This window comes from Eubalaena glacialis, chromosome 3 (assembly GCF_028564815.1).
Source record: "Eubalaena glacialis isolate mEubGla1 chromosome 3, mEubGla1.1.hap2.+ XY, whole genome shotgun sequence".
Taxonomy (NCBI): domain Eukaryota; kingdom Metazoa; phylum Chordata; class Mammalia; order Artiodactyla; family Balaenidae; genus Eubalaena; species Eubalaena glacialis.
The window spans coordinates 111,050,900-111,195,078 of NC_083718.1; the positions used below are offsets into that span (position 1 = coordinate 111,050,900).

The 144,179-nt window shown below is 40.0% G+C and overlaps 2 protein-coding genes across 2 annotated transcripts; both read left to right on the top strand.

Annotated features, from left to right (window-relative positions):
- Window positions 1-8,789: 8,789 nt before the first annotated feature.
- ALG14 (ALG14 UDP-N-acetylglucosaminyltransferase subunit) lies at window positions 8,790-110,397 on the top strand. Its single transcript, XM_061186296.1, has 4 exons — window positions 8,790-9,030; window positions 12,499-12,650; window positions 50,086-50,217; window positions 109,902-110,397. The coding sequence occupies exons 1-4, from the start codon at window positions 8,895-8,897 to the stop codon at window positions 110,130-110,132; spliced, it is 651 nt and encodes a 216-aa protein (XP_061042279.1). The 5' UTR covers window positions 8,790-8,894; the 3' UTR covers window positions 110,133-110,397.
- Window positions 110,398-123,753: 13,356 nt separating this feature from the next.
- Window positions 123,754-124,180, top strand: LOC133088388 (small integral membrane protein 30). The gene has a single exon (XM_061186297.1). The coding sequence runs from the start codon at window positions 123,887-123,889 to the stop codon at window positions 124,064-124,066; it is 180 nt and encodes a 59-aa protein (XP_061042280.1). The 5' UTR covers window positions 123,754-123,886; the 3' UTR covers window positions 124,067-124,180.
- The last annotated feature ends 19,999 nt before the right edge of the window (window positions 124,181-144,179 follow it).

Below are 144,179 nucleotides of genomic sequence, written 5' to 3' on the forward strand. Positions count from 1 at the left end.
AGGGCAAAGATACAATGAGAGTCAGTAGTTAAAGATTCAGGAGAGAAGGCATAATTGGTGGAGGAAACTGACCATAAAGTTTTTGTTTAGTTCATAGCATCTTTTCAGAAAGGGAAATTTAGAGATTCTTTTAAATTTCTAAGTTAAGACACAGTTATTCCACAGTTCCCTAGGTAAACATTAATAAAGTATTAGAAAGTGTTAAGACTTTCTCAGGTTCATTTAAGTTATCTTTTAACTTATTCCAAAACAAATATAACCAGCAAAGATCCCACTGGAGCACTGGTGTGGAGAAGGGAATCTTAAGTTTGGGAAGTAGCTAAGTAATTTGAAATTTCTATCCAAAAAAGGTTTTTCAGTAAATTGTCAAGCCTGTTTGTAACAAATTCAGAAGGGATTCACAATGAATAGGGCACCTAATATAGATGAAAGATGAACAGTATATTAAATAAATCATGGAGACGCAGAGAAGAAACCAGGTTAAAGGGCACAGCAAGAGCTACATACCCGCTGTTGTAAAGTATATTCATATAATATTTACACAAAATTTCTGAGAGAAAATAACACTAAGCTTTAGGTGGCACATCTGTAAATTTCATTCTTCTTATCCCCTTCTTCTTAATGTAACATATTTTCTGCATTAATTACCTTCCCTAAGTAACATCACTATATTCCCTGAAGCCACTAGCTGGCCACAGTACATCCATAGGAAGTCAAATCAGAGCACCAGCAGTGTAGACTTAGCGTGGTTAAGACCTCAATTTCCTCACCTACAAAATGGGGATAATAACAGTACTTAAGTTCATGGGACGGTTGTGAGAGGTAGTTGAGAAACTATATAAAAGCCTACTAAATGGTAGACTGCATGTTTGATTATGTATATAAATTTCTTTTTTTTTTCATATACAGTTAAGGAATAATGTATAGTCAGATAAGGGTGAAGACATAATTTGTGTGTTTCTATCAAGGACAAAAAGCTCTATGGAAGCAGAAAAGAACTTGAGAAAAACAGAAAAAAGGGCAGATGTACGATGAAGAAGAAAAGACGGACTTGATGGAGGTGTTGGGCAGAGGCTTTGGCGGGGAGGGAGGGTTGGGATGAGGGGAAAATTAATTCAACAGATTTCAAAGACAAGCAGTGTTATGTGCAGAAATAGAATTATTTATAAGTCTAAAACTGAAAATATGGTAACTTTGAAAATTAAAGAAGCTACTTTTATTGTGTTTGTCATTAGTAAATGGTATAAGTTGGTATGATACCTTGATAGTTTGGGAATGTAGTTTTAAATAAGATTTTAATGTCTTGTTAAATTTGGAACTGATAAGACATTTTGGGTGCACAAGGCTAGGGCAAGGGATTTATAAACATATCTGGAAAGGTTTATCTGAGATAAATGGACATAAAGTGAAAGAACAAAATTAGCATGTCTAGTAATTTCACTGTAAATTCATCTTAAACAAGGCTTGAATCAAGATATATATATATTTATATGTATATGTATATATTTATATAAACTATATGGAGGGAGAGAAAGAGAGAGAGGCATACATATGTTTATCTATCTACCTATCTATCTAATCTAGTATCCTTTTTTAATGTACTTGGAGAAAAAGCTAGAAAACAGAAGAGCAATTCTTGACTGGCACGTGAAAAAGCCACTTTTCAAAATCCTCTTCCTCCTATTTAGTTCTAATTTTATAAATGAAAAGTTGGGCATAGTAAACGATACTATATTTCTATCTTTCTTTCTTTTATAGCACAAAAGCTGGTGTAAATATACAATAAATACATTTAATGATACTGTAAGGAGCTTTTCTGAATCCTGACTACCACGTCCTAGCTTTGTGACTCAGAGCAAATGATGTGATCTCTCTGTCATTTGCAAAATGGGGATCATCATAATGCCTACCACATGGGGCATCAGATGTTGTGAGCATCAGATAAGTTAAATCATGTTCTCAGGGCTTAGCATATAGTAAGCACACAGTAAAATGCCAGTTAAGGATTATATAATGGCCTTCAAGGGTTAGCATTCAAGGAGTCCTAGGAAGTGGCTTCATCCAGGAAAAGGTCGTGACTTAAATATATATAAAGTATATCTGACAAGGAAAAAAAAGTCTTGGCTATAATTCAGATATTTGGGTTCTACTGGCACAATTTCTGTCACCCATCCTACCCAACCTTCCAGAAGATCTTTAATGTTAAAGCATACAACCATCAGTCCTGGTGGCCACAGTTCTGTCTCTGGCCCAGACTAAGAACTCCCTTCCAGCTTTATCCTACCTTATCATGGGCAAACATGATGCTGATCAAAGTGGGTCTCCCTGGCTCTTTCAGAAAAGCTTCATTTTTCTTTACCACCCTCATTAGGACTGAAGATTGTTGAACTCTGGTGGGAACAGCCTAGCTGCCAGGCTTCCTAGCAGCCCACCCTCCCAGGCAGCCCATGAGAGCGTGAGAAGGTGACTTTTCTTTAGGAGGCTCTGGTAAGAGGTACACAGTTCATATAGCCAGGATCACTGTTAAATCACTGCTTGGGTGTTAACTGTCAACTGCCTTACCACTGTCCCTGCCCTGACCCCGGGTGCAGCACATAACAGGTACTAGTAGAACTGAACTGAGAGCCTGCCCTCACCCCTATTTACTTCAATCCCCAGAAGCCTCCCAGATGAGCCAGTATCATCCTGATTCTTGTCTCTGTAGTTACTTGTAAATCCCCAAATCTGGCCCAACTCGCATTCCTCACCACCTTTCAAACACTTTCACTGCACCTCTGGACCTCCTGATCTGTATCTGCAAACGTCCTCTATACCTTCAACTTCTTTCTGAATGTCTTCTCCACTTTGCTGCATAAGCTGAACCCTTGCTCTCCCACATTTCCTCAATATGTCTCTCAAATAGTGGCCATTTGATTCTCACACCCACACGGGAGGTGGGGAAAGTACCCCTCTTGACCCCTATCACTGCTTCCAAACTATTTGTAGCTTTCTCCTTCTTTCCAAAACTCCAGCTCCTTTGAAGTTCTGGTCATGCAGTTGTACCACCCTGTATCAGCATCCCCAACAGGATACAGATGGCACACGTGCATTAGGTTAATTTGAGGATGATTTAATAAAGGGACTGCAGCTGACCCTTGAACAACTCAGGGGTTAGAGGTGCCAACCTTCTGTGCAATGGAAAATCCTAGCATCATTTATAGTCGGCCCTCCATATCCATGGTTCCTCCATATCTGTGGTTCCGTCCACAGTTCCTGCATCCACAGATTCAACCAACCAGATCATGTAGTCCTGAAGTATTTACTATTGAAAAAACTTCACGTATAAGTGGATGCCCAGAGTTCAACCTCGTGCGATTCAAGGGTCAACTGTATTTACAAAGGTGTGAATGAGGTAGGGAAGGCACAAGGGATCGTACAGTGACTCAGGGTTAGTAACAACGGAACTGTTACCACCCCTAGCCTGAGGGAACAAGGAAAGGGAGCTCTGGGACCCAGAAGGAGAGAGATGTGTAGAGAAGGCCACATTGAAGAGCAGAAATCTTCAGTTCAGGGGCACAGCCTCTCTCCATCCAATTTGCTGAGGATCCCCCTTGGCCAAACCCAACCAGAACCAGAGAGCAAGGAAACCTGTTGATTTAATCCAGGTTTGAGTTCCCATGGCACTGAGTGGGGTGGAGAAACGTGGATCTGGAAGGACAAATGGAACATATCTAGCTTATAATCAATGCTCTTTTTGGTTGCTGTCATCTTTCAACCTCTTACTCTTTGAAGACTTGAGTTCCGAGCTCATTTTCTTCCTCTCTACCCCTTAGTGACCCCCAATGATCTTTTTCATCCATTCCTATTGTCATACCCTAAATACTACCACCAGCAATAACACAATATTTCCTTCAAGCATCCCACTCTCTGATCACCACCTCTTACATCTATAGTTCACTGACTCTAGTATTTCATTGCAATTTTTCAACTTCCTTTAGGCCTCCAGTCCACTGGCCTTATACTCTTCCACGATTCATCCACTGTCCCACCTCCACTCCCCTGTCTTCACTTTCCACTATGTCAAGAGGAAATTCCATGGACCTCACTCCCTTGAAAAGAACCTTCTCTCTTATGTAGTCACCTGTCAAAAATCTAACTGTGGTTAAAGCCAACTGTCTGCCTTTTCCAGTGGGGGGAAAAGACATAAAATCACTCCGACTGGTTAATCTCTATATTTGTTATCACAAGCTACAAATGGGCATCTCAATCTGCCCAGAAATCCTAGGCTGATCCTGGTGAGTATGCCAATTACTCTTCAAGGTGATTATTTCATACCTTCTTTCTTCTTGAGCTTCTCATACTCTTCTGCACCCCCAGTCTCCACACCCTTATCTATTCACCGCCAATTCTACAAACCTCCCAGGACCTGCATCCATATCCCTGCCCTCCATTCTATTACTGTGGAATAAGAGTCCCTCCTATCAAAGCCCAGCTGCTCCCCTTGTGCTCAAGATTCCAACCCTTTTCATTTTTAAGATAAATGTGTTCCTGTCCTCACTCCTTTTCTCACCTAAATCAATTTTCCTTTATTGGATTATTTTTAACATCAAATAAATATGTCAGTTAACTTCCATCTTAAAAAAACGTTTCCTTGATTACAAATTCTCCCATATTTCCCATCCAATTTTTCCATTCCCCTCCAAAGAAAAACTTGAAATGACTGTCTACAGACACTGTTTCTCTTCATCTCCCATTCTCTCCTCTGCCCATTTCTATCTGCCTTCCACAACCACCCTTCCATGGAAATGCTGCTCCTGTTTAGATCCCCAGTGACTAATTTGTTCCCAAGTCACCTAATGCCACCTATCAGCACCATATGACATAGCTAACTGCACTCCCATTCTTGAATCATTTTCCTCCTGTGGTTTTTGTGGACACCATTATCTCCTCATTCTCCTCCTATCTTCCTGGGTTTTTCTTCTCCACCTTCTTTGCTGGCCCAGTCTTCTTGACTAGACCTCTAAATATTAATGATCCCAGACTCTTCTCTATCCTAAGCTATCCAACACATTAGCCATTGGCTAATGCCAATGTATTTAAATTTAAAATAATTTAAATGAAATAAAATTAAAATTCAGTTCCTCCATAGCACTAGCCACATTTCAAGTGCTCAGCAGGCCATGTGTCTAGTGGACAACATGGACACAAAACATTTCCATCATTGCAGAAACTTCTGTCTGACAGGACCGACCTAAATTTCCTCCCCAGGTGATCTCACCCAGTCCCATGGCTTTAAATACCATCTATACGCTGAATTCTAAATTTATACCTCTAGCTCTAACCCACACTTCAGATTTATACATAAACTGCCTATTTGACACAACTACTTGGATGTTTAACGGGTTATTCAAACTAACAACCAAAACAGAACACTTCATTTTCATCATCTCCTCCCCTTTCTCCGCTCACAAAAACTTGTTTCTCTTCCTGTCTGTCTAGTCTGAGCAAATGACACCATCCAGCCAGTTTTGAAGCCAAAAATCTAAGAGCCACTTTGATTCCCAATATCTAATCCATCAACGAGTCTTACTGACTCTATCCATAAAATATATCTCAAATCTACCCTCTTCTACCTCCCACTGTCATCTTGCTCGTCTAAGGTTTTTGTCTGGACTACTACTGTCATACAAGATCCCCTGCACCTAAATCTAGCACATAGCAGGTGCTCATTAAATATGCTGACTAAATTAACAAGTACAATTCCATTCAATACTGCAATATAATCTTAATTTTAAAAATATTCATGAATAGTATTTGTCACAGACACTTTAGAAAATAGATTTAAGAAGATAATAAAAATCACTTCCCAGGCAGACTTTACTTATGATTGGTTATGGCTCAATACTGTTATTCAGTTTATCAACTATTAATACATTTTCATGCTTTTCACACAGTATAATTTACCTCTGTGCATTTGTTATCTGCATTGTCAGTGCAACTTACCTCCCCAAGAGAAATTTTAGTTGCTTCGTCCTGTTCAGTCCTGCCTTTTCTGATTAATCCAGTACATATTATTCACCTCTTAATTATATTCCATGCCTGTCACAGCCCAGGACGTAGCTCACCCAGCAATTTTTGGGTGAATAAAACACTCCTGATTTATTGTGTTCAGGAGTTCCCAACTTTGTTCCTGTCTCCACCTGCCACCCAGCTCCTCCCTGCAGTCCTCAACTTCCTTGTCAGGAACACTGAACAGTTTGACCCTAGACTTAATTCAAAATAATCAACCAATAACTCCAAACAATGTCTGCTATTCCACCCTCTTTGATTCTTTGCATTTACTGGCAGCCACTAAAATGCTTGATCACTCCCCATTCATTCCATCTACAACTAAGTGTGGTCAAACTGATATTTTGTACAGACACAGGTAATGACAGTAGTGAGGGGATGGGTACTAGGGAATGCAGGGGTGTCTTTTGGGGCCTAGAGACTAACATTATTAATATGCCAAACATCCGCATTGCCTGTGTCGGTTTACAACACCAGCTCAGACGCATTACCTTCGCAGCAATCCAAACACTGTTATTTGCCTACCCAGCAATGATCTTTCCTCCACCCTCCTCCAACATCCTCCTCTCCAAGAGAATGCCCGTTTTGTTCAGTACCCACCCTCCACCAAACTGCCAGATACCACAGGTGAGTTGTATGTCATCCTCCATCCTACCTCAGCCAGATTTGTGGTCTCATTCCTTTTATGAAGGGGCAAGTGATATAAATTTGGCCAAAAGGAGTGAAAGTCTGCTGTGGGAGGTTCTGGAAAAGGTTTCCTCACTCTTAAAAAAAAGACCCAAGGACAAGATAACCTCTTGAAATCTGGAGACTGCCCTGCCTGGATGTAAATTTCTGAGACAACTAATGTCTTTTAAAAGTATGATGGGAGAGAGTCTTAGGCTGAAGCCATTGCTGGGAATGGCAGAGTGGGTAGATGAAATAAAACTACATCTTTTGTAATATTCTTAAGCTGTTTTTCATACTGTGCCAGAGGCCCTACCTCTGGACTTCCAACTACGTATTTGTAAGCCCAGGGGATTCTGATTCCATCAAAATTTGAGAAGCATTGACTTCTAAGCCCACAATTATAAAATTTCTCCACCACTTACTAACACCATGCAGGATCTTAGTTCCCCGACCAGGGATGGAACCTGTGCCCCCTGCAGTGGAAGTGCGGAGTCCTAACCATTGGACTGCCAGGGAATTCCCCACTAGCTAACCTTAGGCAAATTATTTAACTTTTATAGAATCCTTTTCTTTACCTGTAAAGAGGGGAATAATATTCACCTTATGATCTTATTGTGAGGATATAGGGTTAAGAGGATTTGCTAGAGTACAGGAAGTATGTGAGGTCCATTAGCCAGAAAATGATGCTACAAAGTACCTAAATGTCTCCCAAACTTGCCTGCTGATAGAAATAGACACATTGGTTAGAGGAGCTGATAGAAATAGACACATTGGTTAGAGGAGCTGACCTCAGTCCTCTCCCCTGGAGATTCTGATTCAGGAGCTCCCTATTGTACTCTGAGAGGCTGCATTTTTTTTTTTTTAATAAATTTACTTATTTTATTTTTGGCTGTGTTGGGTCTTCGTTGCTGCACGCGGGCTTTCTTTAGTTGTGGCTAGCAGGGGCTACTCTTCATTGCAGTGCGCGGGCTTCTCATTGCAGTGGCTTCTCTTGTTGCGGAGCACGGGCTCTAGGCGCCCGGGCTTCAGTAGTTGTGGCACGTGGGCTCAGTAGTTGTGGCTCACGGGCTTAGTTGCTCCACGGCATGTGGGCTCTTCCCGGACCAGGGCTCAAACCCATGTCCCCTGCATTGACAGGCGGATTCTTAACCACCAGGGAAGCCCAAGGCTGCATTTTAAAAAACACATTCTAGGATCTAAGTTTGAAAATCAAGGAAGTTTGAATTTGGCAAAGGAATACACGGCGTAAACTCCTATGCAGCAGCAGTTAGGGTTTCCAGTTTCTAAATCTACATCTGCCACTATTTCACTTGAGCAAGCTGTTTCACCTTTCTGGACTCGTTTACTCATCTGTATACTTGACCTATCTAACCTACAGGTCCACTGGGGACTGAAGGCAAATTACACTTGGGGTGAAGGGGCTTCTCTAATCTCAGCCTTTTTATATTGCTACAATGTGGATTAAGTAAACATAAAAATAAGCAAAATTGGGATTGGGGGAGGTGTTGCCTTTGTGGTAAAATTAACAGAATAGGACGACTCTTTCTCTATCTTACTACCTTGAACCACTGAACTTCCACTGCTCTCAGGAACATGCCGTAACTTGAGGTGATCACCCTCAGCTAGCTACTCTGGTCACACTGAGATCTGTGAAAAAGACTAGAAAAATTAAAAATATGAGTGCTGGGAAAGAGGAGATTTGGATGAGAACCCGTAATTCAATTTTTTGTACCAAGGTACCTTTCACTGACAAGCACTTTCAGTAGCTGTGCATGTGCAACAGAAACATTTCCCTTGGCACGTATGCCACTGGCCTCAGGTGGAATTCACAAAGTTGGTTAATTTGGAACACCTGCTAACTTGGGAGGTTCTTTTTAGGGCGCCCAGCTGGCCTCACCTCCTCACGAACCGAAACCAAACTCCTCCAGCGCTTTAATCCGCGAATTTCAGTTTACGCATGGGCGTACGGTACGTACGCAGAATCCCGCCGAGCACCCAGCAGAGTGGTCTGAGGCCAGGCTTCCGCCTCTGGCCCTGAACTCCTCCCACCGCCAACAAGCCCCGCCCACCAAGAGGCTCACACCTCGAGTTTGGGTCTCCGCAGCGCCCGTAGTTTTGAACTTTCACCGCTCCTGCGGCCGGCGCCGGGGGATAGCACGCATGCGTCTTGTCTTCGAATGGGTGGCACCCTTATCCTCGCGGTGGCGGCAGGAACCGTGGCCGTGCTGTTGGCAGTGCGCCTATGGGTAGTGCTGCGTCCCCGTGCCGCTGTGCCCCGGCGGTCTCTCAGCCTCTTGGTAGTGGCTGGGTCCGGTGAGTATCCGGGCGGTGACTGGCGGGCTCGGGTTGGGTACTACAAACCCCAGAGTCCACCGCGGCGCTGTTCGCAGGGCCCCTAGCACTTTGTGCAGCGTTGCATGCTGAGATTTGTAGTTTCTCTGCGGGACTGGAGCGGGTCAGCCCAGGCTGGGCAAAATGCTGGTCTGTTGTTGGTGTGGCCCAGGCCGCGTCTTTAATGACAAATGAGTTACTTACACTTGTCTGTAATTAAGCGTCTCTGTAGCGTATATTTTTCTAACAAATTATTAGTGAACAGAGAGGACACAGAAGCCCGTGATGGTAACATGCAATTTGCCTGAATAAAAACTGCTGTTTTGCATTTTTAATCTAGGCATTTGGGATTTAATTTAGGAATCACGAATACTACATGATAAGCGAGACAAAGCGAATTGTCACATTTATAAATATACATATACAAAATCCACGAGGATAGAAACAATTACCTACTAACGGGAGAACAATACACACTTTAGGATATTGTGCCAGGGGATGAACAACAACCTGTGCAATCAGGTAATACAATCCAAACGGAGTCGGCCAGCTCTGTAGGCGTACCGCTTTAAATGGACAGCTCTGACAGAGCGATACATATACATGCTGTGTACATTCAGAAATGCTATCCAGATAGCATAATATTGTAAGTATTAGCAAATGGTCTAAACTTATGTCCACGTGTAATTCATTACTTTATTCACCTAACGTATTTTGAGCCATAGGGGAGGTCAGGCACTAAGCTAAGCCCTGGAAATAACAAAACTGACGAATACGACTTGCCGTGGATTGCTGACTATGTCCCAAGCAGTGTGAAAGCTGTGAGGACACAGCAGTGAATGAAATGGAGAATATAGAAAAACTAACAGAAAACGAAAAGCAGAATGGGTACTTGCCACAATAAGTGCTATAACCTGGGAAGTAAAAACTGCTATAGAAGTTCACGCTGGGCGCCACTTTTTCTGAACTTGAGACAGGAAGCTTCCTGGAAGTCGTGATGTCTAAACTGAGACTTGAAAGATGACTAAGAAGTAGCCAGACAAGGGGGAGCTGGGGCTTTGAGGGCTGCGAGGGTGTGAAAAGAAGGCCATAGCACTTGGGATGACCAGAGGTGCAAAGGCATTATTGTACTGAGTTGGATGTGGGGAGGCAAGCCCCATGCAGATCGCGTAAGGGTATTTTAAACCCTGCTCTACAGAGCTGTTGGCACTACTCCACTGCTTCCTACCATGCAGAGGTTAGGACCACGTGCCTCTAAATGAACATAACACCAGAGTTGAATCACATCTCTGCCACTTACTAATTTGGTGATCTTGTGCAAATTAGTTATCCTCACTGAGCCTTCTGTTTCCGCTTTGAAAAATGTGGGTTAGGAAGAGGCGAGGAGAAAGAAAGTTGCATTTTCGTCAGAATTGTCCGGTAAAGCCTCCTGGGGAGATGACAGATACCAAACAGCAAGGAGGCCAGAGTGGCTGGAGTAGACTGAGTAAGGGGGGAAGAAGCAGATGAGGTCCAAGAGGTAACAATAAGGGTCGGCTTACAAAAAGCCTTTTATTCCATATGAGAAGGGGAGCCCTTGGAGGGTTTTGAGCAGAGGTAAATAATTTGATCAACTCTTTTTAAGAAGATCAGTCTAGAGGCTGTGTTGAGAATAGACTCAAGTGGACACTTGAATGGACAAGTGCAGAGGAGGGAACAGACCAGGAAGCTCTGGTCATAATCCACGTGAGAGTGATGTGGTTTGGAGCAGGGTGCTAGCAAAAGAGGTGGTGAGAAGTGATTGGATTCTGGATATACTTTAAGAAAGAACTGAGAAGATTTCATTCCCAAAGGACAAGTCTTAATAAAAAAGTAAAATGCAAGATGAAGCTCATCATTTTAATGACTTTATTCAGTAACAAAGTTAATTTTTCAAAGAATGTATTCAGTGAGGGTTTCCTTTTAAGGAAAAAAAAAAAAAGACTGATAAAGCAGTTAAAATGAAGTTTTAATTGCAGTGGAAGATGTATATATTCAGATTTATCCTTAATTGTTCCAGCTCTGAAAACAAGTACCTACTTTGCAAACCACCACACTTTTTCAAAGTTAAAAACAAAAATGATAAAATGAGTATAAGATGTGTAAATTACTTGCCCTACATAAGAAGATGGCTGGCAAGTTATAAAGTTAAAGCATGATTCTAATTCCTGTTATACTTACTCTATGCTGACTTTATTTCTATATCTAATTCCTTCTGGGATCTAGAGAGTAATCTTTCCCTTTCTACTATAAGAAAATATATGTGTTTGGAGAAAACACATAATTTGTCTGATTATCCTATATGTTCACTGTATCGCTATTGAAAGCTTTCTTGCAACAGTTAAGGGAGGTGAGTGGGGGGAGCTTTGTAGTGTGACCAGAGACAAGGAAGAGGTAACAAATGAGATGAACACAGAGAATGTTAAAGACATCAACCTGGCTGAGGCCAGGGGATTGTGCAGTTAAATAGGTATGATAGGGCCCATTCTTAAGGAGTTTGATTGCTTTGCTTAATTGGTATATAGTTAATGTAATAGGTAAATGTTCTTTTGGGTTTTTTCCCCTGAAGGAAACCTCAGTGAACACAGTTGGTTTTTAAATTCATGGTTTTAAAATTAAAGTATGAAAATTTTGGAGATTGTACGATTTCAGAAATTGAACACACAATTGTTGGGTGAAGCTGGTAAATATTTGAGACCTCTGTTAGGTCTAAGACCTCTGTTAGGAGCTGTTGAACAAAAGTCTTCCTTTGGAAGATCTGAGCCCTGGGGGTCAGTGCTCATGCCTCCCTGATGTTACTTCACAACACAGAAACCTTCAGCAACTGTCTTCCCATTTTTCCAGCCTACTTTCCTGACCTTACTTCACTCTCCTCTTTCTTCCCAGTGTTCCCACCATGCCTTGATCACCCATCCCAGATCTTACCTTCTCCTGTCCTAATAATCCCACCCCCACCCAGTGGCCTCCCTACTCATATCTGTCCATTAGCTGCACCTTTCAAGTCATTTCAGCCTTTACCAGGGATCTCCCCTATGCTTAGGACATTGTTTTTTCATAACCTTTTGCTTGTTCCCTCCCCCAAACCCCATTTTAATTTTTCTTGCTGTCTTGCGTCACTCTTTGTATATCTGTGTGTCTTGTCCCTTCCCCACCAGACTTCTTGATAACAGGATCTGTGTCTTATATTTCTTTGTACCTTCCTCAGCTAGTACAGTAACACAACCTACTGCTGGTGCTGATTTTATTTTTATACATTTATTATCCTCTTCCCCCATATAAAGGTAGTATTTATACAAGGGCATAGATTAGCATTTCCAAATATTCCTTCTGTGTTTTGAGAAATACACAAAACATAGTATTAGTATAATGTAGTCAGATGGATATGTCTATTACCGGTTTCTTAATCTCAGGCCTTCCAATATTTTTTTCCAGGTGGTCATACCACTGAGATCCTGAGGCTGCTCGAGAACTTGTCCGATGCTTACTCTCCTAGGCATTATATCATTGCTGACACTGATGAAATGAGTGCCCATAAAATAAATTCTTTTGAAGTAAATCGAGCTGATAGAAACCCCAGTGCTATGGTAAGTGATAATTTCTATGTCTAAGAAAGTTACAGGTTATATATTGAATTTAATTTTCTCTAGAAACAATCTCATGACCCTTCAGTGCCCTGCTCACACAATGCAGTCAACTGTTTATTGCTGATGAATTATAGTTCTTTTACTACGCAAATATAAAAACTTCTTTAAAATAACTCTTCAAATAAAAATGGTTGCTTGATTTCTTATATTCTCTTCTATTATTTAAATAGAGAAAATTGTTTCTCAGTAATTCCAACTGTGAAAATTGTTTCATTTATACTCACATAAAGCATCCAGTTCACGTGCTTATTGGTTCTTCGTTAAAGTTCTTTATCAATGTATTACGTGTATTGATAATTTGATTTATCTATTACTACTTCTTATTCTTCTAATCATATCTGTATCTGCCTTTAAAATTACTTCTCTGCTCCTGGTTGCTCACTTCGTTTTAGCATTATAGCAGAATTTGGGGTAAATTGAAAAAAGTGGAACTACTTAATCAGGAAGGAAACTAGAGCTGTTCCTTGTTAGATCGTCTCCATCCATCCCTCTCTCTGGTACCTGCCCGGCCACAGGGCTCCAACAGGTGGTTCAGGAGTGGACAGGCGACCCAGCTCAGGCCACTCAAAGTGTTCCTCCAGGCTTTTTGGACTTGGGGACCCAGAAAATGAAAGTAGTCTTTCTTCAGGGGTTCAACTCTGTAAAAGAGAAAACTTGGAAGCTGCCAGCAGTCATGTTTTCACCTGCTGGCTAAAGACAGACTGCAGCTAGAGAAAAGAATGAAGTTCATCCACAGGAAGAACAAGATGGGAAACTAGATGGTGACTCCTGCCTTCATTGACTCCAGAGCTGCTTCCATATGGGCCCTGTCTTGGTGGTTCTTATGTTTCTTGGAAATCAGGATCCACTAATGTAACTCATCCTCCACTGACCTTTTTCGTTAGTTAAAGCCTGCTTTAGTTACGTTTTGTTCACTTGTAAACATGATCCCTCAATAACGCACTACTAAATTGTGTTCTTGGAAAATCCACATTAAACAATCTTGGAATGTGCCGATGACTATTCAGCTGTAGCGAAATAAATGGTATGTTTTTTCTTTGTGGGAGATGAGCCAAAATGCTTCATTTCTGTTTCAGGACTCAATACTGTATTAGTTTCCTAGGGCTACTGTAACAAAGTACTACACACAGGGTAGCTTGAAACAAGAGAAATTTATTCTTTAATGGTTCCAGAGGCTAGAAGTCCAAAATTAAGGTGTCAGCAGGGCCGTGTTCTCTCTGGAGGCTCTGGGGTGAATCCTTCCTCACCTCTCCCTAGCTTCTGATGGTGGCCAGCAGTCCTTGGCATTTTCTGGCTTGTGTCAACATCACTCTCGTCTCTCCCTCCATTGTCACAGGGCCATTTCTGTGTCTGTCTTCACAGGCCCTTCTTATAAGGACACCAGGCATTGGATTTAGGGCCCACCCTATTCCAGTACGACCTCATCTTAACTTGATTACATCTACAAGACCCTATTTCCAAATAAGGTCACTTTCATAGGTTCCAGGTGGACATGACTTTTTGGAGGACGCTATTCATCCCTATACAAATATATACACTGGACTATTTCAGGAAAAGCCTCCTGTTTGACATAAAGCAAAACAAACTTTTTCCTTTTAGCAAGTGTGAAAGGAGAAAATAGTAGAGACTATTGAGTATGCCAATAATTGATCCTTTCAGTAACGGGTGAAACAGATAATAGTAGCTTCATTTTACAAATGAGATAAATGAGGCTCAGAGGCAAAAAAAACTCAGCCAAGGCCCTGCCAAATATGTGGGACTTACCTAAATGTGTCTTCTCCAAAGCCTGTGCTTTTGCTGTACAGCCCACTCTGCCTCTTTTGTGTATTCTTTTACAATTCAAAACACTCAATGTGAACAGAATGCATTGAGAATTCTTATCCGAGGCATCAGAGACTTAAAATGTCATTTAATCTCTTATCTTAGAGTATATATTGGAATTGGAGAGTTTATAGAAAATGATGGTAATTTTCTCACAAGAATAATGTAAAAAATCTTATAATTTAGCAGTGGCATACACTACTAGAAAAAAATATAAAGATCAAAGGATTACAAATTTCTTATTGTTTTTCAGCATACAGAGTGGGTATCTTTGTTTTTACCTAATTATTAGTGTGTGTGTTCTTTTCTTCTTTCTGAAATTGCACCCAATTTGGAGGCTCCAGTTTTAATTTAGCATACATATTGAATATTTCCCTCCAGGTCCATCACTGTATGTACCGTTTATTTGCTGAATTATGTCAGGATTTAGTGAAACATTTAGAAGATTGTTATGTACTGTGGATCATGATGCTTTAGAACCCAGTAAGTTGGGTTTGATGCACTTTAATAAGAAAGCCAAAGATTTCAATTTTATAAGTGCCATTATTTTTTTCTCGTTATCAAAGTAACACCACAGTATAGGACTAAGCATCTCTGTTCGACCTCCTTCCTTTGTCGGTTACTTTCCTGCTGGGGCAGTGCAACCCCTGTTAGAGAAAAAACACTATCTCATTCCTGAAATCGTCTGCTCATGCGTGAATCTAAAGCTGGGGAGAGTTTCTGCAGAGATGCAGAAGAGAGCCATTGAGGGCAGTAGAAGGAACATGACTGTTGTCCTTTGTGTCGACCACCCCTATGAGCCACACTAGGCAGACAGGAGGCAGGGCGGAGAGACATCTTCTGACCAAGCCTTATAAAGGGAGGAATACACTTTTCGTCTCTCTCTGCACTTCAGCTAAGGGGACTTGTACCCGCAGCGTCCCTGACAGCTATCTTTTGTACCTTCCGTGGAGCTCACCAGACTGGGGAGAGGAAGGGTCTGACTGAAGAAATCAATAGAGATCAATACATTTGCTGCAGAGCCCATGTCAGCCAAGAATACTGAACACTCTAGACCTGCAGTGTCTAGTAGAGGAGCCACCAGTACTGGCCCAGCACCATTTATTGAACAGTCCTTTGCACACCGATCCACGGTGCTTCCACCGTTAGATCAAGTTTCCATGTATGTATAGGTCTGTATCTGAGCTTTCTACTTTAACTGGTACATTTGTCTATCCTTGAGCTAATGTCAAGCTGTTTAATTCTTCAGAAGTATCTTTTTTTTTTTTTTCCACATAGGTTTTTAAATTAGCTTTGAAAAGTTCACAAAGAACTCTGTTGGAATTTTGGTTTGAATTGAATTGAATCTGTCCATCAGTTTCAGGAGAACTTACATCTCTTTGATGATACCTTCCTATCTGGAAACATCACCTTTCTCTCCATTACAGTATTTAGATCTCCTTTAATGCTTTTCAGTAACATTTCTAATTTTCTTCATAAGAGTCTGGCATATCTTTTGTTGTGTTTATTTCTAGGTACCTTGTATTCTTTTATTATTGTTGTAAGTGGTATAACTTTTAATGATATTTCCTGTGTTGCAATATATAGAAATACAATTGATTTTTATAAAGTGATCTTATAAGAACCACCTGGCTACACTCTAATCCTATTTTGTACACTTTTGTGTTATTAATGAAGATAATCTTATCATCTACAAGTAGTAATAATTGTGATTCTTGCTTTGTAATCCTTACATCTTTTAGTTCTTTTTTCTCATTTTGTTATTAGAACTTCCGGAACGGTAATGAATAGGAGCCGTGTAGTGGTCGTCTTTGCATTCTTTCTGCTTTAAAAAATGTGTTGAGTTTTATTTTAAATAATATTTAGTTGTTGATTTTTATCAAATGTCTCTTCTGCATCTGAGATGATCTTATAGTTTTTCCAACTTGTTTTGTTTATATGGACAATTACATGGTTATGAACTAGTCTTGAATTCCTGGAATAAACCCAGTTTGTTCATGGTGTATTGTATTTTAATGCATTGCTGGATTTGATTTGCAAACATATCATTTAGGATTTTTTTGTTTATGTTCATGACGGAGATTGCCCTGTATTTTTCCTTTCTCATGCTGTTCTTTAGTTTTGGTATCAAGGTTATACTAGTCTCATTATGTGAGTTGTAGGGTATACACAACTTTTTGCTCTTTGGGGGAATTTGTATAAGTATGGAATTAATTTTTTTAAGTTTTTTTTCTTACAATATTATTAACTGCAGTCACCATGCTGTATTGCATCCCTATGACTTCTTTATTTTATAACTGCAAGCTTGCACCTTTTGACCCCTTCACCCATTTCCCTCACCCCCAATGCCCCACCTCTGGTAACCACCAAATCTGTTCTCTATATCTGTGAGCTTGGGTTTTTTGTTTTCTGGTTTTTTAGATTCCACATATAAGTAAGATCATATTGTATTTGTCTTTCTCCGTCTGACTTATTTCACTTAGCATAATGCCCTCAAGGTCCATCAAGGTAGTCACAAAGGACAAGATTTCCTTCTTTTTTAAGGCTGAATAATATTCTATTGTGTGTGTGTGTGTGTGTGTGTATGTATGTATCAATCACATTATATTCAGTATTTATCCATTCATCCATTGGTAGACACTTAGGTTGTTTTCATGTTTTGCCTATTGTAAATAATGCTTCAATGAACTTGGGATAGTGTATATCTTTTTGAGTTAGTGTTTTCATTTTCTTTGGATAAGCATCCAGAAGTGGAATTGCTGGATTATATAGTAGTTCTATTTTTAATTTTTTGAGGAAACTCCATACTGTTTTCCATAGTGACCACACCAACAGTGTACAAGGGTTCCCTTTTCTCCACATCCTTGCCAACACTTGTTATCTCTTGTTCATTTTGTGCGCGCATGTGTGTGTGTGTGTGTGTGTGTGTGTACCACATCTTCTTTATCCATTCATCTGTTGATGGACACTTAGGTTGCCTCCATATCTTGGCAATTGTAAATAATGCTGCTATGAACATTGGGGTGCATGTATCTTTTTGACTTAGTGTTTTTGTTTTTTTCAGATATATACCCAGGAGTGGAATTGCTGGGTCATATAGTAGTTCTATTTTTAGTTTTTTGGGAAACCTCCATACTGTTTTCCACAGTAGCTGCACCAATGTACTGTCCCACCAACAGTGTAGGAGGGTTCTTTTTTCTCCACATCCTCACCAACAAATGTTATTTGTGTTCTTTTTGATGATAGCCATTCTGACAGGTGTGAGGGGATATCTCATTGTGGTTTTGATTTGCATTTCCCTCACAATTAACGATGTTGAGCATCTTTTGATGTGCCTGTTGGCTATCTGATGTCTTCTTTGGAAAAATGTCTATTCAGGCCTTCTGCCCATTTTTTAATCAGGCTGTTGGACTTTTTTTTTTTTTTTGATGTTGAGTTATATGAGCTGTTTATATATTTTAGATATTAACCCCTTATTAATCATATCATTTGCAAATATTTTCTCCCATTCAGTAGGTTGTCTTTTCATTTTGTTGATGGTTTCTTTCGATGTGCAAAAGCTTTTAAGTTTAGTTAGGTTCCATTAGTTTATCTTTGCTTTTGTTTCCATTGCTTTAGGAGACAGATCCAAAAAAATAGTGCTACAATTTATGTTGGAATCTTCTGCCTATGTTTTCTTCCAGGAGTTTTATGGTTTCCGGTCTTACATTTAGGTCTTTAATCCATTTTGAGTTTATTTTTTCTACATGGTGTTAGAGAATGGTCTAATTTCATTCTTTTACATTTAGCTGTCCAGTTTTCCCAGTGCCACTTATTTAAGATACTGTCTTTTCTCCATTGTGTGTTCTTGCCTCCTTTGTCCTAGATTAATTGACCATAAGTGCATGGGTTTATTTCTGGGATCTCTGTTCTGTTCCATGGATCTGTGTGTCTGTTTTTGTGCCAGTACCATAGTCTTTTGATTACTGTAGCTTCGTGGTGTAGTCTGAAGTCAGGAAGCATGATTCCTCCAGCTGTGTTCTTTTTTCTCAAGATTGTTTTGGCTATTTGGAGTCTTTTGTGTTTCCATACAAATTTTAAAATTGTTTGTTCTAGTTCTGTGAAAAATGCCTTTGGTATTTTGATAGATATTACATTGAACCTGTAGATTGCCTTGGGTAGCATGGTTATTTTAAGATTATTAGTTCTTCCAGTCTGTGAACATGGTATATCTTTCCATCTGTTTGTGTCATCTTCAATTTCTTTCATCAGTGTCTTATAATTTTCCAAGTACAGCTCTTTTACCTCCTTAGGTAAATTTATTCCTAGGTATTTTATTCTTTTTGATGCAATTGTAAATGAGATTGTTTCCTTAATTTCTCTTTCTGATAGTTCATTGTTAGTGTATAGAAATGCAGCAGATTTTTGTATATTAATTTTGTATCCTGCAATTTTACCAGGTTCATTGATGAGCTCTAGTAGATTTTTGGTGGTGTCTTTTGGATTTTTTTATGTATCATGTCATCTACAAACAGTGACAATTTTATGTCTTCCTTTCCAGTTTGGATTCCTTTTATTTCTTTTTCTTCTCTGGCTGTGGATAGGATTTCCAATACTATGTTGAATAAAAGTGGTGAGAGTGGGCATTCTTGTCTTGTTCCTAATCTTAAAAGAAATGCTTTCAGCTTTTCACCATTGTGTATGATCTTAGCTGTGGACTTGTCATATATGGCCTTTATTATGTTGAAGTATGTTCTCTCTGTGCCCACTTTCTGGAGAGTTTTTATCGTAAATGGATGTTGAAGTTTATGAAAAGGTTTTTTCTGCATCTGTTGAGTTCAGTTTGTTAATGTGGTGTATCACATTTATTTATTTGTGGATATTGAAAAATCCTTTCATCCCTGGGATAAATTCCACTTGATTGTGGGGTATGATCCTTTTAATGTACTGTTGAAGTCAGTTTGCTAGTATTTTGTTGAGTATTTTTGCATCTGTGTTCATCAGTGATATTGACCTGTAATTTTCTTTTTTGTAATATCTCTGTCTGGTTTTGGTGTCAGGGTGATGCTGACGTCATAGAATGAGTTTGGATGTGTTCCTTTCTCTGCAGTTTTTTGGAATAGTTTGAGAAGGATAGGTGTTGACTCTTCTCTAAATGTTCAGTGGAATTCACCCGTGAAGCCTTCTGGTCCTGGACTTTTGTTTGTTGGGAGGTATTTTTATTATTGATTCAATTTCATTACTGGTAATTGGTCTGTTCATATTTGTATTTTTTCCTGATTCAGTCTTGAAAGATTATGTGTTTTTAGGAATTTGTCCATTTCTTCTAGGTTGTCCATTTTACTGGTATATAGTTGTTCATAGTAGTCTCTTATGATCCTTTGTATTTCTGTGGAGTCAGCTGTAACTTCTTTTTTATTTCTGATTTTATTGATTTGGGCCCACTTTCTTTTTTTCTTAATGAGTCTGGCTAAAGGTTTATCAATTTTGTTTATCTTTTCAAAGAATCCCATCTTAGTTTCACTGATCTTTTCTATTGTCTTTTAGTCTCTATTTCATTTACTTCTGCTCTGATCTTTATGATTTCCTTTTTCTACTAGCTTTGGGTTTTGTTTTTCTTTTTCTAGCTCCCTTAGGTATAAGGTTAGATTTTTTATTTGAGAGTTTTCTTGTTTGCTGAGGTAAGCTTGTATTGCTGTAAATGTCCCTCTTAGAACTGTTTTTGCTGCATCCCATAGATTTTGGATCATTGTGTTTTCATTTTCATTTGTCTCCAGGTATTTTTTTATTTCCTCTTTGATTTCTTCAGTGATCCATTGGTTGTTTCATAGCATAATGTTTAGCCTCCATGTGTCTGTGTGTTTTGCAGTTTTTTTCTTGTAGTTGATTTTTAATCTCATAGCATTGTGGTCAGAAAAGATGCTTGATATGGTTCCAGTTTTCTTAAATTTACCAAGGCTTGTTTTGTAGCGAACCATGTAATACATCCTGGAAAATGTTTCATGTACACTTGAAAAGAATGTGTATTCTGCTGCTCTTGGATGGAATAAATGTTCTATATATAACTATTAAGTCCATTAGGTCTGTTGTGTCATTTGAGGCTAGTGTTTCCTTATTGATCTTCTGTCTGGATGATCTGTTCATTGATGTGAGTGAGGGGTTAAAGTCCCTTACTGTTATTGTTACTGTTGATTTCTCCCTTTGTGTCTGTTAATATTTGCTTTATGTATTTAGGGGCGCCTATGTTGGGTGCATATGTACTTACAATTATTATATCTTCTTCTTGGGTCGCTCCCTTGATCATTATGTCATGCCCTTCTTTGTCTTTTGTAACAGTCTTTATTTTAAAATCTATTTTGTCTGCTATAAGTATTGCTACCCCAGCTTTCTTTTGATTTTCATTTGCATGGAATACCTTTTTCCATCCCCTCAGTTTCAGTCTGTGTGTGTCTTTAGATCTGAAGTTAGTTTCTTGTAGGCAGCGTATATATGGGTCTTGTTTTTGTATTCATTTAGCCACTCTGTGTCTTTGATTGGAGCACTTAGTCCATTTACATTTAAAGTAATTATTGATATATATGTTCTTATTGCCATTTTGTTCATTGTTTTGGGGTTCTTTTTGTAGGTCTTTCTTGTTCCTTTCTTCTTTTGTCCTCTTGTTATTTGATGATTATCTTTAGTATTAGTTTTGGATTCTTTTTTCACTGATATATATGATTATGATTGTGATACAATTGTTTTAAGTTGCTGATATCTTAATTTCAAATGCATTTTAACAACTCTGCATTTGTACTCTCTTCCCCTCATGATTACTGTTTTTGATATCATATTTTACAGATAATTGTTTTGTGTATCCCTTAACTGTTTATTGTGGATATAGATGGTTTTACTACTTTTGTCTTTTAACCTTCCTGCTAGCTTTGTGCACAGATAATTTCCTGCCTATACTGTATGTTTGCTTTTACTGATGAGCTTTTTCCATTCATATTTTCATGTTTCTAGTTGTGACCTTTTCTTTTTTGCCTAGAGAAGTTCCTTTAACATTTCTTGTATAGCTGGTTTGGTGGTGCATTTTAACAATATTAATTTTTCTAATCCATGAGCACAGAATATCTTTCCATTTACTAGTGTCTTCTATAATTTTTTTCATCAGTGTCTTATAGTTTTCAGTGTGCAAGTCTTTCACTTCCTTGGCTAAATTTATTCCTAGGTATTTTATTCTTTTTGATGCAGTTGTAAATGGTATTGTTTTCTTAATTTCTCTTTCTGATAATTTGTTAAAAGTGTGTAGAAATGCAACAGGTTTTGCCTGTTGAATACAACAGGTTTTTGCCTGTTGATTTTGATTCCTCCAACTTTACTGAATGTGTCTGTTAGTTCTAACAGTTTTTTGGTGTAGTGTTTAGGGTTTTCTATGTATAATATAATGTCATTTACAAATAGTGACAATTTACTTCTTCCTTTACAATATTAAGTTTTGTATAACTTGTCTATAACACCACCTGGCCCTGATGTGTTCTTTTTGTTATGATTATAGGACTTCGCAGGATTTCTGTTTCTTTTTAAATCAGTATAACTTAAGATAATTTTCTAGGAACATATTTAATTTTGGTAACCTTGCAAACGTATCGGCATTAATATTTTCATAATATTCTCTTGCTATTTTTTGTAATCTGTGCTGTAGTGTTTGTGTGGTATGTCTTTTTCCATCTCTTTTGACTTTTGTTTGTCATTATATTTTAAGTATGTCTTTTATAAATGACATAAAGTACAATTTTAAAATTCAAAACTGAGTCATTGTCTTTTAACAAGCATGTTTGGTACCTGTACATTTATTTTGATTACTAATATATTAGATTTATTTCTACTATTTTATTTGATTCTTTCTATTTACCATACTTCTCTTCAAATTTTTTTTTTCCTTTTCTGTCTTCTTTTTGGATTAATTGAGCTTTCATTGTCCTCCCTTTTCCCCTTCTCCTAGAATGGAAATTATTCTCTTATCTTAGCCATTTTCCTTAAACTGTTAACATGGATATCCACCTTAAAGTCAAAAACTTAATATCTCCAGCCTCCTTCTGAAAAAAAAAAGCTTTTAGAATGTTTTAACTATGAGGACCTCCTCCCATCGTGTTATTTTATTGTTTAGTGTTTTGATTCTACCTTGTTTTTATTCCACTTAAATTACTTATTACTATTATTGTTTTATGCAGTTAGTAATTATTTAGATTTATGTAGTATTTTCTTTCCTTACCCTTACTACTTCTTTCTTTTGGATCCAATGTCTTTTTTCCAGAAATATATATTTTATTAGTTCTTTCATGGAAGGTCTGTAAGTGATTTATTCTTTCCATGTTTTTTGTTTGCCTGAAAATATGTTTTTGTTTTGCCCTCCTTTGACTGCATTCTGCGTTTAGAATTCTAGTTTGAATTTTTTCCTTCATAATTGTGAATTTAACATTTATTCATTTTTTTTAAACAAGTATTTATTGAATTCCCACTGGTGCTAGTGATACAGTAGTGAATAGAATACAAATATCTCTGCCCTTGTGGTGACTATATTCCAATGGGGGGATAATAAGCAAGATAATTAAGTAAAATGTATAATATGTTAGTGATAAATGTTGAGGAGAGGAATAGAGTAGGGAAAGGGAATGGAGAGTATTGGGGAGTTGAAGGGAGGTTGCAGTTTTGGGTAGAATGGCTGGGAAAGGTGACATTTGAACAAAGACTTGAAGAAGGTGAGCTGTAAAGCAAACTGAGGGAAGAGAATTGAAGAGGAAGCAATAACTGCAACAAAGGGCCCTGAGGTGGGGCTGTGCCTGACATGTTTATAGAATAGCAAGGAGATCAGTGTGGCCAAAGCAAAGTAAGCGAGAGAAAGCTGAGTAGGTTATGAGGCCATGGAGGTCAAAGTGAGGATAATGGGGTCAGATTTTTTAAGACCTTTTGGTCCATTTTTAGTCTTAGATTTTTTTCCCCGTGAGTGATGTGGGGAACCATTGGGAGGGTTTAGGTAGGGGAGTGATAATGATCTGACTTATATTTTAATAGGATCATTTTGGCTGCTGAATAAACTCAAAGGGAGAAGGGCAGAGCAAGGAAAGGAGTTTGGAAGCTATTGCAGTAATTCAGGTGAGAGACCAACATGGCTTGGACCAGGATGGCAACAGTGGACGTGCTGGGAAGTTGTGAGATTCTGGACATATTTTGAAGGAAGAGCTAATAGGATTTCCTGGCAGATAAGGTGTGAGGTGTGGGGGGAAAAATGAGGAGTGAAGAACGACATCCAGGTTTTTGGCCTAAGCTACCAGGAAAATGGAGTCGCCATTCATTTACATGAGGAAGATTATATGAGGGAGCAGGATGGCTAATGTGGGATGTCTGTAACCATATAAACAAGGATGTTGACTGTGCAGTTGGATATATGAGTCTGAAGTTGAGGAGGGAGGCTGGTCTGGAATATGAATTTTGGAGTCATCTGTGTTTAAATGGTAGTACTTAAAACAAGAAACTGTGAGATCACCCAGGGATTGAATGTAGTTAGGAAATAAAAGATGACTGCGAACTGAGCCCAAAGCACTCTAGCTATCAGGTATAGGGGAGCTGTTACTGTCATGGAAATATCAACTGCCAATTTATTGTTCCTCTGTATGCCTCTCCTCCAGAACTGGGGGTGGAGGGGGAGCACTCAAACTCCAGCTCTAGGTTTCTGGCATCATTGTCTTCCTCCCAAACCTCAGTGTTACAGGCTGTCTGCTGCCTTTTCATTTTCTTCTTGTTTCTGGCAAGTAGGGATTTCCCTTCTTTCCAGTTCAGTAAAATAGTATTTCAGTATATATCTTACAGAATTTTAATCCATTTATAGAAGGAGGGTTTGGGTGTTAGTTTAAGTCAGAGTTTTATCATATCCTCTGTTTAGATGCCTATTCTGCACTATTTGTGTAAATAGCACCCCCTACCCACCCAATTTTCCTCACTTTTTTATTTATTTATTTTTTAATTAAAAAAAATTTTTTTATTCATTTTTGGCTGTGTTGGGTCTTCATTGCTGCACGCGGACTTTCTCTAGTTGTGGTGAGCAGGCACTACTCTTCGTTTCAGTGCGCAGGCTTCTCATTGCAGTGGCTTCTCTTGTTGCGGAGCACGGGCCCTAGAGTGCGTGGGCTTCAGTAGTTGCAGCACATGGGCTCAGTAGTTGTGGCTCGCAGGCTCTAGAGCGAAGGCTCAGTAGTTGTGGTGCACAGGCTTAGTTGCTCCGTGGCATGTGGGATCTTCCTGGACCAGGGATTGAACCTGTGTCTCCTGCATTAGCAGGCAGATTCTTAACCACTGCACCACCAGGGAAGTCCCACCTCACTTTTTAAAATCTGGTGTAACTGTACCAACTGCAGTTTCCTAGCTGTAGATAATACTCCTGTGATTAAAGGCCTTGACCATCTCTTTATAGTTAGATTTTTTCAGACCTCTTAAGTAAACCCAGAAACTCTGTACTACTTTAAAGCATTATCAGTAATTGTACTCTGTGCCTGGGCAAGGTGTCTCATCCATATCTCTCAGAGCACTTTAGGAATAAAAGTACATCAGTTCCCACTTGGTTCTGTTAGGAAGCCAAAACCCACATTTTCAGCACAAGCCTGCTCTTCCAAAAACATAAAGAAGACCTTCCCAGAAGTCAGAAGATACAAATGACCCATTGTTAATCACTTGGAGTTGCCCAGGTAGCATAGGAATTTTCTATTGTTTGGTTAATAACTTATTCTGATATGGAATTAGTTAATTTCTAAATGTTTTTGCTAGTTTGTAGAAAAATATTTAAATGTTCATATTTGTCTATTTGTGTTAGATATAAATATACAGCAGATTTTAAAGCTAAATATTAAATTAATGTAATCTTATTAATTGAATGGTAGAGATGACCTACTTTTTTGTAGCAGAAACTTCATTCACATTCCTCCTAATTCCTTTGATTCGGTGTATTCTTTTAATTATATTTAAAATCTTTAGGTACATAATTCATCTTATTTGTAGTTACACAAGAGTGAAGAGAAATAGTTATTCCTGGTGCACTTTCTAACTCTCTATAGTCTATGTATCTCTAAGTAGTTTAACTAGCTTTTTAAGAGAAACAGGCATCTCTGGGGAGAAACATCTCGATCCCACTCAAATAAAGCAAGTGAGATTAGAAAGGTGAGGGACAGAAAGCTAAGCGAAACAAAAAACAAGCGAATGGTTAGCTGTGAAATTACCTATATGAAAAAAATATCTTGAAATGCTGTCTAAAGAAATGTAATTTCCCCTGGGATTAGCTCTAAAGTAAAGAGTAGCTAAAGTAATATCTTTCAGAAAAATTGGATAGTAACCTTTACAAATAGAACCAATTACCAGAGCAATATTAAATGACAGTAAGTGAAAAATCTCACCAGAGCTTTCTTCCTGGAAAGCAGTAGTCCGCTTGTTGGCCTGTGTTTCAGCAGGGACGTCCACCCCTTCGACACATGGAGGGAAATGAGGCTCAGGGCATTGCACTGTAGATTCTGGTTCATCCTTTATTTGCTTCTCAGTCTGCATCTCATTTGTTAACCACGTCGCTTGACAACCCTTACTCCTGGTGACTTCTGTTAGAGCATGAGTTGGCACCCTCAGATCATATCACTAAAGAAAAGAGTTCAGTGACATACGAGTAAAACGTTTTAAAAATGCACATAAAAATTAGAGTGGGCTTTTTTCATATATAAAACAATAGAAGTTGCTGAAAACTGATATGAAGGGTTAAAAATTAGAGCCACCATTCTTTACTTTTGGGTCACTTAACTAGAGTTCTCACTCCTCTATAATTAAGCTTATAATGTTTCACCAAGAAAGATTATTTATTTGTTTATTTAGTCAAAAAATATTAAATGAGTACCAATTCTGTACAGACACTACGTTTATGTGGATATTTCAGCAAATCTTTATTGAATATGCCGGAGAATATCTGCCTCAGGACTGTAAGTGGTTATTTTTGTTTCGTTACTCTTTTCTTTCCAAAATTTGTTTATTTGTTTCTTAACTGAAAAACTGTAGACAGCAAAGAAGCATATAAAGTAAAAAATGGGAGTTTCCTATAACCACTCCAACCCACTCTGTGGAGGGAAACACTGTACCAGCTTGAGTCATACCCTGCTGGTATCACTTTTTTTCTCCTGCTGTATATACATGGACTTATAACAAAATATTATGAAATTACTTGTACATATATACACATAACTACATAAACAGCATTGAGGGAGCAGAGTATGGCTAATTTATAAATCACACTCTATATATTGCTTTCAGCTTTTTTGCATTTAACTTTATACCTTCATAGTTTTCCATGTTGGTACTTGTAGGTCTACCTTGTACTTTTTAATGATTGGATAGTAAACTGTAGTATTGATGTACCTTTTCCCTATTGCTGTTTTCAGTTTTTCAGTGAATACTGCAGTAAACATTTTTGTACTTATGTTATATACAGTCTGCAAGTATTCTTATAACTTTCCAAATTTTCTACAACTGTGGGTGTGACTTTGATTAGAAGAAAAATTAAAAATGAAAAGACTAAATTAAGTACCTTGCTGACATGAAAGGGCATGTCACCCCATTGGCACTATAGCATTCTGGTAGTATGTTGATTGAATTCCTGTTTTGAGGTAAATGCAATAAACATGAAAAAGTATCATGTGGAGTAGAGCCTAGTGTAATAGATATCCCAAACTCTTGTTGTTATGGTCATTAAATAAAACCTTCCATGCGCTTTATCCATATTTTTCAGTAATTTGCTCGGGCCAGCAGTACTGAATGCATGTTATATGCAAAGCCTACATGTGCTGCAGTTGCTTTGGACTCTAGTCTTCTTGTCGGCGTCACATTCATATTCATGGCTGCCCACATTTATCATCCTAAAACACTGCATTGCGCAAATAACCTGTTATTCTAACATTTTAAATGATTTCCTTAATATGAAAAAGTGTGTTTGGAGCCAAAAGCCAATCTCCTTTAGAGGCATTCTTTCTCCCTAGAATCAGAATCAAAACAAGAATACCTGGCATTAGTCATCGATTTCTTGATTCGACCATCCACCTTAGATGAAATAAGAGGTATAAATATTGAAAAAGAAGAAATAAAGTCATATATTCTATAAAGTATATCTTGAAACAAAAAATTCAACTTAAAGACTATCAAATAAGAGAAGTTCAGGAAGGTGTCGTGTGAACTGAATATGCAAAGATTAGTAATGTTCTTATATGCCAGTAACTATAAGAAAAGATCATGAGAAAAGATCCCTTAAATATTAAACACTGGGAGAGAGGGCAGACAGCAGAAGCAGGAAGAACTACAGTCCTGCAGCCTGTTGAACAAACACCACATTCACAGAAAGATAGACAAGATGAAAAGGCAGAGAGCTATGTACCAGATGAAGGAACAAGATAAAACCCCAGAAAAACGACTAAATGAAATGGAGATAGGCAATCTTCCAGAAAAAGAATTCAGAATAATGATAGTGAAGATGATCCAGGACCTCGGAAAAAGAATGGAGGCAAAGATAGAGAACATGCAAGAAATGTTTAAGAAAGATATAGAAGAATTAAAGAACAAACAAACAGGGATGAACAATACAATAACTGAATGAAAACTACACTAGAAGGAATCAATAGCAGAATAACTGAGGCAGAAGAACGGATAAGTGACCTGGAAGACAGAATGGTGGAATTCACTGCTGCAGAACAGAATAAAGAAAAAAGAATGAAAAGAAATGAAGACAGCCTAAGAGACCTCTGGGACAACATTAAACGCAACAACATTCGCATTATAGGGGTCCAGAAGGAGAAGAGAGAGAGAAAGGACCAGAGAAAATATTTGAAGAGATTATAGTAGAAAACTTCCCTAACATGGGAAAGGAAATAGCCACCCAAGTCCAGGAAGCACAGTGAATCCCATAAAGGATAAACCCAAGGAGAAACATGCTGAGACACATAGTAATCAAATTGGCAAAAATTAAAGACAAAGAAGATTATTGAAAGCAGCAAGAGAAAAATGACAAATAACATACAAGGGAACTCCCATAAGGTTAACAGCTGATTTCTCAGCAGAAACTCTACAAGCCAGAAGGGAGTGGCATGATATACTTAAAGTGATGAAAGGGAAGAACCTACAACCAAGATTCCTCCACCCAGCAAGGATCTCATTCAGATTCGATGGAGAAATCAAAAGCTTTACAGACAAGCAAAAGCTAAGAAAATTCAGCACCACCAAACCAGCTCTACAACAAATGCTAAAGGAACTTCTCTAAGTGGGAAACACAAGAGAAGAAAAGGACCTACAAAAACAAATCCAAAACAATTAAGGAAATGATAATAGGAACATACATATTGATAATTACCTTAAATGTGAATGGATTAAATGCTCCAACCAAAAGACACAGGCTTGTTGAACGGATACAAAAACAAGACCCATATATATGCTGTCTACAAGAGACCCACTTTAGACCTAGGGACACATACAGACTGAAAGTGAGGGGATGGAAAAAGATATTCCATACAAATGGAAATCAAAAGAAAGCTGGAGTAGCTATACTCATATCAGATAAAATAGACTTTAAAATAAAGAATGTTACAAGAGACAAGGAAGGACACTACATAATGATCAAGGGATCAATCCAAGAAGAAGATATAACAATTATAAATATATATGCACCCACCATAGGAGCACCTCAATACATAACGCAACTGCTAACAGCTATAAAAAAGGAAATCAACAGTAACACAATAATAGTGGGGGACTTTAACACCTCACTTACACCAATGGACAGATCATCCCAAATGAAAATTAATATGGAAACAGAAGCTTTAAATGACACAATAGACCAGATAGATTTAATTGATATTTATAGGACATTCCATCCAAAATCAGCAGATTACACTTTCTTCTCAAGTGCGCACGGAACATTCTCCAGGATAGATCACATCTTGGGTCACAAATCAAGCCTCAGTAAATTTAAGAAAATTGAAATCATATCAAGCATCTTTTCTGACCACAACGCTATGAGATTAGAAATGAATTACAGGGAAAAAAACGTAAAAAACACAAACACATGGAGGCTAAACAATACGTTACTAAATAACCAAGAGATCACTGAAGAAATCAAAGGGGAAATCAAAAAATACCTAGAGACAAATGACAATGAAAACACGATGATCCAAGACCTATGGGATGCAGCAAAAGCAGTTCTAAGAGGGAAGTTTATAGCTATACAGGCCTACCTCAAGAAACAAGAAAAATCTCAAATAAACAATCTCACCTTACACCTAAAGGAACTAGAGAAAGAAGAACAAACAAAACCCAAAGTTAGCAGAAGGAAAGAAATCATAAAGATCAGAGCAGAAATAAATGAAATAGAAACAAAACAATAGCAAAGATCAATAAAACTAAAATCTGGTTCTTTGAGAAGATAAACAAATTTGATAAACCATTAGCCAGACTCATCAAGAAAAAGAGGGAGAGGACTCAAATCAATAAAATTAGAAATGAAAAAGGAGAAGTTACAACAGACACCGCAGAGATACAAAGCATCCTAAGAGACTACTACAAGCAACTCTATGCCAATAAAATGGACAACCTGGAAGAAATGGACAAAATCTTAGAAAGGTATAACCTTCCAAGACTGAACCAGGAAGAAATAGAAAATATGAATAGACCAATCACAAGTAATGAAATTGAAACTGTGATGAAAAATCTTCCAAGAAACAAAAGTCCAGGACCAGATGGCTTCACAGGTGAATTCTATCAAACATTTAGAGAAGAGCTAACACCCATCCTTCTCAAACTCTTCCAGAAAATTGCAGAGGAAGGAAAACTCCCAAACTCATTCTATGAGGCCAACATCACCCTGATACCAAAACCATACAAAGATACTACAAAAAAAAGAAAATTACAGACCAATATCACTGATGAATATAGATGCAAAAATCCTCAACAAAATACTAGCAAACAGAATCCAACAACAAATTAAAAGGATCATACACCATCATCAAGTGGGATGCATGCCAGAGATGCAAGGATTCTTCAATATATGCAAATCAATCAATGTGATACACCATATTAACAAATTGAAGAATAAAAACCATATGATCATCTCAATAGATGCAGAAGAAGCTTTCGACAAAATTCAACACCAATTTATGATAAAAACTCTCCAGAAAGTGGGCATAGAGGGTACCTACTTCAACATAATAAAGGCCATGTATGACAAACCCACAGGAAACATTATTCTTAATGGTGAAAAACTGAAAGCATTTCCTCTAAGATCAGGAACAAGACAAGGATGTCCACTCTCACCACTATTATTCAACATAGTTTTGGAAGTCCTAGCCACGGCAATCAGAAGAAAAACAAATAAAAGGAATCCAAATTGGAAAAGAAGTAAAACAGTCACTGTTTGCAGATGACATGATACTATACATAGAGAATCCTAAAGATGCCACCAGAAAACTACTAGAGCTAATCAATGAATTTGGTAAAGTTGCAGGATACAAAGTTAATGCAGAGAAATCTCTTGCATTCCTATACACTAATGTTGAAAAATGTGAAAGAGAAATGAAGGTAACACTCCCATTTACCACTGCAACAAAAAGAATAAACTACCTAGGAATAAACCTACCTAGGGAGACAAAAGACCTGTATGCAGAAAACTAAAAGACACTGCTGAAAGAAATTAAAGATGATACAAACAGATGTAGAGTTATACCATATTCTTGGATTGGAAGAATCAATACTGTGAAAATGACTATACTACCCAAAGCAATCTACAGATTCAATGCAATCCCTAACAAATTACCAATGGCATTTTTTACAGAACTAGAACAAAAAATCTTAAAATTTGTATGGAGACACAAAAGACCCTGGATAGCCAAAGCAGTCTTGAGGGAAAAAAACGGAGCTGGAGGAATCAGGCTCCCTGACTTCAGACTATACTACAAAGTTACAGTAAACAAGACAGTAGGGTACTGGCACAAAAACAGAAATATAGATCAATGGAACAGGATAGAAAGCCCAGAGATACCCCCATGCACATATGGTCAACTAATCTATGACCAAGGAGGCAGGGATATACAGTGGAGAAAAGACAGTCTCTTCAATAAGCCGTGCTGGGAAAGCTGGACAGCTACATATAAAAGAATGAAATTAGAACACTCCCTAACACCATACACAAAAATAAACTCAAAACAGATTCGAGACCTAAATGTAAGACCGGGCACTATAAAGCTCTTAGAGGAAAATATAGGAAGAACACTCTTTGACATAAATCACAGCAAGATCTTTTTTGATCCACCTCCTAGAGTAATGGAAATAAAAACAAAAATAAACAAATGGGACCTAATGAAACTTCAAAGCTTTTGCATAGCAAAGGAAACCATAAACAAGATGAAAAGACAACCCTCAGAATGGGAGAAAATATTTGCAAATGAATCATCTGACAAAGGATTAACCTCCAAAATATATAAACAGCTCATGCAGCTCAATATTAAAAAAAAAGAACAACCCAATCCAAAAATGGGCAGAAGACCTAAATAGACATTTCTCCAAAGAAGACATACAGATGGCCAAGAAGCACATGAAAAGCTGCTCAACATCAGTAATTATTAGAGAAATGCAAATCAAAACTACAGTGAGGTTCACCTCACACCAGTTAGAATGGGCATCCTCAGAAAATCTACAAACAACAAATGCTGGAGAGGGTGTGGAGAAAAGGGAACCCTCTTGCACTGTTGGTGGGAATGTAAATTGATACAGCCACTATGGAGAACAGTATGGAGGTTCCTTAAAGAACTAAAAATAGAATTACCATATGATCCAGCAATCCCACTACTGGGTATATACCCAGAAAACCATAATTCAGAAAGACACATGCACCCCAATGTTCATTGCAGCACTGTTTACAATAGCCAGGTCATGGAAGCAACCTGAATGCCCATCGACAGACGAATGGCTAAAGAAGATGTGGTACCTATATAGAATGGAATATTAGTCGGCCATAAAAAGGAACGAAATTGGGTCATTTGTAGTGAGGTGGGTGGACCCAGAGACTGTCATACAGAGTGAAGTAAGTCAGAAAGAGAAAAACAAATATCATATATTAACGCATATATGTGGAACCTAGAAAAATGGTACAGATGAACCAGTTTGCAGGGCAGAAATTGAGACACAGATGTAGAGAACAAACGTATGGACACTAACGGGGGAACGCAGCGGGGGTGGTGGTGGTGGTGTGATGAATTGGGAGATTGGGATTGACATGTATACACTGATGTGTATAAAATGGATGACTAATAAGAAAAAAAAAAAACGCTGGGAAAGGATCTTGAATAAAAGGAAATGAGCTCAATAGTGAAATCTTATTGAGAGACATTAAATATGATGTGAGTAAATACAGAAACCTGTTTATGATGTATAAAAACTTAGAAAGATTTTCAAGTTTCCCCAAATCTATGATGAAGTATCAGTGAGAATTCTGGGTTTTTTTTTAACTTTGTTTTTTTATTCAACATGTAATATTTGCTTTTCATTTGCCAGGCATTTTTATAGGCAGTGGGATACACCAGTGAACAAAACAGACGAAAAAAATTCCTGCCATCATGAAACTTACTCTACTTGAGCTGGATCAGAAAGACAGCAGGGCTAGACATAGTGAATAAGAAAACCACTCAGCTTTTTAGAAGGCTATCAGGATGAAAATGTAAGACGTAATTTAGGAATTTCAATTATTTAAAGCGCAGTAACTCATTTAGGTTTCTATTCACTCTCTGTTTACTCCATCCCTTCAGTCACATTCTGTTCATAGAAGCAAATGTACCCCAAGTTCTTCATCATCAATTTGGCTATTTTTAGTCTGCTGCAAGAATTAACAAATGAAATAATTTAATTCTCTAAAAAGAATACATTTTTAGGTAAACATTTTTGCTATATCAGCAAATATTTTGGATTTCAGAATATAATTTGGACTCATTAGACACTTTCTGTGTTTTCCAAGAATACTAATAAAAGCATGTCTGCAAGAATGCCTGAAAGAAAAAAAAAAAAAGAAGGCTATATCAGTGCTGTGGGAGGATTGCACAGGGATGGGGCGGGGATGGGAATTCTGATGAGGAGGAAAAATTTGCAGTTCTGACGAGGGGCTTCAAGAAGATGGGGACACCTGGAGGAGAGCATTGCAGGCAGAGGGTGTGGTCTGGAAAAGCTGAAGGGTGGGGCATTCCTGGGTGTTGGTGGATGGTTGAGGGTCAGAGTGAGTGTAGGGAGAGACACCAGAGAGGAGATGGGAGGGTAGGGCGGGGCCAGATGGTGTAGGGCCTTGTAGGCCAATGTGAGGATTTCGCCTCTTGCTCTGAGGAAAACAGGGAGCTGTTGGAAGGTTTTGCTCAGAGCAGCGGCCTGACTGCTGTTTTAAACAGATCACTCTGGTTGCCGTGTCGCAAATAGACTATAGGGTTCGAGGGTGAAACCAAGGAGACCAGTTTGGAGCTGGTTGAAGCAATCCAAACAAGAGGTAGTGTAGCTTACACCACTAGGGATAAGGAATAGGAGGAAATGGTTGGATTCTGGATTTTTTTTGGGAAGTAGAGTTAACAGAATTTCCTGACAGATTGGATATGAGATGCGAAGAAAAGAGAGAAATCGAGCAGAACTCTGGAGTTGCCATCCCTGACCCTGGGAAATCTGTCAGTGGAGCATCCTAGTCTCCAAGTGTCTTTACAAATAATATTTCATACCATCCAAGCGAATCAACAGCCTCTTCATTGGCTGGAGGAACCTGGATGCAACCTGGGATTCAAAGGGTCTGCCCAGGCCCTCCCTTTGCTAGTTTAAAACCATTTCCTAAGTCCTGTGTACTTGTAGTCTCTCTCCCTTTTTTCTCTCCCCTCCCTTGCTCTCCCTCTCTTCCCGTCTTCCAACCCCAAAAGGTCCTTCAAGCTCCAGAAACATCCTAGAAAATCCTTCCAGGTTTTGAAGGACTTCTGTTATTGGACTCTCCTCTGCTGCCTCCTCAGCCCATGTCACTGTCATTCCCTCGTGCTGCCACCAGGTGGCAGTGCACTGCTAAACATTGCACTGTTGGGACCTGCATTACTTCTCAGTAGAGAGCAAGGAGGGCTGAACTTTAGAATGGGCTGATGTATCACAGACTAATCTGGCTTGGGGAAGATGAGGAGAGATTGTCTCCAATTCTTTTTTTAGAAACATCATATATCCTTGCTAGGGATGATTTTCCTTTCTTGAGTTTGAAAAGGCTCTATATGGCTTTCTAGCAGTCTTTCCATGTAGAGAGTGTTTTTATTTAAAGACTTTATTCATCAAACACCTTGCTGAGGTTGTAGTACTGGTGTATTTGTTTTATATGCTCTTCTTTGTTCGAGACAGGTAGAACAGCTCCCTAGAAGCCTTCCCAAAAGTAAAATCCTTCTTGAAAATCAAAAGTCGACATTGATTGAGTAGTTTCTGTATGCAGAATTTGGACTATGTTTTATGAAGAAGGAAGGAAAGGAAGTGCCCTTTGTCTGAAGTTTTTTGTTGCAATTGGAGAGGCAAAAGCATGAATACTGGAAACCTTAGGAATTAATTAATAAAAGTGTTACTGGGCAGTGCTAGTGACTAAAAAATAATAAAGGCACCAGGTACCTCTGGAGCCTGGAGTGCACAGTGGGGCTCAAAAGAAGCCTTTTGGTTGAAGGCTGCCTATAGACCAGTTAGGTTCCCAACCCCTCTGCCCTATGCCGATAGAAAACCCAAGATTTACCCACTGGAAAAGTTGAATAAAGAGGTTTTGGCTTTAGGAACAACAAGCCAAATTATGAATGGGATAAGACATTGCCCTGAAAACCCAGGGTTTAAACAATGTAAATAACTACCCCTGTCCCCTCAACACACACCACTTAGGTCTCCTTTCCAATATGTTCATGTATTTCCCCCAGATAGGAGATGAAAGATTAGCTTTGAAGAAAATGCTTTGCTCAGGAGAAGAGAACTATAGATTCCAACACTTGGGATTTCCCCCAATGAAGTGGTCAAGTCCTGACTATTTTTATCCTCTACTTGACAAGTTCTACCCAGCACGCAGAGCTTCTGTCTTCCTTTTAGTGCCTCATTCTTTAATAGGAACCAGGGTTTCTCAGACTCGGTACTGTTGACTTTTTGGGCCAGATAAATCTCATTGGAAAGCTGTCCTCTGAACTGTGGGATGTTTAGCCGCATCCCTGGCCTCTACCACTAGAGGCCAGTAGCACCCATCCCCTTCCCACCCCTCACTCCCAAAAATGTAACGGGTGACCAAAAATGTCTCCTGTCCTTGCCAAATGTCCCTGGGGGGAGAAATCTCCCCCTCTTTCTTGAGAACTACTGGTTTGAACCGGCATCCACAGACTACCAGCCATTGGAGGAAAGTCCCATTCATAAGAGAAAGCAAAACAGGGAAAGGAACTTTGAGAAAAGGAATGTGGGGGGCTGGGGGATGGGTATTAAAGGAAAGCAATATCCTCAGAGAAATGAGAGGACGTTGTGTCTTAAAAAAAAAAAATGAGATCTATTCTTTTTAAATCCTCACAGAATAAGAAAGACCTTTGGCTATTAAAATTGTAACTGTAGGAATAAAAAAAAATTGGAAGATCTTATTCAAGAGCTCTGTTGTAAATCAGAACAAAAAAATAAATACAGTAGAGGAAAGGTAAGAAAATTAAATAATTAAACTGGATGTCGACGGTGTACTATCTAAAAAGAACAAGGACATGGGAAAATTTTTTTTAAAACAAGTGACCCAAGCAGAATTCCCGGCACTGGAAGGCCATAACCTTCGAACTAAAGGACTATCCCCAGCCTTGTTAAACTGTAGTCACAATAAGATATATCATCATACTATTTCAGAACTAGTGATAAAGAGAAAAATTCCAAAAACATCCAGAAAGAAAAAGGAAAGGAGTCACATTGGGGGTTCCAGTGACATTCAGAATGACAGTGGAGAAATGTCCTCAAACTGATTCCCCATATACCCTTTCACAGAGGATGTGCTCCACCAAAACAAGGGAAACCCAAGAAGGAGGAAGACGCCAGTCCCAGAATCTGGGCGCCAGCCCAAGAGAGCAGCAAGGGGATTTCTCAGGATGGCAGTGAAGGGAGTTCCAGTGTGAAGACAGCCATGTTCAGCAGGCCTAGAGAGAGAAAAGAAAATGCTGCTTTGAATGCAGAGGAGGGAGACTCTCTGGGCTGGAGAGTTCCAAAAGGGTAGGGGAATATGAAGAGCGAACATGGGAAAAAGTGCAGGAAGGTGGAAAGTGGAGGACTTGCTCAGACAAATGAAGGGAGTGTTTGACAAGAACATGACAGGAGATTGGGAAAGCAGTTGGTTAAATTACAAGACGAGAAATTATTTCAATTGTAGAAGCCTGAGACCATCTTAGAATGTTTTCAGTTGCAGAAAGGATTTAAGTGATCTGATTATTTTTTAAGGTTGTACAAAGAAGGTGTAGGGATCATTTTGAGTTATGAATAATGGTTCATTTTTGGTTTTGTTTGAACATTTTCTGTGTTTTCTAAGTTATAATTAGAAAACAATGCAAGTTTTTTGGTTTTTTTTGTTATTTTGAAGAAATAAAGCTGAGAAGAGATAAAAGCCCCAGTGGAAGTAATAATTTTCTAAATAACCCACGTATCATCAGCACTAATATTTTGGGACTAGTATAATTGTATTTTGGAAGCATATTAGTTTTTCTTTTACTTTAATAAATAGGGATCTTTTGGTTTCATCTCTTAGCCCATATGTATGTATGATTCAGTGACAGTTTCGTGATTGCAGGATTTATCTATTAGTACTTCTGAAATTAGCATGACGTGCTTCCATTTAACAACACCTGCTATTTTCCACCAGGTGGGCTGCTAAGTTCACACAGTGAACTAAGACTGTGTTTAACTGCTGAGACTTCTAAATCTAATGCTAATGCATTTGATATCTCTCTTTCATAATTCCCAAGCAATTCTAAAAGAAATAAGTTTGTGAACTATGTAATTGCAGTTGTGAGGTTTTGTTTCAGTTTCTAAATTGTGTATTACAACTTATAGTTTAACATTTTTACATTTTTTGAGTGTGACTAATGTATATATGCACTTTTCCTCTTTATAATGGACCTTAACTATATTCAGTTATAGGTAAAAGTAAAAAAAAACTCTAATTTGGAAGATGATCATTCTAGATGCGTGAAAAATAGAAAGTATTTGAAATTTATTGCACACAGAGATCCTGTGATGTCGCTGTTTCAGTGAATAAATGATGATTTTGAGATAGATGTTATATATGGTTCTAAAGTATTTAAGTAGCTTAATCTCTTAAATTCCTTCCCAAATCTTAGTTTTCCCATCCTCCATCTCTACAACAAAGGCATGTTAGGTTAAACTTTCTTTGAATCAGATTCTGAATTGATGGTATTGAAATAACTGTGAATAATGTCTTGCAGTTATTTCAGCTCTAAGGTAATTTGACCATTTTCCCTGTGCCAGTGAAATTTGTATGGGATTCTTACAACATGCAGAGCTAGTAACATTTTACAATACGGTGCTATTGTTTCTCTTTTAAAGCTAATTAAAGACATTCTAATAACCAATGTTTGAATTTAAACATTTCCATAAATAGCATATTTTTAAAATTCATACTTATATTATGGGCCCAAACATACAATAATTTCTTTTTTGTTGTTGTCACAAAATCAGGATGTGGCCTGTTTCCTTTTATCCTTCCTTTTGCACAAATGGAGATTTTTTTTGGTCCCTTTTAGCCTTTAAGCTCCAGGAAATAATTCTGGAGCCAGTAGTTGCAATCCCGCCAGGGACAACATAATTCTGAGTGCTACAAGTAGTGAGGATGACAGGTGTTGGTTTTAGCCAGGATTGACCAGCGAGCTGAGCACTAGAGGGAAGCAAAAGTGGAAGAGCGGGTGCAGAGGGTGTTCACTTGTCCTTCAAGGACGTGAAAGATGCTCGAGTCATGGTAGAGGGTGAAGTGCCATGAAGTGACCTACGATGAAGGAACCATGGGTTCCAGGCTGGGTCCTGCTGATCACCAGCTCTGTCACCTTGGGCGAGTTAGCCTCTCCTCAAGTCTCTCACTGTGAAGCAAGGAGGCCTGGCTGAGATCAGGGATCCTCAACTAGCGTCCTTGACCCCACAACTGGCTGTCAAGTCTGACTTGTCAAAGACAAGCGAGGCTGCTGCTCCAGGCCAGGCCGCCCTGGGACCTGTCGGCGCCTGCCTGGAATCTAGGTTTCCCAGCACTGCCTTTTCTGAGATTCCCAGTTGTCTTGCTCTGTCTGCCCGCCTGCCAAGTGAATTCATTGGCCAAGTTCCCAGTACAAACCCCTGTCTATCCCATTTCAACCTGACAATTACCTGTACATATTCTCTAACACGGATATATTTTGTACTTAGAGAGTGTTTTACTGACTCACAAAATTATGCTCAAAACCGAACCACAGTGAATAACGGTATGCTCTCAGTCTGTTTCCCCTTTTACCGTTCACTCCCCTAAAAACCTGAGAGTCACCCCAAGCTCCCCAGCCTCCTTAAATCCCTGCTTCCCGCTGTTTGCCCTCTCCAGTCCTTCAGCTTAGTGTTGTAAGTATCCTTTAGGCCAGCGGTCCCCAACCTTTCTGGCACCAGGGACCAGTTTCGTGGAAGACACTTTTCCTGCGGGGGGCGGGTTGGGGCAGATGGCTCAGGCGGTAATGCGAGCGATGGGGGGCGGCCCGCTCACCTCCTGCTGTGCGGCCCGGTTCCTAACAGACCACAGACCAGCACCGGTCCGTGGCCCGGGGGTTGGGGACCCCTGCTTCAGGCCTTCAACGTCATTCTCCTGGTGTCTTTCAGTGATCTCTCAAATGATTTTCCTCCTCTGGTTGAGCTGCCACCCTTCTGTCCATTCTCTTCGTCACTGCCGGAGTGATATTTCTTGAAAGCAGATCTGATTACAGTACTCTCCTTTTTTAGCATCCTTCAGTAACTCCTCTTTGCCTTTAGATTTGAGTACACACTCTGTAGCATGGCTTTGAAGGCCCTACCTCTCCAGGTCCATCTTCTGCTGCTCTGTCCTCTTTACATGCCAAAATATAGTTCCCCAGATATTCCATGCCATTTCATGTCTCTCTGCTGTGAACACGCCGGAAGAAACTTTTTTCCTCCTCTGCTACACCTGGTAAATCTCATATTCTTCCAAGTTAGGTAAAGTATCTCTTCTATAAAGCCTGACTGGGTTTATCAAAGTACAATTCATCATTTCTTACTTGGTGCTAACATTATATTTAATAATGATGTCTCTTACCGTATCAGTCTCTCTGATTGCAATTATTAGTTGTCCTGTGTTGTCCCACCAGACTGCAGTGAGTTCTTTATAAACGTCTTATTTACCTTTGTGCTCCTAGCCCAGTTCCTGTCACCTGGTAGGTGCTCTTGGGAGTATATCTGTGCTCACAATGAAGAATACAGTTCTAATAGCCAGCGCTGTAAACACTTGTTGCATCTATGATTTTAATATCTTTTCCTTTTTAAGAAGAGGAAAGCAGTCTTTAAATTCATACCATTTTTAGGGACTTCCCTGGTGGTCCAGGGGTTAAGACTCCATGCTCCCAATTGCAGGGGGCCTGGGTTCAATCCCTGGTCCGGGAACTAGATCCCGCATGCCGCAACTAAGAGCCCGCGTGCCGTAACTAAAGATCCTGCACGTGGCAATCCCACGTGCCACAACTAAGACCCGGTGCAGCCAGATAAGTAAATAATATTTTAAAAATAAATAAATTCATACCATTGTAAAGCTAAAAGGAAGGGTATTTCAACTGCAAGTGACATAAAACTAAACTCAAAACTGGCTTGAACAATAAAGAGCATTTTTTGACTCAACGAAATGGGAAAAATTCAGTGTTGTTTCTGGCAAGACTTGGTCCAGCTGCCCAGGGAGGCCACCAAGGATAGTGGTGTGTCTGCTCTATCCTCTGCAGCATCCTCCCGTCAGGCTCCCCAGTGCTGCCTCCAGCAGCTCCAGGCTCTTCCCTCAGCGCAGCAAAAAGCATTAGCGCCTCCTGGCTTCACATCTTTGCACTAAAGATCTAAGGAAGAAGAAGCTGTCTTACAGCATGTAGGAGAGGGAGAGGTGAAGCTTCTTTTTCCCAGAAGTCCTGGCAAATATCTCCTGCCTGATGGTCTTCAACTGGGTTATATTCCCATCTTTCAGCTAATCATCGTAGCCAGAGATGAGTGTTGTTCCATGGTGCTTAAGCCATTCCAGGCCTACTCTTGCAGCTACAGGTTAGGGGTTAAGGAGACAGGGGCTGAAATCCCACCAAAGCCATCTGGCTGAGAATGTGAGCAAGAGTGAGTTACCCAAAGGAAAAATTGGATTATTTCTGGCAAAAGAAAGGGGCAATAAAAGGCTGGAAAGAGGAATACTAATATTCATTATGAAGGACTTTAGAAATCTTTTGCACCAGACTCCCCTTAGTGTTTCAAGAACAAACTTCTTTTTTATTTCCCTGAAGCCTGAGACCTCCAGGCAAGGAAGAGCTTCTCGAGGTAAAGTGAGGAGTGGCCCCAAGTCGTGAGGCAGGCCTGGAACAGCGGTCTTTAAATTCATACCATTTTAAAGGTAAAAGGAAGCCTGTCTCTGACAAGACAGGCTTGAGAACCAGTTGTGGGATCATGATGGCTAGTTGAGGATCTCTGATCTCAGCCAGGCCTCCTTGCTTCACAGTGAGAGACTTGAGGTCCAGAGAGGCTAACTCACCCAAGGTGACAGAGCTGGTTATCTGAGCGGGACCCAGCCTGGAACCCACGGCTCGTTCATCCCAAGACACTTCATGGTACCTCATCATCACCTACGTTGAAGTGAGCATCTACCAAGTTCTTGAAGGACATGCATATAAAAACTTTTTTTGGGTGGTAAATTATGGTCATCTTGATTTCAGAATGATTGGGTGAAGCATCCAACATGCTTTTACTATATATTGTACTCTTCACTATTTTTAAAAGAGCGGTTATGAAGGAAAACTGAAACCATTTTTGGTTGAATGAAATTTTACCATTTTCATTTTGTCTTGTTTCCAAGATTCTGCAATAGCGTGGCATTCACTAAATAATAAATGTATTGTACGTTTCAGTGTGTGGTAACAGTAGAGAATGACTTCATAGACCACTTGACCTGCTCTGTTGTGGTTTATGATGCCATTTGGATTCCTTGGTGGAATTATTTCCATCTAAATCACTATAAACTTCTATTTAGTTTGTCACAAATCTAAAGCCAGATATGTTTGTGGTTTTCAGCAGTGATGTAATTCTGAAAGATACTGTGAAAGTTACAAGTTGTCATATACTATTAGCATTTAACTCAGTGTTTCACATAATTCCAGACAGACTAGAAGCCTGAAAAAAATCCATTTCTCCACGTTATTTGTTTTTACTCTTAGGCAGTCTACCTTTGCTGTCTGTCTTGCCACTGTGGGTTTGGTTATGCATCAATCAAGTACGTGTGGGGAACACTGGGAGGCTCTGTGGGCATACACAGTAATGTAGGACATGGTCCCTGCCACTTCTTAATTAGGAAGCTTGTATAGATAGATAGAAAGGATGTTTCATTAACTACATGGTGGAGGGAGAATAAGAGAGAAAGAGTCTTTCTTCTCTTTTATGTGACTGCCAATTGTGTGAAACAGACTGGATCACGTTGCAAGATATGCACATACTGCAGGGTATACACATTGACCTGCACAGAAAGCAAGGACTCAACTAAAGCATACTTTCCCAGTCGGCTGCCAGGTAGGAGCAGCAGCAAAACAGCAGAACTTGCCAGAAGGGACTTGGGGGCCTAAGGTTCACCAGAAAAGTCTGAAGATTTCTAAGCCCCTATATTTTTTTTTTTCTGATTTTTTTTCCCCAGAGAGGCTCGCGGGCAGAGGAGGGAGTCATTGGTGACAGTGGTAGGTGGGGGAGTGGTGCCAAACCTACAGCACAGAGCAGGGCACAAAGCCCAGAGAGGTGGGAGGAGGCCAGCGGCCCATTTCCCATAGAGCAGGTAGAGACACAGCACACTCAGGGGGTTGAAGGCTGTAGATATATAGGGCTGGTGAGTTACAAAACAGAGAAGGGAAAGGAAGTGGGTCAGGATGGGTGGTTGGCTATCACAGAAACCACAGGCGGCGGGGAGCACAGCTCCAGAGGAAGCCGGCTCAGCTCACTGTGTGTTGGAGGGGGCAGGCTTCTCAGCAGGGAGGCACAGGGACCGAGAACGGCCTTCATGAAGGTGAGTCAGCAGCCTATTTCAGGACACGTGGAACGCCTGGGTTCAGGTCCTGGCTCTACCACTTGCTGGCTCTGTCCCCGTGGGAAGGTTCAGATGCCTCACCTGTGAAGTGAGAAGGTTCGATTAATTGGTCTCTTACATTCCTGAGATGTTATGAGATAAGGAGTTAGCATCTTCCCCAGCATAGACCACAGACTGAACTTCTAGAAACTGTAACGACAGTCATTTATCTATTCAGCGAGTAGTGATGAGCACCCATGACGTGTGAAACACCATTCTGCGCGTCAGGATCACAGCAGGCAGCGAGATGAAGTCCTTTCCTCTCACGGAGCTCACGTTCTGGGGAGAGAGGCAGACAGCAATCAGACAAACTATAAATGAGCAAGTTAATTTGAGTTACCAATAAATTGCTGTGAAGATGGTGAAATAAGACAGTGCGGTGGAGGGCAGCCATGATTTGGGGGTAGGGGATGGTGGGGGAGAGCTGCATCCTCTCTGAGGAGATAATGTTCAAGCGAGACCTGACCTGCAGGAAGGAGCTTCCTATGAGACAGTCTGGGAGCAGGGCAGACAGCTCAGAGTGAACAGAAAAGGCCCTCAGGAAGGAACGAGTCTGACACATTCAGACAGCAGCAAGAAGACCCGCGTGGTTGGAGGGAGCGAGCAGGGTGACACATTCAGACAGCAGCAAGAAGACCCGCGTGGTTGGAGGGAGCGAGCAGGGTGACACATTCAGACAGCAGAAAGAAGACCCGCGTGGTTGGAGGGAGCGAGCAGGGAGCGGCTAGAGACATAAGCCAGCGCCAGACTACATGGGACCTTGGAGGCAGTTGTAAGAAACCTGGATCTTATCCCAAGTGCAGTGGTGAGCCTTTGGAGGGCTTTAAGCGGGAGAAAGAAAGATCTGCTGTACATTATAAAAAGATCGTTCTGGAGAGTCCGTAAAGGATAAAATGAAGGGGAGCAAGAGGAGAAGCAGAGACGACTTGAGAGGCAATTGTAGTAGTCACAGTGAGAGGTGGTGATGGCCTGGACCACGAGAGTAGCGGAGATGTTGGGAATAGGTGGGCAGGTAGGAATGTGTGTAGAGGTTTTGGAAGAAGGAAACATGGGGGCAGTTTTTATAGAAATACGGTTTTTATTAGTCTGTACCTCTGCCTTGAGGAAACTGCCCCGACCCTCTTTTATGTCCTATTAATGGGATGCAGGACACAAAGGATGCTTCATCCATCATTTTACCCCCTGAACCCCATCACCAGACCCAACATTTGGTTTCAGAGTGGCCCCCACCAACCCTCGTCCGTGCCAGTCCCAACATAGATCTTCATGATCTTCACATCTATTCAGGAAACCTGTTTATGATAGGTTCTACTGTTCATTTGTCAATTTCTGGCTTGGGAACACAGGAATAGCATGTTTTGGTGGCAAATATGATAGTTCAGTTTTGAGTTGTTACAGAAAAGCCTAGTGAATAGAGGAATACCAAAACGAGTATGTATTTCTTGCCCCAGTAGAATGGATTATTGAGGGCCCATTTAGCAGCCCACGGTATTTCTAAAAGGAAGAGCTTTCCCTGGGTCTCTATAAGAATCCAGGAAAAGACTGACCCTGCTTGGGTCATGTGGCCACTCTGAAACCAAATGTTGGGTCTGGAGATGGGGCTCAGGGGGTAAAATGATGGATGAAGTATCCTTTGTGTCCTGCATCCCATTAATAGCACATAGAAGAGGATCAGGGACAGTTTCCTCAAGGCAGAGGTACAGACTAATAAAAACAGTATGTCTATAAAGGTGCCTTCACTTGGATTTCTCTAGATGCCACAACCCCTAGGAATGGCTGGTCATAGCCGAGCCTAAATTGTAGCTCTCTGAAACTCTCTCCCATTCCTTTGTCTTCAAAGGAACTTTAGTGAAGACCAAAATACAGGCATTCTATTGATAATTTTTCCTCATTGACTTCTTTATATATTTGATTATCTTCTAAAACTATATAAAGTAATAAAAACTCTCTTAAGATTTTGTCATGGCCTGGCTCTCAGTATTTCTTCTAGGTGATACAGGACATCAGATACCCTAGCACCAACTTCTGTGTATCAGGCATAGCTATTCTGAGGGCTCTGTCCCTATCAAGATGGCCCCAGGTTTCCATCCACTTGACTGCACCCCTGCATAGCAGGTTTAATACAGAACCAGTGGACATAGAATTTTTCAAGAAGTTTTAGGTGTACAGTGGAAGGCTCTGCTTGCTTTAACCTAGCAGACTCCCTTTCCCTCTGTGCTCAGACCTCCAAGCCTCAGGACACTCTTCTCTCATGGACTTGTTTTCTGGGGAGAGGACCCACAAGGGCTGAGAAGTTCCTTGAGGCCCTCTGGGCTGTGTATCTAGGACACATTGATGGGGAGGGGCATTTGTCTTTGGTTCCTTCTCATCTCCCCTTAGGGTTTGGTGCCTCCTGACTCTGGCTGTTTATAAACTCTCAATACCCTGCTTTGCTCCGGCATTTTCCCTCTTGCCCCAGGAATTCCATCCATTCAGTTCAACCCATTTATTGAGTGGCCTTACAAATAAGGCCCCAGGTTAAGCACTGTGAAATTACCTCCTTTGTGTCCTTTCTGCATTCCCAGTCTAAGAACATCTCAGCTAGGTGACAGGAAGATTGAGTTATTTTATATTAATATGCAAAAACATATTGAATCATTTATTCAATAAATATGTATTGCACACCAACTGTAAACCAAATACTCTTACAAGCACTGAGATTGCAACGATTAAAGTTCCTGGTGTCCTCAGGTAAGTTATATTCTCGTGGAGGTATCAGTAAATAAACATATAATATGCCAGTAGAGGAAATAGAGTAATTTTAAAACAAAAAGCAAACCTGGTGATGGAGGAGAGAGGAGTGTGCGTACAGGTGGGAGGAGCAGGGTTATTTAGAAAGGTCAGTCGGGAAAGGTGCCTCTGAGAACTGATCTGGTGGGGGAATGGGTGGGAAGAGACTTGGATTTGGAGAGAAATCTCTTTTTTGGTAGGATTTCCAGTTCCCTGAACTTATTATCAAAGCGTCATAATGTGGCGAAGACTTAGATGGGGTTTGGAGGTATAGGCCTCTCTAGCGTAGAGCCATAAGCCAGAGAGGGGTACCATATGGACCCTCCCCCCATCCCCGGTCTCCTGCCAGTCAGGGTCATGGTTCTGACCCCTTGCCTGGCTCGATCCTCACCACCCCCATTTCCCCACGCTGGTCACCAACTCTCTGTTTTCCTGTTTATCTCACTGGTAGGACTTCCAGCTTGGCTTTCTTCCCAGCTACCACTTAGACTCTTGTCCTTGATGGTAATGTAGATTCTTGCATCCCATTGCCTTGGGCTATTCTGAGTAAATTTCCTTCCCTATCACTAGAAAGAACCTACTCATTGCCCACCCTGTGGGTAACCATATACTTTATCATTTAAATTGGGATACTTCTGAGAGCAGAAGGGAGTACTATTAATAATTATGCCAGGACTACAGGTATAAACTGGGACCATCCTGTGCAAACTGAGTGGTGGGTCACTGTATGCATGAGGTCATTGGCTCAGTTAGCTCCAGCCCACAAGTGGAACCAAGACTCCCCTCCCCAGCCTAGCATCTGATCTGAAGGCTGAGGTTGGGCTCCTTCCATGGTGCAGCCAGAAGTCAGAAGACAGGTCATCACTCTTCAGTCACTACCTTGTTTGCTCACCCTCAGGCCTGTTTTTCTAGTCTCCATCTAGGAGGACCCTCAGGTCGCACCCCAGAACATGCCTCCACTAGTTTCCGTCCTTCTGGGAATGGACTGGAGACTTCCAGAACCCATTTTCTCTGCTTCCACAGGCTGCTCCCCGGGACGAGATGTCTTTTCTTCCATGTCCAAGTCTAAGAGAGCTGTCTCTAGACCCTTGTGTAGGCCCTACCAGGCTTTTGTGTTTGCCTCTCTGGAGCTCAGATGGAGTCAGAGGAGCTGGGCTTCCAGAGCCAGAGTCAGACTGACCACCCCTTCCAGCCCCTCAGGACACTAAAAATACCCAAAAGTATTGTTCATTGCTTCTTTACATAGCTATAAGCAAAGAAGATGTGGTGTGTATATATATATATATAATGGAATGCTACTCAGCCATAAAAAAGAATGAAATAATGCCCTTTGCAGCAACATAGGTGGACCTAGAGATTATTATACTAAGTGAAGTAAGTTAGAAAGAGAAAGACAAATACCATATGATATCACTTATATATGGAATCTAAAATATGACACAAATGAACTTATCTATGAAAAAGACTCACAGATATAGAGAACAGACTTGCGGTTGCCAAGGAGGAGGGGATAGGGAGAGGGCTGGATTGGGAGTTTGGGATTAGCTGATTCAAACTGTTATATATAGAATGTATAAACAACAAGGTCCTGCTATATAGAACAGGGAGCTACATTCAGTATCCTGTGATAAACCATAATGGAAAAGAATATGAAAGAGAATATGTATAACTGAATCACTTTGCTGTACAGCAGAAATTAACACAACATTGTAAATCAACTAAACTTCCATAAAATAAAATTTTTTAAAAGTTATATGCTCACAGCTTTAAAAGATTCAAGGGACATGGTAGACACCCATGGTTTTTTGAAGAAAATATTACAGATATTAAGATCAGGCCTCAGATTTTTGAAGTAACATTGAAAAAACCTTTATAATGGGACACTATTGGGTTATTTTTACTATAATAATACTGACATCTTATTGGGTTCAAATGTATTTTGTAGTACAGGTCCACAATCTCTGATCTGAAATCCTAGAAAGCTCGGAAAACTGAGGGAGAAAAAAAAGTTCCAAGTTTGTCACAAGTTTATTTGACAGTAAAACCTGGTTTGAATTGGCATGGGGAGTATAGTCTTTATCCCACTTAGTGTGAATGTTCGTGTTTTGCTATAGAAATGTTAATATGTTTGATTACTTCTCCAAACTTCAGCGGTGGATACTATGTAATATATGGTATATGTCCTGTATTACCTGTTCGGAACACTTCCGATCCAAAAGGTTTCTGATTAGGCATTTTAGCTCTATAGTGCTGAAACCAAGCAAGGCCTCATGTACCCACAGTGCAGAAAGCCAAACTCTGACAGCCAAGAGTTTGCAGCAAAGTAAGGGTTTATTGCAAGGGGCCAAGCAAGAGTGTGGGAGACAAGCCTCAGATCCATTCCCACTTGGTCTTTTGAGTTAGGGATTTTTTTTTTTTAAAGGGATGAACAAAGGCTGGGATTAATTGTCTTGTGACATTTCTTAATCATAGTTTCGGGAGTCGGGATGTTCTGGTTTATGAGGCTCAGACCAGGTGGTCCGTGGCTTGGGGGTCCATTAGCTCATCTTGCCCTGGAGAAACAACCTGGGTTTGTACGTTAATGATGATATATATAATAGCAATTTTAGTACATTAACGATGTTATGGACAACAGCAATTTTAGTCATCTGACTCTGGTGGACAAGTGTTCAGTTAGCACAGGATAGAGGTCAGAGGGGACAAGAAAGGGAATAAAGATTTGGATAGAGAGATTAATCATAAACTCAGTAAGGAAACTCAGTTTTAGGGGGGCTCAGTTTCAGTACTGTTTTACCCATTACATGTTTTTAAATTAATAATCTCCACAAATTAGGCAAGCACAAACTTCCAACAAGATTCCTTACAAGTTTGCCCCCTTTTGGATACTGCTCCTTGTATGGTCTATAGTTTGGGAACTATTCAGTATTATTTTCTAGTTGAACATTTAGTACCTTAATCCTTTGGAAGAAAAAAAACCATTGATGTAATAAATGATTAATAAATAAATAAAAATAGTGAATAACATATTGAGTCCAGATCTGTCTTTCCCCACTGGTGTAGTATGGAAGGAAGAGGGAATATCCATCATATGTGAAACAGAGTGGTCACATGTGCAGCCCGATTTCGTTTTTATAGGAGCTACACAGATGCCCTCCTGGAGCATAACAGAAGCCTCCACACACAATCTCACACCTTTTTCTAAATTTGAAAAAACGTAGGACCAGTAGTTTTGTGTCTTCCATTGGTTTAGGAAAAGGTTTTTCTGTTCTTTTCTCTAGGAGCATATTGTTCCTCAGGGCCAGAGGTGGGGGGATGGGGAGAGGAATGTATTAGGTATTTAGTCCTTTACTCTCCGACTTGACTTAACATTTGTGGTAGCCAGGCTGCGAGAAACTCCCAGTGATTCTCACCTTCTGGTGTTCAGTTCCCTGTGTAATCCCTTCCACATCAAATATACAGTTTGTGGCAAACAGGTCCAGATTTTCTTCATGCAAATACTGATATGTGTACCAATGTGTATACAAACACATACAGCTGTGTGATTTGTTAATACACGCTGGATCATATTAAACATACTGTCCTGCAACTTGTATATTCACTTTAACAACTTATCTGGGCACATCTTCCATATCTGTTCGTATAAATCTATGTCATTTGTTCATGTGTCTCCATATATTTTATTGTATGGACTTCTCCAATCCCTGTTGGAGGATATTTGGGCTGTTTCCAATTTCCACAAATACAAACAGTGATAAAGTAGATAGCATGTGGGTAAATCTGTGGGATGTATTTCTGGTAGCAGTAATGCTGGATCAAAAGTAGACACACAATTCTGATAGATATTCCTAAATTGCCCTCCCAAAAAGTTGTGCTAATGTATTTGCCCAGGGAATGTAAATGTCTATTTCCCTACATCCTCAAAAACGCTGAGTATCCACAATCTCTGCCAGTTAGGTAGGTGAAAAATGACTCATTGCTTTCTTTTGTGTTTAATTGTTAACGATCTTTTCAAATGTTTATTGGCTGTTTGTGTTTCTTCTGTTTGGAATTGTCTGTCCATCTCCTTTGCCCATCTTGATACTAGGTTACTTATACTGATTTGTAAGGACTCTTTGTATATAAGTATGTTAAGGTCTTTGCCTGAAACATATTTTATAGAAAATTTCCCCTAGCTTATTGTCAACACTGACTTTAACATTTTGAATCATATTCAGGAACTTTTTGTCATAACCCAGTGATGTGTGTTGTATAAAGCACGAAAAAGCCTTTATAACTTAGTTTAAAAATATTTCCAATGAAAATTAAAATTGAGAGAGCATTTCCTGTTTGTACAAATGTTAACTGTTACTATGTTTAACTTCAGTATCACTGGCCCAGTTGATTTGCATTTTCACTATTTCCTTCTAGTTTCCTGAATACTATATTCACCGCATTCCCAGAAGCCGGGAGGTCCAGCAGTCCTGGCTGTCCACGGTACTCACCACCTTGTACTCTATGTGGCTCTCCTTCCCCCTGACTCACCGAGTGAAGCCAGATTTGGTACGTATGAGCATCGGAGGAGAGAGAAGGTCACTCTCCTGTGGATCCTTCATTAGTAACAGGACATATTGTTTTCTTGAACAGCTACCATTCATCAGTGCGCCAGATACTATACCAGACCTTTTACTAACGTGTGCTAAAATTTATTTCAATGCACTTTGCTCAAAGAGGTGGGAAATTTGTCTTCCCTTTCTAGCTATAACTTGAACTCTAAATTTGCCCTTTTCTCCCCTCTGTCTCATGGCAATAAGGACTAACCGAGCACTATCTTTAATCAATTTGTGCTGCTAGCCACCTGTGGTTTCTGAGCCAACGTCATGTGCTTGCTTGTCAGCCAGAGAGGAGCCAGTTTTTTCTATTCCTTTTCAGTACTCTTCTTATTTTGTCAAAACTCTGTTACCAATACTCTATAATGGCCTGTATGGGAAAAGAATCTAAAAAAGAGTGGATATCTGTATTTGTATAACTGATGCACTTTGCTGTACACCTGAAACTAACACAACATTGTAAATCAATTATACCCCAATAAAAAATTTTTTTTTAAGTTAGCAATCTAGTAGGCACAGAAAAACAAAAACAAAAACAAAAAGCTCTGTTACCAGAAAATGATATGCAGTGGGCAGAATGTCATACACACTCAAGTTTTTATAGGAAAGTAATACAGAAAATAGAAATGTGAAAGCTTTAGTGCACTGTATAAAACCTTACCTTCCTTATCTATAAAACTCTTAAGTTCTCTGTGGTCTTTAGGATGAAGTTCTATTACTAAATGCTAAATGCACTTCAGTAGGCAATGCAGATCAGCAGATATGTTATCACAGTAGTGTACACAGTACTTAAATAATACTCTCATTCCTGTTTAAGGCAGAATCCATTAATCTGCATAGCCTTAAAGAAACTCTTTATTTGCTTTCCATATACATGAGTTCTGGCACAGTGTGTGTTATTCTCATGAATAATTGAACAAAAATGCATTTAGCTACGATGATTTTGAAAGATCTCTATCAGTTTGGTCATTGCCTTTCACCAGCTGGATTGCAATTCAGGTCCCTCCCTTGGATGAGAATTTTAAAATCTGAATTGTCTACATGAGTACTTTAGATTGTTTTTAAAAGCTGTAATTTACAAACAGTGAAATGCATAGATCTTAAGTATATAGTTTGACCACATCTCTATCAAGATATAGAACATTTCCATCACCCCACCTGCCCCTTCCCAATCAGCCACTTTCTGGTGATTTCTATCACCATAGATTAATTTTGCTTATATTTATTTTTAAATTTTTGACAAAATAAGTTTATCTCACAGTCTCCAACCACATTTTAAGAGTGTGGAACTCATATGTTTTCCTAAAAGATCATTACTACTCTTAAAGATTTAATTATTTCTGAAACTTGAGACAAAATGGAAGGAAGAAAAAAGGTCTTCACATTTTAAGCTGGAAATGTTGGGTTTACATTTACTAAATTACTGGGGGCATGACCACTGTCAATGGCAGCAGCCAGGTTGAATGTGGTGACTGTAGGACTCTAAGGTGTGAAGGTGAGAAGGAAGTAGTGACATGATGGCTGATGTCTGCTGTGGACATGGAGGAGCTCCGGTGACTGCCCGGCCTAAGTATTTTGATACCCTTGTAGTAGAAAGAGTAACTGATGGGGCATTAGGACACTTGGTCCCAGGCTCACTTTGGCTTTTATTTTATTTTAGTTCCCTTCTGGGCATCATTCTCTACCTTAAAACAAAAGGATTGGACTGGATGTCCTCTCAGTTTCCTTCAAACTTAGTCTAAAATGTTATGAGTGCCATAAATTTGCCTATAAAGAGTGGAAGGGAAAAAAAAGACTATTATGTTTCTAAAGGAATAAAAAGGGAAAAGGGGGGAAATGTGAAATACTTATTTCTGTTTTAAACTGAGTTTTCAAAATTATTTCAAACCTGAACATTATCCAGTCAGTTGCTTTGATGTGGCTGGCTTCACAAAATGAACTCCCACTTAATGAAATTCCCTTATACACACACACGAAGTTAATGGTTAAGAACAACATGCAGATCTCTCCTGTATTCATCCTTGGCTTTCTTTTTTTAAAACTGTAAATGGCACTAACTTTATTTTATTTTTCTTTTTGAATATTTTTGCCTTTTTTAAATTGAAGTATAGTTGATTTATAGTGTTGTGTTAGTTTCAGGTATACAGCAAAGTGATTCAGTTATATATACATATATATATTCTTTTTCAGATTCTTTTCCATTATAGGTTATTACAAGATATTGAATATAGTTCCCTGTGCTATACAGTAGGACCTTGTTGTTTATCTATTTTATATATAGTAGTTTGTATCTGTTAACCCCAAACTAATTTATCCTTTCCCCCCTCCCTTCCCCTTTGGTAACCGTGAGATTGTTTTCTATGTCTGTGAGTCTGTTTCTATTTTGTAAATAAGTTCATTTGTATCATTTTTTTAGATTCCAGAAATAAGTGATATCATATGGTATTTGTCTTTCTCTGTCTGACTTACTTCACTTAGTATGTGATAATCTCTAGTGCTATTCATGATGCTGCAAATAGCATTATTTCATTCTTTTTTATGGCTGAGCAATATTCCATTGTATGTATATGCCACATCTTCTTGATCCATTCATCTGTTGATGGACACTTACATTGTTTCCATGTCTTGGCTATCATACATAGCGCTGCTATGGACATTGGGGTGCATGTATCTTTTCAAATTAAAGTTTTCGTCTTTTCTGGATATATGCCCAGGAGTGGAATTGCCGGCTCATATGGCAACTCTATTTTTAGTTTTTTAAGGAACCTCCATACTGTTTTCCCACCAACAATGTAGGAGGGTTCCCTTTTCTCTACGCCCTCTCCAGCATTTATAATTTGTAGACTTTTTGATAATGGCCATTCTGACTAGTGTGAGTTTTGATTTGCATTTCTCTAGTAATTAGCAGTGTTGAGCATCTTTTCATGTACCTGTTGGCCATCTGTATGTCTTCTTCGGAGGATTGTCTCTTTAGATCTGCCTATTTTTTTTGACTGGGTTGTTTGTTTTTTTGTATATGAGCTGTTTGTATATTTTCAAAATTAAGCCTTTGTCGATCATTTGTGAATACTTTCTCCCAGTATGTAGATTGTCTTTTTGTTTTGTTTATGGTTTCCTTTGCTGTGCAAAAGCTTATAAGTTTGATTGAGTCCCATTTGTTTATTTTTGTTTTTATTTCTATTGCCTTGGGAGACTGACCTAAGAAAACATTGCTACAATTTATGTCAGAGAATATTTTCCCTATGTTATTTTCTAGGAGCTTTATGGTATCATGTCTTATATTTAAGTCTTTAAGCCATTTTGAGTTTATTTTTGTGTATGGTATGAGGGTGTGTTCTCACTTCATTGATTTACCTGCGGCTGTCCAGCTTTCCCAATACCACTTGCTGTAGAGACTGTCTTTTCTCCATTGTATGTTCTTGACTCCTTTGTCAAAAATTAATTGACCACAGGTGCCTGGGTTTATTTCTGGAGGCTGTATTCTGTTCCATTGATCCATATGTCTGTTTTTGTGCATCCTTAGCTTTCTTATGATTTTCATCAAAATTTCTTCTTTACTTCTTAAAAAAAAAAAGAAAACCCCATTTTTAGAAACTATAGTAGCATCAGACTTTAAATTACTTGAGTTGTCTGAACAACCAGGTGACTTTCTGCTTCTCTTTAACTGTATGCACCTGGGCCAGTAAGTCTGCTCTCCATTCAACTGTCTCTGTGCCTCACTTTGTCATCTATAAAATATAAATAAAGTCACTTTCCTTGTTGTTTCAGGGCAAATGCTGAATAATAGAACATTTCAATGTTTTTTAAATGGAAATTCCATCCAGTATGTACTAGCTAACATTTATTGAGCACACTTACATGTACCAGACCTGGTCCTAAGTACTGGCATTCATGCTGTATGAGGTGGGTAGTACTGTTATGCACATTTAATGGAGGAGGGAAGTGAGGCTTTGTGAGACAAGAAGTTACTTGCCCAGAGTGTATGCATAATCAGTAAATAACCGAGCTAGGTCTAGCATCCAGGTCTTTCTGATTCCAAAGCCCAAGGCCTTAACCACTGGACTGTATACCACCATTTCTGGCTCACCATGGAAGATGTGTTCATTCATTCAGGCCAATTAAGAATCAGTTAATAAATTACTTTTAAAATAAATTACACTAAACATCACTCCCTCTAAATAAGAATGTAAAATTTAAATAGATCCCAACAGATCAAATTAAGTATCTGCTTTAGTAGATTTAACAAAGCCTGATCTAATTGAATAATAATGATAGTATATATTTCAAAATTAAGTGTCATGTATATTTGTCAAAATAGAATATTTTTAAAATTCAAAATGGATAATTAAAATAAGAGGAACAGTATTATTAAAAAAGTATTATTACAGAATTTTGCAAATGAGATTGACTTAGAAAATTAATCAAATTCGTATTTACCAGTTTCCTGTTATAGAAAATCATATATAAAACCATTGTGAGTGTATGTAATGCTTTATATCTTAATTTAACTCTTTGAATGAGATAGTAATCCAAAACATCAGGTTGTTTTGAGGAAAAAATGTGTAAATCTGCTTGTTGAGTGTATATTGAAAGTCATGCTTGTTTCATCCAAGCCAATTACTAGACAAAAAGCATCTTAGAGGAAAGTTATAAACTCTGTTTTGGAGGCCTGAATCTAATCCTTAGTAATTGGAGTGGATGGTTTTTTCTTTTACAAGGGCATTAAATACTTTTTAGGTGGTTCTGGTGTTACACATATCATATTTTTCAAGAAATATGGCTTTGCCAGGCATCCTGTGGATAAGAGTCATAAGTTCATAAGATTGTTCTTGAGTTTAAAAGGATAATGGGACAGAACATAGATCATTGGTTTTCACCCTCCAGGGGTGGGGGAGGGACTGACTACAAAAAGACTTGAAAGAACTTTTTTGGGTGAGAAGCCGTTCTGTATCTTGATTGTAGTGGTGATGTTGGTGATGGTGGTCGTTACTTAATTGTATGCATTTGTCATTACTCAGACCTGTACGCTAAAAAGGGTAAATTTTACTCTGTGTAAATTATATCTTAACAAATATGAGTTTTAAAATGTGAATCATGGCCAAAAGCATCAAAACCTTTGGCTCCCAGTTGCTTCATATATGGCATGTTCCTATCTTTGAGTAAAAGTGATTTGGTGAGTCATTGCTTGCTCCTCTCGGCACCTCACCTCTCCAGTGTTTGTTTTTTTTTTTTTTTTTTTTTTTATTTATTTATTTATTTATTTATGGCTGTGTTGGGTCTTCATCTCTGTGCGAGGGCTTTCTCTAGCTGTGGCAAGCGGGGGCCACTCTTCATCGCGGTGCGCGGGCCTCTCACCGTTGTGGCCTCTCCTGTTGCGGAGCACAGGCTCTAGATGCGCAGGCTCAGTAATTGTGGCTCACGAGCCCAGCTGCTCTGCGGCATGTGGGATCTTCCCAGACCAGGGCTCGAACCCGTGTCCCCTGCATTGGCAGGCAGACTCTCAACCACTGCGCCACCAGGGAAGCCCTCCAGTGTTTTTAAGACCCTCTCTAAGTGGCACAAATACCGGAATTGAGTTACAGCATTTGTCTAAAATTTCTAACATAAAATTCAGCACCTTTGCTGAATTAAAAATCTGGGTCAGGGAGCGTCAGTAGCAGCCAAAAACGACATCGTTTATCAAATGAACTGAGATTTCTCGTCATTTCAATCGCTTACTATTTTACATTTGTAACCTTGGAAGCAGTAAATAGAGTTGGTCATGTTTGGAATACTATATTATATGTTTGATTTTAGGTGAGTCTATCATCCTCAAAGTGCTAGTTACTGAAAGTCTATATTAAGTGCCTAACATGTACTACTTTTCCACTTGTATATCCAATAGGCATCTGAAAGTTTCTTGGTTCAAGATAGTAGATATTTCCTACTCTTCCCCATCTTGGTAAACTTGCTCAAGTCAGATCCTCAGGAGACATCTTTCATTCCTCTCTGCCACACCTACTTGCCCTGTTCAATAACAAGGCCTGCCAACCATGTCTTCTTAATTTATCGTGACTTCTGTCTGTTTCTGTCCATCTTTCTGCCCCACGCCATCCAGCGCCACCCCACCCCCACTGCATAGCCTCTTAATTTGTCTGCCTATGGAAGGAAGTTCATGACCCCCAGCAATTGCTTCACCACTTAACAACCAATGTGATTTCTTTTATAACATACATCAGATTCTGTTACTCCACACTTAAAATCATCCAGCGGTTTTCTGTGCTCTTAGAAGAAAGTCCAAATTTCTCAGTGTAGCCTGTACGCTCTAGCCCAACCTGCTTCTCTGACCTCTTCTCCTCCTCTCTTCCCCTAGTTTACTGTGTGCCAGCCAGACCTGCCTGTTTGTTTGTTTTTTTCCCAACAAACCCAGCTGATTCCTGTCTCAGAGCCTTTGTACTTGCCATTCCCTGTGCATGGGGCTCTTCACCCCTGCTGTAAACGTGACTGGCTCCTTTTTGTTCTCTGAGCTCAAATGTTACCTCCTCACAAAAGCCTATCCTGATACTAGCCCTTCCTCCAGCTCATGTCCTCATCCCTCTGTCAGACTGCCCTGCTTTATTTTCTTCATAGTACTAATCCCAATAAAAAGCTATCTTTTTTATGTATGTGTTTGTCATTCCATAAGAAACTGCAACTGCCTTGTTCGTTATACTGATGCAACAGTGCCTGGCACTTGGTAGCCTCTCAGTACGTATCTTTGATGAATGGTCCAGTCACTGTGCTTGGGTGAGCTGTGGGCCCTTCCCTCAAAGAGCCTACACTCTAGTGGGGGAGACAAATGGGAAAGTAATTATAATGTAGTGTGCCAAGTGCCTTATGGTGGTAAGTGAAAATTGCTGTGGGAGTATCACTCCCATGATACTAAAGTCATGAAAGCATGACTTTCAGTATACACTCAAGAAGAACTCAGTGGTTCATTCATTCACAGATACTTGTCAAGGACCCTACTCTGTGACAGGATTTATACTGTGTGTTGGAAGTATAAAAGTAAGTAAGCACAGTGGACAGCAGTCTTGCCCACAGCTGGGTGGTTGCAGTGTGATTGGTCCTCTTTGGGGAGCTGGATAAGGCTTGAGAGTGGAGATGACATTTAAGCAAAGATGGATAAGAGCTAATGAGTCAGAGAATAGGAAAAGGTCATTTTAAGAAGAGTGAAAGATTAATAAGTCAGTTGAGTGAGTGTCACATAATGTATATAAGGTTGAAATCTTTAGACTGTACTTTTATTAATTAGCATTTTACATATAATATTTTCTTGCTATTAGAAATTAGTGGGATCTGGAACTTAAGACCTGAATGCAGTAGCAAGGTAGTCTTTTTTTTTTGGCCGTGCCACACGGCATGCGGGATCCTAGCTCCCCGACCAGGGATTGAACCCGCGCCCCCTGCAGTGGGAGCGCGGCGTCTTAACCACTGGACCGCCGGGGAAGGCCCCAAGGTAGTCATTTTTATAAGGTTAAATATTATGGATACTGTTAAGATGGCATTTTGGGCTTTTCCTCTATAAACCCCATAAACAGACTTCTTTTCATTTAAATCCAGTAGAAGTTAAAGGAAATGGACACTTAAATGTTTTACTGATTTATTGTTTTCATTCATGTGACCAGAACACCTAAAAGTTGTATTTTTAAAAATGTTTAGAAAAATAACATTTATTGAACTCTCCCTATGTGTCAGACACTATTCTAAGTACTTCGCATATATTAACTCATTTAATTCTCCTAACAGTCCTCTGACACAGTACTCTTTACCGCCATTCTATAGATGAGGAGCTCAGAATCCAGAGAGGTCTAAGTAACCAAGGTCACAGAGCTAGTCAGAGTAGCATAATTCTAGTTCTCTTTAGAAATGTATCAGATTTGCCAGAATTAGATAACTCACTCAATTAAAAACTTAACTAGTAGTTTTTTTTTTTAATGTCTGTATTGCAGCAGGCACTGAAAGGGATGAATAAAATATAGCTGTGTCCTCAAGAAGCTTAAATTTAGTTGGCTTCAAGAAAAGTGGACTAAAGAAACAACAGGTAGGCATGAAATAGAGAGTAATTCTGTTGGTGGAAAAAAACTATTTAAATCAGAAATAGTTTTTCCATCTCTTCAGCCTACAGCTTATTTGGGGGCTTGAGATTCTTTTAAAAAGCATTTGAACACAATTTTTTTTAGCATTTTTTATTTTGAAATAATTATAGATTCCAAGGAGTTGAAGAAATAGTACACAGCATTCCATGTACCCTTCACCCAGCTTCCACTAGTGGTGGTCTTATATAACTATAGTGCAATATCAAAATCAGAAAATTGATATTAGTACAATACTGTCAACTAGACTACAAACCTTATTCAGTTTTCACTGTATTTCATATGTGTTCACGTGTGGTTGTGTGTGTGTATATTCTATGCTGTTTATCCATGTATCAAGATACATAACTGTTCCATCACTGCAAAGGAACTCCCCTGTGCTATCCCCAGTCCCTGTTCCATGGTAGCCACTAATCTGGTTTCCATCACTATAGTTTGTCATTTCAAGAATGTTCTATAAATGGAATCACACACTATGGAACTTTTTGAGATTGACTTTTTTCACTGAGCATAATGCCCTTGAGATCCATTCAGTTTTTTACATGTATCAATAATTCCTTTTTATTGCTAAATAGGATTTCATTGTATGGATGTATTACAGTTTGTTTAACCATTCATACATTGAGGGACATTTGAATTGTTTTCACTTTTTTGCTGCTATGAATAAAGCTACTGTGAACATACATGTACAGGTTTTTGTATAGACATAAGTTTTTATTTATCTGGGTAAATGCCCAAGAATAAGATTGCTGGGTCTGATAGAAAGTTCAAGTTTACTTTTGTAAGAAACTGCCAAACTATGTTCCATAGTGGCTATACCATTTTTACATCTCACCAGCAATGTCTGAGAGATCAAGTTTCTCTGCATTCTCTAGCATTTGGTATTATCAGTATTTTTTACGTGTGTAGTGATATACCACTGTGTTTTTAATTTGTATTTCCCTAATGGCTAATGAGGTTGAACATCTTGTCATGTACTTATTTGTCGTTAATATCTCTTCTTCACTGAAATGTCTGTTCATGTCTTTTGCCCATTTTCTAATTGGTTTGTTTTACTTTTGAGTTTTGAGAGTTCTTTGTATATTTTAGATGTAAGACTTTTGTCTAATATGTGGTTTACAAATATTTTCTCTCAGTTCATAGCTTGTCTTTTCATCTTCCTAACAGGGTCTTTCACAAAACAAAGATTTTTACTTTTGATGAGGTCTAATTATCAAATTTTTCTTTCATGAATCGTACTTTTGTTGTCACGTCTAACAACTCTTCATCTAGTCCTATATCCCAAACATTTCCTCATGTTTTCCTGTAATAGTTTTATAGTTTTATGTTTTACATTTAAACGTATGAGTCATTTTGAATCAATTTTTATATCAGGTGTGAGGTTTAGATGAAGGCTTATTTTGCCTATGGATGCCCAGCACAGTGTGTTAAAAACAGATAAACAAACCTTTCCTTCGTCCACTGAATTGCTTTTCCCCTTTGTTAAAAATCAGTTGGAATTTTTTTTAAAAAAGAAGTTATTAGTTGGGTGTATTTGTGTTTATCTATTCCTGGAATCTCTGTTGCATTCATCTCTGAGTCTTTTCCTCTGCTAATAGCACATTGCTGTGATTGCTATAGCTGTATATAGTAAATCTTAACTTCTGGTAGAGTGATTTCTCCCACTTTATTTTTCTTTTTCAAAATTGTCTTAGGTATTCTAGTTCCTTTGCCTTTCCATAAAAATTTTAGAATAAGCTTGTCTATGTATACAACAGAATTCTGCTGGGATTTTGATAGGACTTGCATTATATGTATAAATCAGTTTTGGAGAAATTGACATCTTTACTATATTGAGTCTTCCAATCTGTGGACATGGTATGCCTCTCCATTTATTTAGATCTTCTTTTATTTCGTTTATCCGAGTTTTGTAATTTTCAGCATCAAGATCATGTACATGTTTTTTAAATTAATATCTTGGTATTTCACTTTTTTGGAATAATTATAAGTTATAAATGGTATTGTGTTTTAAATTTTGGTTTCTACATGTTTGTTGCTAATATATCAAAATACAATTGAGCTTTGTTTATCTCATATCCTGAGATCTTGCTTTTTTAAACAGATTTTCTGGGATTTTCTAGACAATATCTCCTGCAAATAGAAAAAATTTTATTTCTTCTCTTCCAACCAGTATATAATTTGTTTCCTTTTCTTACCTTATTGCACTGGCTAGGACTTCTAGTATTATGTTTAATATGAATGATGAGAGCAGACAATTTTGTCTCTTTTCCAATTTTAGGGAAAAAGCTTTCATTCTTTTACCACTAAGTATGATGTCAACTGTAGGTTTTTTATAGATGCTCTTTGTCAAATTGAAGAATTTTCCCTTCTCTATTAGTCAGGGTTCTCCAGAAAAACTGAACCAGAATCAATAGGATAGGATTTTACTCAGCCTTTTTGTTCTATTCAAGTGTTCGGTTGATTGGATGAGGACCGTCCACATTAGGGAGGACAATGTGCTTTACTCAGTCTACTGATTCAAATGTTAATCTTACCCCAAAATACCCTCACAGACATATGTTTCACCAAATGTCTGGGCACCCCGTGGTCCAGTCAAGTTGACACAGAAAATTAACCATCACAACCTCTATTCCTAATTTACTGAGAATGTTTTTATTAATGACAATAGAAAAATTAATGTATTAATGACAAAATGAATTGTGTTACAAGTTTTTTTTGCATTGATTGATACAATCATAATTTTTTGTTAGCTATTGATACAGTACATTACATTGAGTGATTTTCAAATATTGAAACAGGCTTGCATTCCCTGAATAAATCCCACCTGATCATGTTGTATAAACATTTTTTTATATAGATGGATTTCATTTGCTAATAATTTGTGCGAATTTTTATGATGATATTCATGAGGGATATTTGTCTTTGGCTTTTTGTTTGGTACTATTTTTGTCTGATTTTGGTATTTAAATTAAACTGGCCTTATAAAATGACTCACCCTCTTTGTTTTCTGGAAGAGACTGTTAGGAATTTATGTTAATGCTTTTTTAAATGTTTGGTAAAATTCTCCAGTGAAACCATCTAGTCCTGGAGATTTCTTTTTCAGAAGTGTTTAGCTACAGATTACATTTCTTTAATAGACATAAGATTATTCAGATTTTCTGTCTCATATTGGGTGAATTTTAGTAGTTTGTGGTTTTCAAGGAATTATTCCATTTCATCTAAATTGTCAACTTTATGTGCACAGAATTGTAATGTTCCCAGTTGTCCTCTTTTACAGCTTTAGGATCTGTGGTTATAGCCTTGGTTTCATTCTTGATATTGGCAAGTTGTGTTTTCTCTCTTTTTATATTTGTCAGTCTTGCTAGAGACTTATCAATTTTACTGATGTTTTCAAAGAGTCAGCTTTTTGTTTCATTTATTTTCTCTTATCTTTACTATTTCCTTTCTTGTGGTTGTTTTGGGTTCATTTTGCCCTTCTTTTTCTAGTTTCTTAAGGTAGGGGCTTAGATTATTGATTGAAGACCTTTCCTCTTTTCTAATGTAAGCATTTAGTGTTATAAATTTCTCTTTCATCACTGCTGTAGCATCATCCTACAAATGTAGGTATGTTATATTTTCATTTGGTTCTAAGTATTTTTTATGTCCTTTGATACTTCTTCTTTGACCCATGGATTATTTAGAGTGCTTTAATTTCTAAGTATTTGGAGATTTTTTTCCTATTATCTTTTTGTTATTGATTTCTAGTTTGATTCCATTATGGTCAGAGAACATACTCTTTTTTTAATATATGTTAAGGTAATGTTTTATGATCCAGGATACAGTCTATCTTGGTGAATATATTGTCCATGGGTGCTTAAAAAGAACGTGTATTCTGCTGTGTGGTGTGTTCTGTAATTGCCCATTAGATCCTGTTGCTGAATGATGTTACTGAGCCCTTCTATATCTTTGCTGATTTTCCATCTAATAGGTCTACAGATAACTGTGAGAGACATGGAACATTTCGTTAGCCCTTCTAAAACCATGTCTAAATGGTCTCATTGATCTTGACCCTTCATAATTCGTTCTATGCCCTTTTTCCCCTAGTGTAATGTACGCATTGATCCCACAGTCATATGAATTTTAAGTAGTCCTTGTAGTTCACTGTTTTGTCTCTCAAAACCCAAATATTTCTTCTCTATTGTGTCTTTTTAGTTTCTCCTAAAAGTAGGAGTCTTTGAATCATTCTTTGAATAAGTGGGCTGATCTCATGCTCTCTTGAAAATATACTCCTGAGAAGAAATTTGTTTGTTTCAAGGTGAGGAAGAGAACGTTGAATTTGTTAGGTTGCTGATCATTAAACTAAAGTAAGAGGAATGCTTATGTTGAGGGGGAAAAATCTGTAAAGTTCTTGAGGGTAAAGGCCATGTATTTGTGTGTTTCCCATGGTCCCTTCCTAGAAAAGTGCCTTCCACATATTTGTGGAATGACTTAAAAATAAATGAATGAATACTGAATGATGTGAGTCATCCCCAAAACAAAGACACCCGCTCCCTAAACTGGTATTCTTCTCAGGCTTTATTAAGAGTCTGAAAAACCAGAAGGGTTTCCCAAGTCTGAAGTGTTTGATTACTGGCTTCCTTCCAACCTGGCTGTTGTTAAATGAAATACTCAAAGAAAGAACTCTGCGTGTAAAAATGAAACCTAATTTAATTTTTAATCAAGTAAAAAAATAAATTTCAGATTCTACATGTATAACAAACTGGAAAGAAATGGACCATTTCATCCTAATACTCTGCCTTTTTGCCTGAAGCTGAAGCTGATTTAATTCACTATGACAAATTTAGATGTATTTATTACATGTACACTCGTGCTTTGTATGAAAGAAAGCCATTATTTTACTTGGTCATTTTTTTCCATGTTCTATATCCAGTTTGAGCTGTGAAATGCCTAAGTTCATAGCAGTAGCAAGTTGATGACATGGATAATGGGTTATTGTCCATAAATGGGATACTATGATTTTTTCTTTTAATTAGGTATTTTTTGTGGTGAGCCACAACTGGGTGGAACTGGGATTACCACTGTTTGCATAGTATATAAAAATTTTATTGCCCTATTGATTGACATGTGTTTCAAACAATAAGAAGAGTCAATTAACTTCTTGTTGATATGCCAGAACCCTTACAGGAACTTCGTTTTTCCCCTTAATTGCTGTTGGTTTGATTCTCTTTATGTAATGACCTTCATCTGGTATTATATTTTTTGGTGATCAAAACCTTTATAGCATGTTCAAAGGAAACTTAGCTAGACAAAGAAAAGGTCAGCTGGCCCAAGATGCCTATCTATAAATGGAGTTAAGTGAGAATAAGATTTTTCAAGCCAAGTCAAATAAGAAACAATTAGATCACAATCATCTACTGCTTCTTGTTTTCCAAGATTAATGAAATCATACTTGGGAGCCATTTGTTTAAGTTTGTTCAGTTCCTGTTCCTCTGTTGACCAGTCCTCTGGAATACATTAAAATAATACCAGTGTTACTTTTTCCCAGTTTGTATTTCCCCTCCTTACATGCACTGTAAATTTAGCAGCTTTCATAAAGATACAGAAGAACCAGCTCTGTGTTGTACGTTCATTTAGCAAGTCTGATGAAGGTCAGGGTCCACTGTGAGGAGTGATTTTATGTGAAAATCCTCCCATATATCTGGTTTCTTATGACTGACAAACTGCATTTCCCAGCTGCATGGTGAAATTGCCAGCTGTGCCACTGACACATTGGCTGGGTGACAACCTGTAGCTACTTCCATCCACAAATGAGGTATTTAATTTAAATGTTATGGTTTCTGTTTCACATTTTGAATGACCTTAGAACAAAATCTGTGTCAAAATTAGGCTGTATATTTTCAGTTAGAGATGGCTTTGAATTATTTTTCTTTTTCTCCACTTTGGGGGATTCTCCGAAGCTTGAAAATGATTTTTGTTTCTTTTTTGAGTTGATCCTTTTTCCACTTGGCAAATATTAGGTTTTTCCTCTCTGCAGAAGCCAGTGTGGCTTTGCCTACCGTTTTTCTCTTGTTTCGCTTTGCCTGCATCACTCTCTGAGTTGTCACTGTTTCAGCCCATTACAGGCACATATGAGATCTGGGCCTGGTGGGGCCTCTTCCTTTCAAGGTGAAAGCTAGTGTGTTTTCCTAAGAATAACAATGTGGCTACAGTGAAAACAGAAATAAAAGTTGAAGGAAAAGACATTCAGTTGTGAAAGGATAAGAATAAGGGAAGCAAGCATGATGGAAACAAAGCCGTTTTCCAAGAAAGGACTGATAGGTAATCAGAGACAATGAAATCAGAGAGACCTGGCCTTGTGCAAAAAGGTGATGGAGGCACCAGTGGCTAAGTGAGACCAGAGGGTGGGATCAAGAGAAAGGAAATCTTTGAAATGATCTTCAATTTTAATAATGATTCCTAGAATCAGCCAGTTTCACAGCCTCACAGGGCCTATTTTAAAGTTTCATGTGAATCAGCCTAGCTCTATTTTTATAGTATCTGAAAATCACTAAAGTGCTGTTTTTGTTTAGAATTTTAAAAATCTCCCTTTGGTCCGAAGGAAAAAAGAAAAGAAAGGAGCACAATCAGAACAATAACTGAGTATGGAATGTGAGAGCTTAGGAAGGGCTGCTGCAGTCCAAGTCCAGTGGAGTCATTAAAGATTTGGAGATGTCTGGAACTTGAGTTGGTGTGGAAGAAGTAGCTTGGGGAGCTTTTGTTTTTGTTTGTTTACTATTTTTATTTAAAATTAACATATCAAGATTATGTTAATTTTACAAAGAGGTTAATAATTTTTAAATCTAGTCTCTGAAATATTTTATAAAGTCAGCTGTAAGACACATCCTAGACAAATCCAAGACACTACTAGATTTCAAATATGAAGATAAAGTCATCAAGGCCTTCAATAATTAAATAATCATTAAATGATGAATAATTATTAAATAATTTACATAAGCAAAATAATTAGACTGAGGCATCAGACATTTGAAAAGCAATCTAAAAAGCAGAGGAACAGTGGAGCAATATGTTTTTCAAAACTCAATGAGAGAAAGTGTAAACCAGTGATTTTATATTCAGCTAAAGTGTCCTTCAAAGACCAAGGCAATGAAAAAACAATATTCAACACATAACAACTTAAGGAATTCTGCATTCATCAGCCTTTCCTAAGGAAACAACTAATGAATGACATCAACCAACCAAAAGATGATTGGGAAAACTTCAGCAAAAAGACAAATGGTCAACATTTTAAATTCTATAAATGTACACGTAAGAATAAAACAAAGGTGGAATGAAGGTGATATGCTAATGCACAAAGGTTATGTATTGTGATAAATTTGAAATAATGCAACTGAAATATGAGAGAGAAAGAAAAGGAAAGAAAGAAATGAAAAAGCTTATTGTTGTACGGGCAATAGATGGACATTAAAAGATACTGAAAATAACTGATAAACCTGACAGTAAAGAATAAAATAATAAAACAGAAGCCTAAACCAGATTTAAAAAACAATATAAAGAAAGAAAATTGCAGAGAAATATAACTCATAAATGTCAATTCAAAATCACTAAATAAAATATTTGCATACAGTATCCAACACCACATTAAAGAAAATAATACACCATAATCAAGTGGAGTTTATTGCAGGAATATGAGGTTGTTTTAATGTTAGTTAATCCATTAACATCATATGCCATATTAATAAGTGTAGGAAAAAAAGGTCATATAGCCATATTAACAGATACTTAACAAGTCTGACAAAATTCAACACCCATTATGATCAAAATATTCAAGAAAATTGGACATGAGTAACATGAGAAATACTTAACATGATAATATATAATAATATTTGATATATGTGTATATATATAAGAAGAAATGCAGGCAGTTTCTTATTTAATTGGAAAACACTAGAGGCATTTGCTTGGGGAGTTTTTGAAATTTGAATGCAGACTGTGAACTCCTTGAGGAAAGGTAAGATGTGTTACTCATCTTGGCAATCCTAGCACCTATTAAAGTGCTCGGGGGCATGTAGGACTTCAATAAATATTGAAGGAGAGAAGTTGAGTAGGAGGAATATAGGAAAGAAAGAGAGAAGCTATTAAAACTTAGTGATGACTGCTTAGCACTTTTAAGGGGGTGGAAAAAATAGAATAGGGGAAAAAGCATTGCATAACTGCTCCTTGGCTAACCTTTGCACCGACTGAATTAATCCCTGGAATTCATCTAAGGATTTTCTTGATAGCACGTTTCTGAAGCGTTAAATATTGTCTTTGTCGAAGCAATCAAAAGGAAATGGCAAAAATTTCTTTCATCTCAAGCAGAATACAGTTGCTTTACTTTTTTTATTGAGATGAAATTCACATAACATAAAATTAACCATTTTAAAGTGTACAGTTCAGTAGCATTTAGTACATTCACAATGTTGGGCACCACCTGTATTAGATTCCAAAACATTTTCATCAACAGTTGCTTTACTTTAATGCCTGAGTATCCTGAAACCACTTAGAGTTTTTAACTTTATTTTAAAAAGAAGATTGAAACCTAGTCAGTGTTTTCTAACGGCCTCTGGAGACTAAATGCCATCTTCTTCATAGTCTGTCTTTTAAATTTCTCATTTCCCTCCCCACGAATCATTGGGTAAAACTTACCTTTTTAGGCTGGCATTTCCTCTTTGGTAGTTTGTTTTTTGGTGATTTCTTTTTCTCCTGGCCTCCTGGTATAATTCTTACTTTTTGTAGTGTGCATACAGCGAAGCCTCCTGGTCGTGGATTTCTTTTTCTAGTGCTAAACATATTGGAAATTCAATCAGCTCCAGAAAGCTTATCACTTCTCTACATGGAGCATGAGATTTGAGATTCCACTTACACCAGGACAGCATTCTGTAGGAGATGTAAGTCAGGTGCTTCTCATCTTCCATGGATCCTTGCCACAGGATAAAAAGGGCAAACTCTGATTTTCTCTAAGACACATGGACAAATAATTATAAAAATATTCTTCAAAAGGACCTTATAATCAGGGATGAGGAAACTGTGATTACTCTAGATTTACTAAAGGAAGGAATAAACACCTTACAAATTTCAAACATTGTTGCAGCTTACAGAAAAAGATATTTTAACATTATCGTTCAGAGGAATGAAAATGGTCCAATTAGAAACAGGTTAGAGAGCTTGAGAGCTCTCTTAAAAATAGCAAAACATTCCCTGCTGATAAGACCTTTGAATTACAGAAAGAACATGTCATGACTGATCATTCCTTTTAAGAAATGTGAACAGCAGATTTATAAGTTTCATATGTATATGATGTCAAAATTTCCATATTCTGCCATAAAGAATGAAATCTGCAGTGGGATCAGCTGTAGAATTGCAAAGGGCAGCAAATTCCATTTGTTAGCAGAATACCGTCTTGCATTTTTGGTCTTCCTGAAATCATACTTAAGCCATTTATACAAATCTTTGACAAAGCAATTTTTAAAAAATGTTTATAGCTGACAGTTTGTGAAAACAGGTTTGCGCTTATGGGCTAAATAATTACTTTTTTCTAAAGACAGGTGTGTCATGCTCAAGTCAGTTGTGTCCACATCTTCAAAGCTCCAGATGCTATTTTTCAAAAGATTTGCTTACACAATACAGTATTTTGTAGATAAGTCTCATTAGTGGAGGCAGTGCCCAGAGCTCGGGGGACTTAGTCTGTTGCTGTTTTATTATTCCCAAGCCAACTTTCCTGTTTCAGCTTTTCAAGGAGCCATGATTCATCTCTGTGAAGTCACACAGGGAGAAAAAAAATCCCTCCCTGCTCAATACGAATGGAGAACAGAATTGGGGTGGGGTCGAGGCTGGGAGTGGGTGGAAGTATGGATTTCCCTCTCCTCTGTGGGAACTAGGTGAGGCTTGTGTGTGGCAAACTTCCAGTCTTCAGGTCATGAAGAAGAGTTCCTCATTTTTGTTATATAGGTTTCATCAAGAATTCATTCTGAGTATTTGCTTTACATTTTTTTCTGAAAATCTCCACATTATCGTTTTCTCTGGCTTGCATCCACTATACCTTGATCGTGGTAGAGGAGGAAATATGCCATACTGGGAATCAGGATGTTTTTGGTTTTACTCTCAGCTTTGTGAATAATTAGGCATGTGACTCGAAGCTAATCACTTAGCCTGTCTGAGCTTGGCCTCTCCTCCAATCAAATGGGAATAATAGGAAGGCACAGTAGGCAGAGCACAGATGTCAGATCCACTTGCTTTTGAACAGGCCACTCCCTCTGCCGGGAAGGTGATTAATTCCCGACCATTCGAAACCACTAACTCCTGCTCACCTCGTGTCTGAATGACTGACGCTCATTGGAGCTCCTGCACCTCATAGTATCTTAGATATAGTGGATGCCCAAAACATATTTTTTAAATTATGATGATGAGTTAGCCCTGAGAGTATTTCTGGGGTTCCTCATAGTTTATTTAAGGAACACCTATCACCCATACACACCCATTCGAAAGCTTGGCTATCCCTCTGCTGTCCCGCCCTATACAGCAGCCTTCTCTCTTCTGTCTCTTTTCATACTTTGACCTTTCTTTCTCTTTCTTCCTCTTTCTCACTCACACCTCTGCCCTCCCATTGGGATTCATGTTGATGGCCCCGGGGTTTGGCCCATTATCTTCCACTTTTCTCCAGCTGCCTTGATCAACTTCTACTGCAGAAATTCTTCTTCCCTTAGGTCTCTTAGGAGATAGAACTTTTTTTTTTTTTTTGGCTGTGCTGTGCAGCATGTGGGATCTTAGTTCCCTGACCAGAGATCGAACCCGTGCCCCCTGCATTGGGAGCATGGAGTCCTAACCACTGGACCACCAGGGAAGTCCCGGATAGAACTAAATTTTAAGTTTTCATAAGTCTCCCAGTTTTTGTCCCTGAATTAGCACACTCACCTTTGTTTCAAGGACTCTCTTACTACTGACTATAGGAAACAGATGGGTATTGACAAAAATTGTAAGCATGATCAGAGTTAGATGTGTAAGAGCTTATGCATTACTGATAGACTTTATTCAAATAAAATGGCTAAGGTCTTTCTCAATGCCTTTTCTTTGTCTACTTCAGTGAGCCCTTTTTAAAATATTTAAGACTAGGCCTCCTGCGTTCTCTTTTTTTATCAGCTAATTCTGAAGCAAATTGATGATCTTGGATCACATGTAGATACAAACATGTTTTGTCTGATTCACATAGCTGGTCGGCATTGGTACCACATGGTTGTTTCAGGTATTTCATGTGGCACAGAAATCCATATTTCTGACTCTTTTTGAAAAATTGGAAGGGCAGGTGACTGCAGGGCAGGTATCACCTAGAGCTGAGTAGTGACTGCTCTGTCTGGGGTACATGCTCTCTTACCTCTGGTTGTTTCATTTATATAGGCTCCCTGAGCGGATTATGTTTGTGTTCAGCTTTCATGCCTTTCCCAGCAACAAAAATGGGTGGTAGCAGTGCGAAAGGGTGGTTTGTAGGCCTCATACACATGGGGGGCTAAATGCAGGCTATGCACGTGAAGGTGGTGGGCTCACTGTGCACAGTAGCAAGACAAACCTGCCAACCCTGAACCCTTACTCCTTGAAGTCCTGGAGCTGCCACTGCTCTTGTGGCAGAACTATTTATTAGATTATTTATATCCTGGTGGATTTCTATATACAGCAATCAATACGTGTCTCATATTCCCCCTCCTCTTTTTATTAGAACAGTCATATTAAGTCATTCCCTGGTGGGGAATCCACTTGTACTCTTAGAATCATAAACTTACACAGATAATACCTTAGCAATCATTTAATCCCACATCCTCTTTATAAACTTTAGATAATAAAGCCAAGAGGGGACATGCCTTGTCTCGAGTCTTAGAACTAATAGCAAAGCATGGACGAAAAACCCCGTTCTTCTCACTCCCAGCTCCAGGCTCAGCTCTAGACCACACTACAAATGAAACATAGATTTCTCTCCTCTCTAAGAGCAACCAAGTGTATACTCTCTACATGAAACAAAGGAAATGGGCTTGGGCAGCATGTATAGTAAGGTTCAGAATCTAGGTCTGCCATTCTAATATTTGGGCAAGCTTAAGTGAGCTATTTGATCTCCATAAACTTCCTTTTCCTCATCTGTAGAACAGAGACCATGAAACCTACTTCATAGTCTTATGTGAATATAACTAGTATGTACACAAGGGGCCTCCATGGTAGGTTCCTAGGTCCTCCTCACCCCTTTATCACCAGGTTCAATATTCTCTTCCAAAAATTGAGAGGCTAACAAGGAGTTAATAAATATTTTTAAACTTAAGCCAAGGAATGTCTGCACAGTGCCCAGTTTGGATGATGTGGTATGTCTAACTGTTTTCATGTTGATTTTCATGCCACAGTGAGCCCCTTCAGGCATGAAAACAACCAAGGATTATTTGCTTCTCTGTTCTTTCATTCTTGGCCCTCTTGTGTTTTCGTCACATACTCCAGCCTTTCCAAAAGCAGTCTGTCAGGTTCTCTCTCCTGCTGGGCCACCGTTCAACGGCATCCTTCTGAATCTGCCCCTCTCAAGGAGGAGCTTGTCGGCATGGGCCTGATTCTCAGTTACACAATTCATATCCTCAATTTCTGGAAGCTTCTGCTGAGCTGTGTCTTGGACTATCAGTCCATCCAGATCTTTCCCGCCTGTGAACTCCTCGGACTAACATTTCACTGTCACTGGTCATCTCACTTCCATTCATTTTCTCCTTCCCCAGCTTACATTGTGAGCACTTTAAGGGCCAAAAACAGTCTTCTGGCTGTATGATTATCCGCTAGGGAGCTTAGCAATGTGTGGTTGCTTAGGGAGGTCTTTGATTAATAACTGGATTGTAAGGAACTGGAAGACACCATGACAAATATTAGCAGCTCCTGATCCCAGCTCTCCCCAGAGCGCTGCACTGTCTTCCTTCTCTGCCAGTTAAATATCTCCTCCTCGGCTACCACCCTCTTTTCCTTCTTAGGTCCCACTCAGAGGTGAATGACTTTCAGGGGACCCTTGAACTGCCTCCTGGATCACCTTTATTCCTGTGCCTCTCTCCCTCCCCACTAGCCAGGTGTGCCCCATCCTCTTAGTTATCAAAGAGCATGGGAACTTGGACCTCCCCTCTTCTACGAGCGCTGTGGCAAGTCTAAAACTGTGCAAAGCTCTCTTCAGATTGAAAAGGATTGGGAAGCATAACCAAGCCTGAGGAACTTGGGTCTTCCTCTGCTGTCATTCTGCCAAAATACCCACTTGATTCTTAAGGAAAATGTTATTCGTTGAATTATTTTTTATTTTTTAAGAGGACCTGAAACTATCAATGCAGAATTGCTTTCTGATGCCACTTCTGAGGATCATAAAACCTAGATATCAGAGCAAGATTTTTTTACTGGTTATAATCTGAATCTCTGTCCTTTGAAGTCATTCATTCCTGAATTTGTTATTTTTTAAAAAAATTTATTAATTTATTATTTATTTTTATTTTTGACTGTGTGGGTCTTCGTTTCAGTGCGAGGGCTTTCTCTAGTTGCGGCGAGCGGGGGCCACTCTTCATCGCGGTGCGCGGGCCTCTCACCATCGCGGCCTCTCTTGTTGCGGAGCACAGGCTCCTGACGCGCAGGCTCAGTAGTTGTGGCTCACGGGCCTAGTTGCTCCACGGCATGTGGGATCTTCCCAGACCAGGGCTCGAACCCGTGTCCCCTGCATTGGCAGGCAGATTCTCAACCACTGCGCCACCAGGGAAGCCCCCCTGAATTTGTTATTTTTTAATAAACTTGTTATTATTTACAAATAAAAAATTATCTGTAAATAAATTTACAAATAATTGTAATTTATCTATAAATAATTGTAAATAAATAAATTATTTACAGTGGTGTTATTATTTTACATTGAATAACTGCTGTGAGCTGACACCTGAGCTGGGCACCGTGGAAGATAGAGGTGACCATGAGAAATGGGTGGCATTCATGCTCAGAAGAGTATATAATTTAGGAAGCAGGCACTGCCCCAAGTCCAGGATTAGGAAGGAGGGATCATGTGAACTGGGAACTGAACTGACCGCCTCAAGGTTCAAGACAGAAACACCAGTGTGATTATTTGGAGGTGTTTTAAATCCCAGGCCCTCTTTTGGTGGTGAGAGCACGTTAATGAGCCATTATCCCGTCGTTCACAAACTACACAGTGAAGAATATGGCATAAGGCTTCAGGATGTCTGACAGAATAGTTCCAGAAGGCGGGAGCAGCAAATGTACTTCAAAGAGCCCAGAACAAATAGCCCTTTAGGTCAGTTTTTAAATCAATAACAGATCGGGCACTACAAGAGGAAGCCTGTTTCCCAGCCAAACAGTGAACAATGCTAAAAGCCCCCCCCCCCACCCCCGCTCCCACAGTCTCTGGGGAGTAATTAGAACTTGTTCAGTAATCAGCCAATTTGGATTTCTGAGAATAATTCTAAACACAAAATGATAAAAGTTGGGTAAAGTAAACTAAACTGTTGTTTCATAATCGAGTTTCATAATTTAATTAGAGAATCATAAAGTTAGAAATGCTGGAGGGTTTTTTGTTTTGTTTTTTGTTATTTTTAAGGAAAAGTAATTTAAAGGCAATGCTATTAAAATAAAAATAACTCAATTCTAAAAATATATGCCGAAGCGTTTTATCTTACTGGGGACCAGAAAACAGTAAAATATCCAAGTTGGAGTCTAGGCCTCATTAGACCAATAAATTAGTTTTGGAACTCTGAAGTAATTTTTTGATTTCTTTTGTCTACGGAGCCAGTGCAGGTTTGGTGGATTGTTTGTTTTAATTGTTGGCAAAACGTTGTAAACATCCAGGTTCTGGTTGCTGTATTTTTATTATAAAGCACAGGAAACTTCCATCAGAAGCAGTAGAGGGTTAGGATAAATTGTAAATTAACAATAGTTTTTGGTCAAGTTCAAATATGGCCTGTTACTTGTCCTGCATTGGAAAAATGAGACAATTCTATGATTACAAATATATGGCAACTAATATCTTTGATGAGAGGGAAAGATTCTCCTGGATTATTTTTTGTTTTATTTTGTCATTTAATCAACAGCGCAGACACAGAGTTGGACAATATCTTACCAAATTATACTTTTTCCTATGATGCCACTTTTGATCTTTAAGGTTCCTTCCAGCTTTGAGTCTTTGATTCACTGATTCTAATTTGATATACTAGGAAATTCCACCAAAGCAGGGCTGCCTGGAACAGGCCCTGTTGGCCCTGGAGTATAGATGTTCTCAAGGGGAAACCCAGTGTATGATGATGTAGTGTGTGACTGACCTGCAGAGGATTGCCTGATTAGAGGTACCTCAGAACTTGCCCTAACGCTGTCAGCATAGCCTTGGTGACCACCAAATCTGGCATTTGTATTTTTTTAGTAACAAATGTGGAGAACTCATTATTACTTAATGAGCAGCAAAATCTTACTGGGCTCTACTATAATAACTTGGTAGCTTTCTCTAATAAGACAAAGCAACTGGAAAATAGTTCATATAAGTTTAATTCCAACTATACTTCTCACCAAGTTGGATGGTATAGTATTTCCCTAAACTAGAGATTTTGGATTACCATGACATTCACCAAAAGATCCAAACCATGTTTACATGGAAGTTCATATGATGAAATAATAAATAAAATTCACTTTTTTTTTTAAACTTTTTATTTTATATTGGAGTATAGCCGATTAACAATGTTGTGATAGTTTCAGGTGCACAGCAAAGGGACTCAGCCGTACATATACATGTATCCATCCCCCCCCAAACTTTTTATCACTTTTACTCAATAGAAGTGAAGACTAAAACGATGATCAAATTTAGTTTTTGAATTTCAATAATGAGGAATAATGAAGAGTCTTAATCCTGTTTTATATGGAAGTAATTGGAATCTTTAGGTTTCTAGGCTAATTTAGATGCACACACCATTCCTCATTCTTTTCTTTTCTTTTTTTTGAATTTTTGAATTTTACTTTATTTATTTTTTTATACACCTTGTTCTTTTCTGAGTTGGTTTTCTGATCATAGTGTGGCCAGAGAAGCACACAGTATTCTAAGTATATGATAAGAACAATTCCTCTGACTTTATTCAATTTCTTTGTTTATATAATGAAGAACGTTGCTTGTTTATATTTCTGCTAGGCCCTGTTGGAATTTTCTCTTCCAAATTTGTAGAACTTTTCACTAAATATGGAATGATATGGTGATATTTTTTTCCCTTCCAGTCAATAAGAACTTTCTTTTCTTTGTAGAACTTAGGAATGGCAAAAAGAACTAACTCATTCTTGTGGTATTTTCTAAATCCATAATACACAAATGAGTAGTCACGTGGCTGATAGAAATATCAGTATACTGTAGCTTGTTGTTTCTTTCTCTCCCTTTTTTTTTTTAAAGTAGATTTTATTTTTTAGAGCAGTTTTAGGTTTACAGCAAAATTCAGCAGAAGGCACAGAGATTTCCCATGTACCCTGTGCCCCTACAGATTCATAGCCTCCCCCGTCATCACCGTCCCTCACCAGAGTGGTATATTTGTTACAATTGATGAACCTACATCGACACCTCATTATCACCCAAAGTCCTGGTATTTATATTATTGTTCACTCTTGGTGTTACACATTATGTATTTTACAAATATATAATGACATATATCTGCCATTATATTATCATGCAGAGTAGTTTCACTGCCTTAAACATACTCTGTGCTTTGCTTATTCATTCGTCACTGCCCCAACTCCTGACAATCACTGAATTTTTTTTTTTTTTACTATCTTTATAGTTTTGCTTTTTCCAGAATGTCATATAGTTGCAGTCATACAGTATGTAGCCTTTTCAGATTGACTTCTTTCAGGTGGTAATATGCAGTTAAGGTTCTTCCATGTCTTTCCATGGCTTGACAACTCATTTCTTTTTAGTGCTGAATAATATTCCATTGTCTGGTTGTACCACAGTTTAGTTATCCATTCACCTGCTGAAGGATATCTTGGTTGCTTTCAAGTTTTGGCAATTGTGAATAAAGCTGCTATAAATATCTGTGTGCAGGTTTTTGCATATACATAAGTTTTTAATCCCTTGGGTAAATTCCAAGAAGCACAATTACTGGGTCATATGATAAGAGTATGTTTAATTATCTGAGAAACTGCCAAACTGCCTTCCAAAGCGGCTGTACCATTTTGCATTCCCACCAACAATGAATGAGAGTCCCTGTTGCTCCATATCTTCATCAGCATTTGATGTTGTCAGCATTCTGGATTTTGGCCATTTTTATGGGTTTGTACTGGTCTCTCGTTGTTTTAATTTGCATTTCTCTAATGACATATGATGTGGAGCATCTTTTCACATGCTTATCTGCTATCTGTATGTCTTCTTTGATGAAGTGTCTGTAAAGATCTTTGGCCCGTTTCTTAGTCGGTTTATTCATTTTCTCATTGTTGAGTTTTAAAAGTTCTTTGTATATTTTGGATAACAGTCCTTTATCAGATATATCTTTTGCAAATATTTTTTCCCAGTCTGTGGCTTGTCTTCGTTTTCTTGATAATGTCTTTCAAAGAATAGAAGTTTTTTATTTTAATGAAGTCCAACTTTTCAATTGTTTCTTTCATGGATTGTGCCTTTGGTATTATATCTAAAAAGTCATTGCCAAACCAAAGGTCATATAGATTTTCTGTGTTATCTTCTAGGAATTTCATGGTTTTGCATTTTATGTTTATGTCTATGATCCATTTTGAGTTAGTTTTTGTGAAGGGTGTAAGATCTATGTCTAGATTCTCTCCTTTTTTTTTTTCTTTGCATGTAGATGTCCAATTGTTCCAACATCATTTGTTGAAAAGACTATCTTTGTTCCATGGTGTTGCCTTCACTCTGTTGTCAAATATCAGTATTTATGTGGCTCTATTTCTGGCTCTCTATTCTGTTCTTTTGACATACTTGTCTATTCTTTCACCAATACCACACTGTCTTGATACTATAGCTTTATTGTAAGTACAAAGTCAGTATGTACTTACTGAAGTCAGGTAGTGTCAGTCCACTAACTTTGTTCTTCTTCAATATTATGTTGTCTGTTCTGTGTCTTTTGCGTCTCCATATAAACTTTAAAATTAGTTTATTGATATCCACAAAATATTGATAATTTGTTGGGAATTTGACTAAGTTTGTATTGAACCTATAGATCAAATTGGGAAGAACTGACATCTTGATAATACTGAGTCTTCCTATCCATGAACATGGAATATCTATTTCATTCTTCTTTGATTCTGTTTTTCAGAGTTTTATAGTTTTCCTCATATAGATCTTATACATATTTTGTTAGATTTATATCTAAGTATTTCATTGTTTGGGGTGCTATTATAAATGGTTATGTGTTTTTAATTTAAAATTCCAATTGTTCAATAGAAAAGTGATTGGCTTTTGTGTATCAACCTTATATCCTATAACCTTGCTATAATCACTTATTAGTTCTAGGAATTTTTTGGTCAGTTCTTTCAGATCATGCTATCTGCCAACAAAGACAGTTTTATTTCTTCCTTCCCAATTAGTACACCTTTTATTTCCTTTTCTTATCCCATTACATTAGCTAGGACTTTATAGTATAATGTTGAAAAGGAGTGATGAAAGGGGACATCCCTGCCTTGTTCCTGATCTTAGTGGAAAAGCTCCTAGTTTCTCACCATTAAGTATAATGTTAGCTGTAGGTTTTTTGTAGATATTTTTTATCAAATTGAGGAAGTTCCCCCTCTATTCCTAGTTTACTAAGAGTTTTTTTTAAATCATGAATGGATTTGGATTTTATCAAATGCTTCTTTTCTCCATCCATTAATATGATCATGTGATTTTTCTTCTTTAGCCTGTTGTTGTGATAGATTACATGAACTGATTTTCAAATGTTGAACCAGACTTGCATACATGGAATAAATCCCACTTGATTGTGGTGTATAATTATTTTCAAACATTGTGGATTCAATTTGCTAATATTTTGTTGAGAATTTTTGCATCTGTGTTCGTGAAAGATATTGGTCTGTAGTTTTCTTGTAAAGTCTTTGTCTGGTTTTGGAACTAGGGAAATTCTGGCCTCGTGGAATGAGTTAGGGAGTATTCCCTCCAGTTCTATCCTCTGAAAGAGATTGTAGAGAAATGGTATAAATTCTTTAAAATATGGAATGCTTTTTATTTTGCAATCATTTTAAACTTACACAAAAGTTGCAAAAATAGTAGAGAATTCCTGTATATCATTCATCCAGCTTTCACTGGAATTAATATCTTACATAACTATAGTACAGTTATCAAGACCAAGATATTAACACTGGTATAATAACTATTAACTAAATTACAGCCTTTATTTGGATTTCGTGAGTTTTTCCGTCATCATACTTTTTCTGTTCGAGATCCAATCCGAGATTCCAATCCTGGTTACTTACGAGGTCTCCATCGTCTCTTCTAATCTCTGACATTTCTCCAGTCTTTCCTAGTCTTTCATAACCTTTACACTTTAGAAGCAAACTGATCAATTATTTTGCATACAGAGACTACAGTTGTATGATTATATAGTGGGATTCATTCTTTCTTTATTTCTGAATGAAAGTTTGAGTTTTCTAAAGAAGACTATATTTCGTGTTTGTGAAAATCCTGGTGTTTACATTTTAGCAAGTTGCAATTATTGTCACATATTACCTTCTTGGGAATCTATAGTTATTTGGAAATTCCTCCTTCACTACAAGGAAATGATGTATCCTCTGTTCTGTTTACTACAGCAGCCTTTCTGTCTCCAGTAATGATATGTGAAGTATCAGGTGAGGAATAACTTTCTTATTGCAGAATATAGTTCCTAAATTAATAATTTTTTTAATTTTATAAGTTATCTTTAAAACCCTTATGTAGGTTCCTCAGAAAGTTAAACATAGAATTACCATATGATCCACCAATTTCACTCCTAGTTTTACCCAAAATGATTGAAATCAGGGACTCAAACAGATACTTGTACACCAGTGCTCATAGCACACTAGCCAAAAGGGGAAAACAACCCTAGTGTCCATCAACAGATGAATAGATAACACAATGTGGTATATACATACAATGGAATATTATTCAGCCATAAAAAGGAATGAAATTCTGGTACATGCTACAACATCTATACTTGAAAACATTATGCTAAATGAAATAAGCCAGACCAAAAATAAAAGACAAATATTGTTTAATTCCAGTTATATGATGTACCTAGAATAGGCAAATTCATGAAGAGTAGAATAGAGATTACCAGGGCCTGGGAGGAGGGGACAGTGGAGAGTTATTATTTATTGGGTACAGAGTTTCTGTTTGGTATGATGAAAAGGTTCTAGAGCTGGTTAGTTGCGATGGTCGCACACATTATAAATGTTCTTAATGATGCTGAATTGTACACTTAAAAATGGTTAAAAGGGTAAATTTTGTTATGTGTATTTTACCACAATTTTTAAAAAGCCTTATCCAACTATTGCTCTCCTTCCCACCCCCCACTTATTGGATCAGTTTAATCCAATATATATTTTTTCCATATTTCACAGATTAACTTTTTTCTGAGAAACCTTAAATAACATTATCATGGTAAAGCTGACATTATAAAAACTGTATTTCATCCGTCATTAGAAGTTTGAAAACGTTTCATCTCAAATTTATTTGAATGTGAATAAGATAAATTATGACACTAGTATTTGATTAGTTATGAAGATCAATAATGTTAGAAGCATAAGCTTAGAGATTCATTTTATCCTGTTGTCTTGGGTTTTGTGATTGACATTCACATAAAGTTTAGCCTCTGAATGATCTACCTGCAAAATGTACCACTCACATTCATCAAACCTCCTGACATTTTGCCTCGGATTCTCCAGAAGTGAGAAGGGGTGCAGATACCTGCTTGAATTGTAGGGAATCTAGGGGCTAGGGACAGGCAGATTAATAAGCGCCAGACTCGTGTAACACCATTTGCTAGCTTGTTCAGTCTCATGATTGGCAGCACGATCAAGAAGCAGTTCTCAAAAGAAGAGAATACTGGGCAAAACGAAGATAGATATCTGCCATACCAGCTCATTTTATTAATTCATTCAACAAATATCTGTCGAGCAGCTGTTATATGCTAAACACTGTTCCGAGGGCTTGGGGTACATTAACTAACAAAACAGACAAATAACCCAGCTATCACATAGTTTACCTTTGAGCTGGTCTTTTCAGCAGCAAAAGTGTATTGGGACTTGGGCAGCCAGCAGATGTGACATAAAGTGCTTAACCTTCTGAGGCTAACCTGTTCCCTATTTGTTGGTCAGTTAGTTGAAGTCTCTGCATTCAGGGTGGATAGCAAGCTGGCATTTATGTCAGAGTGATGTTCTTCTGCAGAGTTCTGCTGTAGCTTCCAAAGATTCAGACCAGTGGACAGTGTCACTGTGGTTCAAGAGCCCTTAGCATCTAGAATGAAGAGATGAGCTGGTGCTGTTTCAGTCCGAGGGGACAGAATGTTGGTAAGAGCCAATCAGGTTATTGCAAGCTTTCAGTCTCAGACCAAAATGGGATGAAAAATCAGGAGCCTAGATGGAATTATGCATGGTGGGGCTCAAGCTGACATTCACTAGACACACGGGAGTGCAGGGGCTTTCCACACACACCAGGTCCATGCTTAATGCAGAAATACTAATTCCAGTTTACAGGCCAAGCCCCTGGAAAGGGTGACACCCTTGCCAATCTTGGCTAGATTGACTTGGGACGTTGGCAGACAAGAAATGACTATAGGATGGTGGTAAACAGATGCTATTGGCAAATAAAAATAATTGTTAGCGTTTATTAGCCGAACCCACATTTTCATTGTATCCTCAAAACAAAAACAAACGAGGAAGAAAAATAAAGCTCTTTGAGATCAGAACTCTATTTGCGACCATTAAAAATTCAGATTTAACTTGTTTAAACAAAAAAGGAAAAATTTTCAACACTGGCAATACAATGATGCTTAAGACAGATCTCCCCTGTTCCCTCCCCCATCCTGATCTCACTGTGGGGAGCAGTAACATTTTCCCCTTTTGGGGGGATATTAGGAAATACAGTTATACATTTCAGCGCTGGAAACCACATTCAGTTCTAGGCACCACACTTTTAAAGGGCCACTGACAAATTGGAGCATGTTCAGAGGAAAATGACCCAGATAGTAAGGGAACATGAAACCAAGTTATATGAGAAACAGTTGGAGGAAGCAGGGAGATTTAGCCGAAAGAAGAGAAGATTAACCAGAGAGTATTACAGAGACCACAGTTTTCAGATTCTGGCAGAGATGCTGCATGGGCTAGGGATTCATCATGCTCTGCCCACTGGGGCCTCCCAGAACGAGGGCCACCGTGGGGGAGATACAGGAAGAACATCGAAAAGAACTTGATAAAAATCAACGCCATGGCAGAAAGAATGGACATCATTGGAGGCAGATACCAAGCCCCATATCTCTGGAATTCTTCTAACAGAGGATGTCAGTCAGCACCTGCTCACATCATACTTACTCCATGGGCCTTCCCAGACCCTACATGGCCAATTATATCTCTTCCCCTTGTTCTTCCTTTGTACTTTTACCTCTCTGAGGTGCTGCCATGGTTTTCCTTGTACTTTAGTTCCGTTTATATATGTCTCTCTCACTAGTGATTCTGAACCCTTTCAAACTAATGTATTCTTTTTATAACAAATATAACACACCCTTCCCTATCCTGAAATGAAATTCATAGTTAATATAACCCACCTATGCAGCACATAATTCCAAAAATACAATATAATGCCCTAGTTGCAATCAAAGGTAGAAAGAAAAAGAAAGTAATTTGTAATCAAATTACATGTTTTACAGTATCTCCAGGTATGACCACACCAGGAGACACTGTGAAGTAGATAGATTTGGAATGTGGGAGTAGCACGATTAGGACAGCTACAGTGCAGACTGGTGTAGGCACATTGCATCGGTAACTTTTCAAAAACTATGAGTAGGTTTGCTGCCCATGATGTAATATTCTTTTTCTTTTTCTCTTTAATTTTTTTCAATTTATAAGTTATTTTATTTTAAAATATGTAACATAAAGTATATCATTTTCATCATTTTTAAGTGTACAGTTCTATGGCATTAAGTACATCCACATTGTTGTGTAACTGTCACCACCTTCCATCTCCAGAACTTTTTCATCTCCCCCAACTCCTGATGTAATTTTCTTAAGTAGTGAACGCTCTTGGTAAAAGTCCAAACAAAACAAAGTACAACAGTCTTCCTTCAGTTTCCATGGTAGTTCTATTCGGAAAAATTCAGTGTATATATAAAACAGGCAAAAAAAATTTTGTTTTTCTTTGTAAAACAGAATTAGGTTCTAAGCTCAGATAATTGTAAATGGATTATCACCCATATGGATGACCAGTGAGATACAGGATAGTGCTTTGCTGTATGAAACAGACTAAATATTGCAGAATATCTGTATCGCTGGCACCTGTCCACTAAGTGCAAGTAGCACCCCTCAGTCACTGTAACAACCAGAAATGATCTTGTTAGTTCCCTAATATATTACCACCATTGAGAGCCAGACTATACAGTACATGAACTCTGAAAAGGCAAGACCCAGTTTTGTTCTCTTTTAACTTCCTTAGTACTTGGTACAAGAGGCTCTCAGTGTTTATTAAAGTAGAGAGTGTAGTAGAGAGGATGCCCAGATATCCCTCAAGTATCTGTAACTCAGCTTTTCTAAAACTAAACAAGGTACCATCTTCCTCTTCTCTAACCCCGCTCCTCAATCTGTCTTCCTTCCTTTATTCTCAGTCTTTACAGTAGTCTTAAAAAGCTAGAAACTATGGATTCATCTCCCTCACTGTGCACATCCAGTGGGTCACAGGCCATCACTTCTGCTGTCCAAACAATGGCATCCTCTGTTTCCCCTGCTCCAACCTTCCTTTATATCTTCATCCAGACTATTATAATATTCTTGTTTACTGGCCTCCATGGTCACCCCCCCTTCAAATATACCGTGAACTCTGAACATTCCATCGACATGCCAAGTCCTCCATGTTTGGGTAGTGTAGCTCCCTATGCCTAGGGTAACTGTTACCTTTTTCACCTTGAAAAACTCCTCCTCATACATCAAGACCCAGCTTAAATGTCTCCTCCTTGGGTCCCAGACCTGAGACAGAATTACTCACTCTGTTCATATCTTTGTTGTGTCATATTCTTGCGTTAACCTTTATTTGTTCACGTGCCTGTGGTTTCTGCCAGACTGAGAGTTCCTTGAATAGAAGTTAATTGCTCAGGCTTTGGAGTCAGTGGCTAGAGTTTGAATCCTACATGACTTGGCGATCCTATGGTCTTGGGCAAAGTCCTTAACCTCTGGAAGCCCCAGTCTTCTTATCTGTAAAATGGGGATAATATACTGCTTATAAAGTGTTTAGAACAAAGCTTGAAATGTTAATCATTTTCATTGGCTTTGTATTGTCCAGCTCCTCATAAGAAGCAAAATAGAGAAGGTGCTTACCAGCTCTTTTGAATGAAGGAAGGATGGACTGCTGATATTGTCAGATTTGGAGATTTTATTGTTCAGTCGTGTTCAAACGGATGTTATATTTGGCACTTATAGCCAATTTTATCATGCATAAATTTATCCATGGAAAATATTCTTAAAAGAAAAAGGGGATCTGTTTTCTGCTCTGACTTTTTATAGGTGCATTAAAAAGCATTCATTCTGAAACAGTAATGTAAAAACGCTTGGGCTTGTAAAGTCCATGCCCAGTGTGGAAAATTATGTGCCTAGAAACTCCTGTTTTCTGGATTTTGACTTGTATTTTCCAAAACATGAAGTGTGGGGATTGTCACTTTTCTCTTATTCATCTGAACAGGTGAAGACCAGCGAGCACCTCTGGCATTGTTGAGCCAAACTCTGTGACTGTCCTACACTTGTCTCATCTTCAGTACAAAATATATATTCTTATTCAGCTTATGACTCAGTTGTTTGCTTTAAAAACTCTTAAGTGCTGTTTGCAGTGTAAAACCAAATCCTAAATTTTAAAAACTTCCATAGCGAATGCTCTGCTAAATGTTTTAGAGCCTGACATTTAATCTCCATGAACTGGAGCTCTCTGATTTCACTGTTTGCAGCTAGTAAATGTCACTCTAAACATTGTTGCTTTCACTCACACTTAAGCACTTTCATCTGCAGTGGGTGCAGTGTGTCAGAGAATTCTTTGTGTGCTGCTCTAGTGAGGGGAAAAAAAGACGAAGTCCGGCCTTTAAACGGACTGAAAAAAACTGCTTGGAAGGCAGCGATGACCCTGTTTTTTATATGGTGTTTGTGAACACACAATCCTGAGTTCTACCAGATTCTCTTAAAAAGCAACCATATTAGCTCAGTCAGAACAGGGTCCCCGCTGAGGTCATACGTGGTTGCCCGCCAAGCAGCTCCTCCCTCTTTTGTGACTGGAGGGGGATCGGTGGGGAAAAGGGGTAGAAGATGCGGTCATTCCGTTAATTTCACTTTTGCCTGCAGGAGGAATCTTGTCATCCTCTGGCTCCCCAAACTATTTTCAACCTGGGTGTTTTATTTCTTAGTTCCTGAAGGCTGCTGGCACACAGGACAGCCCTCACTTTTCATCATCTTGACATGAAATGGAAAATCAGTTTGTGGCTGTTTTCATAGCTAGTGATTTACTCTTGTTCTTTTATCTGCCTCCGCTTTATGCTCTTTGTTTGGACATACTTTTATTTCCTGTCTCTATGGCCTTTTGTTCTCCTGGGATTTTTCTGTTCATTCTTCCTTCCCCTGCCTCCTTCCCATCCTCCATTCCCCGAAATCCCTCTGGGCCTCATTCTCCCCTTGGTCCCCAGGCCCTTGCCCTGCCCCTTTTGTGCACATCCTGCTTCATGCTTGGCTGCCTGCCTTTCTCCTCCCTGGTCTGTTACATGCACTGCTGGTGCCACCTGCACTGCTTCTGTCATCCTCCAGGTCCCCCTTCATGTACCTGAGGGCTCAGTACAGCGGACAACAGGCAGACAGGCTGAACTCGTCCCTAGTCACTGCTGTAGGCAAACAGATTATCAGCTAAGTTCTTAGGCAGACATGTGTTTTTAAGGTAGTTAATGCCTACACCAGCCTTTGTTTCCAGTTTCCTGGCAGCCATGCTGAAGCATGAATTGAAGCCTGGAAATAGAGCACTCTACAAGAAGCACGGAAGTGGGAATTTTAGAAAACCATGGGCTCTTCTGTCAGACATAGATTCAAGTCTCTGTGGTTTATTAGCTTTGTGGCCTTGGACAAATTCATTCATTCATTTAACAAATATTTATTGAGTGCCTATTATGTGCCTGTATTTGGCTTTTAGGGAGCCAATTAATAGCCCTCTGTCTTCCCCTCTTATGTTCCCAACCAACTGAGAAATAAGACAGTAGAAATCAAAATATTAGCTTTATCAACTGATAAAAGCCAGATTGGAGGATGTGGCTAATATATGCAGCCACCATGGGTTTCCGTCTCTGCTGAATTAGGCCACAGGCCCGCCTCTGTACTTAGCACACAAGCCAGGTATAGAGGATAGATGTTGAAGACAGACAAGCTGAAAAGAAGAGAGTGAAAAAGCCCAGGGGGCCTGGCTGAGCTGCACATCCTCAGCTGTTCTCCTAACCTCGTCACTGATGGGTAGGCCACTCCTCCCCCCCAGGGAAGGGCTGAGTGAGAAGACTGAGCAGAAACTTCACTCCTCCTTCCTGGAACCTGGAAACTCCCTTCCCTCCAGGGAAACAGGAAGGTTGAGTATTTGCCCTTAAAACTCTAAGTGGTATACTTAACCAGCGATTACCATAGGAGGCAAAATAAATATTGCCAGTCTATTTCCTCACCTATAAAATATGAATAATCTTACCCATCTCTTATTGTGGCTGTGGAGACTAAAATGAAATGAGATACTGTTCACAAAGAATATGAGTACCTGTTAGCTGTCATTCTTTGACCAGGACCAGCCTAAAGTAGAATTAGTCATTCAGTGGCTTGATATGTCTTTTTTGCCCTCTATCTTCTCTTTTTGAACCCCAGTTTGGTCATTTTTCCCCTCCTCACTACTGCTTAAAAAAAAAAAAAGTGGGAAGGAATACTGGTCCTAAAGCTTTTGATTTCCAGTAAGCGCAACGGCCAGATCTTTTCTAACCCTGGCATATGTGTTACACAACTCATTAATTTGGGCAAAGAAAGCATTTGGGATAATTAAGTCTACTTTAGAACTACAAAACTAGTTGTTCCTGAAGGGTCACCAAAGTACAATATATGGCTACAAACAGGTATATTATTACATGAGAAATGTACGTCTTAATTCCTCACATTTATTATTATTATTATATTAACTTAAACGATATTCATGAGTTTCTCTATTACCATAGAAAATACTTCAGGTGAGCCTTGAAGCCACAATGATGAAGGAAAACAGTACAGATAGTGAGTTTTAGGGAAGAACTTTTAATTCAGGGTATTTGGACTTTATTTTGAGGGCAGCAGGAAGCCACTGATGATAAATGCTAACGGGGTCAGATTTGTATTTTAGGAGAAAGCCATGTAGCAGCACTACGAGAGTGAAACGGAGGAGAGGGTGGGGCATGCAAAGCAGGGAGGAGGTGAACCAGGTGAGAGGGGAGTTGGCCCACACCAAGTAGTGGAGATCAACAGCCGCGCCCAGATTTAAGAGGCTTTAGGAGTAGAATTGGCAGGGTTTGGGTGAGAAGGGGGAAAGAGAGAAATGTATCTGGTAAGAGGGCTGTTTTCTAAAGTTAAAATAATAAGAATTCAAATGGCAGTGCTGCCAGAGCCCCTTCCCCAGCAGGATTAGAGGGTTAACATGGGGAATCCAGCCTGAGAGAGTCAGAGCCAAAAGAGAGATGAACTTGGCCAGTAAGAGGGGCTGGACCAGTCCCCCAGGAGAGAGCGGAGAAGGAGCCCTCTGGCAGGTTAAAGCTGCAGGGTATGGCATAACAGAGATTTGCCTTCCACTAACGGGAAAGAGAGAGGAGGAAAAAGGAAGGCAGAAAGAGAAATAAGCCAATGTGTTGGGGGCTTTGGGGGGCCACTGTCAAGAATGCCATGATGTTGCAGATTCTCCTGCCTCGTGCATAATTATGTCAACCATTCACATAATAAGGCACATGAAGCCTTATTTCAGTTTTTCCAAAAAACAGGTCTAACAAAAGTACTTAGGTGGATACTAAGTTAGATGTTTTTTGTATTGTGAACTATATTTTCTTTGGGGTTTTTTCATTGCATTCTTTTATTGTGTGGGATGGAGAGAATTCAATCCCTGGGACAGGCTCTCTCCTTGTAGTCTGTTTTTATAGGATGTTATAGAACTTTTCAGTTTTAAAACAAGGATCTGAAAACAGTAAACAAGAAAAGATCAGTGAATACTTTTGCAAGGTGGAAGGGGAAGGAAAGGAGAACGACTTTATGGCTTTAGAACAGTCCATGATGTTCTTCTCTCACCCTTTTATATCCATAGATTGTATTAATTGGACATAGCACTCTGTGCCCCTCTTAACAGAGCAGTATTGGGCATATCCATGGTGAACATATATTTTAGTTTTGTAAGTGATTACATAAAACAATGGAAAACTATTTTCTCTGTTTGAAGACTAAAGCTTTTCCTGCCATTTCCTAGTTTTTAAAGACTCAGTATTGGAGCGGGGAATTTTTAACTTAATGACATACTATAAAAGGGTTTTGTTCAATATTTGTAGAGGCAGTGTTTAAAACCATTGTTTTTTCTGAGGTATTTTGTTATGTTAAACTGACCAAAACTAGAGAGACCCAGCAGTGAATCAGCAATTTCTGCCAGCTCCCCTAAGACTTTTGTTGTGTGCCCGTTTTGTGCAAAGTGCTTGACAGGGGCTGAATGCAGTGCCACAGTGCAAGATTGTGGGCTCCCTGATGGCTTACTCAGCTTCCCAGGCCCAAGTGCTGAGAAAAATGCCAAGCATCATTATAATACCTGTTGACCATAAATAGATAGACTGCCAGTTACTTCTCCAGCAAAAATGAGTTTACTTGGGATCAGCAAAGAATTGCAGTCTGAGGGTCTGCAACCATGGTCAATTATGCGCAGATCCCTGCTGTCAGGCCACAAGGAGAGGGGAACTCTTTTAAAGAAGGGAAAAGGAAGCTGGAAGGGCGATAGTAAACAAAGAGTCCATCGGAAGAGTTCGAAGAATAGTGGCTTTTCATTGGCTGAGTTGTGGGCTTATTTATTTATTTACTTACTTACTTACTTATTGCGGTGTGCGGGCTTCTCATTGCAGTGGCTTCTCTTGTGGAGCATGGGCTCTAGGCGTGCGGGCTTCGGTAGTTGTGGCTCATGGGCTCTAGAGCGCAGGCTCAGTAGTTGTGGTGCACAGGCTTAGTTGCTCCGCGGCATGTGGGATCTTCCCAGACCAGGGCTCGAACCTGTGTCTCCTGCACTGGCAGGCGGATTCCCAACCACTGCGCCACCAGGGAAGTCCCGGGACATAACTATTGAATTCATGAATAAATTTCCTAACAGGGTCATACAGATGAGACCACCCAGAATGATGGGTTAGTGGTAGTTATTAGAATTACAACATGGATTTTAAACATACTTGATTATAATTAACATCAAATTTAAAGTTAGCATCTATAACATGTGTGAGTGCTTGGCTCCAGTTCCCCTCCAGAATTCCCATTGCCAACATTTCCCCGGACCAGAGGGAGCCTAGTCTTGTTTCCGCACCCAGCTCTCTGTTTCAAAGACTCAAACCGAAGTGGGCTGGGCGGGGGAGGCTGAATGGGGTTAGACAGCCAGTGTGGGTAGGAGTCCTGAGCAACAATGAACAAGTGGCATTAAGGGCTGCACGGCGCTTACTCTCCCTGGAAACGCTCTGTCACAGTCAGGAAGTGTGATTTAATCCTGGTGAAGATAATTCCATTTTATACCCTGAATAGACTGTCCCTCTAACAGAATTTTATTTTCAGTCTTGCCCTGGGAAGCCCTACCAGTAATAATTTGGTGTACATTATTTGCCCTGTTAGCTGAACTGTACAAAATAGGAGGTTGATTCATCTGCCATCCCACCTCCTTTTCCCTTAAAAGGCTCTTAAAAGAGGACCTGAGAACGTGCTACCCCAACAGAAGATGCTTGGACTGTGACGCAGCTGTGCCCTCGGCAGGATTTGTGGGAGGAGAGAAGACTGCAGTTCAGTCAAAAGAGCCACTGTTGATCTTGAAAGAACATCAGCCATACAGATGACACAAGGTTTCTGTTCCCCTTCAACTCTAAGACCCCTCTTTTGGTCTTTGTCGTGAAGCAGCCTTAGGCAGAGAGACTAAGAAAAATAATAGCAGCAAATATGCATAAGGGACTTGCTGAGTTCTAAGTGCTTGGCAAACTCTGTTTCACTTAATCCTCACCATAATGCTATGTGGAAAGCACTACTTGAATCCTCATTTTACAGATGAAGAAACTGAGGCACAGAGAGGTGAAATAACTAGCCCTAGGTCACACAGGTAGGAAGCAGTGGAGCCAGGATTCACTCCCCAGTGGTCTGGCTCCAGGGCCCATCCTCTCATCACTGCCCTTTCCCTGGACTGTCAATGACTCAGATACCCCATCTTGTTTACCATAAAACAGAAACTTGTTTCAAGAAACGGGGGGCTCCACATTTGAATTAGAAAACCTGCAGGTTTGGTATTTTCTCCATAGTGGTTAAGAACCTCTTCTTAACAAAATTTGGCTTTTGGTCAAATCAGGTGATTTTCCCAGATCACCTGCTGGATTAAAACCTGTTGCCCTGCCCTTAAGATGACTCTGGTAGAGGACTCACTCTGGTGCTACTGACAGACTGAGCCCCACCACTGAGGCCCTGCTTGTCCAGCCCTCCCCTCCCCAAAGACCCAGACTGTGATGCAGAGAAGCGTGAGCAAACCATTCTCCACGTCTGCAGAGATGCTCCTTCAGCACCAGTGGGATGGGGCACCTTGACAGCTAGGGTGACTTTGACTGGCAGAGGATATGCCGCCTTGCCACCTCCCTACTAATGTCCCTTTCTGCCCTCCCTCAGGTGCCTTCCTTCCCTGTAACCTGTCCTTATTCTCGCAATGTTGTCAACTAATCATTTTTAAAGAATTAACATAATTAAGGAGCTAACTTCTAGTCTTTAAGATAGGACTCCTCCCAGGGATGCTGGCTCTCTAAGAGGTGATCTCTAAATCTAGACAACAGAGGGAAGGAGGGGCGTCCTGGCGGAGCTCCTCAATTCCTGGCAGTTCTCACTGCTATTAGGAACCTGAGGCTCACTGGAAAGCTCTTCCAGATGAGTTCAGCTGGGCTGCTTGTCCCCAAAGTGGTTTTGAGCAGGATGAGATGAGAGAGAGAATGGCCTTTGATGGCTTACCAGTCCCCACGTTTCCTCCGCCACTGCTCGCTCCCTCAGCACACACAGACCCCTTTGCAGGAATGTAGACGAGGCGCCACTTATGAAGAGTGCCAGCCCCCTTCCTGTAGTGGTAGGCAGAGGTTTCCAAGTGCTAATTTGTACCAGAAACACCTGGCAGTTTGTTTAAAATGCATATTCCTGGGCCCCAGACCCAGAGATTCTGATTTGGAAAGAATCTGCATTTTTATTTATTTATTTGTTTATTTATTTTTTAATTGAAGTATAATTGATTCATAGTGTTGTGCCCATCTCTGCGCTACAACAAAGTGACTTAGTTTTACACCTATATACCTTCCTTTTTTAAATATTCTTTTCCATTATGGTTTATCCCAGGAGATTGGATATAGTTGCCTATGCTATACAGTAGGACCTTGTTGTTTATCGATTCTAAATGTAATAGTTTGCAACTACCAATCCCAGATTCCCAGTCCATCCCCCCTCCCTCCCCCAAGAATCTGCATTTTTGACAAGTATCCCTGGGTGAATGGGATGTGAAGGCCTGCAAAATACGAACATGGAGTCACTTCTCTACCTGCTGGTTTAAAGGGGTCCTCTCTGAATAGAACTGGGACAAACCTACCACTTCTCTCAGTTCCTATCAATGCTCCTGTCTTCTAAGAGTATAGTAAGAGAGAGTCGTTAGTACAGCCAAACACACCTAGCAAAACTCAGCTAAGCTTGAAGGCAATAAAAACCTCCAAGAGACACCCTGATTTTGACAAGCAGTGTCATTCTACTTCTGCAAGTTACCAATGGAGTCAGGTGCACCAATGCTAAGATCTTGATAAATGCGTGGTGGACGATGAAAGGGAAACACCTTTTGAATGCCTGAATGCACAGAGTGAAGCACATGTTCTATGGAGAACCCTGCCCGTTCATTCTAGGTGTGGAATCCAAGCTTGGCTCCAGAGTACCGTTTTCTTTAACCACAACGAGGTACAGCTCCTTAATGCATCTCACTCTGTTGAATTCTGTCTTCTTGCCTCCATTTCATTGTCTGTCTTTGAGCATCTGTGTCTACCTCTCTTTTCTACACACACAACCAGAAACTCACAAACAAGTGTTTTTTTGTATCCTTTTGATTTAGAATTAAGGAATTAGATACTCCTCTATAAAAAAATTTGTAAGCCTTTTTTAATACTGCAAACATAATCTGTACATAAAGAAATTATCTAAGGAAAACTGCTGACTAGTTTTCAGTTCAGCAAGATAGCAATTTTATTCATAGGTAGATGTAAAAAGTGTAAAAATTAGGGATGTAAAAATTAGGGAAGGATCATGAATAAAATATCACTTATCTGCCTAAGAGAGGGCCTTGACAGAAGTCAGGAGTTACATAACTGCTTTGAATTCAAGCCAGTTCTTCCTGTTTAGAAAGGATACTCCCTTTTCTTTTGAAAATGTTAACCATTTGCCCCCATTTTATCTGCTGAAAAGCTTTCATAATCCATTTTAGTACAATGGCATATTATAGTCTGCCACCAATTTCTTTACTAAGGCTATAAAATATTAATAACAATTGCCAGAATTTTGCCTTCAGTTAAACTCCCTGTGTCACATCTGCCCTGGAGCCTACCTTGCCTTCAGCCTGCTTCCAACTAATGCTTGTCCTGACTGGTGGGTGCAGGACCAGGGTGGGGGACAGGAGAGCCCCAGGCTTGTTTTCTAAAGCTGGTTTGAGTCTCAGCTGTGTGATCGTTCATACGTCACTTAATTGCTCTGGTCTTGAGTCTCCTTGTCTAAAAAATGAGGATAAAGACATCCACCTCAAAGGGCTGTGGTAAGGTTTAAGAAGGCTAATTACGCAGAATGCCACACTTACGCTCTGGGCCTGGCAAGTAGTATGTGCCCTGTGAATGTCAAGGTCTCTCCCTTCCTTCTCAAGCTAAAGGGCAAGGATTGAACTAAGTGACTCCTGAGACTGCATCTAGCGTTAGCAATCAGGGCTTCTGTGAGAGCTGCTGAGTATACGGTGTGGGGAAAACAAAAGGAAAAAATACTGGATTACTAGGATTCAAAGACCTCCGTGAAAACATTTCAGAGTGTTGAAAATACAATGAAAACACAAAAAGACCAAGAAGTCAGGAAGTCGTCACCTTGACCATTTGGCCCAGAGAACAGGAAAACTAAAAGATTCAGTTTCCTCAACTGAAAGTAGAATCAGCCAGGAAGGTTAGGAAAACAATGTTTGGCTGGCCTGACGTTGATCTTTAATGATGATGCAAAGTAGGTACAGCTTAACCATTCAGAGAAAAAAAAAATTTTTAAGTTTTAATTTTTTTTTAAAATTTTTATTTATTTATTTATTTATTTATTTATGGCTGTGTTGGGTCTTCGTTTCTGTGCGAGGGCTTTCTCCAGTTGCAGCAAGCGGGGGCCACTCTTCATTGCGATGCGCGGGCCTCTCACTATCGCGGCCTCTCTTGTTGCGGAGCACAGGCTCCAGACGCGCAGGCTCAGTAATTGTGGCTCACGGGCCTAGTTGCTCCGCGGCATGTGGGATCTTCCCAGACCAGGGCTCGAACCCGTGTCCCCTGCATTGGCAGGCAGATTCTCAACCACTGTGCCACCACGGAAGCCCCTAAGTTTTAATTTTATCTATATATTTTTTATGATGGATCATCAGGGCAAGGAAATAAAATGTCACCCCAGTGTGGGCACCGACAACCTCTGAGCTCTTTTGCCTACTCTGCACTTACAGTTGGAGGAGCCATAAACATACATGGAGTGGCCAAACTGTGTGGAGCCCTGGGTCTTGTAGGATCTTGCTAACATGCATTCAGACTACAGGTGGGCATCCCAGAGTTGGTGGAGGGGACACTGGAGTTTGCTGTCTGTGCACCTCTCACCTACCTAACTTCCACCCCTGTAACTCAGCCCAAACCCAACAAATCAGGATGGTCGCAGAAGGTTGGGAAGTCTAGTTTCCCCATACAAGGGCAAAATAGCCGACCCTTGTTTTGAAATGAACAAGATCAGGCTTACTCACCAGGTCATCAGGCTTGTTTACCGTGTTATGGCCACGGACTTTCATGGCCATTTGGCTGAGAAGGACACTACAGTGGCTCCCCAGATCCAGAGCAGGGGAGCTCAAGAATCCTTCAGTCATTCACCATGTGTGGAAAAAGAGAAAACACCGCTCCTGGTAATCGGGTTCCTTCCGTCATTTTTTTACATAAGCGTCACGTGGAGTGGATCAGGCAGAGCAAAAAATATGACTTGAAGATAAAGAGGCTAAAATGGATGGTTGGGTTAGTCTTCTAAGGTACCCTCTGAAGGGTAGGATAGATCATGCCGGGTCAGTGCCATGTCTGTGACAGAGTGAGGGACAAGCCTTCTGCCACATAGTACTCTTAAGAATTTGAAAAATGCCACAAGCATTCTACTTTACTTTTGGATGGATTATAATAATAGCTGGGACTTCCCTGGTGGCTCAGTGGTTAAGAATCCGCCTGCCAATGCAGGGGACACAGGTTCGATCCCTGGTCTGGGAAGATCCCACATGCCACAGAGCAACTAGGCCTGCGAGCCACAACTACTGAGCCCACGTGCTAAAACTACTGAAACCCGTGTGCCTAGGGCCCGTGCTTTAGCAACAAGAGAAGCCACCGCAATGAGAAGCCCATGCACCGCAACGAAGACCCAACGCAGCCAAAAATAAAGAAATAAATAATTTAAAATACATATATACATAATAATAATAATAATAATAGCTACCATTTATTGAATTTTTACCATGGGGCAAGCACTATGTTAAATGCTTTACATGTGTTATCTTATTTGATCTCCATAGCAATACTAAAAACTAGATATACTGTCTTCCCTGTGTTTATATTTGTTTCTGGTTGGATTACTATTCCCCACCCCTGACATTCTCTACCTTACCATTGCTAATTCCCAAGAAGGAGAATACATTAGAACTTACTGTCCACCTCCCCTGAAGGACCATCAGGACCAGTCTCATCTTGCCCTTATATATATGTCTCTGTTTACCTTATTCACCACAAGAAGTTCAAGCCCCTGAGAGACAGTGTTACCTGGACCTAACAGCTCTGTTAAATTATAATCTGTCTCAAACCCACACCCCTCCCCAACCTCCTAAACCCTTTTTGCTGGCCCAGACTTATGGTCGGTTTACAAAATCTACATCATCTTCTCTCCTCCGTCTTGCTCTAGTTGCTGTCTGATTTACCCAGAATACCATACCACTTCATCAGTTACTGGCTTACAGGTCACCTCCTCCCAGATCTTCTTTGACCTCCATATCTCCCTGTTCCCTTATCCTGCTTTATATTATATAAACGTATACCTATTATTTTTTGTCTTCCCACTGGAATGTAAGCTTTGTGAGGGCAGGGACCTTTGTTCACTAGTAGATCCCTAATACCCAGAAAGTACCTGGCATATTATCTTTGCTCAGTACCTATTTCTTGAACAAAGGAATCCATGAATGAGAAAACTGAGACATAGAATGGACTGCTCACATTGCTGTTAAGCAGACCGCCCAGATCTGTGTGATTGCAAAGCCCTGGCCCATAAGCACCATGTTGCTCGGCTCCTTGGTGGATTATGTGAATGCAGCAGGAGCAAGAATATTCTGGCTGACTGGGAGTAATCAGTGTTGGGGTGTTGGTATAAGGGACTTGTCAATTGGGCAAGATCCTACAGGGCCAAAGTTTACTGTTCTTTATTTGATTACATTATATGATTATGTGATTTAAAAGAAAAATATATATTTGGTTATTCAGATGACCAAAATATATTTTTTGTATATATTTGGTCTTCATCCACAGTTCCTGACTCACAGCTCCTAAAACCCTTGGAATTTCCTAAGTGATGAGAGCAATAAAGGTGCCTGTTAAGTTTATGAGGTGACTTTTGGAAAGGACCAAGAATGGGGGCTGGTTGCCAGTGGAACCAACTGTGTCATTAAAGGGTTGGAACTTCAGTCCCACCCCCAGCTTCTACCTCTGGGGAGGGGAGAGGGCCTGGAGGTTGAATCAGTCACCAATGACCAATAGTTTAATCAATCATGTCTATGTAATGAAGCCACCATAAAAACCCAAGAGGACGGTGTTGGGAGAGCTTCCAGGTTGGTGAACGAACATGTGGAGACTTAGGGAGAATGGCACACTCTGAGAGGGCATGGAAACTCCGCCCTCTTGCCCCATACCTTACCCTGTGTATCTCTTTATCTGGCTGTTGGTTTGTATTTTTTAATATCCTTGGTAATAAATCAGTAAGCTAGTGAGTAAATGGGCTTTCCTGAGTTCTGTGAGCCATTCTAGCGTATTAATTGATCTCAAGGAGTGGGTCGTGGGAACCTCTGATTTATAGCCAGAAGTACAGGTAGCAGCCAGGGCTTGTGACAGGCATCTGAAGGGGGAGGGCAATCTTTGGGACTGAGCCATTAACCTGTGGAATCTGATTCTATATCCAGGTAGGTAGTGTCAGAATTGAGTTAAATTGTAGGACAACCAGCTGGCGTCCAGAGCATTGTTTGTTGTGAGGCAGCCTACGCGTGCGCACGCGTACACACATTAGAATTGGGTCCAGTTGTTATCAAATGAAATGCAAGTAACTGATATTCGAGGAGCCAGCAATAAACTCAGCGTCTTTACAACATAAGCCATTAGCCTAGATACAAACAATTTATAACTCTACTTACCTTTTTGATGTGATTTAAAAGAAGATGAAAGCTATGCCTGGGTAAAGAGAAGTAGGGAAGGGGCTAGGTGGACCGTGACATGTTCAAGCGGTGAAGGAGTTGATGCCTGTGGAGCGACATGGAAGGAAGGAGTGGTATACTTGGAAAAGCAGACCTCCAAATGCTGTATACACAGTGATGACAGCTCTGAAAATTCTGTGCGTTAGCAATAGAATTGTAAGAGACCTTGAAGTTCATAAATAGTTGGTGATTCCAGTGTTTAGGGCTTTATTTGGTTATTTCATGTTGGTCTTGATATTTAGATGTTCCTGTTGAACTGTTACTACTCAGACGATTAAATACACATAAAAAAGAAGAAATACAGTGTACCGTAATGTGAGCCAAGCGAACACGTCATCCCATCTGCTCTGCGTCCTGTTCCTTCCTGCTGTCCACCTCCTCTGAGCGCTGACATTCAGTGCTGCCTTTCCTCAGGCTGCACCCCCAGCCTTCCGGTCCTCTGACGATATCCTCTGCATGTTATAGACCACCTGCCCTCCAACTGCGTTTTCTTCCTCACTCTCTTGATTACTCACAGATGCTTCTCTATCCAGTTTTCTACGGCTTTTATCCCACTGCTCTTGCCCTCCTCCTCTCTTAGATGAGGACTTTCGAGTATCCTTTCCCTCCACCAAAACACTCACCCTGGGTGCTTTCTGCTGCTTGGTCCTCATCCTTGTTTCACTCTGCCTCTTCCTGTGCTCACCGTGCAGCGCTCTGAGCCCTGCTTGAGGAAATCCTGCGACTGTTCTCTGACGTGACCTGTTCCTTCTCTAACTCTGCATCTGCTGCTCTCAAAGCCTTTGTTGTTTTCCATACCAGTCAGGTTCTTGGTAACGAACCATAAAAATCCACTCTGGCTGACTGAAACAGAAAAAGAATTTAGGGAAAGATTATTGAGAGCTCTCAGAGTTACTGGGAAAGCTAACGAAATAGGATTAGTAAACGTGGAGGGACAAGGTGGGAGCTGAGCAGCTAGAACCACAGCCAAAATTCCATGGCCTCAGAGCTGGTTTGGGGGAACAGTGCTGCCACCACTGCTGGATAGTGAACAGTGTAGCTGGCCCCACTGGTACTGGATGCCAGACTCTGCCAGTGGCACCTTTGCCACCAGAACAGATTCTCCTCTGGCCTTGCTTCTCTGCACCACCAGCTCCTGATCACACCTAGGCAGAAACATCTGGCCAAGTCACGGCTCATCCACTAGCTGCAGAGGGAACACAGAAAGGAGTATCTCACTTGTGAGATGGGCTCTGCCTGCTGTCACAACTCATACAGTGGGAAATCACTCAGTTTCCAGACAGGAACAAAAAAAAAACAAAACAAAAGGCCACATGGCCCATCCCCAATTCAGGACAGTTGTTTTATTAAACTTTCTACAACTTCCTTAAGTCCTTGAAGCTGTTTCTTCTAACTTCTCACTCAGCAAGAACTCTGGAACATAGTTCAATGCAAAAGTAAAACCTTAGGGGTCACAGATTTATATACAAAAATGTTCATAACAGCATGATTTAGAATAGCAAAAAAAAGGAGTCAGCCTGGATTTCCAACAATGAAGGAATAGTTAGATGAATTATGAGATATCCATAGGATTAAATATATGCAGTCATTAAAAATCATGAATTTAAAAAATTTTCCACAACACACAAAAATATAACTAAACAAAACTTCAAAAAAAAACTTTACAATATTTATATATAAGCTCTCAGATTATATATGTGCATACATGAACATATTTTATAGTGAAATATAAATGTGTATGTGAAGATAATATACCAAAATGTTAACAGATTGATGAAATTAGAAGGATCATTATCTTCTTTTTGCTTTTCCTCACTTTTCACATTGAGCTGGAAAGTTATAAATATTGAAAGAAAAATCTGTTGAGGGCAAACTTCCTGTGCCACCGTTTTTATCCTTTGTCATGTTCTCAGAAGGTACAATTTTTCCCAAACCAATCTCAAACTAAATACTCTGAATTCTTACTCTTTTCTCCTGGTGTTGAAAGAACTCACTTTTTTTCTATATAATCAGTTCCTCCCTCACCACCAGTTCGTTCCCGCAGTCTTTATGTTCACGTATAGATCATTCGTTCCATTCTGTAAGCCTTTCCCCAGCCCTGCTTAGCTCACCCAGCTCCTATCTGAGCTTTCCCTCCCTCATGCTCATCTTCCCCTCCCTTATTTTAGCTCAGTGATTCACGGAAGTAGGCATCTCTGGGGTTTCCATTACCCTTCTCTTACCCAAATCTGAAGATTTTGTCTCTGTCGGCTAAGGCAAGTGACTTTGTGGTTTTCTTGTTTTCTAAAATAAGAAGGATGCATTTTTGGGCTTCCCTGGTGGCGCAGTGGTCAAGAATCCGCCTGCCAAAGCAGGGGGCATGGGTTCGAGCCCTGGTCCAGGAAGATCCCACATGCTGCAGAGCAGCTAAGCCCATGTGCCACAACTACTGAGCCTGTGCTCTAGAGCCCATGAGCCACAACTACTGAGCCCACGTGCCACAATGACTGAAGCTCGCACGCCTAGAGCCTGTGCTCTGCAACAAGAGAAGCTACCGCAATGAGAAGCCCGCACACCACAACGAAGCATAGCCCCTGCTCGCCGCAACTAGAGAAAGCCCGCACGCAGCAACGAAGATCCAACACAGCCAAAATAAATAAATAAATAAAATTTTTAAAAAGAAGAGGGGGGACCTTCAAAATAGCAGAGGAATAAGATGAGGAGATCACCTTCCTCCCCATAAATACATCAAAAATACATCTAAATGTGGAACAAATCCTACAGAACACCTAGTGAACGCTGGCAGAAGACCTCAGACTTCCCAAAAGGCAAGAAAATCCCCACGTACCTGGGTAGGGCAAAAGAAAAAAGAAAAAATAGAGACAAAAGAATAGGGACGGGACCTGCACCTCTGAGAGGGAGCTGTGAAGGAGGAAAGGTTTCCACACACTAGGAAGCCCCTTCACTGGTGGAGATGGGGGGTGTTGGAGGGGGGAAGCTTCAGAGCCACGGAGGAGAGCGCAGCCACAGGGGTGCGGAGGGCAAAGCGGAGAGATTCCTGTACAGAGGATCGGTGCTGATCAACACTCACCAGCCCGAGAGGCTTGGCTGCTCACCTGCCGGGGCGGGCGGGGACTGGGAGCTGAGGCTCGGGCTTCGGAGGTCAGATCCCAGGGAGAGGACTGGGGTTGGCGGCGTGAACACAGCCTGAAGGGGGCTAGTGCGCCACAGCTAGCCGGGAGGGAGTCCGGGAAAAAGTCTGGACCTGCCTAAGAGGCAAGAGACCAGTGTTTCAGGCCACACGAGGATAGGGGATTCAGAGCACCTCCTAAACAAGCTCCAAAGATGGGCGCGAGCAGCGGCTCTCAGCACGGACACCAGAGATGGGCATGAGATGCTAATGCTGCTGCTGCAGCCACCAAGAATCCTGTGTGCAAGCACAGGTCACTATCCACGACCCCCTGCCCCCCACCCCCGCCAGGAGCCTGTGCAGCCTGCCACTGCCAGGGTCCCGTGATTCAGGGACAACTTCCCCGGGAGGACACACGGCACGCCTCAGGCTGTTGCAACATCATGTTGACCTCTGCTGCCGCAGGCTTGCCCCGCATTCCAATTATAACTACCATACCCCTCCCTCCCCCTGGCGTGAGTGAGCCAGAGCCCCCTAATCAGCCACTCCTTTAACCCCGTCCTGTTTGGATGGGAACAGATGTCTGAGGGCAACCTACATGCAAAGGTGGGGCCAAAACCAAAGCTGAACCCCAGGAGCTGTGCGAACAAAGAAGAGAAAGGAGAATCTGTCTGTGCAGCCTCAGGAGCAGTGGATTAAATCCCCACAATCAACTTGAGGTACCCTGCATCTGTGGAATACCTGAATAGACAACGAAGCAACCCAAAATTGAGGCAGTGGACTTTGGGAGCAACTATAGACTTGGGGTTTGCTGTCTGCAACTGACTTGTTTCTGACTTTTATGTTTATCTTAGTATAGTTTTTAGCGCTTGTTATCATTGGTGGATTTGTTTATGGGTTTGGTTTCTCTCTTCTTTTTTTTTAAATGTTTTTTACCTTTTTCATTTTAATAATTTTGTTATCTTTTTATTTTAATTATTTTATTAAAAAAATTTTTTTTTCTTTCTTTTCTTCTCCCCTTTCTTCTGAGCCGTGTGGCTGAGAGGGTCTTGGTGCTCCAGCCTGTTGTCAGGCCTGAGCCTCTGAGGTGGGAGAGCTGAGTTCAGGACATTAGACCACCAGAGACTTCCTGGCCCCATGTAATATCAATCGGCGAGAGCCCTCCTAGAGATCTCTGTCTCAATGCTCAGACTCAGCTGCACTCAACAACCAGCAAGCTCCAGTGCTGGACACACCATGCCAAACAACTAGCAAGACAGGAACACAACCCCACCCATTAGCAGAGAGGCTGCCTAAAATCATACTAAGTTCACAGACACCCCAAAACACACCACCGGATGCAGCCCTGCCCACCAGAAAGACAAGATCTAGCCCCACCCACCAGAACACAGGCACCAGTCCCCTCCACCCGGAAGCCTACACAAGCCACTGAACCAACCTTACCCACTTGGGGCAGACACCAAAAACAATGGGAACTACAGACCTGCAGCCTGCAAAAAGGAGACCCCAAACACAGTAAGTTAGGCAAAATGGGAAGACAGAGAAATATGTAGCAGATGAAGGAGCAAGGTAAAAACCCACCAGACCAAACAAATGAAGAGGAAGTAGACAGTCTACCTGAAAAAGAATTCAGAGTAATGATAGTAAAGATATCCAAAATCTTGGAAACAGAATGGAGAAAATACAAGAAACATTTAACAAGGACCTAGAAGAACTAAAGAGCAAACAAACAATGATGAGCAACACAATAAATGAAATTAAAAATTCTCTAGAAGGAATCAATAGCAGAATAACTGAAACAGAAGAATGGGTAAGTGACTTGGAAGAGAAAACAATGTAAATAACTACTGTAGAGCAGAATAAAGAAAAAGGAATGAAAAGAATTGAGGACAGTCTCAGAGACCTCTGAGACAACATTAAACACACCAACATTCGCATTATAGGGGTTCCAGAAGGAGAAGAGAGAGAAAGGACCCGAGAAAATATTTGAAGAGATTATAGTCGAAAACTTCCCTAACATAGGAAAGGAAATAGCCACCCAAGTCCAGGAAGCACAGAGAGTACCATACAGGATACACCCAAGGAGAAACACGCTGAGACACACAGTAATCAAACTGGCAAAAATTAAAGACAAAGAAAAATTATTGAAACAGCAAGAGAAAAGTGACAAATAACATACAAGGGAACTCCCATAAGGTTAACAGCTGATTTCTCAGCAGAAACTCTACAAGCCAGAAGGGAGTGGCATGACATATTTAAAGTGATGAAAGGGAAGAACCTACAACCAAGATTACTCTACCCGGCAAGGATCTCATTCAGATTTGATGGAGAAATGAAAAGCTTTACAGACAAGCAAAAGCTAAGAGAATTCAGCACCACCAAAACAGCTCTATAACAAAGGCTGAAGGAACTTCTCTAAGTGGGAAACATAAGAGAAGAAAAGGACCTACAAAAACAAACGCAAAACAATTAAGAAAATGGTAATAGGAACATACATATCGATAATTACCTTAAACGTGAATGGATTAAATGCTCCAACGAAAAGACACAGGCTCACTGAAAGGATACAAAAACAAGACCCATATATATGCTGTCTACAAGAGACCTACTTCAGACCTAGGGACACATACAGACTGAAATTGAGGGGATGGAAAAGGATATTCCATGCAAATGGAAATCAAAAGAAAGCTGGAGTAGCAATACTCATATCAGATAAAATAGACTTTAAAATAAAGAATGTTACAAGAGACAAGGACACTACATAATGATCAAGGGATCAATCCAAGAAGAAGATATAACAATTGTAAATATTTATGCACCCAACGTAGGAGCACCTCAATACATAAGGCAAATGCTAACAGCCATAAAAGGGGAAATCGACAGTAACACAATCATAGTACGGGACTTTAACACCCCACTTTCACCAATGGACAGATCATCCAAAATGAAAATAAATAAGGAACACAAGCTTTAAATGACACATTAAACAAGATATACTTAATTGATGTTTATAGGACATTCTATCCAAAAACAACAGAATACACTTTCTTCTCAAGTGCTCATGAAACATTCTCCAGGATAGATCACAATCAAGCCTTGGTAAATTTAAGAACATTTAAATCATATCAAGTATCTTTTCCGACCACAACACTATGAGACTAGATATCAATTACAGGAAAAAAAACTGTAAAAAATACAAACACATGGAGGCTAAACAATACGCTACTAAATAACCAAGAGATCACTGAAGAAATCAAAGAGGAAATAAAAAAATACCTAGAAACAAATGACAGTGAAAAGACAACGACCCAAAACCTATGGGATGCAGCAAAAGCAGTTTTAAGAGGCAAGTTTATAGCAGTAGAGTCCTACCTCAAGAAACAAGAAAAATCTCAAACAACCTAGCCTTACACCTAAAGAAGTTAGAGAAAGAAGAACAAAAAAACGCCAAAGTTAGCAGAAGGAAAGAAATCATAAAGATCAGATCAGAAATAAAAGAAAAAGAAATGAAGGAATAGCAAAGATCAATAAAACTAAAAGGTGGTTCTTTGAGAAGATAAACAAAATTGATACACCACTAGCCAGAGTCATCAAGAAAAAAGGGAGAAGACTCAAATCAACAGAATTAGAAATGAAAAAGGAGAAGTAACAACTGACCCTGCAGAAATACAACAAATCATGAGGGAGTACTACAAGCCACTATATGCCAATAAAATGGACACCCTGGAAGAAATGGACAAATCCTTAGAAGAGCACAACTTTCCAAGCCTGAACCAGGGAGAAATAGAAAATATAAAGAGACCAATCACAAGCACTGAAATTGAAACTGTGATTAAAAATCTTCCAACAAACAAAAGTCCAGGACCAGATGGCTTCACAGGTGAATTCTGTGAAACATTTAGAGAAGAGCTAACACCTATCCTTCTCAAACTCTTCACAAATATAGCAGAGGGAGGAATACTCCCAAACTCATTCTATGAGACCACCATCTCCCTGATACCAAAACCAGACAAAGATGTCACAAAAAAAGAAAACTACAGGCCAATATCACTGATGAACATACATGCAAAATTCCTCAACAAAATACTAGCACACAGAATCCAACAGCACATTAAAAGGATCATACACCATGATCAAGTGGGGTTTATCCCAGGAATACAAGGATTCTTCAATATATGCAAATCAATCAATGTGATACACCATATTAACAAATTGAAGGATAAAAACCCTATGATCATCTCAATAGATGCAGAAAAAGCTTTCGATAAAATTCAACACCCATTTATGATAAAAACTCTCCAGAAAGTAGTCATAGAGGGAACTTACCCCAACATAATAAAGGCTATATAAGACAAACCCACAGCCAACATCATTCTCAATGGTGAAAAACTGAAACCATTTCATCTAAGATCAGGAAAAAGACAAGGTTGCCCACTCTCACTGCTGTTATCCAACATAGTTTTGGAAGTTTTAGCCACAGCAGTCAGAGAAGTAAAAGAAATAAAAGGAATCCAAATCAGAAAAGAAGAAGTAAAACTGTCACTGTTTGCAGATGACATGATACTATACACAGAGAATCCTAAAAATGCTACCAGAAGACTACTAGAGCTAATCAATGAATTTGGTAGAGTAGCAGGATACAAAACTAATGCACAGAAATCTCTTGCATTCCTATACATTATTGATGAAGAATCTGAAAGACAAATTAAGGAAGCACTCTCATTTACCATTGCAACAAAAAGAACAAAATACCTAGGAATAAACCTACCTAAGGAGACAAAAGACCTGTATGCAGAAAACTATAAGACACTGATGAAAGAAATTAAAGATGATACAAACAGATGGAGAGATATACCATGTTCTTGAATTGGAAGAATCAACATTGTGAAAATGACTATACTACCCAAAGCAATCTACAAGTTCAATGCAATCCCTATCAAATTACCAATGGCATTTTTTACAGAACTAGAACAAAAAATTTCACAATTTGTATGGAAACACAAAAGACCCCAAATGGCCAAAGCAATCTTGAGAAAGAAAAACGGGGCTGGAGGAATCACGCTTCCTGACTTCAGATTGTACTACAGTAATCAAGACAGTATGGTACTGGCACAAAAACAGAAATATAGGTTAATGGAACAGGATAGAAAGCCCAGAGATAAACCCATGCACATATGGTCACCTTATTTTTGATAAAGGAGGCAAAAATATACACTGGAGACAAGACAGCCTCTTCAATAAGTGGTGCTGGAAAAACTGGACAGCTACATGTAAGAGAATGAAATTAGAACACTCCCTAATACCATACACAAAAATAAACTCAAAATGGATTATAGACCTAAATGTAAGGCCAGACACTATAAAACTCTTAGAGGAAAACATAGGAAGAACTCTCTTTGTCATAAATCACAGCAAGATCCTTTTTGACTCATCGCCTAGAGAAATGGAAATAAAAGTAAAAATAAACAAGTAGGAACTAATGAAACTTAAAAGCTTTTGCACAGCAAAGGAAAACATAAACAAGACGAAAAGACAACCCTTAGAATGGGGGAAAATATTTGCAAATGAAGCAACTGACAAAGGATTAATCTCCAAAATATACAAGCAGCTCATGCAGCTCAATATCAAAAAAACAAACAACCCAATCCAAAAATGGGCAGAAGATCTAAATAGACATTTCTTCAAAGAAGATATACAGATTGCCAACGAACACATGAAAGGATGCTCAACATCACTAATCATTAGAGAAATGCAAATCAAAACTACAATGAAGTATCACCTCACACTGGTGAGAATGGCCATCATCAAAAAATCTACAAGCAATAAATGCTGGAGAGGGTGTGGAGAAAAGGGAAGCCTCTTGCACTGTTGGTGGGAATGTAAATTGGTACAGCTACTATGGAGAACAGTATGGAGGTTCCTTAAAAAACTAAAAATAGAACTACCATATGACCCAGCAATCCCACTACTGGGCATATACCCTGAGAAAACGATAATTCAAAAAGAGTCATGTACCACAATGTTCATTGCAGCACTATTTACAATAGCCAGGACATGGAAGCAACCTAGGTGTCCATTGACAGATGAATGGATAAAGAAGATGTGGCACATATATACAATGGAATATTACTCAGCCATAAAGGGAAACGAAATTGAGTTATTTGTAGTGAGGTGGATGTACCTAGAGTCTGTCATACAGAGTGAAGTAAGTCAGAAAGAGAAAAACAAATACCGTATGCTAACACATATGTATAGAATCTTGGGGAAAAAAAAAAAAAGGTTCTGATGAACCTAGGGGCAGGACAGGAACGACACAGACGTAGAGAATGGACGTGAGGACATGGGGAGGGGGAAGGGTAAGGGATGAAGTGAGCGAGTAGCATTGACATATATACACTACCAAATGTAAAATAGATAGCTAGTGGGAAGCAGCTACGTAGCACAGGGAGATCAGCTCGGTGCTTTGTGACCAGCTAGAGGGGTGGGCTAGGGAGGGTGGGAGGGAGATGCAAAAGGGATGGGATATGGGGATATATGTATACGTATAGCTGTTTCACTTTGTTATACAGCAGAAACTAACACAACATTGTAAAGCAATTGCACTCCAATAAAGATGTTAAAAAAATAAATTAATAAATAAAGGGTATCAATAAAATACAAACAAAGAAAAAAAAGAAGGATGCATTGTTAAGCACCTTACCTGTAAGGCTTCTTTTTAAGCCTTACAACCGAGCTCTTCTTCCTGTGTCTCCTGACTAGTCCTACATCTCAGTGTTTACTCCCTTCCTCATCTCCCCTTTTACCTGTCTACGTAGTGGAACCAATATCCTATATATGGAAGTGTTGGTTTTGACAGAACCTGTGACCTCCATAGAGACTGTCTTCCCAAGCCAGCTCAGCTTTGACAATGGGCTCTAGTTCTCCAGCTTCTTCCATGGCCCTGGAAGCTCAGTAAAACCTTGCCTGCAGCTGTGTTCCTCAGTTCGTTAGCTCTCTCCAGCCTCCTCCTCCACCAGCAAGAGGCTGGTGTCCAAAAGTCTGGTTTTCAGGCCAGTGTCTCAGAGTTGGACTCCGCTTTTCTGTCCAGTCTCTTTAGATTACAGACTAGTTGGACTCTCCATCTGGCTTTCAATCTCACCTTCATATGCTTGGATCACCCTCAACTTTATGGTCTCTGACTTTCAAACCAACCCAGGACCCCAAAGGTCTTGGCCCGTATTCTGTGTATGGGGTTCCTACTAGGCTAAGAGTTACGTTCAGACTACCCTAGTTAAATATGTCTTTTCATGCATGCCGATGTCATGTCTCAGCCAACAGGACTTGACCTGTGGTGACCCAAATCTACAGAACAACAATCCTCTTGTAACTCTTCTTGATCCTTGATCTGGCTCGTCTATCCTTATGACTTCATGTTTATTTTAGCCCTGACCTCCTTCAGTTTTCTAGACACATAATTTATATTATCTTTAGTACATCTCTTGGATTTCCTGCTCTCAGAGAAGTTTATTGATTTGTTAATTCATCCAACAGGCACGTATGAACACCTACCGGTTGGCACTGCAGACAGTCGGAGCTTAGTCAGGGAGTTAGACAAAATAAAGGGCTGTGTCAGTTAGGATGCTTTTTATTGCTAATGACAGAAGTCCTGATTCAAACTGGCTTAAGCAAAAATGGAATATATTCCCTCACATACCTGGCAAGTCTAGGGGTAGATCTGGTTTCCTCAGGCACAGCTGGATTCATGGATCTTAAATGCTATCTTTGGGACCTGGCCTGTCTTCATCACTCAGCTCTGCTCTCTTCTGCTTTGTGATGGCTTCATTCTCAAGCTCTCCACATGGTGGCAAGATAGATGTAACATTGCCAGGCCCACATTCTCCTAGGTGCCAGTACAACAGAAAAGGTACTGCTCTCTCAGTAGCCCCAACAAATGTCCCACTACGTCTTGTGGTTTCTCACTGGATTATATGCTCTTCCCTGAACAGATGACTTTGGCCAGGGAAATTTGATGATCTAACTGGTCAGACTGGAGTCATATGTCCTCTCCTTATAGTTGAGCGTGGAGTCAACTCTATTCAAACATTTAAGTTGAGAGCAAGGGATACAGTGGTTCCCCTGAGGAAAAGGCGATGGATCTGAGATAGTAAAAAATTTTTAAGTTGTCAGTCACAGCCATTATGTTCATGATAAATGTGTATGATAGAGCTACAAACAGGGTCAAGTCTGGCAAAGCGAACGTTTGACTTCATATATGATAGGTAAAGGATTCCCTCCTCCCTTATCCTTCAATCCTTTTCCTTCCTTCCTTTCTTTCAGCAGAATTTAGTGAGTGCCTATTTTGTTCCAGGTGCAAAACATAGATTGTCCTAGAAATTGACCCTGCTCATAAGGAGCTTACAAAGTAGTGAGGTAGAGAGTTAGTAAGAGCAGTGTACCTGCGTTTACTGAGAACTTATGATTTAAGAAATAGAAATATAAAGAGTATTTCTGTGTTTTTTATAAAATTAAAAAGACAACTTAACCATTATATTGTTTAAAGTCTTTACCCAGGCTATCTCAGTAAATTCTAGTTTGTTTAGTGCTTGGAATAAGTCTCTCTGGTATGCTCCATGAAATAATAGAAACTCCATAATCCCCAATTTTTAAATTTTTGCCCAGGCTACTGTAAAACTCAGAGTTAAAACCTGTGCTTAATTAAAAGAAGCTTTCCTTTGCCTAAGTTTTCCTTAAGATTTTTTTTTTTTTTATACTTGGTTTAGGGTTTTGTGATTTTATTGTTTCTGGGACTTTTGTAGTAAGGTACCTCAAAATAGAGATACAACAGAGATAAACAAAATACCTTTAATTTCCACTTTTACTTTTTGCCTCTGATCTATGGCAGGTTATTAAAGCATCTCCCACCAGTGCCCAGTCACTTCCCCTCCTGTATCCAGACATCTCTATTAATGTATTCACAGCTTGTGTATAGCGGGCCGACCAGACACTGAAAGGAACACATGTGGATATGTACATTTTTTTTAAAGGCAACAAACATGAAAATATTTTTGTGACATTCAAGATCCAACATGCGACCTTTATATTATCTTTTAGCTGTAGGTTTTATTTTGTTCTGTACTATGGAAAAAAAAATTGAGAAAAGCAACACAGATAATCCAAGGATTAGGGAATACATGAACACAGTGGTTTGCAACTGGAGAGTTGGCAATGCCTGGAGACATTCTTGATCTTCCTGGCTACTGGAATCTTGTGGGTAGAGGCCGGGGATGCTGCTGAACATTCTACGATGCACAGGACTGGCCCCACAAGGAAAAATAATCTGGTCCAAAATGTCAGTAGTGCCATTATTAGAGAAACCTTGCATTAATAGGATTTTTAGAATTCTAAACCCTGAAAGGATTCAGAACAATCTTGTAACTTAGGCTTCAGACAAAACTAGAAACAAATGAGACTCAAAGAATTATCAAATCCTGGAGCTAACGGAAAGGTCATCTAGTCTGGACTAGATGTGTGATCAGGCAGCTGGCCCAATCTCTCTGTGCCTCAGATTCCTATTCTGCAAAAAGGGATATGAAAGCTTGCCTCAAATGATTGCTCTGAGGATTAACTAAAAGAATACATGTGAAATGTTCAGTAAAGTACCTGACCACGATGTGTTGTTAATAAATAGTGGTAATGAGAGCTGAGGTGGTAATTATGATTACCATCGTCCAAGGTCACAGAGCTAGTACACAGCTTGTTTAACCCCGTTCTCCTGACTCCCTGTCCCATTTTCTTTCTTTTATGCTCCATTGAGGGTCTATGAAGAAAGGTTATAGGGACAACTCAGTGGGGATTAAAGAGCGCTGGCCTGGAGAGCAGCTTAGTAGCTGGTACTTCAGGAGAAAGTCTGAACAAAAGTTCTTCATAAAAGACAGGCAGGGGGTTTAACTCATAGGTGGGAGCTAAGGAAGACTAAAAAGGATTGGTTCCTACCTGAAGCAGGCTACTCCCTCTGATCCCAAAGCTCTGTGAATGGTGTTCCAGGTGGTCCTGCCTCCAGGAAGGGTGGGGCTTAGTTCACATGACCTTTACCGAACCGTTATATCCCTCACCTTGTCTCACAGCCCCAACAGACATCTGTTGGGGAAGGTCCCTGCAATGCTGGGATGGTTAGACAGTATTTCTGGGGACCCTTTCATCTCTAAGATTCTCTGATGTCTGATAAGTTTTGTGGGCCTTGTGCTGGAGCGATCATGTGACATTGTAGGTAATACCCAGTAGGCGTGTGTAGACGACCACAGATCTCCTGTTTTATGATTTGTGGGGTAAAAAATGCTTTATTAGATTGTACTAATTCAGTCAGCATGAGCATATGATTGAGATGCTGTGCAAAATGCTTTTTCTCCTCTGAAAATAATAGTAAATTATCTTACCAACAATTCTGTGTAATAGCTTTCCCCTCATTTTCTTAAAAAACTTATAAAAATTCTTTGCAGTTACTCATGAGTTAAATTTTTATTTCTCTTATTAGGTTCACCAACTAAATTGTTTTTAATCAGTGGCTTTCTATAAAAATTCGCCGAAGTCAAAAGCATTAAAACTCTCTGGATCACAAGTGTGGATTAAATTCTCTTGAGGGAAAATCTCATTCATTTAGTAACCTTCTCTCGAATATCCCATGTGTTGGATTGAACTCCTACAGTGATTCTACCTCCAACAAAAATATTCTACATAATTAGTCATTTAAAGACATTTTCTCCTATATCTTAACATGTCAGTCCTCCAACTATTAATTAGATTACTTTAAAAAATCAACACGAACAAGTCAGTATATGAGAAAACTGTGAATCACAACTGATTTTATCTGTTTTCCATATGTTTGTGTGACATTCAAGATCCACAAAGCAGTCGGAGAAGAGCAACACGCACCCATCCCGTGGGTGCTGGCTGAGCACCAGGCACTGTGTGCACACGTCCTGTAGCACAGGACAGGCCACCCAGGTGCAGAGAAGTGAACTGCTTTGTCCCAACTCACACAGTTGGTAAGCAGGAGAGCCGACAACACAGCCCCACCTGGCTTCTAACTGCACGAGTTTGCTACAGACCGGATCTTAACAAGGAATCGCTCAAGACTTAGAATAATAAAAAAATCCTCCCTAATGTTGGACTGTTTTTAAGTTTAAAATTAGAGCAGTATTCTGTGTTTTTATTTGACCTTCAACTTTTTTTCTTTTTCCAAGGTGTTATGTAACGGACCAGGAACATGTGTTCCTATCTGTATATCTGCCCTTCTCCTTGGGATACTAGGAATAAAGAAAGTGATCATTGTCTACGTTGAAAGCATCTGCCGAGTGGAACATTTATCCCTGTCCGGAAAGATTCTGTTTCACCTCTCCGATTACTTCATTGTTCAGTGGCCGACTCTTAAGGAGAAATATCCCAAATCTGTCTACCTCGGGCGAATTGTTTGATGAATGACAACTTACTTCTTTAGAATTTTGCAGTCAACAATATTTACTATAAATGGGGAACAAAAAACTGCATGTTTATTGTACACTATAAATGGGGAACAAAAAACTGCATGTTTATCGTAAAAGCTTTTGAGAATCCTGAGAATTATTGGTGGTCAAGAGTAAAGAGATGTATAAGTAACCCAGTGAGGAAACTGAGGTTGCTTTTATAAAACAAACATTAATAAACCATTAAGTGTTTATGCCTCTGTGCTCCAAATTTCCATTCTGTGTAAAGGTGTTTACCACTACCTGCAAGTTATCTTCTGACTTGTTTTACTAATATTTTCTAGAACTAAATATAGAATTTGTATGATTAGCCACATTTCCTGTTCTACAGCTTTTTTTTTTTTTTTTTTACAGTATTCTGCATTATAGAAAGAAAAAGAAAAATATTTCTTAGTTTTTGTTCAGACACAACAGGCTTTATTTCCTGTATGGAAGCAGAGAGGTCCCTAGTGAATCCTTTCAGCATAAAGGAAGCAGTTATATTAAATTGGCTTCATGACAATTTGCACTCCACAGGCTTCCAGAACTGAGCGCATAAACCAGTATCTGTTTTTATTCTTTGGTTTTGCTTTGTGAGTAGTTGGCCTCACTCCAGGATATCTTTTAAAATCTTTTGTTTGTTAAAATAAATTAGAAGGTGACTACTGTCATACGAGTAAAAACATGGTTCTGTTTATCAGGGCCGAACTCTCAAAACATTTTTTTTAATGTTATAGTAAATTCACGATTTTGTGGCTATAGCTATCTCTGGCATTTTAAGATATGTAGCCTCAGGAGAGTATATATTTACTTAGCATTTACTTAAGTGCTTGTTGTATGCCAGGTGTTCTTCTAAGCACTTTTCAAATATTAACTCATTTAACTCTAATAACAACTCAATGAGGTAGGGACTGTTATTACCCCCATTTTACAGATGACTTTCCAAGCTCATATGACTAGTAAGTGCCAAATCGAGAATTCGATCCCAAGCTTAAGAGCAGAGCCAGTTTCATGGGCATGTGGCCTCTGCGACCACATAGGGACCCATAGTTAGGAGGGCCCGACACTTGGTTTAATACTCTGCTGTCTCTCTCTTGAATTTCTTAGCATATTTTGAACAAGAGGCTCACATTGTATTTTGCACTGGACCTTGCCGATTATTTAGCTGGCCCTGCTTGAGAATCTGTGCTCCTAAAGAGCCATGTCAACTACAACAGAAGTACAACACCTAATGCAGGGCCTGGCCCAGCAGCTCTGCAATAAACAGGAATTCCATTCCTCTCCCTGCTATTTTAACAAGGCAACAAACAATGAGAAAACCTCTTGTGATGTTTAAGTTGTTTTTTTTTTCTCTCTTAAATCTGTCTTATAAGTATGATATAATTGTAATAAAGAAATGGTAAGAAATTAACAAAGAAATTGACTTTTGGTGAAAAGAGGCTTGATCACCCAAGATGACATAAAATTAAAATGCTGAGGCTACCCTAGCCTTTCTTGTTCTTTTAGAAATTCTCCTTCTCTGAATAAAGTAAAGTAGGCGCATCTGTCAGGACATTTTCCCAGGTTTTTGGCTGGAGAAACGCATGGCAGAAGACTCTCAGAATAGTGAAAGCACTTTGCCGTCTGGGTTCGGTGGCCAGTGGGGCAGCCAAGCGCTAGTTCACTGTGCTTTGACTTTAAATCTCAGATCTCAGGCACTGGCTCTGTGTCACCTGACGTAAAGGTCTGAAATATCAGGTAGCATATTTGTGTGGTTCCACCAGGAGCGGAGATGAAGTAAGCCTCTACTTTTCTAGGGAGAAAGTGATTTTTTTTTTTTTTTTTTTTTAGAGACAGCAGCACGTACATTTTATGTATCTTTGAAAAGTTTTTCTCTGTCACTGTTCCTGAGTGGCACTAGGTGAATAGTTGATGAGTGGACTTTGTTCAGTGCAGTTAATGCCTGTCTGTGCTCCAGGGCAGCTGTCCCAGGGCCCCCGCAACTAAGCCTGCTGCATTGGCTCCTGTCGGGCCAGAGCTTACAATGCTTAGGCCATGGAGAATTGTAGAAAAGAAGCCATGATTTTTTCCAGAAACGTATGTCCCAGATGTTTTGCAGAGCCTTAACTTAGACAGTGGTTAGCCTGGAATGTCAGAGAAAGAATCTGTGTGTGTTATATCACTAAAAGTTCAGAAATATCTTCCTGGGTTCGGGCTGCTATGCACACGTTTCAGAGCCCGGCTGAGGCACATGGGATCATGCCTTCTTGCTCAGTTCCAGATTATTTGGTAAACAAATGCCTATTCCCCTGTGTCTTATTGTTATGGCTAATTCAAGTCCTCAGGGTCGCACTAGCAAAGGGAGCTGGTTTGAGATTGCAGTAGGGGCTGTATCCCTGCTGTGCATTTCTGAGGCATGAAGAAAGCTAGTGCTCTAGTCTCAACTGAAACTGAAGAAATCAGTAGCTAACTTGTCCTTTCCAATTTCTCTTGAGGCACTCTGGAATGCAACTCTTACTGGAAGAGACTATTCATGAAAAATTAGTTGCATCAGTCTTTAAATGAGAGGCAGGGAAACCACACATCCTGCCCACACCTACTTCCCTGGAAGATTTTATCTACAGTTCAGCTGTCCTAAAGGGTCTCAGCAGCTTGCCAGGTCAAACCCTAAATGTTTCAGAAGGGACATCCAAAAGTCATCACAGGAAGCTTTCGCCTGGAACGAAGAGTGCTATGAAACCATGCCAACAAGAGGAATGTTGTACACTTTTAAACTGAATAGCAAGAGGTCCTTGCTAGAAGGGAGATGACCCAAGCTTCCCCGTATAAAAGCAACTGGAAACACACTGTTTAATTGCCTTTACCAAGATAGGTTAACATTGGGAAATGTACCACCTCTTACTGTGCAGCTCCCTGCATTGAATCTGTGCTTCATATCTCCTAAAAAGCCCCATCTCACCAAAAAGAGTTTGATAGCAATGTATGAAGCTTCTTTTATCCACAGTAATGCCATCGTGAATATTAAAGAAGGTCGTCCTCCATACAGCTCGGTGTTGGGGACCTTGTGTAGTTTCTTCCCCATGATTTCAGCTTTGGCAAACGATGAGCAGACATCCAGATTTCGTCATCTGCCATGAGCTTGCTTCTGTAAGCCCCAGCACCCCAGGGCTCTATAATCAAGTGGTCTGTGTTCTTGTTCCCACTCACCTTAAACATGGATTTGACATGCCTCCTCCTTTTCCCTTCAAAGTAGTCACCCGATGCCAGGCTCTGCCATCTCGCTCAAACAACAAACTTTGGAATAATTTTTGTTTTTTTACTCTTTCTTTAATCCACATATAATTGGTTGCCTTTCTTTTTTTTTTTAATATCCCCAGAATTTTCCCTTATCTTTTCATCCTCTTCTCTCCTTGTCATCTGATTTCACCCATTGATTCTGCATTTGAGCTAGTTCATATCCAACCTTCCTTTTTAGTCCCGTGGTCACAACTAAGCTAACTCTTTAACATAAATTCCTTGCTTTGTTAGCACATTTTTTTGAGGAACTGAGGCATAAAGAGATTAAGTAACTTATCTAAGATTTTACAACTAGAAAGTAGCAGAGCTGGCATTTGAACCAAGGTACTGTAGCTCCAGCCAGACTTACTTGAACAGTTATGTTAGGTTTAAAATTTTTAAAGTGCTAGAAAGGAAATCAACAGGGTGCTGTGAAGGGAATACAGTGCTGACTGCTCTGGAGAGGGATATCAGGAAAGGCCTCTCTAAGAAAGAGACGTTTCAGCTGAGATTTGAGGCAGAGTGCCTGAAATATTTGTCCTCTTCCCACTTCCCCTCCCAACTTACATTTCACCTCTCCCGTAAAACATCCCCTGTTCCCCCATAGCCTAGTTTCAGCAGCTTCTTCTCTACACACTTCTGTGTCCTAGCCGCCCACACCTAAGGTTAGCACGGATTATGTACCATCATATTGCAGTACCTTGTACTTACATAAACACCTGTGAAGGGAAGACACGGATGCTTTTGCTAATTAATTCTTTATGTTTGCCTTACTTCAGGGACTGTACCTCATGCTGCTTTTGTGCCTTGCTCCACTCTTGGTCACACCTACCACAGCTCAGGACAGAATGTAGCCATTAAGTAAGTACATAAATTCTTATACCTTCAGACTTTGTCTAGGCCTACTTAGTTCCATTTCATCTGGACCAGTGGTTCTCAAGCTTTTTGGTCTCAAGACCTCATTAAAAATTATTGAAAGACCCCAATGAACTTTTGTTTATGGGGGTTATATTTGTCAATATTTACCACATTAGAAATTAAACCAGAAATTTTTTAAACGTAGGAATAGACGGGGACACATTCTGTTAACCATGTGAGCAATGACATCATCACACGTCCTGTAGCATCTAGAAAACTATAAAATAATGAGAAGGAAAATGACCGATAACACCTCAGTATGCCTTAATCACATGACAGTAGTTTTGACCTCATGGAGCCCTGAAAAGACCTTGAGGGCCCCCAGGGGTCCCTGGGCCACATTTTGAGAAGTGCTGTTCTTTATGTATAATGACACACCAATGAGTTCATCTCCTCTAGCAGCCTTTAGTCAGTCTGTGCTCTGTGTACTAGTTTTCTATTGCTGTGTAACAAAGTGCGGCAAACTTAGTGGCTTAAAATAACAGTCATTATCTCACAGCTCCGTAGGTTAGAAACCCATTCAGGGCTTAACTAGTTCTCTTCTCAGGGTCTCACAGGCTGTAATCAAGGTGACAGCCAGGACTGGGTTCTGATCTGGAACTCTAGATCTTCCAAACTTGTTCAGGGTGTTGCTGGCTGAATTCAGTTCCTTGCAGCTGTAGGGCTCATGGTGACCTGTTTCTTAATGGCCAGCAGGAGAGTCTCTACTGCAGCTTGTCGCTTTTAAGGACTCACGTGACTGGGGTCAGGCACACCTACGGTAATCTCCCTTTTAATTAAATCAGTGTCAGCTGACTAGCAACCATAATAACATCCTCAAAATCCCTTTTGCCATATTAATATAACATAATCAGGAGAGCAATAGCCCATGATATTCATAGGTCCCATTTCTACTTTAGGATAGGGGATCGTACGGGGTGTGGGCATCATGGTTAGAATACTGGAGGCCAGCTTCGAATTTGGCCAGCTACAATGTACCTGGTGTTTTTTGTTTTGTTTTGGAAAAAAAAATTTTTTTTAACTTTTACTTAGACCACCAGACTCCTTCATTAGTATCCAAGTTCTCTAACTTTTTTTTAGTACGGGAAATTCATGTCTTCCAAACCTCGTCCCTCTTCTAACAAGTTATTCTGTGCCTCACTTTGTTTACTTGTCAAATAGGCATAATAATGGTACCTAGTTTTAGAGTTGTGAACACCAAACTAGATGATACATATACTGCCTTTAGCACAGAGCCTAACACATAGTAAGCCCTCAGTTACCTTATGTCTCCAGGCAACCAAGGTGGCTTCCTTGGTATGTAGTGGCCTAAAGGAAGGCTCTCCTTAAACTAAGCCCAGCAACCACTTCCCACCCTCTAGGATGGCCTTTATCAAACAAAGCAGAAAATAACATATGTTGCCAAGAATGTGGAGAAATTGAAACCCTTATACATTGCTGGTGGGAATGTAGAATGGTTCAGCAGCTGTGGAAAACAGTTCCGCAGTTCCTCAAAGAATTAAAGTTACCATGTGACCCAGCAATTCCACTCCTACGTATATACCCCAGAGAATTGAAAACATGTTCACACACATCCTGTACCCAAACATTCATTCCAGCATTATTCATAATAGTCAAAAGGTGGGAACAACCCAGATGTCCACCAAACTAACGGATGGATTAACAAAAGTGATATATCTGTACAATGAAATATTATTCAGTCACAAAAAGGATGTGACTAATTCATGACATGCTACAGCATAGATGAATGAACCTTGAAAACATGCTAAGGGAAATAAGCCAATCATAAAAACCCACATATTGTATGATTCCATTTATATGAACTGTCCAGAATAGGCAAATCCATTGAGAGAAAGTAGATTCATTGTTGCCAGGTGCTGTGGGAGAGGGCAATGAAGGTGACTTTAAATGGATGTGGGATTTTCTTTTAAGTGAGATGTTCTAGAATTCGATAGTGGTGATGGTTGTACAACTATGAATATACTAAAACCCACTGAGTTGTACACTTTAAAAGGGTGTACCTTATGGCATGTGAATTATTTCTCAATGAAAAAAACTATCATCAGTAGTCAGGGAATCTGTCCTTAGATATTTGTGGGTGTGTATACAGATGAAGAAAGACAAAGCAAAAACTAAGCACAGCAGCCAGGAAGCTGCTACAGGGAGTGTTTTGTTTACTGTGATTCCATCTCTGCCCACGACCAGAGACTGAACAAAGACTGAAGGTGCTGGGACAAAGCGTGGCCACTGGGAAAGAGCTGAGTAAGAACTGGGTGAAAAGAGCCAGTGGGGGGCCTGGAGGGAGAAGATGGCCTTGGCACGCAGTAACTCCCTCTCCCACCTCCTCCCTAAAGGGCCTCAACCCAGACCACGGAGGTGAACTGTATTTTCCAAAGTTGGCCGGCCACATGCTCTGAATATGACCTGGCCGCTTCCTCACGCAGAAGTGGAGTTTGGTTGCTCTCCCTTGGAATTTAAAGCGGCCACCAGAATGCAGCGAGAGTGGGAAGTGACATTCTAACTCAGACATTCCCTGGGGGATGCCCTCACAGAAGGCAGCCACCAGGCTGTGAGAAGCGCAAGCCCCACGGAGGGGCCAGGTGTAGGTGTTCAAGGTCACGGTCACAGCTGAGCACAGGCTTTGAGTCATCTCAGTCCAGGTGCTAGACGTGTGAGGGGAGAAGCCTCCAGATGATTCCAGCCCCGCCATTTGAGTCACTCCCAGCCTTTCTAATCCTCCCAGCTGAGGCTCAAACACCATGGAGCAGAGAAAAGCCCTCCCTTCTGTGCCCAGTGAATTTCTGACCCACAGCGTCCATGAGCAGAATTAAATGCTTGCTGTTTTCTGCCACTAAGTTTTCGGGGAATTCATTTCAAAGCAGTAGGTAATTAGAACAATAACTTTTCAGAAGGAGCCAGTCCCTCTAAAGTTTGGTTACTTTGGCTTATTATTAGGAGAGGAGACGATTTCTCCCTCCAAGGCAAAAGGAAGAAAATGTATTTCTACACCATGGATCGGAAAACGCTTTTTTTTTTTTTTTTCTCCTTGCTCCTTGGCCTGCATGTAGCAGTGAAATAGAAACCAATGGATTCTTTTAAATCTTTTAACCATATGCAGATGAATAAGGAAATGCTTGGACTTGATTCCTAATCTCTTTTCCTTCCCTGTATAACTGATTTTTTTTTCCACTCTAATAAACTTTAGCATTTAAACAGAAGTCATGTGTCCCATGTATGATGATTAGCGGCAAGAATGTAGACAAAGAGATAGCTGCGGAGCACGAAGCCTTAATTAATAGCCAAGCCATTCAACTGAAAATAAGAACAGTGTTTCTGGCAGAGAAATGTGAACTTGGCATCCTTTTTCTTCCCTCAGTCTTTTTAGGATAATTATTTAAAATTCAATGATTATAAAGAGAACTTTTCAAAGTTTTCAGTTGAGCTCCAGTGATTGAAGTACAGTAATCTTTCAATGACATTGAGTAGGGCCACCCTCCCCATCCCTGGGTCCTCCTGTGAACTGCCAAACCCCAGAATTTGCAAACTGAGACTAGTGCAGAAATCAAACAGAAGAAAAGGCGACAGCAGCAGGAGGGATGGAGTCTGGAATGACAGTCTTCTCTTTCGAAAAAAGGGGAAAGAAGTTTCATTCTTCAAAGAAAAGAGAAAGAAAACAAGACTTTTATGGAAATACCATATACAGAGTTGGCAGAAATTCAGCAAGGAATAAAAAGTATCCAAAATGTTGCCTTGTTCAGTTCCAGCCTGGCAGCCAAATGATAGAGGCTCCATTTTCAAGCTGATTTGCTCTGAATTCTCTGGACCTATGACCATGCAAGGCCTCTAGAAGGGCCTAAGCTTTGGTCCGTTGATTCCCCAGCTGAACAAACTAAAGTCTAAAGCAGCCAGATGGAGAAAGAGCTTAAAATTCATCAAAATCTTATAGAAAACAAAGTGTTTATGGATGAAATGATAAAAAGTCTGAGATTTGATTCAAACTTCATTGCCAGGGTGGGGAAGGAAGGCAGGTTTACAGATGAAACAGGATTAGCCATAGGTGATCTCCCTGGAAGCAGGGCGGGGGGGACAGTGGGTACACTGGACATCATTATACCCAAACTTCATCATATTATATTATTCCCTTTACTTTTGTATGTATTTGAGCATTTCAATAATTGAAAGTTTCAAAAATACAAATCATGTTAGCAATCTTCAACTGCTGAAAAGTCAAAGAATGTATTGATTACAGGTAAAATGAAACAAACTAGGTTTTAAAATGAGAACAAGGAAGGGCATTTACAAATTACTTTTGTTCATATTTAACTCATGAGAAGAAATTCAGTCAGTCTGCAAATCTGATTTCTGAACCAGAATACGTTTTTCTGACTTAGAATATTCAGTCCTGGAGCTTTCACTACACTGCTCTGGAGTACAGAATGTCACCTTCTTCTTTATCCATGTAAGGGCTGTGCTTCTCTCATTGTTCAGTAAATATTTGAGGTGTTCCCGCCTCAACTTGATGCGACCTTCACAGGAGGCTCCCGGCACTGGCTCCCACTGAAGGTGTCCCCTTTCTTCAAGGACACACTCCCTGCTCCTATCCAGAAGACGGCCATAGCACAGGTCTCCTCTGCGGACTGGGAATATTAAAGTCAGTGCTGACCCTAAAGTCTTCGTGCTGCTGAGGAGATTGCGTTATGGAGCAGAGGAAAGGCAGCTGCATGGTAAGAGCCCTGGGTCAGGTTGTGGCTTTGCCACTAGGCATGTGTTTAATCACGGTTAATTGTAATATGTCTGTGTTTCCTCACCACGTACGTAACGTGAAGGATTTGGACGAGATCATCTTTGAGATCCCTTCCAACAGCACTGCCACCACAACAATAGTCACAGTAGCTTGCATGGTGTATCACATGCTAGCAACGTGCCAGGTGCTGCACTAAGCACAGTGCGTGCACTGACTCATTTAATCCTCAGACCCAGGCAATGGAGTTCCCACACTTTAGAGACCCCTCCACTTGCCACTCCTTCCTTCTGGGGCCAGAAGGGTGCGACCACCCGAGCCCACACTCCCTTTCTGGACCAAGGTCTGGCTGCCAAGGACCCCAGAATCCCCTGCCTCAGTGGCCCAGGCCTGCTTCTAGGACTTGCGGGGTCCTCTTCCTCAGGTGTGCCCTCCCAGGTTGGTTTACGGTGGGGAAGAGTAAGGAAGGCTTTTAGGCCCTGCAGGCTGGGGGGCAGGACACAATGCACAAAACTCCTCAGTGGAACCAGGTAGAAAGAGAAGGACAATGGCGGGGGGTGGGGGTGGGGGGGAATTATTTAAGCTCTTGGCTGGGGTCCTGTAAATGTTAAGGGTGGGAATAATAAGATTAGTATTATTATTACCATCGATTTTTACAGAGGATGAAACTGAGACGCAGAAAGCTTGAGTGATTGCCTGAGGTCGCACAGCTGGTTAGTGGTAGAGCCAGGGCTCAGAGTGTTGTCCTCGTGATTCCAGGCTCTCTTGCCTTTCATGCTGCTACCCAGCGAAATCTGCAGACCCCGCAGATCCCCGAGGGCCTCATGAGATGCAGGGAAGGTCCTGAAAAGCTATCTTCCACCAGTTGAGCTGCTTTTCTACCCCCAACTACATTATTGGTGCCAACTGAGAATGTGGCAGACAGTAGTGGTGGCCAAGCCTCATCCAGAAAAAATTACCATGGGAAGTTGATTCAACAGAAAAATATTTGATGTAAGAGTATGACAGTTAATCCTAGGATTTCACTTTTTGTTCTGAACTTCTGACCCACAGCTGCTAGACCAACCACGGAATATCAAGAAGGCACCTTAACTAGATTTTAACCCTGTTAAACAAGTGTTTGGCCAATCAAATAAGTAGGCCTTTGTTGATTTCCTTTAAACTCTAAAACCAGGAAATGACTTCTGATATGTTAAGACCCCCACCTTCCCTCCAAGGACATCCTGAGGCACAGAAATAAAATCTAACCAAACATGCTTTCAATGACTATTCATCATGAAACATCCAGCAAATTATAGGCAATTTGAAAAAGCAAATTTCTGAACAAAGCTGTAAAAATATTCTTGCAGTATTTTTAGAAGGCATAATTTGATGTATTTATTACCAAGTACTCAATTTAGCTATGTGTTAGATATTAAGCACAAATATCTAAAGTTAGTCTTAATAATAGTAACTAACGGTATTGAGTGCTTGTTATGTGCCAGGCACAATCCTTCATCTTTTGCACGAATTCACTCACTCGATCCTCACACAGCCACATGTAGTAGTTAATATTATTATGTCTTCACAGATAAGTAAACCGAGATACAGAAAGGATGGTAAGCTTAGAACTGAGATTATACACAAAGTGGTTTATCAAAGTAGTATTTACAATAGAAGAAAATTGGAAACAATCTAAATTGGAAAACATTTAGTAAATTATGATATGTCCATAGGGAACAGATTTGTGGTTGCCAAGGGGACGGGGGAGAGAGAAGGATGGACTTGGAGTTTGAGGTTGGTAGATGCAAACTATTACATTTAGAATGGATAAACAATAAGGTCCTACTGTATAGCACAGGGAACTATATTGAATATGCTGTGATAAACCATAATGGAAAAGAATATTTAAAAAGAAAGTATACATGTGTATAACTGAGTCATTTTGCTGTTCAACAGAGATTGGCACAGCATTGTAAATCAGCTATACTTCGTTAAAAAAAAAATTTTAAAAATTTATGATATGTCCAGATAATGGACTATTTGTGCAGTCATTAAAAATCATATTCTTGAAGAATATTTAATGGTGTAAAAAAATGCTTAAAATGCTATATTAAGTAAATTTTTTTAAATGATGCAATTAAGTGTATATTGCGAGCACAGTTTGAAAATCTACGTAAATATACGCAAAGTTTAAAAAGGGATATAAACATATAAAAGGTTTAAAATGGCTCTCTCTGAGTTAAGGAATTATGTATGAAGTTTGTTCTATAATTTTTAAGAATCTATATTGATTATGTATTACATAATGAAAGAAAATAAGATTTTAAAAAATGACAATTCCTGTGAACCATTAGTTTAGGGAGTAGAAAAAAAGGAAACATAATGTCTTCTAAGAAATATTATACAGCAGTATAACAATAATAATAGAAATAACTACTTAAGAAACATGTGTCTAGGGAATTCTCTAGTGGTCCAGTGGTTAGCACTCTGCACTTTCACTGCCAAGGGCCCAGGTCCAGTCCCTGTTAGGGGAACTAAGGTCACACAAGCCTCGCAGCTTGGTCCTCCCCGCCCAGAAAAAAAAACACAGTAAACATGTGTCTAATACTTAGCGTTTTACATGCAGCTTTCACAGCATCTCACTTGATCCCTGCAAAGACACTGAGAGGAAAGTAGTCTTGGCTTCCATTTTTCAAATGATGAAAATAAAGCTCAGAGAGGTTATGACTTTTCCAAGGCTCCACAGATGGTACATGGTCAAGCCAGGTCTGAAATCTTTGGACACTCAGTCACAATGCAGCATCTGTGAACAGAGGTCCGGTTTGTGGGCAGAGCCAGAAATAGGTTGTACTGACCATGTTCTAACTTCTTCACAGTGAGGTTGAGTAAGTATGACAGCAGATGAAGAGAGCCTCACACCAGTTCATGGGAAGGCCCGTGAGGTAGAAATCGGGAGATCTGAGTTCTGGTCTTGCCATTAATTAGGTCTGTGGGCAAATCCTTTGACCTCTCTGGACCCCTATTCATCTAGATCAGCGGTCCCCAACCTTTTTGGCACCAGGGACCGGTTTCGTGGAAGACAATTTTTCCACGGACCAGGGTGGGTGGGTGGGGGGATGGTTTCGGGATGATTCAAGCGCATTACATTTAATGTGCACTTTATTTGTATTATTATTACATTGTAGTATATAATGAAATAATTATACAAGTCACCATAATGCAGAGTGGGAGCCTTGAGCTTGTTTTCCTGCAACTAGATGGTCCCATGTGGGGGTGATGGGAGACAGTGACACCCGAAGTGTGTTGCTTCTGTCCGTTCTACTCTGTAATCTTGTTTTGGTTGCTGTCACTGCAGAAAACCCTGCTTCACAAAGATAGGCTGTTGGAAATGGAAGCAGGCTTTTCAGTGTTTTTGCGGCAATCTCAGGATATCCCACCTTGACTTTAATCCAGAACGTATGGGGATTTGAAGTTGTCTCAAACATACTTCTAAGGCCAGTGTCATTTGCGATCTCAAGCAGTTGATCCTCTTCTAGCACGGACAAAGTCGATTCACCCGGCTTATTCACAAATGGGTCGCGGATCCATTCCTTCCCAGTTCGGGGTTCTTTTGTGGTTGGGAAGTAATGCTCAGACTCTTTTGAAAGCTGAGATAGGTGATCATGCACCAGCTGGGAGAAAGAAGGCCCTGGTTCAGTCTCTTTCAAAATCTTTGCTAATGTTTGAAACATGTCAAAAATCCCAGTGTTCACTCGTCGCCCCCATAATTCCAGTTTGGCTTTGAATGCAGCCACTTTATCCCCCGACTTGAACACAGTTGTCATTCTCCTTTGAAGTGACAGATTGAGTTCGTTGAGCAGGCTGAATATGTCACACAAGTAAGCAAGTTTGTGACCCATTGTGTGTCACTGAAATGTGCTGCCAGTGGTGACTTTTTCTAAAAGAAATCTCTGCAGCAGCTCTCGAAACTCAAAAACTCTGGCCAGTGATCTACGTTTAGAAAGTCATCTCACTTCTGTGTATAAGAGAAAACGTGTGTGCTCCGCGTCCATCTCCTCACAGAGCTGCATGAACAGATGTGAATTAAGGGCATGTGCTTTAATGTGGTTGATAATTTTAATCACATCCTGTAAAACGTTGTTAAGTTCAGGTGACATTTTTCGGCTAGCCAGCATTTCCCCATGGACGACACAGTGCGTAGACTTACATTCAGAAGCGACCTCTTTGACCTGAGTAGTGAAACCAGAAAGCCGTCCAGTCGTGGCAGCCGCTCTGTCCCCATGCATATACCGACACAAAATGACCAGTTCAGTTTTCCTGATATGTAATCATTCAAAGACTTGAATAATTCTGCAACTATGGTGTTGGTTGGCAACAAAAATGCACATAACATATCCTCATGCGCATCTTCCTGAAAAATATATCGAACAAAAACAATCATTGTTGCCTTGTTGTCGACATCGGTAGACTTCCTCTCTAACAGTTGTGCCTCAATATCCTCTGCCATTGCATCAGTTCATCTAGTTATGGTGCTAGCCGAAAGAGGAACACATACCACCTTTTGAACTGCAGCCTCTCCTAAAAGTTCACGACAAACATCCTTAGGAGCAGGCAGGATCAACTCTTCACCAACAGTAAAGGACTTCTTAGCTTTAGCAATGCAGTTAGCCACTAAGAATGATACTCTCATTCCTGTAATGGCTGCTTCCTGGAAGGCGCTGTCACGTGGAACCTCTTAGCCTCAGCATCCTGAACTGATAGAATTAAACAAAAACCGCTTTCTTTGGAACCTTCAGCCTTTAAGAACCAGTCACCTCAAGATCTCAACATCATGATCTCAGTTTCAACACAATTGTTCCTAGTCCTCTTTTCATTGCTTCTGGTGCTGCCTGTTGTTGAAGCAGTAGAAGCCGGAGATGCAATCGCTCTCTTGTTAGGTGTGGTTCTCAGCATTACAGGCATTTGTGCTTGTTTGGGGGTATATGCACGAAAGAGAAATGGACAGATGTGACTTTGAAGGGCCTCCTGAATCAAACCTTGCCCTGAAAACCTTTGTGCTATTGAGGTTCAGAACTGAGTTTTGGTGTCTGAAAGTTCTCAAGAAACAGTAAATAGGGTAGCTTCATAGTCTCGGTTATTTCCCTATAAATAGGAACAAACTGATATATTATGTTAAATGGAAAACAAAACTTTTTTTTCACAACAAATAATGCACTGAAAAATGCCGTCTGTAATTTGCATTTGCTAGTTAGAAAGAAGGTCAAAGAAGTGAGATGGCTGAACTTTGCAGAAGTAATATTTCATAGTTTCAGAACTCTCAATAGGAAGAAGAAAACTCTTGCCCAGAATCCTAGGAAATTGCCACTGTTTAGTTATAATCACTGCCTCCTGCATCATTGAGGAGTCTTTTCTCCATATTTTTAATGCATTTTTGTTTTGTTATCTCCCAAGTTAATATTGTACCTAGATATTAAATACAGTTGGCCAAAAATTAAAACTTACCTCTTTGTGGGGGAAAAAGTTTAGAAAATGTATTCGATGTATCTAACGTTGAAATGGAGAAAAGATGTAAAGTAAAAAAATACTTTATATTGACATTGAAATGGAGAAGAGATTTAATGTTTAACAAAAACAAAAAAATCTTTATATTAACTGCTAACATCTCCATGGTGAGAAGTACTATATTAAATATAAACCCATTATGTAAAAAAAAAAAAAAAAAAAGAATGATACTCTCAGTGCAGACACATTTGATGATGTGGTGGCCTTCAATAATTGCTTATCTTCTTCGTGTTCACGTTTTTTTCTTTTGAAAAACTCCAAAGGCTTGTCTTTTAATGCAGGGTGCTTGGTCTCCATGTGGCAAAGCAGTTTTGAAGATTTCATGGCTTCGTTGGATAGCCAGTCATCACATATTATACAAAGCAGGCTTGGAGAGTGTGAATCACCTGTTGCAATGAACCCGTAATTTAAGTAGGACTCTTGGTATTTTCTTTTAAATGCAGCTTTCTTTCTGTTGGCAGTCTTAGAGTCTTCTGCTCTCATCATTGGGTCTTTCCCCCTTTTCAAAGAAGCTCTCCAGCAACATTTGTTTTTTACTCATTTTGGCTAGGGTTAGCCTGTTGCCTTACCAAAACTGTGACTGAGACAAGTGTGCAGTGCAGGAAAGAGGCGCAGACGGAAGTGGTATATAAAATAATGGGCGGGCCATGTGTGGACTAAAACAAGTGTCGGATTCTGACTTAAAGCCTGCCACCAGGTGCAGCTGTACAATTGAAGTACGTCAACTCACTTGCCACTATAAAGCCTGCCACCAGATGCACTTAATTGTCACTTGCCACTCACTGATAGGGTTTTGATATGAGTCTGCAAGCAATTGATTTATTATGGTCTCTGTGCAATCAAACCTCTCTGCTAATGATAATCTGTATTTGCAGCCGCTCCCCGGTGTTAGCATCACCACCTCAGCTCCCCCTCAGATCATCAGGCATTAGATCCTCATAGGGAGCACGCAACCTAGATCCCTCACGTGCCCGTGCTTCCTCCAGTAGTGGTCCGAAGCCCAGGGGTTGGGGACCCCTGATCTAGATACAACACAAATGTAATAGAACTTCCTGGGCCCAGGGACTGTCTTGGAGGTCAGTGACTGCCTTGTCACCTGCCAAAATACCCTAAGTATGATTCCAAAGGCTTTGAATGACAATGTTGATTTCTGCTGAAGATGAGGGGGAGGAGGGTTGCATCACACATCACCAGCAAAACATCCTTACAGTTTCCTTTAAATACTTCTTTTTCCTGCCAAATTCCCTCTTCCTCTACCAGCCTCCCAAAGTCTCTTTTTCTGTTTCCTTTTCCCTTTAAAACACACACACACACACACCTTTTTGCCCCTTTCTTTCTCGAGCCATACTCTTCAAGATTTCTCCCTATTCCAAGTGCCTACTACTTGCCAGGACTATTCCTGGTGCTGGAGGATATGGCAGCAGACTTTATTGATACATTCTATCCCTTTAGTAGATGGAGTAATCTAACCTGGTCTCAGCTTCTTAAATTTGCATCCAGCCAAAGGCAGCTGGTGGGGGACTAGGGAATATTTAATTACTGATAATTTATTTTAATGTTAACATATAAAATGAGAAGTAAGCACTTGCTCTCAAAGGACTCCAAGCTCAGTTTTTATTTAAAAGAATTCTATGATTCAATGAAATTAAATTCATAATAGTGTCTGATAATTTTAACAAGCATGTTTTAGGTACTCACGGTGCCCCTAGCACTTAGCACTTACATTGAACCCTCACAACCATGAACAATAGGTACTGTTATTATTCCCCTTTCCTTGATGAAGAAACTGAGGGACATTCGTTGACTTACCTGAAGTCAATGGACAGCAGCTTGAGGATTCAGACCCAGACGTGCCTTATCTGAGATGCTGTGCTTTTAGCCTCTGTGCTTACTGCACCATCTTGCCCCTTCTCATCTTCTCTTACCCAAAGTGTGGCATCGTTGAGAATATTGATGGGCATTAGAACCTATATGCCTGTTCCATTTTTGCCATGTTTTCTGTTCTAGTCCATTCGAGCGGCTATGAAAAAATATCATAGACTGGGTGGCTTATAAACAACATACACTTATTTCTCACATTCCAGGAGGCTAGGAAGTCCAAAATCAAGGTGCCTGAAGATTTGGTGTCTGGTGTGAGCTATTTCCTGGTTCATAGGCGTCCGTGTTCTGGACATAACCTCACGTAGTGGAAGGGACAAGAGAGCTCTCTGGGGTCTCTTTTATTAGGGCACTCATCCCATTCACAGGGCTCCAGCCTCATGACCTAGTCACCTCTCAAAGGCCTTTTTTGGATGGAAAAAGCTTATTCAGGATACTGGTTATGGAAGTAATTTGTCTGCTTCTCAACATGCTTCCAAGTCATGGGCTTAATAAAGCTACTCCAGGCCCCTACAGTGGAGTCTCTTTTGTCTTTCTCTTTGGTTTTCTCTTTATGTACCCATGTTTCAAATTATTACTACAACTTCCCATATGTTACAATTTTTTTTGAACACAGTCTTCTTAGAAGACTGCCTCTCTGGAGATCAATGAGAACCCCTGGAGGAATTCATAAAGAACCAAGATAGGTTTTTATTTCTGTCCTAAAAACAATGGGGTAAGTGGCAACACGTCTTTGGTGGGCTGCCAACACATTCTTCTTATCAACATAGGCTAGAGTGATCTGGTTTGAGCAACAGGAGTCACTGAATTCTTACAAGCATCAGGGATTTTTGTGGAGGTTCTAACTTGATGTTAATCAAGACAATTCCTATTTAGTGTCAGGGTTTTTATGGATTTGTTGCTGCTTCTATTGTCTAACAGTATCTTAGAGGTGAATGTCCACACAAAGTATCAAAATGTCACCATGTGGGCTTCCCTGGTGGCGCAGTGGTTGAGAATCTGCCTGCCAATGCAGGGGACGCGGGTTCGAGCCCTGGTCTGGGAGGATCCCGCGTGCCGCGGAGCGACTCGGCCCGTGAGCCACGATTGCTGAGCCTGCGCGTCTGGAGCCTGTGCTCGGCAACGGGAGGCCGCGATAGTGAGAGGCCCGCACACCGCGATGAAGAGTGGCCCCCGCACCGCGATGAAGAGTGGCCCCCGCTTGCCACAACCGGAGAAAGCCCTCGCACAGAAACGAAGACCCAACACAGCCATACATACATACATACATACATAAAAAGAATGTAAGCAGACAAGAATAGCATTAAAAAAATAAAATAATAAAATAAAATAAATAAAATAAATAAAAAAATAAAAAGTGTCACCATGTGAGTCCTGGCTTACAGAGGATACTGAATGTGTAGATTTAAGGCAACATGTGTTAAAAGGTGTATTCAAGTTTTGAGAAAGAAACAAGTTAGTACAATGGAAGAATTTCCTTACTTTTCCCTCTACTGTTCCAGAGAGGGGGTACAATGGTCTAAAACCCAGATTTGTCTAACCAAACCTGTAAACATTATTTTTTTCATAAGTTTACTGGATAATAAATGGGAATTGATCTACACCATACACAAATTATGCATTAAATATTTTGGAAAACTAAGGATTTAGCTTACCACTATTACCTATGTAATATATCTGATAATCATACATCCAATTTTTTTTAATATTTATTTTATTCATTTTATTTATTTATTAGGTTGTGGCAGGTGGGCTGCTTAGTTGTGGTATGTGAACTCTTAGTTGCGGCATGCTTGTGGGATCTAGTTCCCTGACCAGGGATCAAACCTGAGACCACTGCATTGGGAGAGTGGAGTACTAACCACTGTGCCACCAGGGAAGTCCCATACATACAATATTTTTCAATAATTTTTTCTTCAATGACTAAGCCAGGGATCTTTAAACTGGGGTCCATGGAAATGTTTGCAAATTTTGAGATTTATCTATGCATCCTCTGGAAAGAGAGGCCATAGCTTTCTTTAGATTTTCTGTAATGCTTCCGTTACCCCCCAGAAAAAGGCAAGAAAACTTATACTTAAGATTTTGAGGCTTTTTAAGAACTTATTTATTTATTTTAAAATCTTTTCTTCAATTTGAGGCTTGAAATTTAATGGAAAAACAAACAACCTATCTCCTTTCCCTCTGTGCCTATTCAATCATCCCACTCCTCTGAAAATGAATAGTGTGTGTGTGTGTAAAGCCTTCTCTGAAGGCAGCAGGATGCAAGAAAGAAGACAGAAAAAAAGAAGAGTAATGGAAATTTTTTTAAAGAAAATAATTTTTTTCCAGAAATCTGCCTTGAATTTTAAAATTTCTCTCCAGAGTCTTTTGGCTATTGTTATCGTTATTTAGTAGTCACTGTGAATCCTTTTGTGGATGACTGTAAGTTACTAGATTTCTATTTTAGCTAAAGGAGCCGACACAGCAAATTTATGTTCTGTTATAAATTAAGTGATGTGATGACATATGCTTAGTGGTTAGGCCGACATGCAAAATAAATCAGATATAATCATTTGAATATAAGTTTGAGATATAAAATAAACCATTTTGGGGTTAAAACAAAAGACCGTAGGAGTAACAGTTTGCCAAAGCACAAATATGCTAATTCTGCTTGCAGTCAGCAAAAGAAAAATTATTTCAATTGGATATTTTATTTGTCTTCTTCTGTGAGTACCATACAGAGAAATTAATAGCTCAGATGTGGAAACATGGAATTTAGAGATGGAAGGTTTATAAGTGGACACCTTCACTTTTCTTTTTTTTTAAACAGGTGAGGACATAGGACCAAAGACACTCCAAAACACAGAGCCAGCCAGTCACAAAGTTAGTCCTGTGTTCTAACTCCTAGGCCTACTTTCCACTGCATCTCAGCCAAAGAACTAAAGTGAGAACAATTGACTTAGCATACAATGCCATTAAAGAATATGCAGTAAAAACACAATTACATATCTGGAACTCAGATAGGAACTACGGTAGTGAAAGCTAAAAAGATACTCCTGCCTATCACTGAATAACTGATAACAAGAACACAGCAAAGGGCTAAGCGTGAACTTTGTCATTCCGGTTCTCAGGCCAGAAACCAATTTCTAAAACTGACTTCATTAAAATCAGTTTCTTCATTTAAAGTTATACTGTGGAGGAGATAAAATTAGGGAAGTGAAGGACAGTCACTTTTTAGAGTATAGATTTCTGTGTATTTGAATTTTCTCCCTGATCAGGTAATTATCTGTTACTTGCATAATTTAAGTACAAAAAAAAAAAAGAAAAAAGAATTCTCTACCCTGAGGTTTTGCTTCCCAGTGGTTTTCTACGGCTCACACTGGGATATCCCAGAGGGAAGGCATCATTCGTTTTGTCTAGTGAGTCTCACCTCCCTCACAGGGTGTAAGGGTGAGACTGGCTAGTGGTTGCTGTGTGCACGATGTATCAGGCACTCGGCTGGCACCCTGCACACCTCAGCGCATTTACTCTTCGCGGCAACCTTGTAAGAGAGCTGCTACTATCCCTCTTTTCTATGCGAGGAAACTGAACTCAAAGAGGTTGGGAAACTTGCCTGAAGTCCTACAGCTCATAGGCAGCAGAACTGAGATTCAAACCTACATAGGTGTGATTCCAAAACTCACTCGAAACACTCTTGGGTGGGATTACACTTTATTCGCCTTTGTTTTCCCGACAGGTGCTAGCACATTGCTCGACAGATAGTAGGGACTCGATAAATGCTGTCAAAAAGAATGAACAGGGAATACCCTGGTGGTCCAGTGGTTAGGACTCCACACTTCCATTGCAGGGGGCACGGGTTTGATCCCTGGTCGGGGAAATAAGATCCCACAAGCTGCGTGGTGTAGCCAAAAAAACAAAACAAACAAAAAAACCCGAAAAGAATGAACAAATGATAGATTTAAGCATAAGAACTTTAAAAAATGTTATTGTCTACATTTCAGTTATATTTTGTTCACGTTTTGGGGGGTAAAAACCACCTAAAACTTAGCAATGCAGTAATCGATCAAGTTTCTTTGTCATCTGACAGGCACTCTAGCAGAGTGGGGTTGGCTTTTTTTTCCCCCTTTGGTCCCGCTAATCAATCAATCAATCAATCAATTAATTAATTTTTGGCTTGATGGGTTTTTTTTTATTGAAGTATAGTTGATTTACAATGTTGTGTTAGTTTCACGTGTACAGCAAAGCGATTCAGTTATACATACATGCGTATATATGTATATATATTCTTTTTCAGATTCCTTTCCATTCTAGGTTATTACGAGATATTGAATCTAGTTCCCTGTAGCAGAGTGGTTTAATGCTGAGGCCTGGGGCCAGGCTGCCTGCATTTACCTCATGTCTCTGCCTTTTCCCCTCACCCTGGTCAAGTTACAGAGCTTCTTTGTGCCTCATTTGTTTCATTTGTAAGGTGGGGATTATGGTTGTGATTTCTTTAGAGGGTTGTTTTGAAGATGAAGTGAGGTAATAGATGTAAAGCACATTGCAGCACAGTAAACACTCAATGAAAAGTTTTACTAACTCAAATTCATTTCTTCGTGGCCCTTGTAAAACCCGTGCTACCCTTTTGTAGTCAGGCATTTTCACAAAGTGCTCTGTACCACAGACCCAGGGTTATCTCTGGATTCTTCTCCCGGAGGTTCCTGAGTGTGGGCTGTGTTTACATCCCATTATTAGTATCCCATTATTAGTATCTCCTGCTGCCTGGGCTGCAGTCAAAGTTTTTCAAGCGGCCTTGGATACCCCCGGGGTTTGCTGCACCTCAGTGCACCTCGGAGCATGATACAGGAACTGAAATGGCAGAAACCGAAAGCAAAATTTTAAAATTCAGCCAAGAAACGGTTGGCTGTTTTTCCCTTTGCTGTGTATTTTTTAAAAAGTGGGGTGGGGGAGTTAAATGGAAAACCTATAAAACCTGTAAAGTCTTGCATGTTGTATTTCAAGGTTATTTTGGTTTAATTTTCTAAATATCGGGACAGAGTTTTCGCTCCTTTCATTCAGCAGACATCTGTGGAGTGCTTACTGTGGTGTGCCCTGATTCCCCATATACATCTGGTGGCCATCCACCCTGGATTTTCTAGAACAATCCCAATTTTAAATGTCTTAGGCGTCTTTTCATGGAAATAGATTAACAAGGCAGGGGGAAAAAAGCCTTTGTCAGACCCTCTGGCCAGAGTTTTGTTTCGTATTTACTTTCAGCTGGGTTTTTGCTTGCCCCAAGCTTAGGAGCTGTCTAGAAACAAAGCCTGCAGGGCTGCTTGTGTCAGGGGATGAGGTACCAGCCTGTATCCTCTGTTTCCCCTTTGGAGGAAGAGACTTAAATATGAAAGGTTTTCATCTGTAATTCTGGTTGTTCCCTTGGGGCTGGCAATACTGGAAACTAACTTTGTATATTTCACATTCTTGTAATGTTTGCTTTTTTCCCTTTTACAGTGAGATGTATCACTGTGATAAGTAGAAAAGAAAGTTTTTTAAACTATTGACTTATTGCCACAAGGAAAATGGATGTTCTCTTTCTAAGCAGCCCAGTAGTAAAGAGCTGTGCACTCCAGGAAGCCGAAAGCTATATACTCTGTGGGGACAGGGACCCTCTGCTGTTCCCGCCTTTGTATTCCCACAGAGCAAAACTCGATAAATATCTGCAAAGGAATAACAAAGCCCTCTTTAGTGTACCTTGAAACATCTTTACTTTCCCAAATAGGATGACCAAACATTGCAGCTCACCTTAAACATGCCAAAAATTATGTATTATACACGTGTGTATATAAAGTCTGGATTGACACACAGACTGTTGTTTACTTGATGAAAGGATTCCCCAGATCCTATAGATAGCAAATCTCAGTAGGTTTAAAGTGTAATTTGATTTACTTCATTTTTCCTATGAGATAGATTAAAAGAACTTTGGTAAAACGGAAGCCCCGACATTTGAATCCTGCTTCTACCTCTGACCTGTTGTATGTCCTTGGGCAAGTTTTTGTTGACTTTACCTCTCCGTGCCTCAGTTATCTCTTCCATAAAAATGAGAATGCTTGGAAATGTTAAAGGTACCCATTAAAGCACCTGGTGTCCTGCCAGGAGCATAGATATAAACGGTAGCTGCTATTATTGTTGTTGTTTTATTAAAGCTTTTCAGAACATCCAGTGCATGCACTGAAGTATAATTACAGGGATAACCAGGAGTCCTGAAACAGATCGTGGAGGCTCATGCTTAACTGATTTGAAAAAGTAAAGCCTTTCATGCTGAATCCCAGGTGAGTAATATAAATGCTCAGACTCACAGCATTTCATGCTGGGCGTTGTAAGAGTACAGAAGCTTCCTTCACTTCCTTGTTTATGTGTGGGGGGAGGGGGGAATCCCACCCTCCTCCAGGCCCTCCCAGCTGCCCTGCCCTTTTGAGGCTCAGCAGGGGTGAGGGCGGGGCTGGGCAGGGGGGCAGCGCGTAAATTCGGGAGCAAGGACTGGTAAACTGAGATGTTGGAATTGCAGCCTAGCCAGGGGAATTATTAAAGGTTCAATTCAACAAAAATACCTAAACTTCAGTATAAACTTTCCAGTCTGATAAATAAACCAAGAGCTGCACCATATGAAGAGGTAGAAAGTCTCCTCCCAATGGCCCCCTCCTCCCTGAGGCATGAGAGACGCTGGACGGGCTGACAGGCCTGCACACTGAAGGCCTGGGTATCCCTGCCACAGTGCCAAACAAGGAGGATCTGCTCCAGGTTCATGGTTACAAGACCCACTGAGCTTCAAGAAGTAATGACAGGAAAATAAAAGGAAGAAGAGGGGAGGGAGGCAACAGACGGGTGGCTTCTTGCTCCAGCATCTGGTCTCCAGCAGTCAGGTTGTACGGGCACCAACCAAGCTGAGTCTGTGGGGTGGCCTTCCCTGTGGTCTGGGAGTGCAGTAGCTCTGGTTCTTTGCTAACACCCTTTGCAAGTCAGCAAGTGAACAGACTTTCTCCTCATGCCACACCTGCCATGATGTCCTTCTAGAATCGAGGAGGGGCCACTGGGAAGTGGATAAGGGGCCACGGGCTGCTGGGCACTCCCACCCTGACCCCACAAAAGAATGGGTCTCCATGTCCCCTCTTGTCCATGTCGTGAGTGTGTAATTTCATTACAGTTCAAAGATCAGAGAGATAGAATGGTCTTCAAGGGAGGAGACCCAGAAAACAGGCCCCTTCTTCCAGAACACACGGTTAAAATAGAATAGCCTTATCCTTTACATGTATACACACACACAAAGTTACCGTACATGGAGATTATATAGTAAGAGTTTATTGAGATGTGTGAGACTACAACTTGTACTTCTTTGAATCCTTTATAATTCCTGATACAGTGCTATATCCATAGTAGATGCTCAATCAATATTTGTTAAATAAATGAATACATGCCTGTTGAAATAAGGAGCTCTGGGTTGATTAGGATGGGTTTCAGGCAGAAGGTAGTAAGTTACCTAGATCATTATGTTGACCAGCATTGACCAGAATGTTGGGTATAGTAAACTTTTCAATGTTATTGTCAGAGCTACACAACCTGTAGGGTTGTGTAAACATTAAGAAACAATACCAATTCCCTTCCAGCTCTTTCTTATAAGATGTAATGGGAGGCAGGGAGACACTTAGCTTTTGAGTGATCTTTTTTTGCTGTTGAAGGCAAGGAAGTTATTTCCTGAGATACGGATGTACAGCAATCCTCTTTTCAGTCCTGTTTTTCTCCTCTCCTTACAAGCTTCATAATAAGAACCATGTCATGAAATCCGCAATGGTGAACAACAAGGGTCGGGTGATCTCACTTGAAAAACCACTCATCACAAGAATAACACATTACTTAGTTCTGTTGAAGATGGACATGTAGGGCAGGCTCCTTGGTGATAATCTTCACTGTGCCTGATTCTAGGAAGAAAGGCAAATTGTTTATTAAAGCTCAGGTGACTGTATCTTTTCTGATGCAGACATGATGGATTATGGTGTAATGATTATAGTGTATTCTCCAGTGCTTTCGCAAATAATTTATTATGCCTTTGTAGAAAGTTTGATGTTTTCAGCATATTTTGAAAATAACGCGTCTTCCTCTACCAGAGCAGGAACAGCCTCTGAGTGAGGGCAGGGGCATGAGAAATATGCCATTTCTGCATGGGTGGCTCGCTATTCTCAGCACATCGTGGTGTAAGTTAAGGCAATACTGGCTGCTTGTGATGGTTAATTTTATGTGTCAACTACGCTGGGCCCTGGTGTCCAGATACGGGGTCAAATATTCTGGGTGTTTCTGCGAGGGCATTTTTGGATGAGATTAACATTTAAATTGGTTGCTTCCATGTAAAGCAGATTGCCCTCTGTGATATGGACGAGCCTCATCTAATCAGTTGAAGCCCTGACTAGAACAAAGATCTGACCTTCCCCAAGCAAGAGTGAACCCCTGAGCATATGGTCTTTGGACTTGAACTGCAGCGTTGGCTCTTCCTAGGTCTCAGCCTGCTGGCCCACCCAGCAGATTTTGAACTTGCCATCTACCACAATCACGTGAGCCAGCTCCTTAAAATAAATCTCTCTGTAAATAGATAGATACACACATCCTACTGATTCTGTTTTTCTGGAGAACCCTGATGAATACACTGCTATAACAAACAATCCTGCACATTTCAGTGACTGAACACAGTAGAATTGATGTCTTGCTCAGTCAGGGAGCTGCCCAATGCCAGGGCTCCTTGTCAGGGGCCAGTTTTCCACTATGTGGTGATTCAGAGACCCAGGCTTCTTTCATCCTATGAGCCACTTTCCTCCAGGCTTGAGTCCTCTATGTCCAGCCAGCAGAAAGGAAAGTGAGAGTAGAGAAGGCACATCTTCTTGACCATCTTGGCCAGATGAGACATACATCATTTCCACTCATTTTCCACTGCTGGACATTAGTCACATGACTCCATCAAGAAGGATGATGGGGTTGAGAAATGTGGTCCTTGACCAGGAAGCTACTTCCTGACAACAACTCTCTACTATAGAAAAGGAAGCAAGAATTTGGTAGCTACCACAGTCATCTTTGTGAATGCTCACTTTCTTATATGTATTTTTAAGAAGATTTACTCCACCTCAACTCTAATTCCTTTTGTGTTTTCTCTGATGAATTTGTTTCCTTCTGTGATGACACAGAGCCTCTTGTGTCAATTTCCTGAGTGATTGACCTAACATCATTAGACTTTTCACAGATTTAAAATCTCACAAGGAGGGCTTCCCTGGTGGTGCAGTGGTTGAGAATCTGCCTGCTAATGCAGGGGACACGGGTTCGAGCCCTGGTCTGGGAAGATCCCACATGCCGCAGAGCAACTAGGCCCGTGAGCCACAACTACTGAGCCTGCGCGTCTGGAGCCTGTGCTCCGCAACAAGAGAGGCCACGATAGTGAGAGGCCCGCGCACCGCGATGAAGAGTGGCCCCCGCTTGCCACAACTAGAGAAAGCCCTCACACTGAAACGAAGACCCAACACAACCAAAAAATAAATAAATAAATAAATTAATTAATTAAAAAAAAAAAAGAATAGCTCTTTAAAAAAAAAAAACTCTCACAAGGAAAGCAAGGTTAAATAACAGCAGAAAGCAGAGCATATTATTTCATGTGCAATGAGCAGGACGGAAGGTAAATACACTGGGTGTTCAGAGGAAGGAAAGACTCTTGGGCTGTTATGTTCAGAGAGAGCATTTATGGAAGACGTGTACTTGAACTGAAACATTAAGTATGAGTGGGATTTCTTTTTTTTTTTTTTTTGGCTGCGATGGGTCTTCATTGCTGTGCGCGGGCTTTCTCTAGTTGCGGCGAGCGGGGGCTACTCTTCGTTGCGGTGCGCCGGCTTCTCATTGCGGTGGCTTCTCTTATTGCGGAGCATGGGCTCCAGGGGTGCAGGCTTCAGTAATTGTGGCTCGGGGGCTCTAGTTGAGGCACGCGAGCTCAGTAGTTGTGGTGCACAGGCTTAGTTGCTCCGCAGCACGTGGGAATCTTCCCAGACCAGGGACTGAACCCGTGTCCCCTGCATTGGCAGGCAGATTCTTAACCACTGCGCCACCAGGAAAGTCCCGAATGGGCAGAGGGGATGGGGAGGACATTCCAAAGAGGATGAATAGGAGGCTTGAGTAAGAAAACAGAGACAGAAATGAGAAAGTAATTTTTGGGGGAATACTCAGAAAAACAATTTGGCTAGAGAGAACACCAGGGAGAATATTAACTTTTTTAAAAAGGTAAATTAAATCTGGATTGTGTTTGAATTGAATCAAAGTAGTATATAAATAATGGAGATCCTCAGAATATTTTTGCATAAAAAAAATATTTTAGAAGAACAATGTAGTGAAAAGTGTGCAGGATGGTATGGAGGGGAGTCCACAGAAGTAACAGACCAGAATCTTCATGACCCCTGATTGTACAATCTGTGGTTGTCTTTATATTAGTCAGAACATTTTTAGTTGCATGTGAAAGAAGTGCAACTTAAACTGGCTTAAGCAAAAAGAGGATTTCTTGGTTTGTGTAAAACAGAAATCTTGGCTACATCTGTTTTAAGCATGGCTGGAATCCAGGAGCAAAAAGTGTACCATTAGAGTTCAGTCTTTCCATCCCTCATGAGCAACATGGCATTGGCAGCTCCAGCCTCATGTCCTCACGGCTTGGCGAGCCCAGCAGAAAGAGACAATCTTCCTAGACAGTGCCCGTGGGCCATCCCGGGGCAGATGCTTCTCGTCCAGGTTTGGGACATATGTGCATCCCTGAACCAGTACTATGGCCAGAGTGAGGGACTGCTCTGGCCAGTGCTGGACCTTGTGCCTCCAGAGTGGGAAGATATGTGTATTTGGGGGAGGATGTAGACAGGCTAACCAGTCCCCTCTGAAACATGCAAATGGGTCTACCAGGAGAAAGCTTCTATTATCAAAAGGAGAAAAGAGGGGTGCACTTCACTACCACCTCTAATTTTTTGCATTAGGTTTTTCCTTTTCCTAAATATGTTTTAAGTTCCAACTTATACAAACATTTAAGTGCTTCTACATTGGCTGGATTCTGTTTTACTAGTATCTTCCATCTCATCTCTCTATATCACCTATGCTAGTACTGAGCATATAGTAAATACTCAACTCTCTCTGAATTCTACTCCAGAAATTCTACACTCATCCTTCTATTCACACCCCCCATCCTTACCCTATGACCAACGCCCTCACATTTCTTCCCTAGCCTCCTGCAACAAACTCCCTACTGGACTTTCTACCTCTAATCTCTGGCCTTTCTAATTCATTATGTACAATCTACCGGAGTTACCTTCCTAAATTGCAGGTCAGATTGTGATAGATCTTGACATAGGACAAATTCCATAATCCTTAGTATGGTCATGTGGTTGCTTGTTTAATGCCCACAAATTCCTCCCGTCTCAGTATGTATGCTCCTTTGCAATGTGACTTTGCTGCTTCTCCCGCTGAGAAGTGGAGTCCATTTTTCTGCCTCCTTGAATCTGGGTTGGCCTTGGGATTTGGGTTGACAAATAAAATGCAGCAGATGTGACATGAGAGTTCTGAAATTTAGGCCTAATCTGCATCGTAGCTGCTGCTTGTTTGGAGCGTTGCCCTGAGACTCCGATATGAGGGAGCCAGTCTAGCCTAATGGAGAACGAGAAGCCAGGTGGGGAAGAGCCGAGGCTCTCTAGCCAACAACCAGCCCCCGACACCAACTGCCAGACTTGTGAGTGAGGCCACTTGGACCTCCCAGCCGGCTCATTCTCTAGCTCTCTGCAGGCAGTGTAACGAGCCCAGGAGAAACAGAAGAGGATTTCCCAGCCAAACCATAGAATTATGAGAAATAGTAAATTGTTGTTGTTTTAGGCCACTAAGTTTGTGGGCATTGTGGTATGCAGCAGTGGATAACTGAAATAGGTAGAATCACTAGAATTTGTTGGAAGGTGAGGAATAAAATGACTAGAATGACTCCCATTAATTGAGGTTTAAAGAAATAGATAATGAATGTAGATGAGGGTGTAATGAGCATTGGGAGCCTTTGGGATATTCCAGTGTGTCCAGATGTCCAGCCGGTAGGTGAATACATGGGTCTGGGGCTGCCTGGATTGAATCATCCTTTTCAGTAATTGAGATTGGATTAAGTCACCAAGGAGCACCCAATGAGTGAGGGGAGGCAGAAGCCAAAGTTCAGAAGAGACAACCTTGGGGAACACGAACTTTTAAGATTGGGCAGAGGAAAGAAAGCCAGAAGAGGAGATGGAATTTTTTAACACAGTTTAAAAGGGGTAGAATATGTTTATGTACTTTACTTTTATTTTTCCTTTTTTTTCTGGCTGATCAATGAGGAAAAGAAGAAAAGCAGTAGAAGAAATCAAGACTCTACCTGGGATGGTAATGGAAGGGTATCCCAAGGACCTAATCAGTCATTCTCAGGATGCAAACTACCCCTAGAAACACGGCAGGTCGGTGGTGAGACGTTCCCCATCGCATTCCAGGGCACGGGGGAGATGCTCAGCAAAGTGGCATGGCAAACCCTGAGAAAAAACTATTAAACAACCTTGCTGCCTATGTTCCTCTTTCACCCAAACAGAGATCTGAGGAAAACCCAAACAAATGCAGAGAAATATGGACAAACTAGCCACTTGTCAACATCAGAAGAGGCAGAGATGTGTGCAGAGGCAGCCACAGGTGGACAGAAATCAAAATCTACAGAACATAGACAACACAGGGAGGAAGAGACAAAGATACATGAACATAGCAAAGGGGCATGTTTCTTGAACTGTGCGACCTCTTCCTCAAGTTCGTATCTCTCTCAGATACAACATCAGTGTTGTTTTATAGATAACGTCCTGTGGGAAACTCAATTATTCCCTTTATATTTCAGGATATGTAAGTATACACTTACATATTTATGCCAGAGTCACAAACTCCCCATCCAAAACCCACCATAACAGTTTAAATTAACAGAGCTGCTGATACTCTTTACAATATGGAGGTATGTGTGGATGTGTGTGCTTAGTAATCACATCACATCCCTCAAACAAACTCAGCTATCTTGGATTTAGTCCCCTCATTTTACAGTTTTTTTGACATTTTTGATAATAAGACTGCAGCACTGTTTGCAACTCTCTACCTCTTAACCAAAGACTCAATTTAACAAGCACATGCTAAGCACCCACTCTCTGAGGTTCTGCAGGGCCCACACAGATGTAGGTAGTAGTGCCCTGATAAACCAGCACTCCAGAAAAGATGCCCTGATTTATAGCATTTGCCAATTTTTGTAGTTGAAACACTCCCACTGTGGCTGATTTCAAGCCACCAAAGGTTTTACAACTAGCTCACAAAAATCCTGACTATTTAGCTGTCCTGGGACAAACATTTAAGAATGAGTTGCAGGACTTCCCTGGCAGTCCAGTGGTTAAGACTCCACACTTGCTTCCACTGCAGAGGGCACGGGTTCAATCCCTGGTCAGGGAACTAAGATCCCGCATGCCACGTGGTACAGCCAAAAAAAAAAAAAAGCAAAAGAATGAGTTGCCACATGGAGGAAATCTGAGGTACCCCAGATGACAACCAGTACCAACCATCAGCTATGTGTGTGAAACCTTGTTGGTCCTTCCAGCCCAGCTGACTCTGCAGCCAAGGTATGCCCAGGTGAGACCAGCACAAGAACCTCCCAGCCAAACCAAAGAAGCATGAGAAATTATGCATTATTGTTTTAAGCCACTAAGTTTTGAGATGCTTTGTTATACAGCAATAGCTACCTAATACACATAAAGTACAGGTTGCATGGGAAGGGTCAGTCTATAGAGAAGCAAGAGCCTTTTTTTAGCCTTCCCATCCCTTTTTTTTCATCCTCAGCCCTATTCACAAGTTACCTGGGAAGTTTCAATCTCTTTCTATGCTACACCAATACTTCCTGGGCACCTAGTGCTGAACATAAGCACTGGCAGCTCCAATGCTCTAGCCCCTTTGAATAAGCCGCCAGTCCAATTTTTAATCAGACTAGGGGCTGCACAAAGCAAAGATTCATATTTACAAACAGTGGTCTTAGGAAAATGTGTTTTACTGAAAATCAGGACTGATAGTTCCATGAAGTGAGGGGAATTGGAACCCCCATGAGCAAGGCCACCCAAAGGCAGATGGAACGTTTAATAACACCCTCCTCCTCTGTTTTATTGTCTCCTCTGGATACTGACAGTTTTTATCTGTCCCGCCATCAGTAACAGACTTTGACCAACTGTAACTGATGTGTTAAATATTGACTTGGTACAGTAGCGAGGATCCAGGATCCATTTCTTCCAGGACATTCCATTCCCATAGTGAGTATTTTGGGGGACAGGGTGCCGCTGTTTCTGCACACTTTTGCATAGTGGGCTCCTCTAAGGGATTTTCTCCTACCAAAGATTTCCAAAGACAAGGTCTGTCACTTTGGCCTGTGTACTATCATCATGTGTGAAACACTGGTGACTCCAAAGTGTCAGGAACCAGGATGGTGAAAAAGCATCACCTCAAAAATTTAGTTTTCTAAAGAAAAGCAAGAAAATGACGATCACAAAAGTCAAGATAGGGTTTCCTCCCAGGAGAAGGGAGCGGGTTAATGATCAGGGAGGGACACAGAGAGAAGGCTTCAGGTAATGCTCCATTTCTTACCTGAGTGCTTGGGTCACATGGCATTTGCTTCATAGCAAATTTTTAAAGTATTCACGTAATTTTTTTTACTGAAGTATAATTGATTTACAATATTGTGTTAATTTCAGGTGGATAGCAAAGTGATTCAGTTTATATATATATATGTATTCTTTTTCAGATTCTTTTCCATTGTAGGTTATTACAAGATATTGACTATAATTCCCTGTGCTATAGAGTAGATCTTGTTTATCTATTTTATATATAGTAGTGTGTATCTGTTAATCCCAAACTCCTAATTTATCCCTCCCCCTCTTCCCCTTTGTTTGGTTTTCTTTTTTTTAATTTTTAAAATTTTATTTATTTTTTATACAGCAGGTTCTTATTAGTTATTTGTTTTATACATATTAGTGTATATATGTCAATCCCAATCTCCCAATTCATCCCATCACCACCCCCGCCCCACTTTCCCCCCTTGGTGTCCATATGTTTGTTCTCTACATCTGTGTTTCTATTTCTGCCTTGCAAACCAGTTCATCTGTACCATTTTTCTAGATTCCACATATATGCGTTAATATACAATATTTGTTTTTCTCTTTCTGACTTACTTCACTCTGTATGACAGTCTCTAGGTCTCTACAGATGACCCAGTTTCGTTCCTTTTTATGGCTGAGTAATATTCCATTGTATATATGTACTACATCTTCTTTATCCATTCGTCTGTCGATGGACATTTAGGTTGCTTCCATGACCTGGCTATTGTAAATAGTGCTACAATGAACATTGGGGTGCATGTGTCTTTTTGAATTATGGTTTTCTCTGGGTATATGCCCAGTAGTGGGATTGCTGGGTCATACGGTAGTTCTATTTTTAGTTTTTTAAGGAACCTCCATACTGTTCTCCATAGTGGCTGTAGCAATTTACATTCCCACCAACAGTGCGAGAGGCTTCCCTTTTCTCCACACCCTCTCCAGCATTATTGTTTGTAGATTTTTTGATGATGGCCATTCTGACTGGTATGAGGTGATACCTCATTGTAGTTTTGATTTGCATTTCTCTAATGATTAGTGATGTTGAGCATCCTTTCATGTGTTTGTTGGCCATCTGTATATCTTCTTTGGAGAAAAGTCTATTTAGGTCTTCTGCCCATTTTTGGATTGGTTTGTTTGTTTTTTTGATATTGAGCTGCACGAGCTACTTGTATATTTTGGAGATTAATCCTTTGTCAGTTGCTTCGTTTGCAAATATTTTCTCCCATTCTGAGGGTTGCCTTTTCGTCTTGTTTATGGTTTCCTTTGCTGTGCAAAAGCTTTTAAGTTTCATTAGGTCCCATTTGTTTATTTTTGTTTTTATTTCCATTTCTCCAGGAGGTTGGTCAAAAAGTATCTTGCTGTGATTTATGTCATAGAGTGTTCTGCCTATGTTTTCCTCTAAGAGTTCTATAGTGTCTGGCCTTACATTTAGGTCTTTAATCCATTTTGAGTTTATTTTTGTGTATGGTGTTAGGGAGTGTTCTAATTTCATTCTTTTACATGTAGCTGTCCAGTTTTCCCAGCACCACTTACTGAAGAGGCTATCTTTTCTCCAGTGTATAATCTTGCCTCCTTTATCAAAGATAACGTGACCATATGTGCGTGGGTTTGTCTCTGGGATTTCTATCCTTTTCCATTGATCTATATTTCTGTTTTTGTGCCAGTACCATACGGTCTTGATTACTGTAGTATTTTTAGTTAAGGAACCTCCATACTGTTCTCCATAGTGGCTGTATCAATTTACATTTCCACCAACAGTGCAAGAGAGTTTCCTTTTCTCCACACGCTCTCCAGGATTTGTTGTTTGTAGATTTTCTGATGATGCCCATTCTAACCAGTGTGAGGTGATACCACATTGTAGTTTTGATTTGCGTTTCTCTAATAATTAGTCATGTTGAGCAGCTTTTCATGTGCCTCTTGGCCATCTGTATGTCTTCTTTGGAGAGATGTCTGTTTAGGTCTTCTGTCTATTTTTTGATTGGGTTGTTTGTTTTTTTAATATTGAGCTGCATGAGCTGCTTATATATTTGGGAGATTAACCCTTTGTCCATTGATTCATTTGCAAATATTTTCTCCCATTCTGAGGTTGTCTTTTCATCTTGTTTATAGTTTACTTTGCTGTGCAAAAGCTTTTAAGTTTCATTAGGTCCCATTTGTTTGTTTTTGTTTTTATTTCCATTTCTCCAGGAGGTGGGTCAAAAAGTATCTTGCTGTGATTTATGTCACAGAGTGTTCTGCCTATGTTTTCCTCTAAGAGTTCTATAGTGTCTGGCCTTACATTTAGGTCTTTAATCCATTTTGAGTTTATTTTTGTGTATGGTGTTAGGGAGTGTTCTAATTTCATTCTTTTATATGTAGCTGTCCAGTTTTCCCAGCACCACTTACTGAAGAGACTGTCTTTTCCCCATTGTATATCCTTGCCTCCTTTGTCATAGATTAGTTGACCATAGGTGCGTGGGCTTATCTCTGGGCTTTCTATCTTGTTCCATTGATCTATGTTTCTGTTTTTGTGCCAGTACCATATTGTCTTGATTCCTATAGCTTTGTAGTATAGTCTGAAGTCAAGCAGTCTGATTCCTACAGCTCCGTTTTTTTTCCCTCAAAACTGCTTTGGATATTTGGGGTCTTTTGTGTCTCCATACAAATTGTAAGATTTTTTGTTCTAGTTCCGTAAAAAATGCCATTGGTAATTTGATAGGGATTGCATTGAATCTGTAGATTGCTTTGGGTAATGTAGTCATTTTCATACTATTGATTCTTCCAATCCAAGAACATGCTTTATCTCTCCATCTGTTTGTGTCATCTTTGATTACTTTCATCAGGGTCTTATAGTTTTCTGAGTACAAGGCTTTTACCTCCTTAGGTAGGTTTATTCCTAGGTATTTTATTCTTTTTGTTGCAATGGTGAATGGGATTGTTTCCTTAATTTCCTTAATTTCTCTTTCTGATCTTCCGTTGTTAGTGTATAGGAATGCAAGAGATTTCTGTACATTAATTTTGTATCCTGCA

Coding starts and splice junctions, on each gene's coding strand:
- LOC133088388 (XM_061186297.1), top strand. CDS start 123,887: ATGATCTCAGTTTCAACACAATTGTTCCTAGTCCTCTTTTCATTGCTT.
- ALG14 (XM_061186296.1), top strand. CDS start 8,895: ATGGGTGGCACCCTTATCCTCGCGGTGGCGGCAGGAACCGTGGCCGTG. Junction 12,651..50,085: donor ATAGAAACCCCAGTGCTATG/GTAAGTGATAAT, acceptor ATTTCCTTCTAG/TTTCCTGAATACTATATTCA. Junction 50,218..109,901: donor ACCGAGTGAAGCCAGATTTG/GTACGTATGAGC, acceptor TCTTTTTCCAAG/GTGTTATGTAACGGACCAGG.